The sequence below is a fragment of the Phoenix dactylifera genome, chromosome 17 (assembly GCF_051530095.1).
Source record: "Phoenix dactylifera cultivar Ajwa chromosome 17, Ajwa_hap1_PhDact_Kaust_v1.1, whole genome shotgun sequence".
In the NCBI taxonomy this organism is placed as follows: Eukaryota; Viridiplantae; Streptophyta; class Magnoliopsida; order Arecales; family Arecaceae; genus Phoenix; species Phoenix dactylifera.
This window is the reverse complement of record NC_143206.1, coordinates 10,129,618-10,232,903: the sequence shown is the minus strand read 5'-3', so window position 1 is coordinate 10,232,903 and position 103,286 is coordinate 10,129,618. Positions and strand designations below refer to the sequence as shown.

At 41.6% G+C, this 103,286-nt stretch overlaps 5 protein-coding genes across 9 annotated transcripts; 3 read left to right on the top strand and 2 right to left on the bottom strand.

The window, feature by feature from the left end:
- The first annotated feature begins 1,793 nt into the window (after window positions 1-1,793).
- Window positions 1,794-3,355, top strand: LOC103701656 (Phospholipase A2 family protein). Of its 2 annotated transcripts, none has more exons than XM_008783802.5 (3): window positions 1,794-1,934; window positions 2,130-2,756; window positions 2,922-3,355. In XM_008783802.5, the coding sequence occupies exons 2-3, from the start codon at window positions 2,144-2,146 to the stop codon at window positions 3,065-3,067; spliced, it is 759 nt and encodes a 252-aa protein (XP_008782024.1). In that variant the 5' UTR covers window positions 1,794-1,934; window positions 2,130-2,143; the 3' UTR covers window positions 3,068-3,355. The 2 variants fall into 2 exon arrangements, with proteins under 2 accessions (XP_008782024.1, XP_017696956.1); XM_017841467.5 differs by having other exon boundaries at window positions 2,107-2,756.
- A 6,263-nt stretch (window positions 3,356-9,618) lies between these two features.
- MGP4 (Nucleotide-diphospho-sugar transferase family protein) lies at window positions 9,619-18,728 on the top strand. The gene is made up of 4 exons (XM_008783803.6): window positions 9,619-10,298; window positions 10,522-10,683; window positions 10,902-11,117; window positions 18,211-18,728. Exons 1-4 carry the CDS (start codon window positions 9,801-9,803, stop codon window positions 18,418-18,420), a joined length of 1,086 nt encoding a protein of 361 aa, XP_008782025.2. The 5' UTR covers window positions 9,619-9,800; the 3' UTR covers window positions 18,421-18,728.
- Window positions 18,729-21,959: 3,231 nt separating this feature from the next.
- Window positions 21,960-71,098, bottom strand: LOC103701658 (rho GTPase-activating protein 7-like). Of its 4 annotated transcripts, none has more exons than XR_003384614.4 (22): window positions 70,387-71,098; window positions 66,364-66,400; window positions 63,976-64,052; window positions 62,777-62,847; window positions 62,598-62,676; window positions 62,321-62,465; window positions 62,116-62,235; window positions 60,030-60,107; window positions 59,779-59,834; window positions 59,613-59,682; window positions 58,948-59,035; window positions 54,502-54,742; window positions 51,332-51,553; window positions 46,928-47,257; window positions 46,451-46,500; window positions 43,581-43,641; window positions 43,417-43,500; window positions 42,001-42,114; window positions 41,740-41,909; window positions 39,385-39,454; window positions 22,516-22,706; window positions 21,960-22,433 (listed from the first exon to the last, which is right to left on the bottom strand). XR_003384614.4 is itself a non-coding variant. In XM_008783804.6 (22 exons), exons 1-22 carry the CDS (start codon window positions 70,447-70,449, stop codon window positions 22,245-22,247), a joined length of 2,595 nt encoding a protein of 864 aa, XP_008782026.2. In that variant the 5' UTR covers window positions 70,450-71,098; the 3' UTR covers window positions 21,960-22,244. The 4 variants fall into 4 exon arrangements, 2 of the variants coding, with proteins under 2 accessions (XP_008782026.2, XP_026658250.2); XM_008783804.6 differs by having other exon boundaries at window positions 22,516-22,695; XM_026802449.4 differs by having other exon boundaries at window positions 22,239-22,452; window positions 22,590-22,695.
- A 21,609-nt stretch (window positions 71,099-92,707) lies between these two features.
- Window positions 92,708-94,006, top strand: LOC103701659 (U-box domain-containing protein 16-like). Its single transcript, XM_008783808.6, has one exon. It carries the CDS (start codon window positions 92,756-92,758, stop codon window positions 93,743-93,745), a length of 990 nt encoding a protein of 329 aa, XP_008782030.2. The 5' UTR covers window positions 92,708-92,755; the 3' UTR covers window positions 93,746-94,006.
- A 6,353-nt stretch (window positions 94,007-100,359) lies between these two features.
- On the bottom strand, window positions 100,360-100,995 carry LOC149751037 (uncharacterized). The gene has a single exon (XM_089928042.1). The coding sequence runs from the start codon at window positions 100,993-100,995 to the stop codon at window positions 100,360-100,362; it is 636 nt and encodes a 211-aa protein (XP_089784168.1).
- Between the last annotated feature and the right edge of the window lie 2,291 nt (window positions 100,996-103,286).

Genomic DNA, 103,286 nt, shown 5'->3' with positions numbered 1-103,286 from the left:
CAAATGCTAATTATTGAAGGATAGAAGTATCAGATTTACTTAGGATTTGATTTCGTTTATGTATTTATAGCTTCTCTTTTCTAAACCTTGATAAGATTTTCTAGTACCAAAGCCAAAATATAAGTTAATTCTCTCTTATGTGTGTAAAAAATCATAAGTTGTTTCCCTCTCTTTTGTGCGCGCGCGCATGTGGCAAGAATGCTTTCGTATTCTAATGATACATGGCAAGTTTTTCTGTGTGTATTGCTGACCTAGTATATTTCTTTTTTAAAGAATTGGAAGGATGATTTCTCGCCTCTATCGTTGCACGAATTACCCCATCTCACACATTAGGAATTCTTCAACCATCCAACTATTCGCTGTAGATGCTTATTATTTTACCTTTCTTTATTAGCACAAGTTTCTGGCTTATAATAAGAATAGACAATAAAATAAGTACCTCAATTTGCTCCATCTCGGGTAATAGAGAGAAAAAAATAATAAATAAAAATATTATATATATATATATATATGATGTTTACGTTTACTATGCTTACATTCAATAGTTTATAAAATCTGTATTTATTCTAGTTAAATTAACAACATTAATAAAATCGTTTATCTTATATTAAAAATTAAAATTATTTTTGAATGAATAAGAGGATGCACATATTTTTTTATATTTTTGGATGGTTGTTATTCACTTAAGGATATTTAAGTTATTTTTGATTTTTTTTAATATTATATTTGGGCCTTATTTAAGATTTAACGGTTTGATTAATGTTTTATTAAATTATAGATTAAAATATTGGATGAAAAAAACTCAAAAGAATAAGTATAGATTTTTTAAACTGTTGGATGTAGGTATAATATATCTTTAAACTTAGAAGAATTTTTATAATTTACTTAACAAAAAAATCATCCTACTCCAACATATTTTCTTCTCACAACCCTAAGGGTCAGTGGAAGTGAGATGAATGAAGGTGGGGCAGCAGGGGAGATGAGGTTGGTAGGGTGAAAAGCATGGATTAGGCCTACAGTGGGACAAAATGATTTGCTTTGTTTTGTTAATTTCTCTTTGTTAGAAGAGATAAAGAATATTTAGATATTAATTTATTACAAAGTTGGATGACAGCTTCAAGATGCTAAAGGTTACCATGCTCTCACTATTATTTTTGATTATTATTATAGTTTAAATGAATGATATTATCTAAAAGTGTCCTCAGATTTTAGATTTAATATGATAATTACACAATCGGATATTATTTCTTATTTTACTAGAAACTAATGGCTAATATGAAAAAAAAAAAATTGCAATCGTTGTTTACTCAAGTCACTGTTGACTGGCTTTTTTTGAAAAAAAAAAACTGACTGAGCTAAATAAAAATTTATATTCCCAACTGTTATAGAAATTTAATTAAAATATTTATTCTATCAAATGCCTATTACAACCAAATGCTGTCAATGTTACGACGCTTTAAATTTTTCTCATTAACATATATTCTGACATATTAATCCCTCTTTCTGAATCAAACCCCAAACCAGAATTAATTTTCCTCTTTCTGAAATTTTTGCCGAAATCCAACGTAACCAGTCTCCTCTCTCCCAATAATTACTCATTCTTTGAAGAATATTCGCCGGACCGGATTTCGGACTCTTGTCATCACATTCTCGCCAAGAAATCCCGTCCTCTGAATTTAGATAACCACGGGCCCTCTCTCTCTCTCTCGCGCGCGCGCGCGCGTGTGGATGCGATTCCTTCGGTCTTTCCCACAGTATTTGACTCCCCTCGCAAACTTGAAATGCTAGAAGATCAAACCAAGTGTACGTTTCCTGCGGCTACAAAAGCTTTATTGTAATGGAGAGTCCTCTCCTGCTGCTTCTTGAGACTTCTTCCAACTCTTCTCCTTCCCAGCCATTTACACCTTGAACTCAGGCAGCAACGCTTAATCAAGGTAGCCACTCTTCCCATCTTTCCTCTCATTATTTTTTTTTTTTTTTTTACCCTCCTTTCATCAACAAAGAAACAGAAAAAGAAGAAGAAAAAAAGAAGTTTTCTTTTTCTAACTGGTGGAAACCAACACAAAATTTGATTCATAAAGGTGATCTTTTTGGTGGTGATGACAGAATTGCTTTATTTCTTTTCCCAGTTTGGAAGGGCTTGATGGGGGGAAAACCCTTGTGGATTCCTCCCGCATTGGATTTCTCCTTGTTGAATAAAATTAAAGTCTCTCCTCCTCTCAGGCTCCTCCCAAACACCTCCAACTTGGTCTCACAACCTGAACCCCAATCCAACCCCATCACACTCCCTCCACCGCCCCAACCATCCCACCCCAACAACCCTTTACCCGTTCTCATCACCTTCTTTGCCAAGTCCTTTCGATCCATCCTACAATCCCCGCCCGCCGCCCCGCCCCGCCGTCCGATTTCTCGATCGGAGGCCGGGTGCTTGGTGCCGCTCTTTCGGCCCTATGTTGCCAAGGAGCCATGGCACGGAGGTGTGAGGGCCTTCCTGTCGCAGTTATTCCCGCGTTATGGCCATTACTGTGGCCCGAATTGGTCGAGCGGGAAGGACCGAGGCTCGATGCTGTGGGATCGGCGGCCTATCGATTGGCTCGATTTCTGCTGCTACTGCCATGATATTGGCTATGACACGCATGACCAGGCTAAGCTCCTCAAGGCGGACCTCACGTTCCTCGAGTGCTTGGAGAAGCCACGGATGGCGACCAAGGGAGGAGCCCACGTCGCCCTTCTCTACAGAGCTATGTGTATTGCAGGTATGAATGCGATTCTGATTCCTTTTGGTGCTTTAGCTTTTGCTATGCAATTTTTTCTTTTTGGGTCGCCAAGTATGAACGTAATTTGCATCACCAACCATTTGGGGAATTTAACATTAGAAAACTAGCTTGATGACATTTTTTATCTATTATCAAAACTTGCAGGGTTAAGGTACGTGCTCATACCTTACAGGATGCAGCTGTTGAGATTAAAAGCTGGTCCATCATTCGTAGAGGTGGTTGGGAATTTGATGAGTAAAGCAACAATGCCAGGAAAGATTGCAACTGCAAACCATAAAGAGAGGTTGTGAATATGTCTAACGTAACTCCACCCAGGCTGGTCTGGCAAAGCACATCCTCTTACAATCTGTCAATTCAATGGGTTGGTGATAAGGAGCCCCACAGTTGCTTATGATCATGGGTATAGTTTCTTTCCAGATTGCACATATTGTTAATATTTTTGCCTCTCATGTTGTAGTTTAAAGAAAACTCAACTAGCTAATGGACAATACGAGTTATTCGACTCATATGTAAAGGTACATGGAGCTTGTTATGAACCCTTTGGTAGATTTCCATGAGATAACTTGATAATTCTAATATGGGCATCTTCTCCATTAAATGTCTTATGGTGTCATGAATCTGTTGATCCTCTTTTAGTTTTTATTGTTTTCCTTCAAGTCCACTCGATAAGTCTAATCTCGGCATTTTCTCCAATAAATGTCTTACATTGTCATGAATTTGTTGATCCTCTTTTAAATTTTATGAACTTTCTTTGAGTCCACCACATGGTCTGCCGTACTGATCGGTACGGGTCGGTACGGGCCGTCCGGTACCGGTACGATACAGCTATATTTTTCGGTTCCGATTATTAGCAACCCGTACCGGTCGGTACCGGCCCATACCGAACAGGTACCGGCCGTACCAATCCGGTACCAACCCGTACCGGCCCTACCGATCCGTACCGAACCGGTACCGGCCCATACCGACCGGCTCGTACCGACCTCAAATTTTTTTTGGCTTTTGGCCCGAACCAGCCGAACCGGTACAATACCGGTTTGGTTCGGTATGGTACCGGTACCGGCGCCCACCGGTACGTCGGTATGGTCGGTACGGCGGACCTTGGTCCACCATCTAGTAGAACTTTCAGAGAGATCCCAACTTTAAAAGAACTTGCATTAGACGCTTACCGTGTAGTAACCACCAAACAACATTTTTGTGCTTTGAACTAGTTAGCTTTGCTGTAGAACACCACCACTCCAAAAGCTTCTAAGTTGAATTTATGGAATAATCACAAGTTAGTTGAACCTCTCTTTCTTCGCTAAGCGAGACCAGCAAGGGGAATTTATCCAGCATCGAAAAAAACCTTATCTCACACTCTAAGTGTGCGTAACCGAATCTCCTTAGAATCTCCTTCATCACCACAACATTTCAAGTGGGAAAGGAGAGAACATCCTGCCATCTACCACCATATGATCAACTTGGGTAGGGTGGCCCATTTGTATTCATGCTGGACTTTAACACAAGAAGCTCCACCAGAAGCCCAAAATCCAGCCCAACATGCTGACCACAAGAGACTTTGTGACCAAGGTTTGGAAACTTGGTCTTAATTTCGGTTTCATTCCTCCAAATATGCATTTAAATGCATACTTAAAAAAAATAGAAAAACAACTTAAAAAGAAATTTTGCTCTAGTTTGAATCAAGGATCAAGGTAGTATGCATTATGACTACTGCCGACATTGAATCCACACCTAGCACCCACCCTAATCTAGCTCAAAATGCGTGATATCAGGTAGTATTGGCATGTATCTGTTGGTGCCAGGTCAATATTGAGCCTTCAGGTATCCAAACACCTCCCTTTTTCCTTTCCATTTCTTCATTCTTGATTCATGTGCCATACCCGTCCTCAGTTTAAATTCATACATGTTTAGTTTATCTACCATCCGTTTATTATGAGAGCTATAAGAAAGAGAATCATTTCATGGTGATTCTTGATCTATTTTTCTAGACCATCTTAAGCCTGAAGCATGCTTCTCCACTTCTCCTTGTTTTTTACCTTCTTAATGGATAACTTCTATTGTTAACCATATAGTAAAATATAAAAAGAAAATATGCCATCGACAAGACATCATTATCTTGAAGCTTGTCTTACATTTTGATGTTTCCATGATAGACTGCATAAGAAAGTCTATCCATGTTTGAGTATCTATAGATGGCAATATTATCATTTCTAAGCACAGATTCTATCCATGTTTGAGTATCAAGGTTTAAGGTATCAACAGTACTGGGCCATCCCTATAATATTGTACTATTCCACATAGAGAAATTAAGTGGGAAGAGTGCGAGGCACCAGTTCCTTCGTGAGCCAGAAAGTCCCACCCGTCCCACTTAAAACTGGTTGGGAGAGGCGAAAACCAAAGCTAGTTCGGCTGATACTAGGCGTGACCTGACTGAGTTGTTTCTCTCTGATAAAAGAGAAGAGAAGCAATAGTGTGGGAGGCACACTCTCTTTTCTCATAGGTTCTTCCACAGGGGTGTGCCTAAGCCTGAAATAGAGAGCAAGAGAGGAAGGGAGAAGAGAAAGGGAGGGGAAGGAGGAAGACTCAGCCTAGGTCAGGCTTTCCATCTTTGCGAATCCACCATAATGCCAAGACCTCTCACATCAAGTAAGGCTTCAATCCTTTTTTCCACCATTAATTTGGTCAAAAAAATGACAAATAAGGGCATCAAGATCCATTTTTAGAAAAAATGAAAAGAAAAAGTTAAAAAAATTACATCCTAGTATAGTATTGGGATGCCAAACCATCCTAGGAGCTAAGTTGGTAGGGATATGGTGGTAAGTGTCGGATTTAAACCCTTGGTCTTAATCATTTTCAAGATGTCAAAAATAAAGTTTGTGAGTGTGAATCACATTTTGTGATATTGTTAGTTATGAATCTTTAATAATATTGTTTCTTTTTTGCAATTAAGTGTGCATTCTTGAAGTCTTAAAAAGGAAATTTAGTAGGAGATACTTGGGATGTTGTTCACAATGTTAAGTGGACAGAAGCTTGTTCCAGTGTCAAGGTTTCCAAAACAATTGACAGAAATAATCTCAATACAATCAACATGGTGATCTCATGCTTATCATGTGTTCACATAAGTATGTGTAAATAATCAAATTTGTGTAGGTTACATTTGACATGAAGTTATTTAAAGTGTTGCTGATTTAATAATTTGAAATTTAATTATGTCATAAGATAGAATGTCCCAAGCTATTAAATAGCTTAAGAAACCCATAATATGAAGTGCCCAGTAGAATTAACTCTATTTTATTTTGATAGATGAGTCTAAAAATGGCCAATGGTGGTTATGTGTTTGAACTTCAGAGGGGATGCACAAAGTTCTTGTTGAGTGAGAGGTAATATTTAATAGACTTACGACCAGTTATTGGGCACTGAGTCTCAAAAAATTCCAATGCTTGTGAGTTAGACTGGTTAAAATGTCATTATGTTCCTTGTGTAAAAATAACTAGAGCATGAGCTACTAGATACAAGGGTTGCTTGATTGGAGACCTGGAGTTGCTAACATTAACATTTAATAATATAAATTGGTATATGAGTGTCAATGGCTGGTAGCTCTGGAGTTCATTATAGTTCATTCTATACTCAGTGGTGTGAATGCATATTAGATTTATGGTTCTTTATTTACTACTTGCTGGATACTTTGAAGTAATAGAGAACATTGCATGCATTTGTGGACATATTTCTCTTCTCCTTGACAAGCAGTATAGAAATTTGTATCTATGCAACCTTCATAGAGTTTTTATCAGCAAAAAGATATACACAGTCGATCCATTTGACACATATGGGTAGTTACATCATCCCCATGTTTAAAGGGAAACATTTAATGGGTTTCCTTCATGTTACCTTCACATCTGACACTATTCAAAATGATCTAGCGTAACAATTTGGTGATAGGTGCCATTTTCTGCATTTTAATATGCATGTGCATAAGCTGATGATGTATAACCAGTTGGACAAGCTGCCCCACAAGTATCTAGTACCTTGAATCAGTGCAAAAGGAGTAGAAGGATATCTTTATGCTTTTGTTTGCCATTATCTTCTAGCAGAATAATTTTCTATTCTTTGATAGTGCACATTCTCCCTTTTGAGGGGCTGGCAGCTATGGGTGTATTGCAAATTAATTTGTTTACTTGGATTTTTTTATTTATTTATGAGTTTTTATCTATTTGTTAGTAGAGGGTGAGTTTTAGCGGAAAGGTAAGGTTGCTCTATTATAAGCTGTTTGTCACAGGTTCGAAACATGAAAATAGTCTTTCCACATAGCGGTAAGGCTGGATACATCTGACCCTCCCTAGGCCCTGCAGTGGTGGGAGTCTCGTGTACCGAACCATCCTTTTTTTCCTATGTATCTGTTAGTAGACCCCTCAAAATACCGTATTATAATATAATGCAATTATAGGCATCTTATCTTCTAGTCAGGAATGGACTTTTATGTTAATCCCTAGTAATTATAAGCTTGTTGTGAAGCTGGTTGGCTGATACAGCCTTAAGTGCTTTCATTATTGTCTGGCCGACTCTTTTCTAATCTTGTCCAAGTTGATTGTTTTTATCCTTCTTATGAGCAATTATGGCGCATTTATTAAACACATGCTTATTTAAATTAAAGATTTGAGTATTTATTTCAAATAAGTTATCATGCACAATTGCTAAAGATTTTGGATATAGGAGAATTTAATGAAATTCTGAATTTTAAAAGATTCAAAATTCATTATCTATTAGTTTGGAAAAAGATGGTTATTGTGAGCAAAGGGTCATGGGTTGCCGGACCATTAAAGCTGAACATCTTTAAGGTTAAATTTTGCGTAGGTTAGAGAGAGAGATTAGGATCATTGTGTAGGGTTTCAGGAAGGAGTCCTAGTGATAACAGGCCTAAGATTAGGATGGGCGTACCATGACTGGGAGAAGGAATATTGTTTAAGTGGAAGTATTATGGGATTGAAAAGTTGAAATATTTCCATTTTTATGTTAGTTGGCATGAGGGGTTACTTGGCTTGAATATGTTACCTATCGAGGACATTTTTAATTTCTGCTTCACGGATACAGATTGTATTGGATGATAATTAAATCATTAATTAATTTGAGGATGTATCGCCTAATTTCTCAACATTATTGGTAAACTTTGGTATCGGAATGTTTTAAGACATTTAACAGAGATTCAGTGGTTGTTGCTGAGTTGCTATAATCAAATATGAGGACCTTTGGCACGCAAAGCATTCAAATTTCACCCGCTGGGATTTTTCTTTCCAAGTCCAATGCCAACATTAACAATATGTGCGAATCAAGATCCGCTGTACTGACGTGTCAATGGGCGCCGATATTGGTTCGGACCGATACCGAAACGGTACCATTGGTTTGGCTTGGTTCATGCATCCAAAAATTCAAAAAAAATTAAAACCGGTATGAGTTGGTATGGTTGGCCGGTACCGGTTCGATACCGGTTCGGTACAGGCCGGTTCAGTATTTCTTAGTATGAATAATACATGGAAGTATCTACAAGCGGTAAGAGCAAGTAATCAGTGGAAGGGATGGATTCTTTTTTTTTCCCCTCATTTTATGAAAAACCTTCAAATAACTATCCTAAAAAAAATCACAAATATGGTAATAATCCTTTAAGAGAAACACAAATCCTTTTTTTTTTAATGACTGCCTGATCTGGAAGCTTCTTTACTTCATCAAAATTCTTCCATTTGATCACTGATTCTCTCTTAATATTTGGCTGTTTGAAGAATTCGTCCATGGATAATATATCAGGGTATCCAAACAAGCCCTACAAGTGAAACTTCTAGCCTGTTAAAAACATCCCACTTAATAATAATAAAAAAAAAGAAAATGCTAAGGATCACCCATCAGATCACAGCTAAGTTCGTTGGTCCAATGTGGAAGTCATTGATTGATTGAGCGACATCAGGGCCCGACTAATTCCACCAGCCCCATGGCGTACCGCACTAATTCTGATTGCCACCCTAGCACGGTGAACTTAGTGGTGATCCGACGAGTGATCGATAGATGTGGAATTTCCACATCATATAACTCTAGAGAATAGCATGACTAGATCTCTAAAACTATAACTTGCCAAATAAACCCTAGATCTCTCACCAAGGGATGACATGGACGATGGCTCCTCATTTATAATTCCTTGAGCAGTAATTTGTAATGCCGACACAAGCCTGTTGCTTCGATACCAGAAGGAACACCGGAAACATACCAATAATAAGGAGAATCAAGTTGATTGTTGCAAGCATTGGTGGAGGAAGGCCGGAGCTGCGACATGTGTCGAGTGTAACTATGAAGCCAAGCTTATATATATATATGGTCAGAAAAGACCCAAAAGATCAACCTTGAGCCTATATCAGAGCAAAAAGGGTGGGACCTTGGATCAAGAATATAGGGATCTCAATTACACGCAATTGATCTATAAGAATTAGACACAAATGAGCTAAGAAGCAACCTTGTCAAGACATAAAACAATAAACCTACAAATTCAACTGAGATTCGACAAGCATATGGTCCATATGCTCGCCTATATTTAACTTGATGAAATTTGCAAAGTGAATCTTCTAATCAGTATTTCCGATACGATGAAGGAAAATTCTTCCAACCCATAGGCAGTGACAAAGTAATCCACAAGTAATAGTACCATACAATGATGAATCACTCTTCTAAAGTACTCATAGTAAATGAAAATTTCTAGTATAACCATCAGGAATGTTACTAATTTGACAAGCTGCATGTCTTATTAATATGTAGAAAGAAAGAATAATTTAAATCTTTAAAATATCAATTATTAAATATCTTCAATGATCTATTCTAAAAGGAGTAATGTTACTGGACTCTATTGGGCTGAGGATAGAAATGAAATTCCATTCCCGTCTCAAGAATCCATCCATCCCTACTAGCTTACTCTGATTGAAGGATAAGGAGGAGAAGGGCTTTCCGATCCCCTTCCAAAATCTCCACCAGATCTCGCTGCTCCGGCGCCCGATGATGGCTCTCCATCAGAGGCAGCAGCAGCAGAAGCTTCCCGCCGACGCCTACCCCCTCTCCCCCCGCGCTGCCTCCTATGGCTTCTTCCCCCAGCGAACCATGTCCCTCTTCGGCCGCACCGGCCTCCTCGCCCTCCTCGCCCTCCTCGTCCTCCTCGGCGTCTTCCTCCCCTGGACCGGCCCCATGGAAGGCCTCTTCTTCTCCTCCGCCAACCGAGAGCGGTCTCTATCGCGATGGAGGGACTACACTCTGGCCCAAGCTGCCGCCTTTGTGGCCAAGAACGGCACCGTCATCGTCTGCGCCGTGAGCCAGCCCTACCTCCCCTTCCTCAACAACTGGCTCATCGGCATTGCCCGGCAGAGGCATCAGGACAAGGTGCTTGTCATCGCCGAGGACTATGCCACCCTCTACAAGGTCAACCAGAAGTGGCCTGGCCATGCCGTTTTGATCCCACCCGCTCCTGATGCCCAGACCGCTCACAAGTTTGGTTCTCAGGTAATTGTTTCCCCTAGTTTTTTAAGCACATTGTCAGCTTCGTTCTTGAATTAGTTGTATATTGCGGTAGAAAAGAGACTAATTTGCATGTTTCTCGTAGATGTGGCGTCTTTGATTATGCTTGCTTGTAGCAAAATTGAATCTTTTTGAATTTGTGGTGGTTTTTTTGTTTGGTGGTTTGTGGATTTTAGGGCAGTTGGGCTGATTGGATCATGTATGACAGGGTTTCTTCAATTTTACGTCCCGCAGGCCTCGGCATCTGCTCCATTTACTGGAGCTGGGATATAGTGTGATGTACAATGACGTGGATATGGTTTGGTTGGCGGATCCATTTTTTTATCTCGAAGGGAACCATGATGTCTACTTCACGGATGACATGGCTGCTGTAAGTGTCATTTAGTAAAACCATCTTCTAATTCTAAAGAGATACAAGTGTGTCGAACATCAAGTGGAGGGAATAAAATTGTGCGCTTTCTCTGCTTTTGTTGATTTTAAAAAAGATGGAGTTTGCTTATTGTGTCATTTCTGTTCAGGCGGCAGTAGAAATTGCTTTTTCTCTTAACAAATTTATACTTTTCAGACTAATTGATTTGGAACGGACAGGTGAAACCTCTGAATCACCCTCATGATTTGCCACCTCCTGGGAAAAAGGGGCGAACATATATCTGCAGCTGCATGATTTTTCTTCGTCCTACAAAAGGAGCGAAGGAAGTGATGAAGAAGTGGATTGAGGAACTACAGGAGCAGCCATGGTCTAAGAAAAGGAAATCAAATGACCAACCTGCTTTCAACTGGGCTTTGAACAAAACTGCTGGCCAGGTGTGTTACCTCATGCAGTATTAAATGTTATGTTCCTTCCATGGTTTTGCAAACCTATTAACTATTAATATGCACATACACTTGGTAGTGCTCCTTCCATGGTCTTTTTTCACATAGCTACTACTAATATTTTGACAACATGTGATAAATTTAGTTAATTGCAAACATAAATGTTGCTTGATTAAACCTTAAGATTGTTCTTAAGATGGCATTCATGCTTTACATCCATTCTAGGTGATAATTTTGTGAAAAATTCAAAATAGTTTGTAAGAGTAGGAACTAGCTCTGCCATCTCCATGAAGCCATTTGAATTATGTTGTAAGTTTACTTCTTTATCCCTTTGTAAAGATTTTCAGCCTACGATTGTTAATTCTTGAAATGCTTTCAACAATAATTAGCTTGTTATCAATTATGACATTCTTAAACCCCCAAGTTTCTTGTTATCAATTATAATGTTTTCTTGTGGTTACTCCTACTTAATCAGAAACAATAGTGAAATTTTTGGTATACTTGTATGGATGAGTGTTCATTCTATGCATAGAGTTTTTCACCTCGCACATCAAGCTAACAAATCCATGTTCTCTTTTGAATCAACATGGAAGAAAATTGTTTTGATTGTTTTGAGTCCATCTTCTTGTTCATCCTCTGGAATTCAAGAAGATGCATCTAGACTTCTAGAAGATGCACCAGGTGCTGCCATAACATACTTAGAAGGCAGCACAGTGATGTGGTTTATTGTTGCGGGTTCTTTGAGAGCTGTGCACATGAGTGATGGTAAAATGATTCGGGAACATACTTGATGTTTGGAAAGTGACTTGGAATCCGTTCCACTTCGTGATCTTCCTTTGTGAGGTGAAAAAAGTGTTCTGAGCTGGCACCCTTAGCCTATGTATAGCACATGCCCCTTGGTGTTGCAATATGCATCGAGCTTACATTTGAACCTTGTAGGTACCTAACTACTTTTAAGGGGGTGGCATGCTATCTGTTATGGAAGCCAAACCCGATTACTGTAATACTTCTATCTCTTCGAGAGTTGGTATCCGCAATATCTATAGATCTAATTCAAGAAACATGGCAAATAGCGGAATCTCTTGAGCAACAGCAGAAAAACAACCTCCATTTGTGAAGCATGAGGGCTCATTGCCGAACTTTGGAAGGTTGTAAAGCTCGAGGAAGTCTAAGACAAGGTCCGCAATCTTGGTACCGGATGCAGTATCGGTACCTTATCGGTTTGGTACTGTATTGTATGCATCATATACCAAAATAGCTTTTTAACCATTTTTCTTAATTTTTATTTCGGTACGCTTCAGTACAGGTCGATACGCACCTCGGTATGCCTCAGTATGGAGCAGTATTAATTTAAAGTTGAGTTTCGTATCGGTTTTCTTCCGTACGGTATAGTACGTTCTGTACAGGGCAGTACAACAAAGCCTTGGTCTAAGATGCTTTAGCATAGTTTTAGTACGGGGCGGTACGGCAGACCTTGGTCTAAGATGCTTTAGAATAGTGATTTCTTCAGTAGTTGGCTTTCGGACAATGCTGAATTCTAGTGGAGGTTTTGCTTGAAAGAAAGAAATTTGATTCAGGAAAGTTGATAGAGCATGATGAAGAGAAGATGAAGCTCTTGACTTTGCTATCAAGAGTTCCGGTAGAAACCTTCCATTTGGTGAGGCATGCCGGTCTATAGAACTCTAGTGCATATTTATGGATTTTTTGGTGCTCTTGGTGGGTAAGAATGCTATCACTTATAGGATCACATCCTTCGAGGAATACTTGGAATGTATGGTTAACTTTTTTATCAGACTGGATCAATGAGGGGTCGTCCTGACCATGCTTTTGCTTTGGGACAGGTAGATAATCCCAAAAAGGTTACCATGCTTGATTTGGGTCAACTTCTTATTTTCAACCAAGGTTTTGCTAGTCGATGCCTCCATATGTACTTCCCAGTTAATTTGTGGGCCCTCGAGGAGTTGGCTCTAACTCTCTTTTATATTTGCATCTTGGTAGCTGGTGATGTAGATGAGTTGCCCCTGTTGTTAGAGTGGACTTGCTAATAGAATGATTAGCTCTTTATTATGCAATATTGGAGGAAGAACTCAAGGTGGAAAGTGAATGGTAGACATGGCTCCAACAGGTGCCTTTCCCCTGGCATAGGAAGTGTCATGAGCTTTTGATGGATTCATTTGCATGATGGAGTGGCTCTAGTAGGAACCTTTCTTTAGACATTAAAGATCTTGGGACTACTGATGAAGCAACCTTAACTTCAGCCAAACCCTTGGTGGAAGGTTTAGGGACGATGGAGCAAAAACTGGAGGCTTCATTTTCCTTGCTTTCTTCATTGCCTTTGTAGATGAGCCATAGGGTCCTCGGTGAACTGCATGGTCGTGATTCCATTCCCGTTGATGGTTATGGTTGGAGTAAGATATCCAAATAGTAGGAATGTATGACTCGAGACAATAGGGATAATCACCCGCACAATAAACCTTTGCCATTGAACTTGGTTATGCAAGCTTACGTGCAAAAAATCAATTATTAGTTTTCATAACTCAAGGAGGCTACTAAGGCTCTCAATCACAAAGATGAGAGGAGAAACATGTCCCATCAGGCATTCCAGAAATCTAAAGATAACAAATTTTAAGTCCTTTGAGAAGGATTCATTTTCGTTTTAATGTGGGTGGCCTATTTCTTGAGGCTTCTAATAAGACTCAAGTTTATTACATTCTCTGTATGAGAAAGACTGGCAATTAAGTGCTTGGATCCCCTTAATCCATCCTCAATTGGTGTTTGGTGTGTCCAAGTGTGTATAATTAAATAAGTAGATAATAAGTAAAAGAATATATATGCATTATAGGGATGCATATTGCTTTCAAGTATATGAAATATCATGTATACAAGATTAAAAAAAAGGCCTTGTTCTATCCCCTTGACCATCCAAAGGGTGCTGAAGGTTGCACTCAGATCAGTGAAATGAAGGATGCCATGGGAGAATTGCTAATTGATGCCTGAGGCTTGCTGTGGCCTGTTCCACCGTTGGATTATTATGGAACTTTAATCCCGAGAAATTTTCTGGATTATCCAGAACTTCCAGATGGATCGTTATAGTTTTGATGACTCCAATCAAATGACTGCTGCAGTGAAAGTGAACCCTTCAACTGTTGATGTGTCACATTGCAGTAATTGCTGGTCATGATTGACCGTTGGTTCGGTCTAAGATTTGGACCTCAAGAAGTTGAATTTAGTGCCCTTCACAGCTGCCAGATGGATCATTTATCAGAACAGCAATAAGGATTGTATGGATCATTTATTCTTTATGTGCAGACATGTTCAGAAATCTGGTTCACTGATCTGAGTTGCAGAAGTCACAGATTAGGATCTGCCATTGGATCTAGTTGATATTTGGAATAGAAGAATTTTGTCAGTTTCAAATGGATTTCTGATCAAATCACTGGAGAGGGTGCTAGAAGCATCTGACTCATCAGGTAACAGGAACTGCACCTGGATCTCAGATCTAATGATCTGAAACCCAAGGGCCGCTGCTTCAGATCTGCATTCAGATGTGAAACTTGAGTCCCAAAGAGCTACTTAAGCTGTCTTCCTTTCGGTTTTAGTAGCATGCTGACATGACTGGCGGATAGAAATTTATAGCTGCAGAAAGCAATGAGGCTTGAAGCATGGCTGTCTCACCAGTCAAGGTGATAACACGTGATAATGGGACAGCGCAGCAAAGATGAGGGCTCTGCATTTTTGAGATCTGATCAACATGATGCTACCAGGGGGTGTGATGGGATTGATGTTGATCAATTTGCATGGATGGGTGCATCAAAGATGATGATGCCAAGAAAGCTTTAGCATGGCACTGGTTAGTGACTCAGCATCGGTGGGTATAGCCATGGTTCGTTGACATGATAATCCTTGGACTTCACTATCATAGGACCTGGGTAAGATTGGTGGAGATGGTATGTAGAAACCAGGACATGCAGCAAGCTTTGGCACGACTTTGCATAGATTTCGTGGTTCAGCAATGAGGAACAGCCATGGTCCATTGGCATTGCTCGAAGTGAAAGCAAGAGTAGATGATTTCATTAGTTTGCATGAGAATACTGATGCATGGCAAACACGGCAAGAGGTGATGGCTATCCACAAGCATAGGATGGAATCGCACCGTGATTTCATGCAACAAAGGTGAGAGTACAGGAATATAGTTAAGGCGGTCCCTATCCTTCTCTTCATCACTTTAAATGGTAGTTTGCTGTTATATAGCCACTCAAACAGTGAACTCAGAAGGTGGACGTCCATGGAATGGGGGTGGAGATAAACGGTTAGCTTGGTAACCAAGCTCCGTCACAAACTTGTTTGCCTTCATATGCTTGATGCCCTTGCTTTGAATGCCTGAAGCCAGGATGGCTTTCTCCAAGAGCTCGACTTCCCCTGCTAGCTATCTTAACTGCCATGAATTCGAGGCAGTAGCAGTGCACTAAATCTGCTCAAGAGTCACACACTTGCTACCTCTATTCACCTGGGAAAAGCACCCCCCCCCCCCCCCCCCCCTCTCTTTACATTAAAGAAGATACGTTAGAGAAGAGTTTGATCATTATCTAGTATTCGAACTTAAATTCAAATTATGCTCGCCAGGTTGCATCATTTAGATTTCGTTTGATGGATAGGGATAAACCAGATTGTCTGATGGGAATGCATTTGAATACAAAGGATTGAAAAAATAAGGGTGGATTTATAGCGTCTCTGCCCTTCGGCCCCACCTTTGTGAACGACTTCACTTCCAGCTGAGTTCTAACAAAGAATTCAAAAGCATCACTGGCTGATGTTCGATGCTGAGATGGTACAGGAAATTGAATCCACAATCGTGAGGATCACCAACTTTTGGTCCCACAATGAAGGATGTTGATCAAAGCTGGTCTAAATTGCATTCCCAACATAAAGCTTCAATACCAGAGACATACAGAGTATCATGTCGCAAATTGTCATCAAACAATAAAATAATATATCACACTCCAAAATAATACAGTACATGTAAATTTTATAAATATTATATAATTTAACATTAAACTAGTGAAGCAGTTTGCCATGTATACTTCAAAATGATGTCTAATATATTTCGTTGGATTGATTATCCATCTTTATTGTTATATATTATACTTTAATAATTTTTTTTGATAAAACGGATAAATCATATTGCATCCAAGAAAGTCAGAAAAAAGAAGGTAACATTAGGAGTGGGGGGGGGGGGGGGAGTCTCATAGCTATCCTAGAGGATGCCACCAGAGTGTTGAGCTACATATGAGGCAATCCAGTCAGCTGCCCTGTTAGCCTTCCAATATACATGAGTAACTCGAAAGGTGACACAATCCCTCATCAGTCTGCAGATATCATGCAGCAGCAAATGCCTGTCTCCCACCCTAGACTGGCTCTGGATCCACCCGATAACATATTAGATATTTTCAATATTTTCTGTACAAACTGCTAAATGTGTAGCTTAAATGATTGAATTTGCAGAAAAAATTCATTTGGCCAGGTTGAAATCAAAATGTCAACTGGGTTATAAACCTTTCTTGCAAGATGCATCCAAAGAAAAAAAATCTATAGTTTCATATCTACTTGGTATGGAGGAATTTCGTGGTATGAATTTTAAGGGACATTAGTGACAACCAATAAATCTTCTGTTATGGAATTATACAAAGAATATTGATAAAAGAAAACTAAGAAAAGGGGGAGATGGGAATGCAAGAGTGCAGAAATGTTATCATGCACACGAGGAGGGGGGATGTGGTTCTCAATGATTTTCCTATTATTGTCAAAACCTGAAACTTTTAATGCTTGGACTATATATAATCCTTAGAGACCAAAACATTCCAAACCCGGCCAGTGACTATAGGACTTTCTCATTCAAACAATTACCTGATCAAGATGTAAAGTAATGCTAATTGAATTGGAATTCCAAGGGACCTCTTTCCATATTAGATAGCTTCCTAAGCAAGAAAGCAATTTGTAGAAACATTTCTTTGGCACTAGTATATTCTAAGTTCTAACACTTCCTAATCCATCCTCATGGTTTCTCAAAGTTGGAATTAAATATGCAGTCTTATCATTTGTTTGATCAAGGAAAATGTCTAAATCAAAGTTCGCCATCTCAGTACGAACCTAGTACCAATATCACATTGGTGTCGGTATGTCCGGTGCGGAAATCACTTCGACGTACCGAGACTTGGTATGCCCCCCATACCAAGGCCTAGTTCAGATCTGTACAATACGATATGCCCGATATGAGGCAGTATGCACCAGTATAGCAAACCATGGTTTGAACCAAGCTCTTGACGTGATATGATAACAATGTCGATGAACTGAAAAGCATTATAAAATAGTCCATTTTGACACCACTCAATTTAGTGGAAGATATCCTCTAAGACACTTAATTTTTGGCTTTTCAAATGTTGTAGGTCATGACAAATTGTGAATTTTAGCTTAAGTGGCCCATGAAATATGCTCTCTCTCTCTCTCTGTGTGCGCGCGCTGCCCCCTGCACGTATGTGTCCATGCATGCATGTGTGTGCGTCTATTTGCATCTGTTATGTGTAAGGCTTAGTTACCTGAAATGCAGGAAGATGTGTGGATATGGAGACCCAGGCTTCTTTAAAAAATTATGAATGAGGAAGTGCTTAGGGAGTCGATGCAGGGATGAGTTTCCAAATAGATCTCCAAGCAGGTGTTTTGTATGAGTAAAAAGTCCGGTACTCCTGTATGTGTTCCGAGAGAGATACCTTTTGACAAGTGACCACCTAGTTTGTTCTAGCAATTGGATTATGTAGGTACTCTCTTCTCTATAGCAGTCTCTTTTCCTGCCGATGCCTGAAATCAAACCCATAATGGTTAATATTCATCCATGTATTATTTTCTTTTGCTTCCATTTGCATTAAAGTTTATGTCAAGATGTCATGCACTTTCAAACTGTGCATGCTCCAAGTTTTCAACTTTTGTAGTCTGATCTGACCAAGAACTTCTAGGATTGCCTTTAATCTTTGTTCTTTTTGTGTTTCATTTGATGGATACTTAATGCTAATGGTGAAAAACTGAACTGCAGGTGGATCTTTATCTGCTGCCCCAGGCTGCATTTCCATCAGGAGGCTTGTATTTTAAAAATGACACATGGGTACAGGAAACAAAAGGCATGCATGTCATCATTCACAACAACTACATCACTGGCTTTGATAAGAAGATCAAACGGTTCCGTGATTATGGGCTCTGGTTGGTGGATGACCACAACCATGAATCACCACTTGGTAAAATATGACCAAGCAGTGAAGAACTTGCGGTTTTACAATGTGATGGCACGAAGCTGTGGCTATGTTTTCCTCGGCTTGTTAGGTAACAAGAGCTTACCTGCCGCATGACAGGCCACATTAACAAGCACGCAAATGAGATAAAATTGATCAAATTAAATTGTTTTGCTCTTCTTTTTCCGCGTAATTCTTGGGTATATTTTTCTTGTGCACTGCAGCACTTTAAGTCATTATATTAAGTGATCAGTTTTTTTGGGACTCATCAAACATATAAGAAATTATAGCAATATGAGCCTTTTCGTGGCATGTTACAACTTTAGTGTTCGATCTTGTTTTAGAACCTTTCGACTCCAATGGCACCTAGCCTCTGAATATTCCGTCTTATAGCTGGGACAAAACAGCGGGGTTTCTTTTTCCACATTTTATGTTCCTGTGCGTGTAGACGTTTGCCTGCAGGTGTTCGTGTGTGGGCTCATTCTCTATCTATTTCTCGCTCCGAACTTGGAGTAGCCTAGAAATTTTGAAGGCCTTTGGTTTGCCTTGTCCTCATCTCCCTTCTCTCCTGCTTTGCAACAGCCAGCCATGTAATGATCTAGGACTTGACAGGCTAGCTAATAGTTATTATCGGGATTTCGTGGCTGTGTCAGTACTCAGAGATCTAAGCATACGGTCATTATGGGACTAAACATGCCTGCACAGGTTGTTCATTCTCTTTTTGTTTAAACTCCAACATTAAATCAAATCAAATTATTAACACCATGATTACTCATGGGCAGCTCTAACGGGAAGCATGCTACAGAGTTTCATACTCTATACGGGCTCGAGAGCGAGTATGCTTTGATATTATTTATAATGACTCAAAATCTCACCTAAAAGAACAGCAAGAAATTATTATTTGAGTTCTTTGGTCTTGTGGTACCAAGATCTCTTCAATATATAGTTTATGTGGGATTAAGGCCCTGTTTGGAGGAGCTGTGGGCAGTAGAGCTGTCTGAAGTAGAGCTGTTATAAAAAGCTGTTTGCTGTTTGGTAACTACATTTGTAAAATGCTGTGGCACTTTAACATATGTTTGGTAAACAAACTGAGAAAATACTTTTGTATGACAAAATTACCATAAAATACATTGCATAGTATTATACAGAACATAATAAAACATAACATATATTAATACATAAATATACGATATAGTATAATATTATTATAATATAAAATAATATTATTATAATATAGCATAATAGTAATATAATTATTAGAGTAAATTAATTTTTGATCATATAACATAATAGTAAATTATTTAACATAACATATTAATATATTATGATATAATGTATAATATATTATATTTATAGTATAATACAATAATAAAGGTATAAAATATTATAATTATTAGTATAAATTAATTTTCCATAATATAACATAATATTAAATTATTTAAAATAACATATTAATGTATTATGATGTAATGTAATATAATATAATATTTATAGTATAATACAATAATAAATGTATAAAATATTATAATTATTAGTATAAATTAATTTCTCATAATATAACATAATATTAAAGTATTTAAAATAACATATTAATGTATTATGATATAACGCATTATGATATTATATTTATAGTATAATACAATAATAAAGGTATAAAATATTATAATTATTAGTATAAATTAATTTTTCATAATATAACATAATATTAAATTATTTAAAATAACATATTAATGTATTATGATGTAATGTAATATAATATAATATTTATAGCATAATACAATAATAAAGGGAGTCTGACGGGTAGGGTTCTTGGCTCCAACAGACTTTAGGTTTATAAAAGGACAAACTATGTAATTATTGTATTTTAATATGGGTATTTTTGTCAAAAATACAGCTTTTCGACAAAGCTGAAAACAGCATTTTCGGAAAGCTCCAAATTGGAGCTTCCCTCCAAAAAGCTGTTTTCAGCTTTCCGCAAAAGCTGAAACAGCTTTTCAGAAATTTTACCAAACACCATTTTTTATCTAAAAGTACTTTTAAAGGATCAGAAAGTGCTTTTTGACCCTCCAAAAGCTCTCCCAAATAGGGCCTAAATATATGCCAACATGAGTCTCACAAACCATATACCAACTAGCTTCTTTTACGTTTTGTACCCAGGACAGCCTGCTATCTTGACTTTTAAGACTATATTCTGATTAGTCCCAAATGTCATTAAGGAATCTTAAACTTTTCTTGTACTTAAATGGTGTCTAAGTTTGTTAGTCCCAAATTTCCCTTCTTCCCCCGTGCTATCTTGGTCATTTGTTAGTCAATAATAAGAAAGAGTTCATGACTTGTATGGAAGTAATCTTATCCAATCGTCTGCAAGATAAATAGACCACTTTATTTCGAAATAGCTATAAATGCATTTACAAAAACATAGAGAAACTTTTTTTACATTTACAAAAACAGCCATTGAAATTACGGACAACCAAACAGACCCCAAATATATTTCAATGCCAAGAGTAGAGCACATCATGCTGTATCATGGATTTTATTCTGGACACTTTTTCTCTCTCTCCGTGTCTGTTAACCGTGGCGACCTTTCATTTGCCGGCGAAAGGCAAGACCACCCCCGAGTTTCCTCAAGGTTAATTTTGATGGTTCAGTACTAGATAGTAGTACACGAGGCGGTGCAGGCTTCGTCATACGAGACCCTCACTCGAGGATAGTGGCAGCGGGCGGTTGCCGGCTCTTCGACATATCAGTGCCAGAGGCAGAGTTGCGAGCTGCCTGGGCCGGCCTTTGCCATGCGCGGCGGGTACTGCAAGCTAGCTCGATCATCTTGGAGGGCGACTCATCCACTGTCATTGGGTGGATTCGGCGTGAGAGCACTGGCCATCCTTTGATTCGGGATATTAGGATCATGGTGAGGGATGGTGTGGCCTTTAAGGCTAAGCATGTATTTAGGGAGGCCAACGGGACGGCTGACTAGATAGCTGCATATGCAGCACACCATTCGGGATACGCCCTGTGGGCAGGAGAGCGGAAGCTGCCATTGGCACTACGTGAGATTTTGTATTTTGATGTTCTTGGGTGTATTCGGACACGCGTTGTCCGAAAAACCCGTTTTAAGCGCACAAAAAAAAAAAAAAAAAAAAAAGAAGGCAAGACCACCGAGCTTATGCCTGAAAGAGGTAATTAGATGACAGTATCTTGATATTTCAGTCTTGTGCCCGCAACCCCCCACCCCTACACGAAAAAAAAAAAAAAGATATTTCAGTCTATATGAAGAGCTAAAGCCATTTCAGTTCGTAAAGACTTGGATTATATGGCACATGATAGGATGTATATACCATGGCATGATCCAACACCTGTTACCATAACTGACATCATACATTTAACCCAAGATTTCAAACACACTGAAATTTAAATTGTTGTTAATGTGTCCAATACACTGACTGAAACAAGAACAAAGAGGGGAAAGAGAAAGTCTCCTTCCTGAACATTTATTTTCTTCACATTTCGTTTTCTGCATCCAAAAGATATAGAGCCCTTCCCTGTAAACTACCTGTCATAGAGCAACTTTCTTGATAGCATTGTTATAAGGTACAGGAGTTTAAAATGAGCAATCCATGGACATTCTTGATAGAATACAGCTAATCCAATCACTCCAGTTTCCACAGAACAAATGACAGAAAGGGAAAAGTGAAATAGAGAGACAAAATTTACGTTGGTCTCTAGTCTTTACAGGGTAAAAGAACTTCACCAGAAGGTTCAACTCCTACACAGAGTCGAAACCAAATACTAGAACATATCAGATGACATAGACAAAGGATGTACAAGTGGTTATATGTCTCTCTCATCTTAGACTGTTCCATGGAGGGGAGGATTTGTATGCTAATCCATGCGAGGATACTCCATGGCTCAAATCAAGACCATGCAATTGTTCCATGAGTTGGGATCTCCGTTCTTTGAAGAAGTCAAGCCGGGTTGTCAGTTCCACCAATGTAGAAGATGCCACTGATGGTTGCCTTTGATATTCCATACCCTGCTGGAACAATCCTTGACTAACAATGATGCACATGGGAGTACAAAACTTGTCAATGTATTTGACAAATAGCTGCCCTTACCTCCGTTATTCTGGAAGTATCATTGGCAATAACAGCAATGGTTTCTGATGACATGCTTGTTGATGACTCCATACCTTTTGATTCGCTTGCAGTTGTCTCCAAAGAATGTCTCCAAGAAAGCTTGTCACAAGGTAGCACTTTCAGCTTAAAGTTCCTCCAATCTGTTCCAGACGTGCTTTCCTGTAATGAGGCTTGAGCATTAAGATTTGAGATGTCATTCATTTGCAGCAAACATATGCTGGCCTGTCAACAGGCTTTCACACCATCGCTACTTTGTCAACCAGCTTTAATCCCTCGTGACATAATTATCACATTTGAATTTTCTTGCTTCTTATATCAAACTATCATCATGGGATATAATGAGTACACATTTTCATAGTCACTCCTTGATAACATGTCGTAAGATTTAATAGACTAGCATTACTGTAAATTCTACAAATGAAGAACAAATTCAATCTGCCAGTAATTTCCCTCGGTAACTCTTTACATCATATAATTTTCAAGCAAATGAGAACTATGTACCAAAAAGAAATGAGAACGGCTTCATATTATAGTTTATGCTTGATGGGCTGTGTAGACCTATGCCACGTGTCTGCATAGACCACTCTAAATAATAGTGACATAAAATTGCCTAGCCCCACTTGTTTTTGTTTCTACTTGTAAAAGCTAAAAAATGATGATCTCATATTAGGTTCTTATCATACTTTCAATCTATTATCTAAGATAAAAAAGAATTAAAACATAAACAACAAAAAAAGGCCAATCTGATGTTTGATTGGACTTCTAAACAAATTGTATGCAGAATGAAGGCCATGTAACCCACAAACATGAAGAATCTTATCAAAAAACCTATGCAGATGGGGTCCCAATTGGTTTTCAAGGTTGTCTCAAAAAGTATGTTATTATTTAAATTGTTTTTAGGACAAGTTTGGTTAAACAACTTACGATATATCTTGTAAGTCACAAGTTTAGTTTAATGAGCTTTGGAGTTTATTTTAAATAAGTTTCTGAAGGAAAAAATGCAGGCAACATTAGTCCCCTATAACTGTTGGTCTGACAAGGTTTGATGTATAATTGTTGAATAAGGGCCTTAGGACACTAGATAGAAGACTCTACATAACAAAGTTAAAAATAAAAGGGGCTTGATAGTTTCAACCATTCAACAAATACTAATTATACAATTATTAACTAGATCAACATATTTTAGCATTTATTTCACTAACAATGTTTCAAAGTCAGGCAAAATTAATAAAGTAGATCTTAGTAATAATAAAATACTTCCAATCTGTATAGATTACAGATTGCCCATAGTAGTCTGTCCATTTATGCCATGCTTGCTCCAATCAACCCAATATTTAATCATAAATAGACCCAAGGCATTAGATCATCATCTCCAAATGCGCATGCACAATGTGCCGTGGAAAAATAAAAGGGTAACATATTGAACCATTTAGGATAAATCAGGGAGAAAACTAGGGTTCTCAAATCACAAAAATAACAACATAAATCAGAAAACAGCAGATGAAGAAGGAAAACAAAAGACTAGAAAGTTGGATTTAAGCAACTTGGCATCATGTAGTATAAAAAGGTCATTGAAATAAGAGAAGAGGGGGGGGGGGTGTGGAGAGAACAGAACTAAAAAAAGGACAAGAAAAGAGAGCATTAGCTGAGAGGTAAACATGGTTCTCTTTAATTCAGCTTTATAGGTTTATAGAGTGGAGTACACTAAACTGGTGAATGTGCATAGGTAGTCTCCGGAACCTATTCCGCCCTAATTAGTTAGACGTTGGACACCTATCTAAGAAAAACCAATAGAAAGTGATAGAAAAGCCACAAAAGCATTTTCAAATTGTAATAGGTTATCTGGACAAGAATGGAGAAAGCGAGGGCGATCCAAGAAAGTGACACCAATGGGTTAAACAAGTATATGCACATGGAGATGCCTACTCTGCCCGTGTAAATATTGTTAGATGTATGCCCTAGAAGCCAATCTGGTTGACACATTATTAATTCTAGGGGCATAATTTTGTACTTGACTATTTATTATTGAATAAATAAAAGGCATCTTTTCATTCATATTATTTATGTGTCTATGAATCGTCCAAGAAATTAATAAGATGACGATGCATATTCTCAAGAGTTGAGAATTTGAGCTATGTATCATTGGTGATTAATTTCTAAATGCTCCTGATCAATGCATCATCACGAGGACGGTGATCGATCCGATCAGTGCACAGATCACTTTCCTTCTGGATGGACGAGACTTGAGTCCACAGTGTAGGGACACTGAAGTGATAGTGCAGGTGCTTGTTGGAGAACAAGGGTATTGAGCGTGACTAAGACAAGAAGTCACTTGGATGTCTATCCACTCGTCAGTGACTTGCTTGATGTTGCAGTAGTGTGACTGGTCCTTTGACCTGCGGTGCTTCGGCTGCTCACAGTGAGGTTATTGTAGTTTGACTGCACACATACATGGTCTCTAGCCATATGGGTCCATGCAGTGTAGATTGGCTGCAGTAAGTTCACTGTAGGAGTAGGGTATGCACCTATAAGGAATCTATCGACATTGATAGATAAGGAGAGATCCTATGTGATTTATAAGACTGAGTTCGTAAGAACTCGGCCGGGGCAGTATGCACAGTGGAGAAAGAGTTTTCCACTCTCGAACTTAAGTCGAATAAATCTTGACATATAACAGACGATGGGGTTTGACGAGTTGTCCATGACCTCCGTCCTGTAGGGATCCACGATAGTAGGACTGTATCACACGATAACTGCACCTAGAGGTTCATTATTCTATTCTACTGGGTTGCCACTACATACTGCTAGGTGTCACTTGTGGATGTTGGGACTCACGGAAATTTACCTGATGATCGGTAAATCCTGACGAGTAGAACTGAAAGTGTTTCAGTCCACTGAAAGGTGTTTCAGTGATATTGAGATGGAGATCTCAATATGTCTCATTACCAGTTAGATTAGAACCTACGAGGTCACACACATTAGGGGTTCTGATTATTAGGATTGTCGAATTGTGATTTGGAATCACAATGTCAATGAGATTGATGTTTGAAATAACCCACTAAGAGTTAGTGAGTTAAATGGAAGAATTAAATAATTATAATTAGATTATAATTAAGTCTTTGATTTGCTGATTAATTGAGTCAAATTATGTTGGGTCTGACCCAAAGAAATTTGACTCAAATCCTAGTCAAAAGTTGGCTAGATTGAGTCCTTGAAAATCCTGCCAAATTCAGCCTTTTTCCTATTATTGGAGCCTCCCTCTTGATGCCTTATTTTGAGGGGTCAAAATAGGCAAGAGGGGGCAGCCAAGAGGACAAGGAGGGGCGTGGCCCCCTCTCCTTCTTTGCTGGGAGCCAACGCCTCTTGATTCTTTCCAAGAATCAAGGGGCCCGCCAATAAAGAAAGGCACCAGGAAACCTATTCGGAATAGGTTTCCTGGCGCATAGGGTTTTGAACCCTATAAAAAGGGAGCCCCACGCCCCAAGAAAAATCAGAGCTCTTCTCCTAGGCGTGGGGCAGCAAGGCCATGTTTTTGGGGATTTTTAAATCAGCAAAAAGAGAGAGAAAAGAATCAAAACAGTGAAGGGTTTTCTTCTTCCTTTTGAAGGCTGCACAAGGTGGGATCCTTGTGATTTCTTCTTCCTTCTTCTTCGACATCCAAGAGAGGCTTTTGCAAGGAGCTAGCACCCCGGTGAAGCCCCATCTCTGATCTTCAGCAACCTCGTGTGGATACTTGTAGAGGCCGGACATTTGTGCGGCTACAAGGAACCAAACCACGATCATCGGTTGCGGTGTTCTTCTACCCGCACAAAGGTGAAGATGAGATCTTCATTTGAACTTTTATATTTCTGATTTTCTAGTAGTTTAACAATTCATAATTAATTATTAGATTTTAGTTTAGTCCCCATCTTAATTCAAAAGGGTTCTGAATCGTTTTGATTCAGAAAAATTTTGAAATCTACCCGATCCTGTTCCGGCGTATGCGATGCACCGGGCCCGGCATGCGGATTCCGCCGCGAATGTTGCGCCGCTGTGGGGCAATCCAACAGTGGTATCAGAGCCATGGTTTTGGGGATCCAATTAAGATAATAGTTAATTAATTATGAATTAGTTCTGATTTTTTAATTATTATGCATGCTGAAAAATTCTGCGTGCTGAAATTTCGTGATGCTGAAAATTTTCAGCATGCTGATTTTGTTAGATCGATCATGCGATGTTAGTTTTAAAATTATGATATGATTATGATGTTTAAAATTAAGGTATTGCATGATCTGGATCTCAGATGGTTGCATAATAAAATTAAAATCAGATTAGATAAAATCATGCATGAGATGCATGTGGTGATGATCATAGGATTCAAACCCTTTTGGTATCGAATGTAATGACCTGCGATGTGATCTGTAATGTCATGTAATTTTTCAGATGCTTACATGCATCTTATTTAATGTTTTGAGAGGCCTGCGTGCCTCCTAAAAGGGAGATGTAATTTATTTTTATTTTTATTTTATATCTGGTTGTATTTCTGTGATGTGATGTACGTCAATGATCAAGTCGAAGATGATGCATGAGATGAGCAGGGGTCTAAGCGGTTGATGGCAATTGGATCAAGAGTTGGTCAAGGATCGAATCAAGAAGGCTTGGAACCAATTCAAGAGTTGAAGACCAGTTGATCAATTGACGTGCATGTGCTTGTAATACGACCTAACTAGAATCCATGATCATCACCTATTTAAAGTTTAGCTTTAATTATTGCTGCGATTATAACTGCCTGCAATGTGCCGTTTGCATGTGATGTGAATGTGAGTCGGGTAGATAGGTTTACATGTGATGTAGCAAACCCAATTGAGACCTAAATCAAAACCTCCTCAATCAAGTCGAGAGTGAACCGACATGAGCAAGTCATATTAGATTAATTGATCTAATTGGTGTCTAGGAAAGCATGAAAGGTGGTTACTTAATTAGGACCTTACTCTCTAAGTAAGGGGAGCCTCCCACCTGCTTACCTGGCCAATTGTTCGATTACCTCTTATGAAGAGCTCAAGTTGCAAACACTAAGACCTGATTAACCAATATTAAGTCAATAGGTCTTCCACTGTAGTAGAGCTGCTAAGGTCTTTCTGATGTTGATTTGTCTCGGCTGGACACAGTGGGCAAGTTGCATCGGGGGGCTGGACCTCTCTATAGACATGAGATGTTGTAGGGTAAAGATGGGGTTGGGCACCAATAACTGTTAGGTGAGGACCCAATGACGACTTTATTCCTACGGTTATACGGTGGGTCTGACTTAACTAAGAAATGGGACCAATAACTGTTAGGTGAGGTTTTCATGGCTTAGAGATCAAGTTACACTGCAACATGCTTGAGAAGCATTGTACAAGAGTTGTACATTCATCAATCTATGTGTCACCAATAACTGTTAGGTGAGGTGGCATGTAAATCGGTGGGACCGCAGTACCCACTAGAAACCCTAGTCGTGTGGGATTTCCGTTTCCCTACCAGGGGAGTGTGAGGGATTCGAGAAAATAGTGGGAGTTACATTTGTTCTAAAAAGACCTTAGAACAGATTAGGATCAAGTACAAAAGTCTAACTAGAATCTTTACTCTCTGCAGATATAATGTCAGCTTCAAACCCTTTGACCCGTATTCTTGAGACCAACCGACTGACCGGAACCAATTACAAGGACTGGCTAAGAAACCTCAAAATTGTTTTGGACTGTGAGAAAATAGGCTACATACTCGATTCTGATAGCCCCACACTACCAACACGTCCTACTGATGTTCAGCGTCAGATGCATCAAAAGTGGATGGATGATGACATTAGAGTTAAATGCTATATGATGGCATCCATGTCAAATGAACTCCAATGCCAGCATGAAAATATGAAGACTGCTAAGGACATACTGGCACACCTGCAAGAGTTGTATGGTGAGCAGAGTCGCACAGCTCGTTTTGAAGTGTCCAAGAGGCTCTTCAAGACAAAGATGCGTGAAGGGCAGTCTGTCCATGATCACGGTCTGACTATGATCAAGGACCTAGAGGAGCTTGAGAAGCTCGGAATGAACATGCACAAGGAATTACAAGTAGATTTGATCCTACAGTCACTTCCTGATTCATTTGGTCAGTTTATAGTAAACTACCACATGAATAAGATTGAATGCACTAAGACTAAACTAATTAACATGTTGGTAACTGCTGAGGGAGCCTTGAAAGGTTCAAGGGGCAATGTCCTTGCTGCTGAGTTGACTTCTGGTTCCAAGAGAAAGTCTACTTGGAAGAAAAAGAAGCCTGCTAAGAAGCAGAAGAAAGACAAGAAGCCAAAGAAGGAAGTTCAAAAGAAAAAGGCTAACGACAAAGAAAAATATTTCCACTGCAATGTCGACGGCCACTGGAAGAGAAACTGTCCTTCATACCTCGAGAGCCTGAAGAACAAGAAAGGTGACACACCTTCAGAAGGTATAGACTTGCTCATAATTGAAACTAATCTAACGGTTTCTTCTACTTCTAGTTGGGTTATAGATTCTGGTTCTAGTGCTCATCTATGTACTACCATGCAGGGTCTAAAGGAAAGTAGAAGGCTGGCGGAAGGTGCGGTAACCCTTCGGATTGGCAACGGAACAAAAGTTGCTGCTGTGGCTGTGGGCACCTACCATCTGCGACTACCGTCTGGTTTTAGTTTATTACTTAGAGACTGCTATTATGTACCTGCTGCTAGCAGAAATTTGATTTCTGTTTCATGTCTAGCACAGGAAGGTCATATTTTTACATTTGACAAAGACTGCTGTTCTATTTATTTAAGAAATAAAATAGTCGCACGTGGTTTTATGATTGACAGTCTCTATCATTTGCATATGGATGTATCTATAAATGTGTCTGAGCAAGAAGTGAGTGCCAAAGGATCCAAAAGATCCAGAGATGAGATAAACCAAAAATATTTGTGGCACCTCAGACTTGGCCATATTGGAGAGGATAGGATGAACAAAATGGATAAAGATGGGCTTCTCGGCTCATTGACTTCCGAGTCATATCCAGTTTGCGAGTCCTGTCTTCAAGAAAAAATGGCTAGATTGCCCTTTGTAGGACATGGGGAGAGGACCACTGAAATACTTACCCTAGTACATACAGATGTATGTGGCCCATTCGATGTGCTAGCCAGGGGACGTTATTCGTACTTCATTACCTTTACCGATGATTATTCACGGTATGGGTATGTGTATCTTATGAGACACAAGTCTGAATCTTTTGAAAAGTTCAAAGAGTTCAAGAATGAAGTAGAAAAACAAACTGGAAAACCTCTTAAGGCTCTTCGATCAGATCGAGGAGGAGAATACCTTAGTGGGGAATTCCGGGACTATCTCAAGAAAAACGGCATAGTCTCACAGTGGACACCTCCGGGTACACCTCAACTCAACGGGGTGTCAGAGAGGAGGAATCGGACCCTATTGGATATGGTCAGGTCCATGATGAGCTTCACTGATTTACCTATGTTTTTTTGGGGAGATGCCTTACTTACCGCAGTATATCTACTGAATAGAGTTCCCTCTAAATCCGTTCCTACCACACCGTATGAGATATGGCATGGTAAGAAACCAAGTCTTGGTCATCTCAAGATTTGGGGATGTCCGGCCCACGTCAAAAGACTACAGGCGGACAAGCTAGAGGCTAGGACCATAAGTGCTCGTTTTATAGGATATCCTAAAGAGTCATTAGGATACAATTTTTACGTCTCAGAGGATCACAATGTGATTATGAGCCGTCATGCCATCTTCTTGGAAAACCAGTTTATCCTTGATAGAGGCAGTGGGAGGAAAATTGAGCTTGAAGAGAAAGTCTCTGAAAAGCAACGAGTCATGAATCCTATTGAACCCATTCATACAGAGCCAGTACACGATGTCCCTCGACCACCTCGTAGATCTAGTAGGGTCTTCCATCCTCCCGATAGATACTTAGGTATACTAGAAGAGGATACCGAGGAAATGTTCCTAGTGGGAGATAGGGATCACATACAGGATCCCAAAACCTACAACGAGGCGATATCTGATGTCGATTCTGAGAAATGGTTGGAAGCTATGAAGTCAGAGTTAGACTCCATGCATTCCAACCAAGTCTGGACCTTAGTAGACCCACCAGAAGGTATTGTACCTATTGGATGCAAATGGATCTACAAAAGGAAGATAGGTTCGGATGGAGAGGTAGAGACCTATAAGGCAAGGCTTGTGGCGAAAGGGTATAGTCAGCGCGAAGGCATTGACTATCAGGAGACCTTTTCACCTGTAGCCATGCTAAAATCCATCCGAACATTGCTTGCCATTGCAGCATTTCATGATTATGAAATCTGGCAGATGGATGTGAAAACTGCTTTCCTGAATGGATATCTTGATGAAGATATCTATATGGAACAGCCTTTGGGTTTCACTTCCAGTGATAGAGATCACAAGGTCTGCAAGCTACAAAGGTCCATCTATGGACTAAAGCAAGCATCTCGGAGTTGGAACACTCGTTTCGATGACGCAATCAAAACGTTTGATTTCATCAAAAACGAAGAGGAACCGTGTGTTTACAAAAAGGTTAGTGGGAGTGCTGTCGTTTTTCTCGTACTGTACGTAGATGACATTCTCCTGATTGTGAATGATATTCCCATGCTAACCTCGGTCAAGGTCTGGTTGTCAAAAGAATTCTCAATGAAAGACCTTGGGGAAGCATCCTATATTTTGGGAATAAAGGTCTATAGAGATAGATCTAAAAGGATGCTTGGCCTTTCACAGAAGATGTACATAGAGGAGGTGCTGAAGAGGTTCAGCATGGAAAACTCCAAGAGGGGTCTCTTACCCCTTAGGCATGGAATTCATCTCTCCAAGAAGATGTGCCCCAACACATCTGAAGAGATTCAATGCATGAGCAAGATTCCCTATGCATCGGCAATAGGAAGCCTCATATATGCCATGCTATGTACACGACCTGATATAGCTCTTGCTGTGAGTGTCACAAGCAGATATCAGTCGAATCCAGGTGAAGAACACTGGACAGCTGTGAAGAATATTCTTAAGTACTTGAAAAGAACTAAAGATTTATTCTTGGTCTTTGGGAGAAGATCAGAGTTGAAGGTAGAAGGATGCACACATATTGATGATAAAAAGTCTACATCAGAATATGTGCAATGGTGGTTCAGTAAATTGGAAGAGTTCCAAACAACCGATCATTATAGATTCTACCTTAGAAGCTGAATGTTAAGCCGTATCTAAGGGTGCAGTGGAAACCTTCTGGTTAAAAGTTCATTGCAGAGTTAGGTGTAATGTCATTAGATGCCATAACACTCTACTGCGATAATAATGGCGCCATAGCTCTTGCTAAGGAACCAAGGTCTCATCAGAAGTCCAAGCACATAGAGCGGCGCTTCCATCTCATACGCGACTATGTTGAGAAGAAATATGTAGAGGTGCAGAGAGTAGACTCCGCGGATAACGTGGCAGACCCGTTCACTAAGCAGCTAAGTCAGCAAAAGACTGAAGCCCACCTTGAGAAGATGGGGCTTAGATATATGACTGATTGGCTTTAGTGCAAGTGGGAGATTGTTAGATGTATGCCCTAGAAGCCAATCTGGTTGACACATTATTAATTCTAGGGGCATAATTTTGTACTTGACTATTTATTATTGAATAAATAAAAGGCATCTTTTCATTCATATTATTTATGTGTCTATGAATCGTCCAAGAAATTAATAAGATGACGATGCATATTCTCAAGAGTTGAGAATTTGAGCTATGTATCATTGGTGATTAATTTCTAAATGCTCCTGATCAATGGATCATCACGAGGACGGTGATCGATCCGATCAGTGCACAGATCACTTTCCTTCTGGATGGACGACGAGACTTGAGTCCACAGTGTAGGGACACTGAAGTGATAGTGCAGGTGCTTGTTGGAGAACAAGGGTATTGAGCGTGACCAAGACAAGAAGTCACTTGGATGTCTATCCACTCGTCAGTGACTTGCTTGATGTTGCAGTAGTGTGACTGGTCCTTTGACCTGCGGTGCTTCGGCTACTCACAGTGAGGTTATTGTAGTTTGACTGCACACATACATGGTCTCTAGCCATATGGGTCCATGCAGTGTAGATTGGCTGCAGTAAGTTCACTGTAGGAGTAGGGTATGCACCTATAAGGAATCTATCGACCTTGATAGATAAGGAGAGATCCTATGTGATTTATAAGACTGAGTTCGTAAGACCTCGGCCGGGGCAGTATGCACAGTGGAGAAAGAGTTTTCCACTCTCGAACTTAAGTCGAATAAATCTTGACATATAACAGACGATGGGGTTTGACGAGTTGTCCATGACCTCCGTCCTGTAGGGATCCACGATAGTAGGACTGTATCACACGATAACTGCACCTAGAGGTTCATTATTCTATTCTACTGGGTTGCCACTACATACTGCTAGGTGTCACTTGTGGATGTTGGGACTCACGGGAATTTACCTGATGATCGGTAAATCCTGACGAGTAGAACTGAAAGTGTTTCAGTCCACTGAAAGGTGTTTCAGTGATATTGAGATGAAGATCTCAATATGTCTCATTATCAGTTAGATTAGAACCTACGAGGTCACACACATTAGGGGTTCTGATTATTAGGATTGTCGAATTGTGATTTGGAATCACAATGTCAATAAGATTGATGTTTGAAATAACCCACTAAGAGTTAGTGAGTTAAATGGAAGAATTAAATAATTATAATTAGATTATAATTAAGTCTTTGATTTGCTGATTAATTGAGTCAAATTATGTTGGGTCTGACCCAAAGAAATTTGACTCAAATCCTAGTCAAAAGTTGGCTAGATCGAGTCCTTGAAAATCCTGCCAAATTCAGCCTTTTTCCTATTATTGGAGCCTCCCTCTTGATGCCTTATTTTGAGGGGTCAAAATAGGCAAGAGGGGGCAGCCAAGAGGACAAGGAGGGGCGTGGCCCCCTCTCCTTCTTTGCTGGGAGCCAACGCCTCTTGATTCTTTCCAAGAATCAAGGGGCCCGCCAATAAAGAAAGGCACCAGGAAACCTATTAGGAATAGGTTTCCTGGCACATAGGGTTTTGAACCCTATAAAAAGGGAGCCCCACGCCCCAAGAAAAATCAGAGCTCTTCTCCCAGGCGTGGGGCAGCAAGGCCATGTTTTTGGGGATTTTTAAATCAGCAAAAAGAGAGAGAAAAGAATCAAAACAGTGAAGGGTTTTCTTCTTCCTTTTGAAGGCTGCACAAGGTGGGATCCTTGTGATTTCTTCTTCCTTCTTCTTCGACATCCAAGAGAGGCTTTTGCAAGGAGCTAGCACCCCGGTGAAGCCCCATCTCTGATCTTCAGCAACCTCGTGTGGATACTTGTAGAGGCCGGACGTTTGTGCGGCTACAAGGAACCAAACCACGATCATCGGTTGCGGTGTTCTTCTACCCGCACAAAGGTGAAGATGAGATCTTCATTTGAACTTTTATATTTCTGATTTTCTAGTAGTTTAACAATTCATAATTAATTATTAGATCTTAGTTTAGTCCCCATCTTAATTCAAAAGGGTTCTGAATCGTTTTGATTCAGAAAAATTTTGAAATCTACCCGATCCTGTTCCGGCGTATGCGATGCACCGGGCCCGGCATGCGGATTCCGCCGCGAACGTCGCGCCGCTGTGGGGCAATCCAACAAATATCATCTTGTTTGTGCAAAATATCCCAACTTGGTAAACAATTTAGCTCAACATTGTGGTTCTCACATCACACAAGCAGTATTCCGAAATCCTGCAGATCATCTCCATTAATACAAATACCCGTATTTTATGGATTCATGTGGACTTGGATTTCAAATATAGCTCAACAATTGGTCGTATCTCAAAAAGGGTAGTTTGATAAAAGTACTCCAAAGATTGAAATATGATATGGATATCATATATTTATAACAAATGTGATTGGAACTTGTTTCCTACAAGATCATCTCACACAAAATACTAATTATATTGTTGTTTATTAAAGATGACCAGAATATATATATATATATATATATATATATATATATATATATATATTATTACAACATAACAGTGCTACCAGTAAATGTTTAGAACGTGATAACAACACAAAATTTCTCTACATTGTAGAAGGTGAAAATGGATCAGATAATGCCTATCTATATCCATTCTCATATCCGAATCTATCAAAATATGGACACAAACTTTAGAATCCAACAAATGTTCATATTCCTACCTGGCAATAAAAGAAGTACTCCTGTGAATACACAACTATCCAATTGGTATCTCAATATGCAAATCAATCTTCAACCCTACTTAGGCCCTGTTTGGGGGAGCTTTTGGAGGGCCAAAAAGCACTTTTTGGCCTTCCAAAAGCACTTTTGGATGAAAAAGAGTGTTTGGTAAAAAATTTGGAAAGCTATTTTAGCTTTTCCAGAAAGCTAAAAATAACTTTTTGGGATAAGCTCCATTTTGGAGCTTTCCGAAAAAGCTGTTTTGAGCTTCGTTGGAAAGCTGTTGTTTTGACCAAAATACTCATAATAAAATATAACCATTACATACTTTGTCTCTTTATAAACCTAAAAATCTACTAGAGCCCTAACAAAGAACCCTAGCCGTGGATCAGACTCTCTTCTGTGCAAGAAAAGGTATTCTTGTTTCTTATTATTGTAGTATACTATAAGTATAATATTATGTTACATTATATCATAATACATTAATATGTTATGTTAAATAATTGAATATTATGTTATATTATGAAAATTAATGTATGCTAATAATTATAATATTTTGTACCTTTATTATTGTATTATACTATAAATATAATATTATATTACATTACATCATAATACATTGATATGTTATGTTAAATAATTTAATATTATATTAAATTATTATGCTATAGTATAAAATATTATATTACTATATTATAATAATATTATATTACATTACAGTAATATTATACTATATCATATATTTATGTATTAATATATGTTATATTTTATTATGCTCTGTTGTATAATACTATACAATGTCCTTTATGGTAATTTTGTTATACAAAAATACTTTCTCAGTTTGTTTACCAAACACATGTTAAAATGTGACAACACTTTAAAAATGTAGTTTCCAAACAGCAAACATCTTTTTATAAAAGATCTGCTTCAGAAAGTTCTACTTCCAACAGCTCTACTTCCAAAAGCTCTACTGCCAACAGCTCTCTAAACAGAGCCTTAGTCACATAGAGCTCTAATACACTCCATAGGAAATTAAGTGATAACATCAGCATGTTTTCAACATAATTTTCTTCCGTAGAGAAGCATTCTTGGTAAGGTCCGCCAAACCGATACCAGTCAGCGGCCGGTACGATTTGGTACTGTACCATGGCTGGTACGGGTAGGGCATGCCGGTTCCGTACCAGCACGCCCAAATTTTTTGTTTTTTAAAGTTTTTTTATGTTTCTATGGTTTCGGTTTAACCTAAATGATGCATCTTCTTGTTTTAAAATGATACAAATCATAAAATGATTAGTAAAATGTTGCATGCTACAAAAAAAATAATATAAAATATTCTCAAATCAAGTAGTGACGTAAAAATTATAAAATAATACAATCAATTATATACATTTATAGTACTACATACCAATATCTAAAATTGAGTCGAGTGGTGATGGCTCTCGTAAGTATCCAGATCATCAGCATTGTCGGAAGGGACATCAACCCACGCCTCTAACCACGCGGTGGCGTAGTCTTGTATGTTTATCCCATAAGAAACGCGCGCCGAATTATAAAAACTCGGATCTCTCGCTGAAGCTCTGATGCTGAGGTGTCCTCTGACTGATAATACGGCTATGGAAGGGCCCATCCGAATAAGCCGGCAGCAAAATCTGATCTGTGAGATGCTCCGGGCTGCATAGGATAGTAGCCACTACAAGATGCCAAAGACGCACCATATCTATATCCATATCCATATCCGTATGGATTATAAGCTGCTTGTGATTGCGGATAATAGGATCCAATATACGACTCAAAACCTGCTACGTGTATGGATCCTACTCCATGTACGAAATCATCTGCATCTGCATCGTATCCTCTTAAATCACCTCGAGCTCGTTTCCTATATGCAATTGTTTTCACACAGGCTCTACCAATTGTGCACCGTGGTCTCTATCCTATATAGCATGCATGAACAGACTCACCGATGAAACGAAGACCACCTTGCGGCTCTTTTTATTTATTTATATATTTTTAATAAATTTTAAATTTTAAATTATGTTTAAATATCATAAATTCAGAAAAATATGATTTCTACCTCAAAAATTACCTCTGAATTATGTATAATTTTTTATAATTTTTTGGTATTATTTATATATTTTTATTTTTTTGAATTTAAAAATAATATTTAAATAATAATATTTTAAAAAATTAATTTCAGCTCAGATCTATGTAAAACCCCTCAGATCTATGTAGAACCCAACAATGGATGCTACATATATTTTTCTACACCTTTAGGCATGCATCAAAGGCTACTTTTTCCAAATTTAGGCATAAGCCACTATGCGCATTATCGTATCGAAACTTGAATAAATGAACATTAATTTTGTATGGAGAGTAGGTTGCATGCCCCTAAATACGTTTCTGATTTTACAGTTTTTTTGTTTTTTTTATTTTTACTTTTTAGTCTGAAAATATATTTTTAATTTTTAAAAATTATATATAATCCGAAAATTAAAAATTTTTGTTATCGTGTAGATCATCCATAGATCTACAACATATAATAAAATCAGCCTAAATAAAAAATTTTGGCATGATCTTTTTTTATTTTGCAATATCGAGTTATTTTTTTAAGCCCAAAAAAATGAGGAAATGGGATAGGAGAGAAGAAGCACACCTTATTTAGACTTGGATCTTTCTTCTGAGCTACTAAATCAGTGAGTTTTTTGAGTGATTGGGGAGGAAAAGCAGCGGAAATCTCTCCATCGCTTTCATTTGCTGTTGGGAACTCGGGCCTTTCCAACTTCAATTTAATGCTTTAAAGCATCAGACAAGTGCACAGTGAGGGGTCCGATTCGAAACTAGGTTGATTCGGTACCAATCAGCCAGTTCAAACAAAGTTTGAACTGAACCGGCCAGTTTCAGCCATTTCCGGCCGGTTTTGGTCGATTCGGGACCGATTTCAGCCGATTCGGTACCGGTTCCAGCCAGTTCAGGGACGAAACCGAAAATAATACGCGAACCGACCCGGTTTTGCACTAGATCGGCTTGGCATTGCCGGAACCCTTTTAAAGGACACTGTGATTCTAAAATTTCACCCTTACATAGTCACCCTTTTAATTCAATACATGTAGCTTAGAAGAACTATTAGGATCCACTGAAGGAGTCTTCTAATTAAGTAGATGTAGTATTTCTCTGTTGTTTTTCATACAATCATTTGTTTCTTTTAGAAACATAATAAAAGAAGGCCTGGAAGCTTCTAGACATACTCTGGGTTAATAAAACACAAAGTGGAATACTATCCTATCGAGGAAATTTAGCTATCTAATTCATATCCATAGTGTTATTATCCAATTTGTATCAGTATCAGTTCAAAACATAGATTCAAATTTTAGCATCTCATTCTCATTCATGCCCATATTTGTTGTTCACCAAACCAAAATGGATATGGATATGGATATGCTAATACTTGATCAATATCTGATCCATTTTCAGCCTCCTACATTGATTATTAATTTATTACTATGAAGATATAACATACCATTTTGTAGAATCAAGCATGCATCCAAACAGCTTGTTATTGATCCATCCTTTCATGCTACCATGATATTTATTCAATTTTAATTTTTTTTCAATTTCTGTTATTTATTCAATTCTAATTTCCTTATCATTTTTAAGTATTTCAAACTTGTAAAATTTTTGCAGCAAAATTCATTTCGATAGTTTCAAAACCAACCTGCTTGGTCTGCTTGGTTCATTTCTATTACCAACTCACCTAAAGAAACCAAAACATTTATCGTTTATGCTCTCAAGTAGAGCTGATCAAAACCCGGGCCGGGCCGGGCTCGGGCCGGGCTCTACAGCAGAAATTAGGCCCGATGGCTATGCCCAAGCCCGGCCCAGCCCGACTGTCGGGCTTAAATTTTTGTCCAGGCCCGACTGTCGGGCTTAAATTTTTGTCCAGGCCCGACCCGACTTTATAAATCTGGTTCTAGGCCCGTCTAGCCCGGTCCGACCCGATAGGCCCGACCCGACAGGTCTGATTTTTTCTTTGTTTGGAATCTGGAAATGGGCCAGAATGGCCCGACCAAGCCCGGCCCGTTTTTTTGGTCGGGCCGCTTTTCTCCCAGGCCCGACCCATGGGCCTTTTTTTAATGCCCAAGCCCGAAAAATTTCGGGCCGGGCTGGGCGGGCCAGAAGGCCTGTGATCAGCTCTACTCTCAAGTCAACCTCTGACAACTATTTCAGCATTGCTTTATTACCTTTCACTTAATATAAAAAGTTAATGAATTTTTCGAGAGCCTTTAGTGACAATACACACCCCTTTAGCACAACTTTTCCTAGATACCACTAATTGTCATGTCACTTCCTAGGGCATCTTTAAGGAGTCAAATGCCTGAGAACTCCCGTCTCTAGAAACCGTGGCTTTTTCTTTTGTCCAAATTATTAGCATATAAATTTATAAAAATTAAAGGTGGAACTAAATTTTCCTTGCTTGAAAGGCTCAAAGATAATGCTTAAATTACAGAAAAAAAAATGAATTTTCTGGAGATGGGACAGTGTTATCACCAGAACCCAAAGAGGAATATCTTAAAAAATTAACTATATATAAAAGCATATGAGACAGGAATTGGTTAGACATACCTCACTTTTTTGTTTCCTCTCATGGTTGCAGAAAGCAAGGCTCGTATCAGAATCTTTCTGAATAATCTTCCTGCAGAATATTTAAAAACAAAAAGATTGTGGCAACAAGATCAGACCACAAAATTTCTCTATCAGATAAAGTAAATAACCAAGTACATTTAGGCAACCTGATTTGATCGATAAGTTAGTCTGCGCAACTCACAGAGATAAGCTCAGTTATCAACTAAAAGTTAAACCGAATGTAACAAAATTAAGTTCCTGATTATCATGCATGCCAAGAAAAAGGGTGTTCTAGAATTTAATGATATTGTAATGCCAAAAATATAGCATTCTTGACAAGTAACAATCATGTTCCCTACTTATTGGCAAGTCGTCTCCTTGTTTAAGATTTCCCACTATAAGAAACTTGTAGGGATGCAAATGGATCAGGTCAATACAGGTTGACCATTGGAATGGGCAGGGACTATTGTCATATGGTTAAAAACAGGTTGGATGGAAATATGTGAACACCTGTGCACCGACAGTTCTGGCTGTCAACTTTGATCAGGCCTTGATTTGGTTCATTAAATGCAGAAAATAAATCAGTATAAAGGAATGGTCCCTCATGAATAAGATTAAAATGAAAACTAATTTGGCACCAAAGCCCACTAAGGACTACACTAACTCACTAAGTGCAGCCAACAACAATTTGCCAAAATACAAGTTCTATCTTTATAGAAATTCAATCATTCAACCAAACACATCAACTTTAAGTCAGTTGTTTTAATTTTGGAAGTTTTAGCCTAGTTTGGCTTGAAAAATTGAAAGAAAAAACAAAAAATACCAACTAAAAATTAACAAAAGAACATAAAATACGGAGGTAAAAAGTTATCAATTCACTTGGTTCATACCCACATTAGACGTATTCTGACATTTTCAGACCCTACTGAACTCTGCAATCCTTGCAGTTCCTTGAACCCCTTTCATAATGATTTCATCAGGATATGAAGATATGAGATACTTCTAATGGCTATGTGCTGGTTTTGGCACCTCTTCCCAACCATTTGGTATCAATTTGGTGCTCCTGAGCATTCTTGACCTTTCTATTTGCTCTACCTGCATCTTTTGGCTTTTTTGGTGGTTTCTTCTTCTGAACTAGGTTTGCAAATTTAAGCCCATCAACCAAGTGTCTCTTTTTCTTTTGTTGACTAGATTAAAAAGGGTGCAACACGAGGAACCCACCCTAGTACTACTCTCGCCTGAGCACACTTAACCTAGTGCCCTTTTCAAATGTGGATATGGTCTATTTGCCACACAGACATTAGACATGCCTGATTTGGTTGTCTTGATAAGTCAGCACAGCAAAGGATATTTCTGGCATTGAACTTGATCAGATGAGCAGTTAAGATGTCAAGTTGGTTGCTCTTCCTATTTTAATTGCCAGTATTTCCAAATCATTTGCATATTCAAGACTCATTCATACCATAAATAAGTTATAATCACGAAGCCTAATGTAATGTTCAGAATCAGCCTTACAAACTGGTGCAAATTTATAATAGGCATTTAGATGTATAACATGGATGGTAGTTATGAAACAAATAACTGGAGATACAAGTAGAGAGGTGTAGTAAACTATATACAAAACTAAATCTATGTTCTGACCAAGAATTCAAGTGCCAAACATATGTCTGACAGGGTGCTGGAACTGTGCATGCATGGAAATTGACCCATGGCACCATATATCGGCTGTCAAAGTGGCATAGGTCAATCCTTGTTTCAGAAATTCACCGCACAGCTGGCCAGCACCCACATTTGAATCCTTGTTTCTAACAGTGCCATCTGACATTTCCCATATGATAAAAGTGCTGTCTGTTTATGATGCTCCTATCCATTCAGGAAAATATACAGCAGATAGATAACTTACATCTTTAACATAGGACATAAAAGAAATTTTCTACACTAACAAATTACTCGATATGCAAATATAAAAAGTTGAGAAGATTGATATGCCAACACTAACAATTTATTTGATAGATAAAACTGGTGTTTACATGCCTGAATGTGAGAAGCATGATAGATTCCTTGTGTATATTTAAAAAGAAAAAAAGAAAAAATGGCAACACCACCACCTAAGGTTCGCCGTCTCAATACCGAACTCCGTACCGGTGTCAGACTAGCACAGTATCGGTATGGTATGGTATAGAATTTTTTGGCATATCGAGTATTGGTACGCCACCCATACCGGATACCGGTATCAAATCGGTACAATAATTACATTCCGTACCGCTCGGTTTGGCCGATACGGCATACCTTGGTTTAGACTTTAGACAAATTAAAAACTCAAAAGCTGAAACTAAGAAGATCAAATTGTCTCACTGTTGTGCGAGATGGGTCGGAAGGTGCTGACAGTAATCACATGCACGAGAGAGAGATCCATAGTGATTTTGACGTTGTTGATTAAGTTGCAGATGGAGTTCTGCAACTTTCTGTTTTAACCTGGCAACGTCAGCCTCAGCAAGGGCAATCTCCTCAAGTTCTGCCCTTGTCTTCAGACAAAGTTAAAAAGGATAAGGTCATACTCGACAAAATCCATTACTTTATGCCGAGAATGATGAACAGGAAAAAGAATATGCAGACCTTAGAGTCCATGGCATGTGAGCTAGAAAACTGTCCAGAAGACATGTTCAAGCCAACCTCCAGAGCAGCTCTAAGGTCCCTCTCAGCTTGTAATTGCTCTTGTAGCCTTGAGACCTTAGAAAATAGTCAACAAAATGTTAATAACATAATTTCAAAAAAGACAAATAGTTGTGTGCGAAAAAAGTTCCCTTCAATAAATGCAAGCAACGACCAGAAATGAAAACATGTGATTGCATATCAGATATTTTGCATATACAACTTCTGCATTTGGTTATCCTCACCAAGTCATTCATGGTGGGGCTAACAATACAGGCAGGTCAGAGCACGAATTGGTCAGAGTAGAAAATGCTCAAACCCAAATGTATAGCCACATTTGGCCAGGTCAACAAAATACAAACCCATAGACAACATATCCAAGTCAACTTATTTAAAAATGAACTTAAGAAACTAAGAACTTTAATTAATATGTTTCTATAAACTAGCAGCTGTCTTAGAATTTATATCTACATCCAATTCAAGAAGTAGTACTGTCATAACAATGGATGTAAGGAGCATTTACAAAAGGTGGTCCCACAAGGAATGAAGATTAACTGACAGTATAGAGAAAAAGTTGAAGACTGACAACCACATAAAAGCATAAGATTTAAACAAAGTCCCAATAAAGATTGCAAACAAAGTGTTATTGTAATATAAGATGGTTTTAGATAAATATAAAGAAAACAAGTGTTATGCCATCCAATCTACAGCTGTCTAATGAGCAAGCCTTTGTGAGAAGCTTGTTTCCGGCCCTGAGTTCAGCTCATCTTCAGCTCACTCGACTAGGTTGGCTCGCTAGAGCTCGGCTCTATTTAGCCCAAAGTAGGAGTAGATAAATAATACTATTTTTGTTATTATTCATAAATTAAAATTTATTTTTATCTAACAATTCTTAAAATTTAATCCAATTTATACATAAAATAATGTATTTCAAATGTAATATTTAATATATAAAAGCTTTATGAGATGTCAACCTCTCCATGTTCTCTTAAACAAGCTGTTCATGAGCAAATTCAAGTTCCACTCAACATTACACGAGCTGGCAAGAGCTCGCCTCAATTACAAACTGAGCTGAGAATGAGCTAAGCCTGACTGGCTCACTCGGGTCTAGCATATTCACACCTCCCAAGCAGATAAGGAGCTTACAGATCAACCTAGCTGACATAAGTTTACAAAGGTTGAGTATTCGGCTATTCGCCATGTATGCAGAAAAAGAATTTTCAAATACTTTGTACAATCATATAAAAAGAAAATTTTTCTTACTCCATTCCTTAACCTTTTTGGAGATTAGTCTTGGAACTTTCTACTCCAACAACTTAAAGCAAGCAAACATATGAAACTTAATAAGCTTCACTGGAAGCATATAAGAAAATAACATACATCTTGCTCTAGAGCTAAGCGTCGTTCATGCAAAGCCTGTTTTCTCCTTTCCAGACTTGCCTGTAGAATGGCATTTCCTTTGGCCTGTGAAAGTATTTTCCACAGTCAGTAAGAGTTCGGCCACTCTTTATCCTGTCATGTCCCAAGAAAATTTCCTCTCATACCTCTTTTGCAATCCTAATCCGGAGGTCATTCTTTGTGATCTCAAGCCTTTGGATAGCAAGCCTGGCACAGGATATGTCACAAGTTTATCAAGAATATTCATGATGCAGAAACTGAAAGAAAATTTTCTTAGTTACCACTGTCTTCCAGCTAAAATGTTTGAGTCAAAATAAATAAGACAATGCTTCATAGGTACGGTTGCGCATGGACAGTTCGAGAACAGATGTACAATTTCGTCACAAAATTTCAAACCATGGAACATCTTTGACAGTAGCAATTTTTCATCAGCAGAACCCACAACATGGAATAATTGTTTGACTTGATATAACGATTCTCATAGAAATGTCAGATTGGTTACATATCAATGACCAAACTTCCAGGATATACAATGCATGAAAAAGAAATCCATCTTGGAAGAAAATTTATGCTTCAAAAAAAAGAAAAAGAAAAAGCAGAACTACCTTTCAATCTGTATTAGCAGTTTAGCACAGAAATGTGCATATAAATAAGATACATGAAGGAGTGCAAGTCCAGTAACTTCAAGATTACAAAACAAATAAGTTGTAATACATTGTACAATCCTAATTTAAAAGGATAAATAACATAATTTACAAGAACCAGAAAAGTCTCACAATGATAAAGTCTGCTGACGTTAAGCATTTAAAGATTTATTTATCTGAAGGCAAATTTTCCTTCTCCCAGAATCACCACAATCTCTATAAAAAAATTCTAGCTTAAAATATCTCCACTCTGTTTCTCAGTTCAAGGAAAACAGAACTCAACTTCCCTTTCCATAATCCTCAACCATGACACCTTCCCCTCTAACATGATACTGAAAACAAAGTGGAACAAAAAGTGTTGCTAGAGTGTGAACTGTTTGGTGCCAAAGTCAGAATCCGTAAATAAATTCACAAAGCAGAATTGTCAGAAATGTGGGACCAGTACTTTGACCGAGATATTGCAGCTGAGCTATCTAATCCAGCAAGGTTGACCAGTAATTAAATTATCGGTGCAGAGAACTTGGGAATAGCAAATAGGCTCCTCATTAATTTCTCAGAGTCAACTAGTTCCCATCTTTCTTTGTTACTTCAAATCAAGGCCGGAGGAACTGGTACTGGGCATCGTATCGGTTGTCCGGCAGGACGAGTCAATACGGGCCATGTCGGGCCTATACCGACAAAGTCAAATGTACCGTGGGAGTGAAGGAGAGAGAGAGAGAAGGGGGAGAGAGGGAGGGAGGCCAGTAGAGGGCCGGCGGAGGGCCAACGGAACCTGCGGCAGGCAAGGTCGTGGCTAGACCCGTGTTTCATTCAAAACAGGGGAACTGGCTACGGCCTCCGCCGGCTCTCTGCCAGCATCCGCCACCCTTCCCCCTCCCCCCCCCCCCCCCCCGCGCTCGCTCTCTCTTTCCTTCTCCTTCTCCGGTTCCAACAACGAGTCTCGTTTCCGTTGCTGGAACCGTACCGGTGAGCCACTAGTACGACTCGAAACGGCCGGAACCGCTCGATTCGGGACGGTTTCGCTAACGTTGCTTCAAATTATATCTTCTATAATTAGAAAAATACGAACCTGAAGATAAAGGTGATTTTGGATGTAGAATGTGTTCTGAAAAGTTGAATGCAGTCAGATATTAGACATATGACAATCTTGCAAATTTCCTGAAAAAAAACTATGTCAACCATAAAAAGGCATTTAAATACAGTCTATCTTGGAAAAATTTCCTAGTTAGATCCTTGTATATTAGTTAGATCATCGCCCAGCCACATGCCAAGGCTTATAACAATAAAGTTGAGTTTGTAGCAGTCTGGAATCTGGATTGTTCTGTACTAGTTCATCCTGACTAGCATGCACCAGCATGAGTTGATACAGATCAGCTTGGGTTGATATGCATAATACATGGGTAACTGCCCATATATCATGCTGATACCTTGCTGCCACCGTCCAGCACAACACAATATTTCAGCCATGACCAGTACAAGTACTGACAACTTTGCCCAAACAGAAGTTATTCAGACGAAACCAACCTGAACCAACCAGTCTGTTAGGTGACAAATCTTGACTAGTTTCTGATGGTCAGATCTAATAATGAATAGCTTCGGTGGAAATGGTTTTTCTGGGGAAAGGTTTGAATCATTTTTGTACCAAGAACTTTGCTGCTTTCATCTCTATCTTAATAGTTTAACAAATTCAAATTTGATTCGACTAATTTAGTCTAAAAGAACAAAAAGTTGGGTACCCTGGTGGTTCAGTTGTAGTTCAAATAACCCAAAATCTACAGCAGTTCATTCACAATTTCTTATTTATGAAGTGACTTAAAAGCGAATATCTTTCTTTTATTATTTTTTTCCAAAAGACTGAGTTTCTTTTGCACTCAGAAAGCTGTCAAGGGGAAATGAATGCATCTTCTATCGTTTCAAAAATTAAAAAAAAAAAAACTTCTCTCATTAAAGGAAATGGCTTCAGTTGCTCGACAAAAAATAATGCAAGCCTTTCACTGGGACAGCAGAGGTCAAAAGAATTTTAGCACATCTTAAAGAAAGACGAGCAACTAAGAAAACCTACTGAAAGTTCAGAAGAGAATATCAAGATAGTTCATTTAGTTCAGTTTTTTCTTTTTGCACCATTATCATTTTGCTGAGGATTTGATATTTACTTTCCCATTTTAGAAACCATCCATATCATTACCAGCCAAGGAAGAAGGGCGCGCACATACACACACACAAGAGAGAGAGAGAGAGCAACATATTATGATAGTACAGCCATGGGATCCAATAATGGCTACTTTTAGATTGCATTAGATACTTTTCGACTGCATTTGATATTGCTGAAGTTAAAAATCAAAAATACATGAGACAGGAACTAAACAACTTACTCTTCTTCTCCAGACGAATCAACTGACTCCACTGATTGATTCTTTCTGGCCTATAAAATTGATAGGCATGACATCAGGAATCTATTAGATAAATTTTATATTCAAAATATAGAGAGCATTTCTACAATAATTAGATTGGGAAAAATACTTTTAGCACAAAATATAAAAGAAAACTTCCTTAGCAATACACATATCAATGCTTATTGGGAAGAAGCATTTACGAAGAATTGAAATCTACAATATTCTACATAATCACAGGGGGAACCTAGGAGGCTAGGACAGTAATTCAAACTCTAGATTTAGACATATAACAGGCCCAAGATAAGAACCATCCAAAACAACAATTACAGGAAACGGAAAGACAATAAGATGAAAAACATTTCAAAACTCTTAAGGATTTGCTCCAGTGAGCTCCATATTTCAGAAACAACAGGATTTCACAGTCAAATAATTCAGAGTATCAGCAAAGTGACTCACATTATTGCGTCCCCAAAAATTAGTTCGCTTCATTTGTGTGTGTGATCCATTTGGTTTGCTTGGATGCCTCTCCAAACAATATTCAGCTACCTGACCTGGGAAAGACATTCCTGGATCAAAGGATGACAGGATCTCTCCCATTGATAGGGGACACTCGCGTGTAGGCAACACACTAGAGGTATCCTTCTCGGTCATTGAGTTATCAACAGTTTTATTTGCAGGATCATGCTCATGTAGTTCAGCTTGGGAACCTCTAGTTAACTCTATATTTGTGGCTGAATCTTGATTATCTTTAGGAGACTCAGCATCTGAGTCATCACCAGCAAAGACCTATTTTTCACACATCAAAAAAAGAGTTCAATTCAACAGAAAGGGGAGTAACTCTAGCAAACAAAGTTAAGTTGAGGCAAAATATCAAGACAAACACATAAAAAAATCAATACTGATGCATGTCATCCCAGAATAAAGCACACTCACTAGCTGGAAACAACATTTATATGTAATATCACAAACAAGCACTCCCAATTGTAGCACCAATTTATGTATGAGCCCTATAAACATGATGAACAATTTGCTAAAGAATGCAAGACTCAGGCAACCATTGGTCACAGTAAAAGACTTTATTGACGTTGAGTAAAGTCATCACAATAAGCTCTGCATTTTTTATACTATTATAAATGCTATATACAGTAAATGTTTGGTGCCCTGGAAACTACTAAATGGGATTCCCCACCTGCTCCAAATCTTACACCCATTTCCTCATTCCTCATGCTTCAACTACATGTTGAAATCTAGCACTATTTTGCAAAATCAACCCAAGCTCTGTAAGTAAATAACTTATTGCTTTTACACTTCTGAATACACAGTTATGCATTTCTTCAAAAGACAGCAAGCAAAATCCTATTATTCTTTAATATATGACATCACAAAGGCTTCCTAGGTGCTTCTGTAAGGCTTCCTAGGTGCTTCTGTATCTAAAAATTTTTAAGTCTTTTAATTGTTTGCACCCCCCACCAACTCTTCATTCAAGTAACTAATGATTAACCTAACCAGCAATACAGTTTGGTAGTACCCTGAAAAGGAAAACATTTTTTTTTATTTATTTTGTTGACATTTTACTATCAAAGAGAGCATACTTTGTAGTAAAATTGGCAAAATACAAAAGGGAAAAGGAAAAGACAAGTAAAAACTAGTTGAAGATCTGGGCATTTGTTACAATTTGACCCGAAATTGTTACCCCAAAAAAAAGTAATTAAGGGCTATATCTTGCTATGGTTGTCAAAAAAGAGATCATAACACCGGTATGACAATCAGAAGAAGACAAACTACATCCTTAAAGAGAATCTGATTGAACTTTTGTCCTGAAAACATGAAGAGGTGCATTAACCAGCTGAGGACCCAGGTACATAAAATTTAATGTTCGTTAAAAAAATAATGGTGCAAGTCATAGCCAAGGGACGCTTAAACTAACTTGTACAGTATAGCTGTGAGAACAGTATGAACTCTATTTATATAGAAAAATGGTGGATTGGTTATGCAAGTTCATAGTTAACAAGTCAAAAGATTTGTTTTGAGTCAATGATTTTTCACTAGATAAATAATTTCACAGAAGAATACATGAGTATCCTCAATGAGCATAAGCACGTATTGAGCATATATTTCTGCACTTAGTCGCCCTTATTTACTAGGGTTGCAAATGGGTCGAGTCGACCCGTGACCCGACCCGACCCGAATTTTGGGACCCGCAGGGCCGGGCCGGGTTCTAAATTTGGACCCGTTCTATTTTTCGGATCGGGTCGGGTCCACCCAATTTTGACCCCGACCTGACCCGACCCATTTTTTCTTGGGTCAGTTTTTTACTATTATATAGTGGAACTTTGAATATAAATATACATAGATCCGGACCCAACCCGGACTCGACCCAAATGACCCGTCGGGTCAAAATTTGTAGGCATGGACCCGACCCGACCCAATTTTCAACTGGGTCGGGTCTGGGTCCAAAATTAAGACCCAAACTAAAAACCGGGTCGGATCGAGGTCACTCAGGACCCGACCCGACCCATTTGCAGCCCTATTATTTACTAACTCAAATAGAAATTTGTTATCGATTTTGGAACATATATAAATTGGTCAGGACTTAGCATGGAAATGAAAGTCATGCACAATAGGATCATCAGTCATTAAAAATAAGAAGAAAAATGTGCCAATTACTTGAAAAAAATTTAGCCCAATAAATAAGCGATCTAGCTTGGAAAAGGTAGTTGGGTGCACTCTTTTAGGTCACCTGATTTAACACGACTTTTCAGATGTGGCCCAGTCAAGGTTTGCCGGACCGACTGTACCGGCGTACCGATGAGCACCAGCACCGGTACAGTTCCGGTTCGGTACCAACTTGGAACCGGTACCGAACCGGAGCCGCGCGCGCGGCCACGAGCACGCGGACTTAAAAAAAAACAAAAAAAAAATGCATCCACGCACGTCCGCGGACGCGTCAAATGCCACAGAGTGGTATTTAATACCCCCACGCAGGCTGGCAACCCGCATGGGCACGGTGCCCCGCGCGGGGAACCGCGCTCGGGCGCGATTCCCTGCTGGGGAACCGCGCGCGGGCGTGGTTCCTGCGCGGTGAATCGCGCGCGGGCGCTCGTCCGCGCGCGTTTTCCAAAAAAAAAGCAACCGCGTTTAATGCCCCCACGCGGGCTAGCAACCCGCGTGGGCACGGTGCCCTGCACGGGGAACCGCGCTCGGACATGATTCCTTGCTGGGGAATCGCACGCGGGCGCGATTCCTGCGCGGAGAAACGCGCACGGGCGCGCGTTCTCCGCTCGCGCGTCCGCGCGCATTTCCCAAAAAAAAATTTGCCGTGTCCGCACTGGGCTCCAGCCGCGTGGGCGCTCTTCCCAGCGCGCGGGGAAAGACCGGCTTGTACCGGTGCGAACCGGCCCAAGCACGGAACCAATCGATTCCGACCCAGTTTGGATCGAAACCATTTTTATATGCTGTACTGTACCGGTACCCGTCGGCACTGGTTCGGTACAGGCTGAACCGACCGGTTCCAGTCGGTTCAGCATACCTTGTGCCCAGTCATTTGGACAAATAAGTCATTTGCATGTCTTGATAACAATTCAGGAAATAGAAAAAGGAACAGCACAGAGAACTATGGGATTCTTCTACCCCAAGTTATGTAATCCAGAGAACCTAGATTTTGTTCCTCGACAGGTGTAGCAGAACTTAGCTAGCAGTTATAATGAGGTGCTATGGAATTTTCAGTCATATTTTAGAAGGAAGAACCCATTCATATAGTACCATCAGCCTGTACACTTGCAGAGGGCAAAGAGCAAAAAGCAAATTTCTTCTAGAAAATAATCAGCGCATGACCTATGACAATAATGAGGTGAATCATTATAATAGTAGAGTATCAATGAAGTACAGGACTCAAGCAAATCACTTTTATATTTAATCTAGAAAAATGTAAATAGGTACAGGTACAAATGGATTACCTCAATATTAGGGGATAACATATAATTTGAAAAAGTCAAAACCTTTCAGGCTAGAGGTGAACTCATAGGCATTTCACCTCTCTGGTTTATACATAATGTCCAAAACTTCATGTTTAATAATGGACTTAGATTACAGAGTTATGCTTGCCAAATATTTCAAAGTCACCTTATGTATTGTAAAGCTTTTATAAACATACAGCCTAAACTATGTAACATTGACACAATATTCAGAAACATATATGCACATTGCAAGCAATAGAAATATCATCATGCTCGAAAGATATCTGTTATTATAACCCATACAGGTCCCTTTCTCAAGGTTTGATGTTTAAAGAGGATTTCTCATGATTGCTGGGTGAAATGCAAATGAATTGATGGAATGCTGAGTTAATCCCACCACCATCAAAGATGCTAATAATGTTATCATCATCATCACCTACTTCTTCAGAAAGGATAGCCAGAGGGGGAGAGGGGGGATGGAGAGAGAGAGAGAGAGAGAGAGAGAGAGAGAGAGAGAGAGAGAGATTTAACTTAAACTATGAGCAATCATGATTAGACTAACCTTCATCATGACTAAGAAATATATCTTAAACAGAATTAAACCCATCAAAAAGCATTAAGAAAAGGGATAAACATACAAAACCGGACTTGTGGACCCTGGACACATTAAATAAATGCAAATACACCATGGAGATTGAGAACTGAAAAGTAACCACAAAAAGCAGCAGTTCACCCCCCACTACAATGCAGAAGATAAATAAACAGTAGCTTTAGATCTTCTCATATTCCCAACAGAAATATTAGAACATATTTTACAAAAGCATAAGCCTCCTTAAAAAATGAATGAATGTGGTAGGAAAAATCTCAATAAAGTGAAAAGCATTATCCCCCATGAAAAGCAAACCTTGCACTCATAAAGGTCGCTGCCACAATATCCACTGCTTTCACTCAGTTTTCCACTATGTACACGTTCAGGATCATCATCCACTTCTGGATCTACATCATTTTCTGCATCATGATATCCATTATCTTTCACCCCAGCATTTCCATCATCTGTTGATTCCTCACTGCCACTATCTTCAATTTGGGAATCATGAGACAGAGAGCATCTGTCTAAATTATCATCCTGCAAATCAAGGATAACCCAGATGATCATGAAAATATGAACAAGAAGCAAAAGGATTAGACACTTCATTCTGCAAAACAAAGATAACCCAGATGATCATGAAAATATGAACAAGAAACAAAGGAATAGACACAAGGCAAAAAATATCTACTGGAGTAAACATACGTTCAAGCGTATGAAGATGAAAAATAAACAGTTGCTAACTGCAAGCAATCATGACACTCAAAGGTTTGGGATAAGTCTTGTAAATAATAAAAATAATAAAGCAGGCAAACAAAAAAGCATTTACCCTTTTACTCTGGAGATCTTATTATACATTGGAGGTGAGGATAAAACGAAGAAAATATATAACTAGAGACTGACATTAATCAAAACTGCAATATAGAAAATATATAACTCCATTCTACCATTTTCATATTGCTCTCCCATTTCTAATATTGCAACTTGCCCCAAAAAAAAAAGCTTGGTAAGCCATTGTCATGAATATTACTTAGGCACTGCACAAGCTTAAAATCTTTCCTCGTCATGCTAAGGGCTGGAGTACCAGGTCTCACGCTCATTCTGGCAAAAAAAACCAGAAAGTAAACTATAGTGCTCACAGTATACACTCGTTGGTTGCTCACAAGCACAGAAAGATGTGCTAGTTGTTACAAGATATGCAGTTGAAAAAACAAAAAATAAAAGCACACTTTTTAAGTTCTAAACTAATTTGAAGCGTCTTTTAGACAAATACAAAGACATGTTTTGAACAAATAAGCATAAATTTGGAAAAATCGGTCGAAATCTAACAGCACAAATCATCCAAGATGTCTTTGCTGATTTTTTGTGCCAAGAAATAATATCATAGGAACAACCATCTCGTAACTGTAAAGGGCATTTAGGTAATGAAAAAAATACTAACTCCATGCATCTGGTGAAAAATGCATCATTCTTTTTCTGCCCCCAAATTTTCATAGTTTGGCTTATATCCAAGGCTAATTTAGTGATTATTAGGTAAAACCAAAAGGTAAAGAAAAAATGGGTTACTTTGATGTTTATTATGTTGTTATTGCATTTGATCTATAAATCAGTCTTTCAAATCCAAAAGAAACTGCGAAGAGTTTTGAGCCATCCTGTATAAACATGTGTATGTGGGACATGGGCAAATGCTGAGCTGCAATGATTTGCCTTCTATAGTGTGTCAAATATTAAGCACTGATTTTGGCTGAGACACAGCAATATATAGAGATAGATATGACAGAGGTATGCAGTCCAAGTTCATATGCATAACCCAACAGGATGTGATAGGAACCAGCATTTTAATGCATGATTTGCACTAATTCATGATTTTAGCATCCACTTCTTTAACTACTTTGATTGTTAGAAATCTCCTAATGAACGTTGTATGTACAAATTGCAATCCACTGACACTCACCAAATTAAAATCAATCACAATCAAGGTTTGTCATCTTGGTACCGAACCCCGTACCGGTACGATCCTATTACGGTGTCGGGACATAGTACAGGGTAGAACGGCGAAGCATACTGAGTGTTGGTACGATATAAGGCTCCATACTAGTTCGGTAGCAGTACCGTAGGTATGGTACCGATAGGTCCGACAAACTTTGATCATAATAACTGTGAGAGTTAAGTGCATAAACCACACTTGCCTTGAGCTAAGTCTCACAATGGCAGTCAGATTTTTTTCTCCAAGTGAAACAATATAACAGAAAGAAAATCAAGCAAACAAACTGATTTTTTTCTTTTTTAAAATTGAGCCTAAGCTACTTCTTCAGTTCCCCAACAAACGCACCTAGAATTAGTAACTTTTGACTCAATTATACCAAGGATTTTGATTACTATATCTGCATATTTGAAAATAAACCCTGATTTAAACTATTTTTTTCTAGCGAAACTCATTCATTAGTAGTGAACCACTAAATCTTACTCCAGTTCCACATTGATGCACTCCAAGATTATATGTTCAGACAAGCACCAAATATTCAATAATAATTCCATGCAATTAGTCTTCATGTTCCATATCATAGATCAAAATTGCAACACAACTTCTTTACAATTCCATTAGCATTTTCTTGCAAGCACAGATTTTACAAGAATGCATTTATGAGTACAGGATCTTGTTCTAAAACCTGGCATCTATAATATTCATGTGCTATTGCTTTTCATAAGTAGTGAGTTACCATGATCAAGGATGCCACAAAATGAATAAATTATAAAGAATATCACAAAATGAAAGGTTCGATATGATGATAATACACAAATACACAATGTGCATATAAGAACATACACACACATGACACACATAAGCATGATGGATGCACATGTATAAATATATGTTCGACCATACATGTAAATTGAAATTATGGAGACCCCGAAACTTGCTGCACAGATTTTCTCTAAAGGTCTGTTATGTCTTCTTTATACATCTTGGTCAAATTCCATAAACTATTTAGGTTTTGGTAATAAAAATACATAATCGAACATATCTTAAAATCAGTAATGAATATTTAATATAGTACAGGCGTTGACTGGACCATTTGCAAAACGCAATAGTTTGCTTCCACTTTATCGTTTTATTATGTGACAACTTGTACATTTTTCCCATTTTCCTTTTTCTAAAATTTTGTCATGTAGTAGTTTCGGTCCCACCCATAGGTCCAAATGCCGTAAACTCTGAATTTAATTTCTCGGCAGGGTTGGCAGATCATTAAGATGGTAAATTATACTGATTTAAAGTTATTTTCTTGGCAACTATTAGAGCCACAGCATAAACCCAAACAGACAATCTATGATGCTTTCTGAGAAATAACGTTTCAGCCCTTCAAATCACTGTCATAGTTCAACCGAAGGAAATCAACCAAGCCATTTGTCCTATCAATATTTAAAGTAACTTTGAACTCTCTACCATCCATAGAAAAAACTAATTTGTCAGTTGACAAGAATCTCACATCAAAAATATTCTCGTACACCTCTAAGAGAGTTGTGATGATGGCCTGAGCATTGTTAGCAGCATTTGCTGCAGCCAGAAGCTGAGCAGAACTGTCACCATTCATATCAAAGTCATCCATCTCACATTCACCAGCCAAAAGTGGGCGCAACAAAAGTGGTGCCATGCAAGCGGCAACAGCAGATGGAGTCATCCGGTTCTCAGCAGTATGAGAGGCAATTGTGTGCATCATTTTTAAAATCCTGGAACCCATATTCAAAAATTGGATATGAAACCATAATATATATAATGATGAGAGAACAATTCAACAAATGAAAGAAGGAAACTTAATTTAGGAAAATAAAAAAATAGATATATTTTATGTTTGGTTGAGAGTTGAGAGTGGAGACACCTCGCATGACTGAGGTTCCTATGTTTTGCATTCATAAATAATGGTACTCTCATCAGTCAGGCTTTGCATCAGCTATATGTGCTTCACACGTTATCAGGTTTGGAAAGCTAAACTAGTTAGTGGTTAGACCAGTTCACAAAGAGGGTAGTTCCTCTTAATGCTTCAAATAGTACTCGCAATCAAAGATGATTCAGGTACAGCAACTCTGATGGCTACACATATCACTTCTATGTTTACTAGTGGCCATTCATGTTGTCCATTGGGTAAAGGTAGCAAGTAATAAAATATAGGAGTACAATTAAAATCAAGAGGTCAGTCGCTTAAGAATTAAGATCATAATTTCAAGTTTGAAATCAATCACCATCACATATGATGATGGTGGTCCTTAAACCTGGGAGCACTATTGCTTACTAAGGTATTGAAATAACTTCTTTGAGGAAACAGGGTGCATTAATTGCATGTTATACGGATCTCACCAAGTGATCGTGATTAAGCCATCAGCAGGAATTAGCTAACAAGGGATCCACCCGTATATGAGTTCATTATGAGGATCAGTCATGATTGGACTGAAAATCATGGATCCATGTACTCTGTCATTATTTTCACATATTTTTGGAAACTAAACTATCATGATTACATATTATCCTTTTAAAAGGGTTTGACATAATCATTTCCAATCACAACCAAAACTCTTATGTTGCAAGTGCATGCTACCTACAGGTTGGATAATACAAGGTTATTAGTTTCTTAGAGGTATATGTAAGAATCAGGGGAAGAAAGGGATGGAAATGTAATATTCCAGTTTGCACAAGGGGCCTTTACAAGGCAATCAGCAACAGCCTTATCTCCATAGATATAGTTAATTGCATACTGACCTGGAAAGAAAAAAGGGTTTCAACTAGATAGTTACCCTTCTACACCCAAGGCTCCCACAACCTCACTTCTATAAATAGAACTACAGAGGTCCTGCTGTATTGCATCACCGGGCTCCTGGAATTTCTTAAGGAAGCCCCTAACAATGTCACTTAGACACCAGTGTCCAGCTCAAAGAATCTTTCTTAGATGCATCAGCAAACTGAGGAGGCACCAAACAGTTAGATACTAATCATGATGAAATTAAAAGTGGCCTGTTGTTCTTCAAAACTTGGTTCAGAATGGAGGTATTGAAAGAAATTTGGGAAATGACACAAAATCTTGTATCCCTTCAGTCAATCCCAGAGTTGGTTGAGGAATTATATTTTGATAAAAAAACTTTTGTTAAGACATTTAATATTAAATTTTAAGTTTTCTGGAGAATTTATAAAATAATATGATGTCTATCTTAACAGTGTCGTTTTTCATAATTCTTGACAGTTACAATTCTTTAAATGTAATTAAATACAACAAATATAAAATCAAATATCTCACAATTTGTATTTGTGAGAACTTAAAAAGCACATGTAAAGGTCATCAAAATTTATTAAAGTTATGCCCTTCTTATGTTACCCAGACACTATGGTTTACCCTAAAGTAAATGCAACCAACACTTCAAATGAGATTGGCACTTGAACCCATTCCTACACCCAACAATCTTACTCATGAACCAATCCCAAAGCACAAGTACAAATTGCACAAAATTATTTGATCATATGGTAATTCAAGTGTTTGATGTTTCGCATCTCATTTTTATGTGATTTCTGTTCAAAAATTTCAACGGCTTTTATATGAATCTTCTCAAGTCTTAGTTGTCATCCCAATAAAAGCAAATGTCTCAAGAATGTGCCTATTGCTATTTTGTAATCATTAGTTCATTACTTTTGTTTAGCTTGGATATGCTTTCAGTAATTTGTTACATTCTTGAATTGCCATATTTCTAGGCTTCCCTGGATTCTCTTTTTATTGATCAGGTGTCCTCATTCCTCAGTGGCGCCTATGGACTTGCAATAGGATACAAGTTTTCAAATTGTCCCAACTTTAACTGGTGATCAACCAGGGCATATACTAGAAAGTTGGCAAGCATTAACAAAATAAACTTATCTCCTTTGTGTTCCATATTATTCATATTTAAATCTTAAAAAAAGTTTCTTCATATCCTTACTTATTCCTAGTTTTGTATTTGTATTTCAAATGATACCAAGGAAAAAAAGGGTACTCACTGTATGAGTTGAATCACCTATTCAAGCAGAGAAGCAAAGGGTTTGAGGACGAATCTATTCATGTTTCATTAAATATATTCCCCTCATAATGTAGCATTAGAGTTACTTTAAGTAGACCAAGAAAGGAAAGATAACTTTATGGAGGAGCATACAGTGCCAATGAAAAGGACAAAGGAATCAAAATAAGTATTAGGGGATGCAGTTGCTAGAGAATACTCGCTCTAACTACCAAGTGCCAAGAAAATCAAAGATGATGCTATTTCATGAAGAAGGTATAGACAAGAAGAGAAAGCAAAAGGAATGAAGAAGGAAAGAAATTTGGATATTAGTCATCAATCAGCAGAGAGAAAATTGATTATTGCCACCCTCAATTAGCCATTGAAGTATGGCTTCTCAGTTTCTATGCACAAGTAGAATTAATCAATAGAGTTGACATGCAAGTAGCTAATTATTAAGACTTATTTGCGGATAAGATAGAAAAGAGGCATAAATGCAGAATTCCTTTGTTTACAAGCTACAAAAATGACATTTCTATATAAACCAACAAAAGGAAACTAAAAGTTGATATGGCATATAAAATCTATGTTACTTATATCTTAGTTGTCTTTCTCCATTGATGTAGTTCCATGCCAATATACAGCATGATAAGATGTGTTTGATTTGTAATGACCTTACAAATAAAATACCTAAGTCTTTGACCTGTATACTTCTCCTCTAGACTTCAACTTTGCACGCATTGATAAGCAGATATGATCGGTGACAGTCAATTACAAACTAATCACAAACTTGCCTTGGAAATTCTTCCCCCAAAGAAGCACAAGTATGATGTTGCATCCCATGTGTCATTTAGAATAAGTAGGAGGCTACAATGCAAACTACATTTGACTTCATAATGTGTCAAACATGTCCGTCAATCCTAGACACTATCCTTCTGGTTCCAATGTCTCTCCAGCCAGCTCTCTAATAAATACTTATCCTCCAACATTTAACAATCATGTCTAAGTGGTAAAAAAAATCTTCAAATTTAGATGTTCATAACTACATTTAGGGTTAGAGTTGGTTCGGGTCACGTCAGGCTTTCATGCATCCCAGACTTGGACTAGAAAAACTTTCGGGCTTCGCATCAGGACTAGGCTAAAAAAAAATTCCAGAGTTAGGGGTGAGTGAGGGATGGGAAGGCAAGGGTAGCATCTGTGTTGATTGCACAAACAGCAACGAAGCAGCAAGGGAGGGGAAGGAGGGAGAGGGGGCACAGGGCAGCATCGCCATCGGCTGCGCCAAGCTGCCATGGAAGCAACATAAGTAGAGGGAGGCAAGGGGAGGATGGGCACAGGAGGTCAGCAGCATGAGGGATGATGCTAGGTTAGGGTTAAGGTTTGAGGATAGGTAGAGGCTGATGTGAGCTAATGGTGAAAGGAATGGAGGAGAAGAGGGAGAAGAAGCAAGGAGGAATTTGGGGGGGAGGGGGGGTGTGGCGGCGGGGGAGGGAGAGAGGAGTGGAAGAAAGAGGTGGAGAGAAAATGGGAAGTGGTGGCATGAAGGTTAGGGTTGGGAGGCGGGGGGTGTGGGTTAGGGTTGTGGGCTAGGCCGGACCAGACACTAAAACCTGAACCATACCCTCACAGGCCATGGCTAATGCCCAACCCAAAGTTGGTCGGGCACAGGCCCTAGGCAGCCCAAGCCCATTTCCAACCCTAACTATATTTTGTATAGTTTATCCAAAAGCAATACCAAGAAAGCAATAAAAAAAAACGTAATGATTAAAAACTAACAGTTCAAATACAACCAGATTAAGACCAACATTTATTATCAAAAACAAATATAACTAATATAGCATGCTAGGTAGTCAATATAACTAGAGAACAGTTTTAAAAAATCAGTATATAACGACTAAAAAAACATCGAAACAAAAAGAAATAACCTCTGCAACAACCGCCGGTTTGGTTCTGGGAATGTCTCAGCAATTGCAGAACGCATAGCATTAATGCAAGCTTCCTTCCCTTCAAGTCCTTATCAAGCATAGCAAAGGTAGCAAATGATCAGTTCCAACTTCAAACCAGCCATAAAGGGCAGATAGGAAAATGCCTTTCTGCTGGACTAGTAGCCTGGCTTTCCAGCTTTTAGCTGAGAAATAGCTCTTTAGGAAACAGAATAATCCACATTTCTAAATACTTAATAGTACAACTACAAGCAGACAGTATATAAACGAAGAAGAAAGAAACAATAGTCAGGACAAAAAATAGCGGAAGGGCCTTGCAAGCAATCTCCATTCCTATCAGGAAAGAAATGTTCGGGATTTGTTTTCAAAAGTAGCAAACATGGTGCATTCATGATAGTGACAAGAGCAATAAATAACAGTTAGCTGCAGTATATGATAAGAATAAGCTGCTCCATGCTGAGAATCGAAGTCACAAAATATTAGTTCTTGATTTCTTCCCATTATCCACAAAAGTGGTGCTCAAAAATCAAAAAATCTGCTTGGTAAATGTATGAAGTTCAAAATATCTGCAGAATGTAGAGACAACTCATTCAAAAACTGGCAAACACGTACATTAAATTTATCCAAAAATATGCCAAGTTACTTACTATAGGCTTCCAGCAATGCAGTGCAACAGGATGCAGGAACCGGAGATGATGGTAGCTCCCGAAGAGCATGCTACAAGACAGTTTCTTAAAAGTCAATCTTTATACAGATAGTCATCTTAAACATATAATGTAATCAGGAAAAAGCCATTCATCAACATAAAGGTACCTTTACACAGTCACCAACAACATGGGCATCCTCATCTGCTGCAAATTCAGTCCTCCCTGATGAAAAATTAAAATAACAGTCAGATCTGAAATTAAAGCAAGTCAAGATGTTCGGACATCAGTTGTATTCATGCAAATGCACTGGGTAATAATTGTGGTTGAATGCCACAATAGTACTATTGATTGAGAACTGAAACCATATAAAATTTCAACAGACTATCATAAACTGGGAATTTAGAGGAATCATGTAACCTTGCTCATACTCTTGAACTCTTCGATCAACTTCTTCAACATCAGCTGACTGTCGCAAGATTCCTTCAACTTTTGTTCCTGTCAGAGATTATTCATTATGTGGATTAGTGTAGTTTTGATAGAATCCAAAATTGATCCAAAACATATGACTACAGGAGTACAGGTCTACTTCAGGATATAAGTGAGGGATGTAGTTGACTAGTGTAAACAGAATAGATATGTGACTTAAAAAAGTTGCAGGATTTGTAATACTCAACAATTTTTCTTACAATGAACAGAATCACTAGAAAGTAAATATATGAGGGGTATATGCAAAGTAGAAGCAGCATAAATACAAAGTACAATGCAATGTTAAGTGATCTCATAATTTTTTTTTTCTTACTTGATTTATCAGCGGAGTTCAAGTTAACGAGCTTTGGCTGAAATCTGCATAGTTGCAGATAGGTAGCCAGGTATACACAACAAGTACATCAGGAACTCCATCTCACATATTGCTTCATACCAAAGACCGCTAAACTATCCCAAACTGAGCAATTCGGGGCATACCAAACCAGACCAGTCAATTATCGGGATAGTTCTACCAGTCAATTCAGTCCAGAACCAAATCAGATTTTTTTATAAAAAACCTTCTCGAAATCCCAATCCTCTCCCTCTTTCCCTCTCTCTCGATTCTCCTCTCCCGATCTTCTTCTCCCCTCTCCCCTCTCTCTCAATGCTCCGCAATGATGATGACTCCGCGATGACGACACCGGCTAAGGTTAAGCTTCCATCATCGCTCCAACAAAGTATGCCTGCCCACCCCCCTTCCCTCCCACTCCTCCCTCTCCCCTCTCTCTCTCTCTCCCCCTCCCTTTGGTTCTAGTACATTTTGGCTCAGTACGGTGCGTACAGGTATCGTACTAAATTGGTCATTGGCTGGTATAACCTCCAGTACCAACTCAGTGAATCTTACTTCGTATAATGAAAACTCTAAATATCATGAAAATTGTCTGCAGTGCTGAGCTGGACAGAAAGTTAAAACATTGCCAAATGAAATTAAAAGAATTGAAAGGCATAAAGGAAGCTTGCTCAGTTTTCAGATATATGAAAAGACATTACTTCCATGCTTGTGCTTTGTGTTAACTAAAAATAACATTTTATTGCCTTGTTCTAGTTGTATTGTCCACGGTAAACGTCAAGTATTCAAGATTGTTTGACAAAATGAACATTTAACAAGCAAGACAGGAGGTTTTACCAAGACTTTCAGATCACAATTATAACCATAACTATCACGCCTTGTCCCAACTGTTTCTTTTGGATCCCCAAATTCAGACCAAGAAAATCTGATATACAAATAAACGAAAAATATACATGCATGTCTTAGGGGAGAATAATGATAACAAGGATATCAGCAGTGCTGCATATGGCCGTAACATGATTAATACACCCTAGAACTTCATTTAAATGGAGAAAGAACGAGCGCAATATCATCATCTAAATGATGCAATGGAAATATGATTAACTCTGAATGCAATTATTGCACCCCTTAAAGACAAAAAAGCCTTTTAGCTCTTGCTACTAGATGTGCATGATGCCAAGGGTGGTGTACTTGTCATTTCGGCTTACTCCAGATCAAGATTTACCAATACAAGTTTTGGTACCTATACTAGCACCCAAGTATAATGTACATATCTTCTAGTTCTCAGTATTGATACTCGATACGGGAGGCATACCAAGTATGTATGCTATTGGTACAAATCAATACACCTGGTATGGACCAGTATGGTCTCGTACTGCAAACTATGCTCCAAATATATTTACACAATTTCTGCACACATACCTCCTATGCTTCTTCATCTTTACCCATAGTTCTTGGAATCGAGTGAGTGCCATGGAGATCAGAAGCAGTCTACCAACTAACCAACCTTAAAGACTACCCTGACAAGCATATGGGAAAACTATGGACAGCATAGCAAGTACAATCATCAAGGATTTAGCATACGAGTATAGAAAATACTAGTTAATAATAGATATATGGTTCAGGGCATTCATCAGAAACACCAGATATGAGAGTATATACAAAATAGTGTAGGCATTAGGAACCTACCATGCTTCTCTAGAAAGCACAAAGCCTTTTCTAGGAAGGAAGATCCTCCATCAATGTCTTCCAGTGCAAGCAAAATTGGTCTACCAACAACCAATGACTTGATCGGGCACTTATCTCTCCCTATGTAACATACAGCACTCATAGTGAAAATTCACAATCAGGAAAAGGCACACTTATCATTAATTTATAGTTGAAAAGCACGAACAGTGTTGCACAGATCCTTCATATGTGTCAGCATTGTCTTTACGAAATATTCCATTGTCTCCCATCACAAGGACACCATTTGGAGCTTGTGATAGAGCATGTTCTAGTGCTGTTTTCCATTCAAATAAATCTTCTGATGTCTCTGCCTGATATCCACCCAAACAAGAAAATTTATAGCCCGAAAAATTACAAATTAATGATGCACGACAAACAAGTAGATCAATTGTTTTGTTACAACTGATCTAAAAGAGGATCTGGCAATAGAACAGATGAAGCACCTTAAGGGTGAATGCACGCCCATCACGTCCATCAGGAAACAAAACAGTCAGCAACTTTTTATCTTCCCTAACCACCACACTGCAAATAAGAGTTGAACAAGCATTTTCCAATGTAGTATTAATGCTAATATCATAAATGGAAGCAAAACAGTTTTCAAATAATACAGAAAAACATGTACCTCCCAGAATTGTTTAGGTCAATACCCCCTAAAGTAAGATTCACTTCACCACCTCTCTGTGGTAGTGCACTCTGCAATTTAACCAAATATCCCTTGTGACTTCTCCCATGCCCGTTCAAATTGAGAGAATGAAGTTTTGAAGACATGGTTAAAAAACATGAAATTATCAAAGATTGGGCAAACCATAAAATGGACAAATAAAATGAAATACAGAATAGGAAATTACTATTTGCTGTGGTAAATGGCCCCAAGTGTTCTCTCAGAGGATTCAGAATAAACAATGTCCACTAGATTGCTAGAAAATATATTAATTTATCCAGCATATTTGGTACTGAATTTGGTTTCACAGCTACAACCAGATGAGAAAGGAGAGAGACCGAAAGCAAGTTCACAAATAGAAATATGAAATAATACCATAGTTTTAGGAATTAAATAGTAATAAAAGACAAATTTGTAACATGGCACCAACAAAACAACATTTACACCAAAATTTGGCTTTCTTGTTTGTACTTAATTTATGTTAAGAAGCATTTTAAGTTATATTAATCTAGGCATGTGGAGTAATCTGAATATCAGTTTCAGGGTCGTACTCAACTGATATGTTGCAAATTTCTTCATAGCCTCTTCCAACATCTACCAAATCGAAGAAAGAAGACAAGATCTACAACTAATAAAAGGGGAAGGCCAGTGCCACCTCAACTCTGGCATCCAACTTTGAAAATCCGTGTTAAGTATGTACTGGTGACTCGGGCAAGTACCAAGCAATCAGTGAATTGTTTGACTCGTCCAATAATGGAAAAAAACATTCATTTTACCGTTTTTGTTTCATCAATGTTTAGTGAAGAGATGTTGATCCTTATATTTTTAGGAAGCTCAGTCCTATAAGATTTCATACTAGTAAAAGACCACCTCTGGGCAATGCATATGGTAACATTGGTCAACCCTCAACAATTAGCAATTCAAGATGCTAACATATATTCATCGCATATTAACATCATCACTTCACTTTTTCCACATTACATCTTCTAGACCATGAGCAATACTCATTATTGTTTGGACTAATTGAGAATGATTACTTTAGAGAGGATCATAATTTAACTATCAATAATTACTTTGAAAGCCATAATCAAGTTACTTGTATTATAGTAGTCCAATCAAATTGTTCCATAAAGATAAAATACTAGTAATACAATACTGACAGGATCATTTTTAAAGAAAACCAGAGACGTGCGCGTGAGAATGAACCAACGCTTCTTCCATGATTTCCAACCAATTCCTGCAATGTAGCGACATAAGCATTAATATCACAATCATACAAATAAAGCAAAAGGGAGGATGGAAAATAGAGAATAAGTAATCAACACTATCAAAATATGCCAAGTACTGACTGATAACAACAGGAAAGCAACTTCAATGGGAGCCAGAGGAGAAGCTTTTTGGGTGCATAAGAAAGAAAGCATCCAGGCAAATTTTAAGAGAAAAAAGAGAGCAACTACAAAATGTTAGTATGGGTCGATATTAAGTTCTATAAAGTAATAGAAATTCCATATTTCATTGTTGTATGCATATCTTTTCAAGAGAATTTTTCAGTTGTGGTCCTATAAAAATATAAGTGGATGCCCAAGATAACAAATACAAATTATTAAGATAAAATAATGTCACTCTTAATTTAGTATCACAGGAGTCAAAGTTTAAATGGACAATGCCAATAGTTTTACCATTCAAGGATGGTCTGTCTATTTTAATGCTCAAAACCTATATTAATGCTCATGTGCAAAGCATTCAAGGGCAACCTAGGAATTTCAACAACATTGACTAAAACATAATGCAAGTGTTCTTCAAAGTAGTGGGTGTAGTTGCACCATCTAATCTAGCCTAAAGTGCTGGCACCCAGCCTTTGAAGATGGATATTAGTGCGACACTTAGACATGGCTCCTTAAGGAGAAATTCTTAGATACTAAATGGATCGGATGCTTAGATACACATGCATTGTGACACACGAACCCAAGTCCAAGTAACATCACTAGGGGGTTCTGCAGAATATTCCCTTTCTTAGCACTCCAAAAATCTTCAGTTAACGTAATTTGTACTTTATATGGAAGTCTGCAGTAGAGCTGATCAAAATCCGGGCCGGGTCGGGCTCAGGCCGGGCTCTACAGCAGAAATTAGGCCCGATGGCTATGCCCAGGCCCGGCCCGGCCCGACTGTCGGGCTTAATTTTTTGTCCAAGCCCGACCCGACTTTATAAATATGGTTCTAGGCCCGTCTAGCCCGGCCCGATCCGATAGGCCCGACCCGACAGGCCCGATTTTTTCTTTGTTTGGAATCTGAAAATGAGCCAGAATGGCCCAACCAGGCCCGGCCTGATTTTTTTGGTCGGGCCGCTTTTCTTGCCTAGGCCCGACCCATGGGCCTTTTTTTAATGCCCAAGCCCGAAAAATTTCGGGCCGAGCTGGGTGGGCCAGAAGGCCCGTGATCAGCTCTAGTTTGCAGTATGTTCCTTTATACTTGATCAAGCAGCTATGTAAAACTGACATGAGTATAGGCACTTGTATTAGCTGATTTAAGCACTTCAACACAACCAAAATTTGTTGCCAGATGCAAATTAAGTGGCCTCTAGATCTTTTTCTGCAAGTATTTTCAAAGAGTGAGGTCCTCTCGAGATAATAATCCAGTGGAAAGAAACTTATAAGATGGACAGTTTGTGGGGATGCCTACATCATGTCTTCCTTCAGAGGCCAGTTTCAAAATTATTGATCCTTTGAAGCACTATTTCAAGCATTGCCTACATGTCATGTCTTATCTTATCAAAAAGAGCATGGCATATTTCATCTCCTCTCAATATTTTAAAAAAAAAAAAAATCCAAAAAAGAGGAGTCCCATCTTCTACTTGAGTTAGATATTTATTTCAAATATTTCTGAAAGGGGCATTTTTAGGTTCTGTATTGCACTATTTTCTCCTATTTCGCATCCTAAGCATTTCAAAAGACATTTTTGCTTTTTTTTTATATTTTCCTGTACAGGCTAAATTTAAACCAATATGATTGTAAAGCGTAGATTATGCTCATAAATTTTTAGAACATCAAATGACGGTTGAATCGGAAGTCTATAATTGTATTGTAATAGCCCCTGAGGAGCCTTGAGGAGAGATTTCTATCTCCATGTCCGAACTTGGGAAGAGATTGTTTTTCCTTGAAACAAACACTGAAGCATCTTCCTCAATAATTATATCTTGCAGTATCTACCAAGCTTTAGCATTATAACTTGTGATGCAAGCACACACTCTCAAAGAATCTCAGACATTCAAAAAGGGGAAAAAAAGTTTATACTCACTCCTATCTTTCTAGATATTCTTTAGTTGCAACAGTATGTCTTATTTTCAGGGTATACAACACAGACGGATGATTTTGTAGCTTATATTGATGGCAATGTATTAAATCAAAACAGCACAAATATGCAAGCATATGCAGGTACACATCCATGTACCTCTAAAAATAAATCATGAATAAAAAGGACTATCAAATATGAATTTAAAAGTTGGGAGGAACTCATGTAAGAATGTTGAAAAAATGGGGGGGAAATCTAACCTTTGGATGATATGAAGAGTGGTCCACTCTTAAACACCTGTGAAGGAAGTTGGAAGTTAGATAAACAATACATATACATTTTGGTAAGTAACTTTTTAAGAAAAGGTGGGGGGACCATTAAAACACACCATATTTAGCTTATTCAAGAAAACGACCTTACTTTCATGACTATACTTAAGTTTGCATTTAACAAACCCTAAAAAAGTTCCAACAGTTCCTACAGTATCTTGCCAGGTACATAATTATGTGCCACATATGTGCCTAGTATGCTTGGATAACTAGCAAGGATCTGCTGATGCACAAAATAATTGCACAATCAGCATGGAATGCAACACAATTAACATTACACATGCCAGTTAGACAAGGTTGCAGTAGAGAATCAGATGTCAACAACAAGAAATCGATGGTGCACAAGGCAATAGTTAAAAGAGGCAATTATTATGCACTAGGCACACCGTGCACATCTCTTTATGGACAATATAGTTCAGTAGAAACCAGGATCTTCTCTTTTTTTTCGAGAAGGCGAAGTGAAGCATTTTGAGTTTTTGACAATTGAAAAATCAATTTATACTAGTCCGACTAGTGACAGATGAGTATGTGGGGATTGGAGAGTAGGGATGAAATTGGATTGGATACTAGTATATCCATATCCATATTTGTCATGTTTGACGAACACATACGAATACTGATGTTGTCATGTTTGACGAACACATATGAATATTGATCTACAAGTCATACATAGTATTCACCATTTTGTCATCCATTACCCGGTGCATAATTATATTTCAGCTGCACTTAGTCTTGCTTACATTGAGATATAAAATAAAGTAAAATACGTGCATCAGTAACAATAACAAAACAAGTTATGAGTTGTTGTAAATCACCTTTTCCTCTATTTACACCTAATACCATGGCCTCCAATTCCACAAACACATTGCTGAAGAAAGTGCCCCCCTCGAAAAAAAACAAAGAGAGAAAAAGCTCATTGATGAACATAGCACACTTTTTCAACTCCTCTATATGCTCCATGCTCTTTTTCACTTTGCATTCTCTTCACTTTTAAGTTTGTCATCTTACTTTCAATCTTCTTCTAAATTTGTAATTTTCAATTTTTTTGTCAATTTTTAGTTGGTCTCTTCTTTCTTTTTCCTTTTCTTTAAAACTTTGCATTCTCTTCACTTTTAGTTTTGTCATATGCGTTCCAATTTTCTTCTAGACTTGAGCATCTTTTAGGTCAGGGCAGGTTTGTGCCAAGCGGCCCAAGCCTAATCTTAATATCAACAGCCTTGAAGCTAGCCCAAGCCTAGCCTGGTTGGGTAACAGGTCGAGCTTTCTCAACTCGAACTCAACCTAACTCTTTATGTGTCAAGCATGGGACCAACCCAATCGATCGTAGGGCATGAGTTGGTTTCCTTACAGATGAGGGGTGGAGAAGCTTTGGAAGAGCAATGGCAGTAGACCATGGAGAGGGAGAGAGTTAGAGAGGGAAAGGAGGGGAAGAGGAGGGTTTTCGCTGCAAAGGTGAAAGAGACGAGGAAGAGAGCGAAGGAGGATTGGGGGATCTCGGGCATCAGTGATGAGAAATAGAAGGAGGAGGGGCTAAACAGGGAGGTGGAGCGCAAGAAGGAGGAGAGAAGGAATAGGGGAGGAACGGGTGAGGGATTTCAAACAATGGCAATGAAAGAGTGAAGGAAGGTGTTAATAGGGAGGCGGGTGGTGGTGAGGTGGGAGGAGAGGAGGAATAGAGGAAGAGGAGTGGGTGTGTCTTTCGAGCAACGACAGCAAGAGAGGGAAGGAGAGGGTCAACGGGGAGGGGAGCAACAATGAGGAAGGGAGAAGAGAAGGAATAGAGGAGCAATGGGTGGGGGGTTCTCGAGCAACAATGATAAGAGAGAGAAGGAGGGAGTCAACAAGGAGATGGGGTGGCGAACAAGAGAAAGGTGAGAAGAAATAGTATCAATGAGGAACAAATTAAGATATATTAATATATTATATTTTTTTTACCATTAATCAAAAGTCGAGTTGGGACGAGTCGGGCTACGCCTATTTAAAATTTACTAGGCTTGTGCCTAGCCCAAACTTCCTCAGGCCTCCAATCTTCAGCCCGGCCCAACTCAACGGGCCTAAAACTTGTGACCAGGCCAGCTCAAAATCAAGTCAAGTCGGGTGGGCCAGATTAATATTACTCAGTCTATCTTCTTCTAGTCGTATAATTATATTTCTACTTTGATCCATCTGGTATCCTTTCTCCTAAAGTTCACATCTATGAAGTCATATAATACTATGATTTTTATTTAGTTTAATTTTATTTTAGAATGTCATGGGATCCTCACAGTTGATAAACATATGTACTATTACGAGACTTTATGTGATTTGGCTGGGCATCAAAAAGAAGGATAGTAAACGAAAAATTTGCAAGTGCAAGGCTGCCTCATATTGCTTCTAAGTTCTAACAATGACCCCTTCTTTCAATTGGACCTCAACACCAAATTCAGGAGTCAGCAATAGCATCACCTGCAATTTAGTGGGTGTGGAGTTGCATCACTTCTTATATGAGGCTGTGCCTTGATGAAGGCATTCTTTCAAATGCCTAGTGATCATGAAATCAGATATCAACTGATAAGTGCTATGGGATAACCTTTGCATGTGTGCACAAGCCCTAACAGGATTAAGTATAGCACGTAAACCAAAATGGTACCAATTCATGATTTTGACAAGTTCATGATGGATCAAAAACACCCTTGAACTCTACTGCATCTTACTAGTATAATGCATGATACCAAAATACACCCTTATCAACTCTTTATGCCATAGTTAGCAGTTTCTAACCCACTGCTCTCATTGTAGTCAAAATAACATCACCATGGATTCCTATTTCCTCCATTACTTCTTCTTAATTAGTTATTCAATTGCCTCAATCTTTTTAATTTTCTAATTATCTATTAAAGATACGAGTTATTTAAACATATAATCTAGTCATGGTCTAAAAAGCACCACAAATGTCTTACATTTTCCTGTCATTATTTTTGCTGTAGCTACTAGAACCTCGACTTAGGATGCTGCATCCGCTTCAAAATCTTTGTGGAATCTCTTTTTTACACCACCTCCTGAGCACTTATTTGTTTTCAACACTTCTTAGAGCTCTGCCTCCCCACTTTGTCACCCAAATCCAATCCCACACCCACTTCTTTAGGTTTTAAATTTCAAAAATTATGATAATTTTCAAAACCTTAATCTAATTCGTACTTTTTTTAAATCTTCTCCAGCTGGTATATTCAAAACACAAAATAGTACCAAATCTACCACCTAGGACAATTGCATTACCTGTACTGGCCAATACTGGCAGAGCACAATAGAAGTGTTTGGCCCTTTGTGTTGATCCTCTTGCTGAGGAAGTGGATCAACCTGCCTATTTTCTTCTTTCAAATAAAGTGTATATCTAATTGATCCTTAAGTTGGTTCTGATGACTCTGAAGTGGAGAAGGCAAGACATTAAGCTTGGATGCATAAAGGTTTCATTGTTTCGACTAAGCAAGATGATTAAGTGGAGTCCTTACTTCACAATACATCGCAATTGCACAGCTACAGACCGCACAGCATTGGTCCATCTGCAGCTTTGCAATTACACCTTATTCCAGCATATCAAGAAGCACCAGACATCATGCGACAATAATCTATAGAGAGGCAGGGAACTTGAAAACCACATCACCAAACTCCACACTCTTCCAAATTACAAACAAGCAATAGAAGTTCCTCTCTTTTTTTTGGGTTGGAAAAGCAAGAAAATTCTATCAAAAGTTTTAATGTCCCACAAAACCAAAACATGATTAACTGAATAGCAGAATGCATGAAGCGCAGCAGCAATATCTTCTTCCTAAATTAGTAATCATTAACCAAAAATCACAAATACCGCATTTTTAAAATCATTCACCACAAAAACAAATAAAATAGGATCGCATTTTAAAATCATTCGCCAGGAAAAGTTAAACATAGTAAGAGCATAAATGGTGCAAACCACCATACCATGTTCGACGCTACCGCTCGATTGCGCTCGAACGGCGGCACCGCGGCCGTAGCAGACGTCATCTCGCCCCAATCCCAGCAAATAGCACTGGAAGCATCAGTCAGAACCACTACCACCCCGATCTCCACCAAATCGTCAGATTCTGCCAAGAAATTAAACTAAAAACCAGAACAAGGCAATCTGGAAACCGCCACCAACGTCAACACCAGAACTCATCTGCGGAACCGCGACGGATCGGGCCACAGTACGGGGATATGGAGTGCGATTCGGGAGACGCAATGCCGACGACTCGGGGATCTCGGCGCTTCCCAAGAGAAGTACGTTAGGGTTTCCGTCCCCCGGCTTGGGGGAAAGGAAAGCAAAGGACCGGATTGAGACCGGATAACGACGAGGGAAAGAGACGCCTCCCTCCCTCTCTCTCTCTCTCTCTCTCTCTCTCTCTCTCTCTGCCTGTCGCTGTAAATAGTAACGGACACCACAGAACTACGGAATCTCGAGTCTTATTCGCGGAACTCTTGGAATGCTCGTGCTTTTTTCCCTTGCTCACAAGGAGACAGAAGAAGAGAGTTTCGGGGGGAAGATTAGGTAGGTGGTGAAATGGTAAAAGGATGAATTAGAGAGGACAGGCATTGAATTTGGGAGGTGGGTTAGGGGGCGTGGGTGACAGCGGTGGAGAAGGGAGTAGGAGACACCGACCACTCCCTCCATGACACTACCTTCTTTTTGGCTCTTTGTTTATGGCTTTCAAAATTAAAATATTCTTCTACACAGGGTGGCACTCGTTTTTTAAACTCAAAGCTGACGTGCCACCTCAGAACGAGACCCCTGTAGGAACACCCATGCATGCTGTAATAGCTATACCACAAGTATTTCCATGCTTGTATGACTATATTTTTTCTCAAAAAAAACTTTATAATATTTTTTTTGTAAACAATAAAAAAATAAATTATAAATTTTTATATTTTTATTTATTATAATTATTTTTAATAATTTGTAAAAACTGCACGTATATCAAATTGAATCGATGGTCCATTAATCTTAAGTGAAAGGTCGAAATTGCCCCAAGATAAGAAGGGGGATATATTTTTTTTTGTCTCTCTAGGTGATTGTTATATCACTGGAAGTTATTTTGATCATTTTTTAAAATTTTTCTGTGTAGTATTTGGATCCCACTTAAGGTTAACAATTTGACTAATATTCTGCTAAGTTGTGGGTTAAAATATTGGATAAAAATAAATCTCAAGATAATAAGTATAGATATTTTAAATAATTGAGAGCAAGTATAATTTAATTCTAATCTCAGAAAAAAATTTTGTAATATACTCAAAGTTAAAAAAGTGGATATCTACTTCTATTTATACATAACAATAAAATTTTGATGCTAGCTTCATCTTGCAACTTCAAAACTTCTAAAACATATTAAATATCCACACATTTCTTTATTTTTTGTTTTCAAAGTGCTCCACTCACTCATAAAATGAGAATAAAAAGAATCGAGTATGCTCTCGCCTTAGTGACGTAAGAAAGAGAAATCACCTAGTATATGAATTGCAAATGCAAAATTTTAGTAAATAATCATTTATATCATTATAATTTATATCATTAACAAATGACAAATTTTTGTTGATCATAAAAAATAGAGTCAACAGAAAAATAAAAAAAATATTTCTATATTTAGTTAATTTTTTTAAAAAAATAAAAAATAGTTTTTATGAAAATAAGATTTTTATATTTTATAAAAAATATATGGGATATAAAAAATTAATTTTTATCGGCTGAAAATTGAAAAAAAAATTCAAAAATATTCTTAAACTTTTAGATAGAATATTGTGAGATTTTTTTATACATTAAAAACATAACATGTATTTTATTCAACTTTATCAGAAAATTAAATGCTCAACCAAATATAATCACTCTAAAATATGATACTTTTTTATAATTAATTAAATATTAAAAAATTTCTTTTCCAACCATCAAATATCAGCATCAGCTTTATATATATATATATATATATATGTATGTATGTATGTATGTATGTATGTATGTATGTATTAGTAAAAAAAATTCCACGAACCAAACTAATCCTATATTTTTTTTTTGATGAAAAAATAGGAGGGGAGGGGGAGAGGCAGAACCCCACCTGTATAGCAGCCCCTACTAAGCCCCCCTTCTACTAGGGAATGTTCAATGCAGGTTGCAAGTTTCCGTGTGTCCTCTCCAAACAATGGGAAACAATACTGTGTCATCCACGTGTGAGTACGTCACTCCAGCACCACCTCAATACTGATAGAAGGAAAGTATATCTATACAGAACCATCCGGATATAAGGCATGCAGTTTCTAAATTTAATCGACGCCTGTGTATTTCAAATTTAGATAATTCGTATGGGGTCCAAGCTTTCTTACTATCGAGCTACCATCTTGATGGCAATCCAATCCTGTATTTAATTAGGAGGCGCGCCCGAGCTCACCGCTATTACACCCGAGAAGAATGATAAGACCAAAAAGTCCCAAAAGTCCAAGTAATTATTTAAATTGTGGACTTTCATGCATCTAGGATTTGACATGGAGTTGAATCACCCCGGGACCAATTCAACGTAGGCCCACCATTCTTTAAATGTCTGAAAAGGAATATGATTAATGCGCCCAACAACATCACGGTTCAAATAGTTATTATATATGAGTCCTTGTTTTTATCGGGTTCAAGTTTCAGTAAATAAAGGGTGAGTAAGATTGTTGCATGTAAGTTTCAACAAGGCAAGAAATAAAAAAATCAATCAGTTCCTTTCTCTTTTTTGATAAGTCAAAAGTTAAGTAGATCGATCGTATTGTAACAATAGCTAAAAATTAATGTTACAAAAACAATAATAACTAATCCTGCCTAATTTGCCTTTTGTCTCCTTTTCCACATTAGCTTATTTCCCCAAACTCTAACTCGGCACCTCCACACACCAAACATGAACATTTAGTGCAGCTTTGGTGAGAGAAGCTCCTCTTAAAGCCTTTAATATTTATTGTTTTATACCATAATAGTTCAGAAATACCTTATTCTTTGGGTAACATTAAGTACCTTATAAGACATGTATTTCTTTTTTCTTTGAAAAAAGAGGTCCTCAAACTTTCAGGGCAATAGCCCTCCCAGTTCTATGTTTTTTTAAAAAAAAAAATCTTACTTTTATCATTTTATACTTCATTTGGTTTTCTCCAACTATCATTTATAATAAATCTGTCATTTGTTGTTTTTTCTTTTTTTGCAATAATGATTCTCAACACTTTTACTTTGCTGTATTTTGCATAATTTTATTGTGTTAAGCTGTTTCAATAAGCATGTCTTATAGTTTATAAATATGGATTGATTTTCTAAATCATTTTTAGAAGTCAAATTACATAATTTATTGAAAACTTTCTAAACTTTTTAGTTCTGGACTTGAAAATGATACTATTAAGATCCATATAAGTAGCATGATAACTTTAATTTTTCACAATGGCTCATGCCTACCTGCCCATATGTGCATATACTGTAGAGGTGGCGATGGATTGAGTTGTATTGGGTTTGGGTCGAGTCTAGTTAAAACAACAATTTATAGAACCTTGATCCATATTCGATCTGACCCGAGATCAGATTAAGTTCCTTACCAACCCATGTGGTCCACCCTTGTGGTCCTATTTGATCCATTTTAAATCAAAGTCAAAAATTTGTCGCATGCCTAACTAAATGGAAAAATTCTTCACCCATACTTTACCTAAATGGGATGGGGACATGAGAAAGTTCTGCAATCCTAATTCCGTGGATGTTGATATTTCGAGGAAAGTTCTTAGATTTTATTTTATTTTTATCATGCATTCTTGGTTTCAAACATGAGTATGTCAGCATAGAACTTAAATTTTCTTACGAATGAATATGATTTTGATTTAAAAGGTAGGAGAGGAGAAGGGTTAAATTAAAATACCTAATCTTGTATATTCAACATGTATTGGCATCTAAAATTATAAATCTCTAAATAAAGAAGGAAGGGAAGTAGAAAAAATAGATTTATTAATAAAAGAAATAACCAATAACTCTAATTTCTAATTCTCTTTACATATTGGCCAAAGGCAATCCAACTAATGGAAGATGAGATTTTTTTAAGAAGACGAGATTTTTTTTTAATAACCATGCATCCCTCATAGTCCAACCGATCAATTTATATAGCACAATAGTTGTCCGCCTATATTTTTATATGCCACTAGCAATTCTCCATCCATGCCTAGACGGCTTGTGTCATTCAAGTATTAAACACATCCTTCTACCAACAAAAAATTTTTACGATATGAAATAAGTATTAACATATGTGCTTCGGATTGATTAATAATGCAAGTTAAATACCATCTTGCTTGGATAGTATCTCCCTTTGCCACTTAGGCAAGGGAGTGGGGGTTCGATCTTAATTAGACTTATCCTTCAAGGATATATTGAGTGTAGGATAGAAAAGATGGAAATTAGTCTCTTACAATCTCCGAAAAAGATACGAGTCATCAACAATATGTTAGGAAGTAGGTTTATGGTTGTGTCCATATGTCAAAACTTTAGTGGATCGATGTATGCTAAACTTGACCTAATCTAAAGGGTATTAATTGTTAAGTTTTGACAACTATAAGTTGCATAGAACATGTCCAAACTTGATTATTTTTTTTTAAGGAGGAAGGAAAAAAAAAGTCAGCAACATCAAGTACCAAATCAGAAACATCTGGGCTTGACCTTGGCGAGCCTTCACATCACAAAGCCTAGGAAAATTGTGCCTAATTTATATAGAAATTGTTACGGGGGAACTAAGCCGCCATGCCCCACGTGACCGGCACGCGCGCCCAGGAAGACTACGGCTGCCCTTTGATCCAGCGCTCCGACCCCGAGTCGGACGTCCTCGGCTCCGCAGCCCGACCCCGAGTCGGCTGCCCTTTGATCCAGCAATCCGACCCCGAGTCGGATATCCTCGGCTCCGCAGCCCGACCCCGAGTCGGCTGCCCTTTGATCCAGCAATCCGACCCCGAGTCGGATATCCTCGGCTCCGCAGCTCGACCCCGAGTCGGCTGCCCTTTGATCCAGCAATCCGACCCCGAGTCGGATATCCTCGGCTCCGCAGCCCGACCCCGAGTCGGCTGCCCTTTGATCCAGCAATCCGACCCCGAGTCGGATATCCTCGGCTCCGCAGCCCGACCCCGAGTCGGCTGCCCCTTGATCCAGCGCTCCGACCCCGAGTCGGAGATCTCTTGATAACGACAGGCTATTCCCCAAAGGCACGCCGCGGCCTCCTGCTCCGCTACTCCCTGCAACGGCTGTATCCGCTGCTGCTCCACGATCTCCTGCATCAGCCGTACAAAGCGGAGTCCCACTATGCCCTGACGTGGCCGTACCCGGTGCTGCTCCACGACGCCCTGTAACGGCCATGTCAGTGGCCACACCATCGTGCCCCACGATAACGAACCCCCCTGAGAGACCCCCCAGCCAGGTATATATGCGGCTGGGGGGAGAAAGGGGGGAGGTGAGCAATATCTCCCAGAGCACTCTCTTACTTGCGATTATCACCTTTCCTCCTCCTCCAATCTCCTCTGACTTGACCGTCGGAGCGCCATCACCACCCTGGTGGTGGTGCAAGGCTTGTTTGCAGGTTTCTTGGCGGAAGGTGGAGCGCAACCAACACCAACCAAGACAACTCAGACGGAACCCCGTTCACACCGCAGTGCCAATCGTTCACGGTTTGGACCACCAGCAACAGTTGGCGCTAGAAGGAGGGCCCGAATCTTAGAACGATCGTAATGGCACGGCGAGGTGGTCGTGGAGCTTCCAATGCTTCCGGTCGCGGAGCCTCTCGCGCCTCCGGCCGAGAGGCTGCTGCGTCCCCAACGCACTCTCAGCAGCACTCCACCGCCCCTTCTCCCATTCAGACGGTCGAAGCTGCTCAGTTCGACCAGCTAGCCCAGCAGGTTCGCACCCTCGCGGAGGCAGTGCAGAATCTGCAGGGTGTGATCTCTCGGGTGCCGCAACGGGCTCAGGAGCCGCTGCCCCCCGAGCACTCGCCTCTTCCTCACAACCCGCGCTCCTTCCTCTCCCATGGAGAGGAGCGCCGGCGCGAGGAGGATTCTCGAGTGCGGTCCATTCTGCCAGGACCTTCTCATCGGAGCTGTGCGGGGTACGAGAGGCGGACCCGGGCGCGTTCTCAGACACCCCAGTCCTCGAGGGGCCCGCACTCCAGTCGGTCCCCCTCGCGCCGCTCCTTGTCCCCCACCCACCGGTCGCGCTCCCTGGACCGGCGGGTGGACGATCTCCACAGACAACTCCAGGTCCTGAAGGGCCACTCCAAAGATCCCTTCGCTGACTTGGAGATCTCCTCCCAGCCGGCGCTTGCCTCGAGGATCCTGCGGACCCCGAACCCGCCGGGGTTCAAAATGCCGGCGATCGAACCCTACGACGGGGCGGCGGACCCGCGGGACCACATGGAGAGTTTCAGGACTCTTATGCTCCTCCATGGAGCATCGGATCCGCTCCTCTGCAAGGCCTTCCCGGCGACCCTCCATGGCCCGGCAAGGGCATGGTTCGCCGGCCTGGAGGCTAACTCCATCCAGTCCTTCGACCAGTTCACCCGCTTCTTCATCAGCCATTTCGCCGTCAGTAGCAGGCGGCGACTGGTCTCCGACTCCCTCTTTGATGTCCGGCAAAACGAGGGAGAAAGCCTGCGGGATTATCTCACCCGCTTCAACAAGGCTACACTGGAGGTCCGGAACCTGAGCCAGGAAGTGGCTCTCTCAGCCCTGAAGCGTGGCTTCCGGAAGGGCAGACTCACCTTCTCCCTGGACAAACGCCTGCCGCGGAGCTTCCCGGAGCTGTTATCTCGGGCAAACCAGTATGCAGACGCCGAGGAGGCAGCCTCCCACCGGAACAAGGAGGCCGCCGAGGCCCCTCTAAAGCCCGGAAAGAAAAGGCGAAAAGAGGCACCCCAGAGGAGGAGCCCGACGCCTCAACGCCGGCGCAGAAGCCCGTCACCAGCAAGGAACCACGGCGCCACACGCCCTCGTTCCCCGCACCGACGCTTCAACCGGTACACCCCACTCCTGGCCCCCCGGGCCCAGATCCTCATGGAGGTCAAGGGGCGGGAGGACCTCCCGGTCCCGAGGCAGATGAAGAAGATCCCTGGGAGGAGGCCTTCTCGGGCGTACTGTGAGTACCACCGAGACCACGGCCACGATACCGAAGACTGCTTCCAGCTTCGGGACGAGATCGAGGCTCTCATTCGCCGAGGGCGTCTCGGTCGATATGTAAACGACCGACGTCCCCCGGCAGACCCGCGTCCGGCCGGCCCGGCCCCTCAGGAGCCTCGGGAACAGAATCGACCCGTTGCGAGAGTGATCCACACCATCACTGGGGGCTGCTCTCGGCCCGTGAGGAACGCAGGGGGCTCGGCGGGAGCATCAGGAGTGGCCGTCGCGAAGAGGCAGCGGGTCGGAAATGTAATCACTTTTTGTGATGAAGATGTAAAGGGGGTTCAGACTCCCCACGATGACGCCATGGTGATCTCTCTCACTATGGCGAACTATGATGTAAGGCGTGTTCTTGTGGATAGTGGAAGCTCAGCTGATATTTTGTATTACGAGGCCTTCCAAAAGATGAGTTTGTCCCGACAATTGTTGCACAAAACATCCACCCCCCTCATAGGATTCACTGGAGACGCTATCTCGGCCGAAGGTGTCATTGAGCTGCCTGTGACTGCGGGCGTTGCACCCGCAGAAGCCACGGTGCGACTCGGGTTCTTGGTCGTCCGTGTCCCCTCGGCCTACAACGCTATCCTCGGACGACCCGGACTGAACGCCCTTCGCGCGGTGGTTTCTACCTACCATTTGCTCATGCGGTTCCCCACGGCGGCCGGGATTGGAGAGGTCCGAGGTGACCAACCAACCGCACGGCAGTGTTTCCTAGCAACTCTCAAAGGGAAGAAGCCCATGGAGGCCCTAAGCGTCGAGTCCCTTGACGCCAGAGACGAAGTGGCCTTGCGGCACGGGGAGCCTGCCGAGGGCGTAATCGAAGTTCCCCTCGAAGAAGGCCGCCCGGACCGCACGGTCCGGGTCGGTGCCAACCTCGACTTGGAAGCTCGGCTCCGGTTAGTGGAATTCCTCCGAGCCAATGCTGATGTGTTTGCCTGGTCGGCGGCCGATGTACCTGGGATCGACCCGGAGGTCATTTCTCACGCCCTCAACGTCGACCCGACCCACCGACCAGTAAAGCAAAAGAAGAGACACTGTGCCCCGGATCGGATCCGGGTGGTCGACCAGGAGGTAGACAAACTCTTGGAGGCAGGTTTCATAAGGGAAGTGAGCTACCCCGAGTGGCTGGCAAACGTCGTACTTGTCCGGAAGGCGAGCGGAAAGTGGAGGATGTGCGTCGACTACACCGACCTGAACAAGGCGTGCCCCAAGGATAGCTTTCCGCTTCCGCGAATAGACCAACTGGTCGACGCGACTTCCGGATATCAGCTGCTGTCTTTCATGGACGCCTTCTCCGGCTACAACCAAATAATGATGGCTCCACAGGACGAGGAGAAAACGGCCTTCATAACAGACAGGGGGCTGTACTGTTACAAGGTAATGCCTTTCGGTCTGAAGAACGCTGGCGCTACTTATCAGCGCCTCGTCAATAAAATCTTCAAGGAGCAGATCGGCCGGAACATGGAGGTGTACGTGGACGATATGCTGGTAAAGAGCCGCCATGCGGATCAGCACATTGCGGATCTGGAGGAGACCTTCGCCACCTTGCGGAAGTTTCGTATGAAGCTAAACCCAGCGAAGTGCGCCTTTGGTGCTTCGGCCGGGAGGTTCCTCGGCTTCATTGTCAACCAGCGGGGGATCGAGGCCAACCCGGACAAAATCAAGGCCATCCAAGATATGTCCCCTCCGACCAAAGTGAAGGAGGTTCAGGAGCTCGCTGGGAGGGTCGCCGCGCTCGGACGATTTGTGGCAAAATCGGCCGAACGCTGCCAACCGTTCTTCAAGGTGTTGAAGCGCCCGAAAGACTTCCTCTGGACGGCTGAATGTCAAGTGGCGTTCGACCAGCTCAAGGAGTACATGGCGTCTCCTCCCCTGCTGTCCAAGCCGCAAGAGGGGGAGATGCTCTACCTTTACCTGGCGGTCTCCCCAACCGCAGTCAGCGCAGTACTGGTTCGGGAAGAGGCAAAACTTCAGAAGCCCGTGTACTACACCAGCCGAGTCCTCCGGGATGCCGAGACGCGGTACACGAAGGCTGAAAAGATCGCCTTCGCGCTGCTGACTGCGACCAGGAGGCTTCGCCCCTATTTCCAGGCTCATTCTGTCATCCTTTTGACCGATCAACCACTGCGGCAGATCCTCAGCAATCCTGAGAATGCGGGACGGCTGGTGAAGTGGGCAGTAGAACTTGGTGAGTTCGACATCCGCTACCAGCCCCGGCCCGCCATCAAGGCCCAAGTGCTCGCGGACTTTCTCGCTGAGTGCACTGTGCAGGAGGCGGAACCTAGGCCGCCGGAAACACCCAGCCTCGATCTCCCGATCTGGACGCTCCACATTGACGGGTCGTCGAACCCTGAAGGTGGAGGGGCTGGGCTGGTCCTTACCAATCCCGATGGAGTGATAGCCGAGTATGCCTTGAGGTTCGGATTTCCAGTGACCAACAATGAGGCGGAGTACGAGGCCCTAGTCACGGGACTCAAACTCGCCAAGGAGCTCGGCATCCGGCGTCTGAAGGTCTTCACCGACTCCCAGCTGGTGGTCGGGCAGGTTCGAGGAGAGTTCGAGGCACGGAGCCCGACCATGCAGAGCTACGTCCGGAAGGTGCAAGCACTCATTCCCGACCTCGGCAGTATTGACATTCAGCAGGTCCCAAGGAGCGAAAATGCTAGGGCCGACAGGTTGTCCCGCTTGGTGGGCGCTGAGGCACACAACTTGTCAAGGGCGATATACCTGGAGACCCTAGATGCCCCGAGCATCGGCGAGGCTGAAGCGGTAATGGCAATTGATCCGGAACCATCTTGGATGGACCCGCTTGTAGCTTACCTCACCGAAGGGATCCTCTCCGAAGATGAAGATCAAGCTCGGCGACTTGTTATGAAGTCCGCCCACTACGTACTCTACGAAGGGAGGCTGTATCGGACCTCGTTCACCGCCCCCCTCTTAAGGTGCCTCCGCCCTTCGGAAGCGGCTTACGCCCTCAGCGAAGTCCACGAAGGCATCTGCGGATCGCACCTGGGGGCTAGGTCCCTGGCACATAAGATCATGAGGCAAGGCTACTATTGGCCGACCTTATTGGAAGACTCAAAGGATCACGTACGGAAATGCGACGCCTGCCAGCGCCACGCCAACATCCAGAGAGTCCCCTCTGTTCCCTTGGCGCCAATCACCGCCCCCTGGCCCTTTGCACAGTGGGGAATGGATATCCTCGGACCATTCCCCATCGCTTCGGCCCAGCGGAAATTTTTGATTGTCGCCATCGACTACTTCACCAAGTGGGTGGAGGCAGAGCCACTGGCCACCATCACGGAGGCGCAAGTCCGGAAGTTCGTAAAGAAGAACATCATTGTCCGATTTGGGGTACCTCGGGTCCTCATCTCGGATAACGGTCGACAGTTTGATAACAAGCATTTCCGAGACTTCTGCGAGGAGTTCGGGATCGAACATCGGTTCACGTCCGTGTCGCATCCCCAAACCAACGGCGAGGCCGAGGTCACAAATCGGACAATCCTCCAAGGTATCAAAGCGCGGATCGGACGGACGGGGCAAGCTTGGGTCGAGGAACTCGAGAATGTCCTTTGGGCGTATCGGACCACGCATCGGACTCCTACCGGGGAGACGCCTTTCAGCCTAACCTATGGCACGGAAGCCGTTGTCCCCGTAGAGCTCGGACTTCCCTCACCTCGGGTAGCCGCACACCGACCCGAGGCCAACTCGGAGCAACTCCGAGGGAACCTGGATCTCTTGGAAGAAGCAAGGAAAATGGCGCAGGTTCGGATGGCAATGTATCAGCGGAGGGTGGCCCGATATTACAACTCCAAAGTCCGACCGAAGCTTTTCAGAATTGGAGATCTGGTGCTGAGGCGAGCTAAGGCATCTCAACCTACGGAAGGTGGGAAGCTAGCGCCGAATTGGGAAGGCCCGTATAAAGTTCGTTGGGTAAACCGACCTGGCTCCTACCAGTTGGAAGCCCTAGATGGCCGAGAAATTCCAAGGGGCTGGAATTCCGCTAACCTGCGGATGTATTACCAGTAGAACAATAAGGCCAGAAAGACAATTTGAAAAGGTGCAACACTTTTCATTTCAATAATTTCTGGTTACAATGGCGTGCTCGTGTGATTACAAGGAATTCCCAGAGGGGAATTAGGGAGTAAAGAAAGCAAAGAAGAGGTGGAGAATCCGTGGAGCTGAGGACCGAGGATCCCAAACCCTCAACCCAAAGCAGCTGCAATCCCACCGGAAGTGGGTGCTTCTAACCGGAGGCGCCATCCAGCACCTCACCAAAAAGACGAGGAGCCGCCGCAGAGGAAGCTCCCGCTGCCCCCAGGGGAACGCCGCCTCCAAAGGATATTCCCATCCTCCCCAGTGGTAGGAAAGAGAAGGAATTCGAGGGGGAAGAGCATACGGAGGCGCGGTCCCGGACTGAGCGTCTGGTGCAGAGCTCGATCGGGAGGCTGAACTTCAAGGAGGGGAGATGTGATCCCGGATGAAACGCCTAGAGCGGAGCTCCGCCGGGAAGACCCTCCTTGTTGATCCCAGATGAAACGGCTAGTTGGCTGAAGTCGCAAGGGGAGCGTCTCCCCTTTCCTTCAACAGGAGTCTCTCAGTCATATGCCAAGAAGGAGGTCCGCGATCCATGGCAACCTGAACAGCTCCGGCTTGGCAAACTCCATCGTACCTGCACCTGTATTTATAGCCAAACTGCGGCCCCCTGGTCGTTCCGATGCGGGTGGCTCCAATAAATGCAGGCGCATTGAAACCGGAGCCGTTCCGGCTCCCGAGGCGTATCTCCCCGCGATTTCCTAAGCGTCATTCTCCTTAAACCGCATTCTTTGTGCAGGACAATCCGGGTGTCATGTACCCCTAGGTCCACATATCTCCGCTCGCGCCCAGGCCGTATCCTCCTCGAAGAACCCGCGTATCGCGGCCGCTCAACTAACACTCCTCGCAAGCAGCAGCTGGCGATCCGATTTCCCAGGTAACGCATTAATTAGCGTTTAATGCCCTTCTCGTGTTCCCCCAGGCAACGCTTAGAGAAAAGGAGAAACATGATCGCGGCTGGCCACGGAGAAACCCCGTCGGGCAGCGAGCGACAAGCGCACGACCAGCGAGCGGAATTTCCCGAGGCTCGGCCCTCGGATGCCTGGCTAGCCCGATGATCATCCCGGGAGCAGACTAGCCGGAAGCCCCGACCGGTCGCCTCGGCTTGCGCCAGCCTTGGCCGACCAACGAGTGGAATGTCCCGAGGCTCGGCCCTCGGATGCCAGGCTAACCCGATGATCATCCCGGAAGCAGACTAGCCTGAAGCCCCGACCGGTCGCCTCGGCTTGCGCCAGCCTTGGCCGACCAACGAGTGGAATGTCCCGAGGCTTGGCCCTCGGATGCCAGGCTAACCCGATGATCATCCTGGGAGCAGACTAGCCTGAAGCCCCGACCGGTCGCCTCGGCTTGCGCCAGCCTTGGCCGACCAACGAGCGGAATTTCCTGAGGCTTGACAACCCTCGGATGCCAGGCTAACCCGACGATCATCCCGGGAGCAGACTAGCCTGAAGCCCCGACCGGTCGCCTCGGTTTGCGCCAGCCTTGGCCGACCAACGAGGGGAATTTCCTGAGGCTTGACGGCCCTCGGATGCCTGGCTAGCCCGATGATCATCCCGGGAGCAGACTAGCCGGAAGCCCCGACCGGTCGCCTCGGCTTGCGCCAGCCTTGGCCGACCAACGAGTGGAAGGTCCCGAGGCTCGGCCCTCGGATGCCAGGCTAACCCGATGACCATCCCGGGAGCAGACTAGCCTGAAGCCCCGACCAGTTGCCTCGGCATGCGCCAGCCTTGGTCGACCAACGAGTGGAATTTCCTGAGGCCTAACCCTCGGATGCCTGGCTTGGTGCCGGAAGAATTTCCTGAGGCCTAACCCTCGGATGCCTGGCTTAGCGCCGGAAGAATTTCCCGAGGCCTAACCCTCGGATGCCTAGCTTAGCGCCGGAAGAATTTTCTGAGGCCCAACCCTCGGATGCCTGGCTTAGCGCCGGAAGAATTTCCTGAGGCCTAACCCTCGGATGCCTGGCTTGGTGCCGGAAGAATTTCCTGAGGCCTAACCCTCGGATGCCTGGCTTAGCGCCGGAAGAATTTCCCGAGGCCTAACCCTCGGATGCCTGGCTTAGCGCCGGAAGAATTTCCTGAGGCCCAACCCTCGGATGCCTGGCTTAGCGCCGGAAGAGTTTCCTGAGGCCTAACCCTCGGATGCCTGGCTTAGCGCCGGAAGAATTTCCTGAGGCCTAACCCTCGGATGCCTGGCTTAGCGCCGGAAGAGTTTCCTGAGGCCTAACCCTCGGATGCCTGGCTTAGCGCCGGAAGAATTTCCCGAGGCCTAACCCTCGGATGCCTGGCTTAGCGCCGGAAGAATTTCCCGAGGCCCAACCCTCGGATGCCTGGCTTAGCGCCGGAAGAGTTTCCTGAGGCCTAACCCTCGGATGCCTGGCCTAGCGCCGGAAGAATTTCGGGAGCCAGGAGTCAGCAAGACGCTACCGAGAGTTAAAAGAAAAAGAAGGACGAAGGCGAGATGAAGAAACATTCAACTTGCATTAATTTTCATTGTTTCAGGGCCGAGGCCCATACAATTTGGCAAAACCCCGGTATACAAAAAAAAAAAGAGAAGACAACGAAAGGTACAAGAGGTCAGCTTGGAGGAACTCCCGGGTCGGGAACGTCGGGCTCGTCCGCAGGAGGTAGGGAAGCAGCAGGAGAACCAGCAGGCAATGGCGCCGGAGAGGAGTCGAGAAGGGAAATCTCGCTCAGGTCAACTTCGGGGTACTTAGCCGACACCCTTGCCAGGCCCTCCTCGAAGCCTAAGATAAAGGCTTCGGCCCCCGCGTCCGACGCGTCACGGACAAACTCGTCGGACTGACGATAGGTCTGTACTGCCTCCGACATATCATGAGCGAACTCGGCGGACTGGCGATAAGCCTCTACCGCCTGACGCCCGATTTCCGCACTCCTCTCGGCCAGCGCCGCCTCTGCCCGCTCCATAATCTGGGCTTTCGCCTCCAAGACCTTCGCCACAATCCGGCCTTCCGCCTCGGTGGAGACCCTCAGCAGCTCAGCCCGAGCCTCCTTGTGCTTCGCTTCGGCAGCAATGCGAGCAGCCTCAGCCTCCGTCAGGCGCGAATGAAGCTCCTGATCGCTCGCACGGGACTTCTCCAAGGCCGACTCCAATTCGCCCAGCTTAGCTTCAAGAGACCGGATTCGGTTGCGGGCGTTGTCGGCTGACCGCTGGGCCTTCTCCCACCTCTCCCGGTAGTCGGCAGCCTTCCGGGACTGCTTCTCGGCCCGCTCATCCGCCTTCTTGACCTCGCCCTCGAGACCCGAGGCAACCTTGAGCTGCTCCTGAGCCTCCAACAGTTGCTTCTCGAGGGCAGCAAAGCCGAGTGCCCGCTCTTCGGCCTCCCGGAGCCTCGCCTCGAAGTCCCCGGTCGTCCTGCCTGCCACAGCCTGGCCTCCCTTTTCCACTGCTTTCAGCCGGTCCTCGGCCTTCGCCAGAAGCCCCGCCTGTTCCTTGTAGCACTCCTCCAGACGGATCATGTACTGGGCGAGCTAAGAAATAGGAAAAATAAGGGAGTCAGGCGGAGAACAACAGAGCCAATAAATGGTGAAAAGCGGCCAGAAGAACACTCACCGACATGAGACAAACACAGCTGGCAGCCCCAACGTCAGAGACCTCCAACTCCCGGACCCGCCGACGGTCCTTCTCTAGCAGCACTGTTTCGATGAGATTTCGGGCGCCATCGGTAGTAAAGGCAGACCCCGATTTCTCCCCAGAGCCGGACGGTGGTTCTGCAGCCTTACCCCTATCCATCGCCTGGGGAAGAGTCCGGCCGATCGCGCTCGGGGCGGGGGTCACCCCAGGAATTGATAGGGTCCCGCTCGGTCGGGGCCTCGGCGCGTCCCTCCTCGAGTCATCAGGAGACGACCGAGTCGAAGGCCGGGTCGGGGACCGATCACGTCCGACCCGTCCGTCTCGGGCAGGCTCGGATGATACCTCCGGAGTAGCGGCAATCTTACCACCGGAGGGCTGATACAGCGTCAGCTGCCGGTCCGTGCCCACGACGTCTCCCTGATCGGTGGGCCCGGACTCGTCGGTCGGCGTCGGAGGCACCTCCTTACGGGACTTCTTCGCCGGTGGGGCCCCGCTCGGAAGAGCTCGTTTCCTCCTCTGGGCTGCTTCCAGCAGGGACGCCCTACCAACAGCCTTTGTCTTCACCGACCGCATGACGTCGTCGATCTCTGCAAAAAGGACGGGATAGTCGGAGACGGAGAAACCAAAGGAAAGAACGGGACGAAAGAAGGAAAAAAGTCAAGAAAGAATCGGTGGCGGACTCACGGTCGGTGGGGACCGAGCTCAGACCGACATTCACCAAAGTATCCTCGGAAATAAGGCGGGCCACCGGGGGGAGCTGGCCCTCGGCAACCAACCCCTTCAAGGCGGCCAAGCCATCGGACTCCTCCCTTGACAGTCTCGATAGGCCGATCGGAGACTTCATCGGGGTCTCCCAGGTCGCCCTGATTTCCCAAGAGGGATCTGCATCAACAAAAAAGAAGCGCTCCTTCCATTTGTGAATGGAGGTAGGAGCCTCCTTGACAAGGCCGCATCCTCGCCGCGCTGCGAAGCACCACCACCCTTTGTCCTGGGGGTGGCCGCTCAGGCTGTAGAACTCCCAAAAAACATTCAGGGTGGCGGGGATCTCGTGCATACGGCAGAGAACCTGGAAGACCGTCAGGGCCCGCCACGAGTTCGGCACCAGTTGCGTCGGTGCCACTCTTAAACCCCGTAGCACCTGCATGACCAAGTCCGAAGGGGGAAAGCGGAACCCGGCCTGGAGAATGCCCTCATTGATGGCGATCTTCCCTGGAGGAGGATGGGACATCCTCTCCTCAGGCCCCGGGAGCGTGGCGTTGCAGGCCTCGGGAAGGTGGTACCGAGCCACGAGTCTGTCTAAGTCTGTGGCGACCAGCTCCGACTTAATTTGGTCTGCTCTCACTTCGCCCATTCCTAATGGCCAATAAACCTACGGTCAGGACGGGGACAGGAAGGGGGGAAAGACCGGAGCGACTGGAGTACACTAGTATAAGAGGGGAAAGTATGGAGAGCCCTAAGTAGAAGAATGGGGAGAACTCACCGGAAAAGAGGTAAGAACGGCTCCGAGAGCGCCAAAGGAGAAACAAGTGAACAGTCCGACGGCAGCAACAGCAGCGCAAAGGGGAAACTTGAAAATATCTGTAAAAAAGAAGACGGACGGGGAAAGGCCCCCGATTAAATAGGCGGAAAGGCAAGTGACGCCTCGATGACGCCAGAGGACGCCTGGCTGCCGAAGGGTCGCTCGCGCCCCAAAGGCGAATCGACACCATTAGGGAAGGATGTCCGCCGAAATCCTCAGACTGCCAGGTCAGCAATAACCGCCATACGCCATAAAAAGGGCGGGGAGCTCGAAGCGCGCGCGCCTCTCCGAGGAACGGCGGCAATCCCGAAACATCACTCCCTTCACCTGTTCCCCTTCTGGTTCCAGGCTCGGAAGTGGGGGGCTACTGTTACGGGGGAACTAAGCCGCCATGCCCCACGTGACCGGCACGCGCGCCCAGGAAGACTACGGCTGCCCTTTGATCCAGCGCTCCGACCCCGAGTCGGACGTCCTCGGCTCCGCAGCCCGACCCCGAGTCGGCTGCCCTTTGATCCAGCAATCCGACCCCGAGTCGGATATCCTCGGCTCCGCAGCCCGACCCCGAGTCGGCTGCCCTTTGATCCAGCAATCCGACCCCGAGTCGGATATCCTCGGCTCCGCAGCCCGACCCCGAGTCGGCTGCCCTTTGATCCAGCAATCCGACCCCGAGTCGGATATCCTCGGCTCCGCAGCCCGACCCCGAGTCGGCTGCCCCTTGATCCAGCGCTCCGACCCCGAGTCGGAGATCTCTTGATAACGACAGGCTATTCCCCAAAGGCACGCCGCGGCCTCCTGCTCCGCTACTCCCTGCAACGGCTGTATCCGCTGCTGCTCCACGATCTCCTGCATCAGCCGTACAAAGCGGAGCCCCACTATGCCCTGACGTGGCCGTACCCGGTGCTGCTCCACGACGCCCTGTAACGGCCATGTCAGTGGCCACACCATCGTGCCCCACGATAACGAACCCCCCTGAGAGACCCCCCAGCCAGGTATATATGCGGCTGGGGGGAGAAAGGGGGGAGGTGAGCAATATCTCCCAGAGCACTCTCTTACTTGCGATTATCACCTCTCCTCCTCCTCCAATCTCCTCTGACTTGACCGTCGGAGGGCCATCACCACCCTGGTGGTGGTGCAAGGCTTGTTTGCAGGTTTCTTGGCGGAAGGTGGAGCGCAACCAACACCAACCAAGACAACTCAGACGGAACCCCGTTCACACCGCAGTGCCAATCGTTCACGGTTTGGACCACCAGCAACAGAAATCAATCTAGTATTTAGAAACAAAATTGTACCCAAGTGGCCTTGTATTTCTTAATATATTACATGATTCAAAACATTGTGCCGAGGTGGTAGCATCTTCAAATGCCATCTCTAATCATCTAGAATGCTCATTCAAAAACCTATTGGCCCTGCCTAATCAACAATTAGTGAGAGAGTTCATAGAATGGAACGAATAAGAAGATCATATGAACCTTAATGTTATTATTTGTTAAACCTAATAGCACAAGTCACCCTAATTTTTCTAAATTCTAAAATAAATATATACATACTTTAATATTCAACTCCCATCTAGGTGTTCCACTAATATGAACAAAAAATTAGAGAGACAGAAAGTAAAAACTTGGATTTGTCAATGCCAGGATAAAATAAACTTTAGCTACTAATCTTGTGTACTCATTGGCCAAAGTCTATTATCTGATGTCATATCGCTGGAAGGCAAGTAGCAAAATTTGTACTTATACATCACTTTATGACCACTAATATGAACAAAAAATTAGAGAGACAGAAAGTAAAAACTTGGATTTGTCAATACCAGGATAAAATAAACTTTAGCTACTAATCTTGTGTACTCATTGGCCAAAGTCTTAATCTGATGTCATATCGCTGGAAGGCGAGTAGCAAAATTTGTACTTATACATCACTTAATGATGTTTGTTATCTATACTATTTTTTAAAAAAAGATGATAGTTTTGAAATTTGAAAATATTCTTTTTCACTTTCTATTCTAATATTACTTTCTCACTTTTCTTAAATATTATATTGGTTGTCCATATAAGCTTTCTTTATATATATATATCTCAAATTGATATGCCGCCCAACTGCCCCCCTACCCTCCCACCTCTACAAACTATATGCATATGTTTTTTAATTTTAATACTTTAAATATATTATTTATTTATTTATTTATTAGATTTATATATTTGAATGTTATATCATATTTTATGTTCACGTTTTTTTTTGATTGTTTTGTGTATTTTTAAATTGATCAAATTTCATTCTTATGCTAAGTACACCATTGCTTTATTTTATTTTTCCATAATATTTTCTTTTTAATTTATTTTATTTCTCATATTTTATGTTTTATTTTTATTTATTATTTATTATTTACTATATAAATATATTAGTTAGTGTTTATGCTGCATTTTAGCTAATGATGGTGTTCGAAGGACAAGTGTGGGATAATGATGAAACGTCTCGAGCCAAGCACCCTAAATTATGGTGTCTAACTTGAAAGCTAAAGTCTTACCACCATATAAAAAAAATGAGTTGAGCAACTTGGAGATGGCTCAACATGAGATTTGTCATTTCATAAGTTGAGTGAAGAGTGTGTGAGCTTGGAAAAGTTTAAATATTAAGGATAGGCCAATTGAAGACCAACTTTGGCAAGTTTGAAGTCGATCAAGTATGATAATATATGCAAACCCCATCAATTTGGCGGATGGTATGATATCTTGCAATTACTAGAGCATGAATACTGGAGGGAACAGTTATCAAAACTATTAGAAGAGTAGAGGTTAGACCAATCCTCTGTCATATTAAGTATAAATAAAAAGATATAAGTTGAGAAAGGAGGATATGCCGCAAATGAAATAGCTTATTGTTATTTTTATCATTATCTTTAATTTGTCCTTGCATTATCTTTAATTTTCTTTCTTTAGTTACCTAGTTCCACTCTAGTTTATTTTGAGCTGTAGCATAAAATCATCGCTTTGGTTACATCCTACTTACTCCTCTTTCAGATAGACAGCGTTACCATAATAAAAGTTTTTGAAGTCAAGACACTATAACCCATGCCACCAGTCTTTTACTTTATCTTTTTCCGGCTATTCAACATTGATGGTACATTTGTGCGCTTGCACAAGCCTACCAGAAAAATGCTCGTGCCAGAGAGTTTCTCGGTCGACAGTTAGTAACCTTATATTTTTAAAAATATTATATTATTTTTTATTCTATTTGCATTTATATCATATCATATTTTTATTAAATTATTTGTATATAATTTATATTATTTTTATTTTAATCAATTTTAATATCTTTTTTTACTTATTTATTTCAATTTTATAAATGATCTTATTTTACATTGCCATGGAGTTTCTTTTTTTTCATTTCATTTCTAATTGCATATTATAAATTTTATTTTTTTTATTTAATCACATTTTTATACTTATTATTTACACTTTTCACTATTTATATATATTTAAAACATTGTAACTATATTATTATAATTATTTTGTTTCAGTCATTATTATATTTGCTAAAGGTGCATTGCACCTGGTTAAATACTTATAATTATAACAGTGATCGTTAACAACCACCACCACCGGGTCAATAGCAAGTAATCATCTTCCGTTTCGAAAATTAAAAGCCTACATTTAATGACTCGTACAGAAGTAGATTTACAATTGCGTGAGGGTGTCCGTCTAATTTGACCTAATCTAAAGATAAATATATTCTTGATGACCGCCCAATCTAACTTGAACCAAAGATGAGTAATTTTTCGAAGACAGCATCCGCACAACAAGTTCAAACTCGAGAGCAATTCCACCTAGGCTTGCACCACATGGTGAACCTAAAGGCTAAAGATCATCGAGCATAAAAAAGACAACAATAATAATATCCTATCGAGCAGCCGGTTTCCGCAATAGGGAGCAGAGCAGGTAGATCTTCGAAACACCATTTTTTTTTTTGCTTAATAAATTATCTCATTTTGAAGCATAGAAATATAATTAAGTGGAGCCCAGAAGGCATTCAAAATGTTGAACTTTGACTAAATTCTAATCTAAATTATAAAATGTTCCTTCCATTAATCAATAGGCGTGTCACGAGATGCTTCTTTTTCGTCTACAGTTATAATTCGTGGAAAGTGTAACAAGGAAGATTAGAACGAAGTAACCAGGTATTGCCGGTTGAGCTGATCTGTCAAAAAGTGCCGACGTTGGCGACCGAAATTTTTTTCAAAGGCGATGCTCGTGCCGGTCACCAAGTCAAACCTACGTACAAGGGCGTGTTCCCATCAGAGCTCTGACATTCTCGCAAAAATTACTATCGTACATATCACCAAACCCACCTTCCTCTTCTGCCCTATATCGACTCATCACCCTACTCATTGACCATAAATGTGTGTATATATTAATATTTATATTGCAAATTGAATTATGGATAATTTTTCTCTGCATCTGTTGCATTTTTGATGGTGAGATAATTTTCTTAATTAATATCATAAATTAACAAATATTCGTTAATATTTTTTAATATTATATCTTATAAAAATTTATAGCATCACATATAACGGCCACATTTCATAAAAAGAGTAATTCTAATATCTTATTACATTTCCTTTCCATTTTATACAAGAACTTGGAGTGTGTAATCAAATACATGCACCTATCATCTTCTTGCATCAACGAGCGCATGCCATTATATATATATATATATATATATATATATATATATATATATATATATATATATATATACATATATATATATACATATATACATATATATATATATATATATACATATATATATATATATATATATATATATATATATATATACATATATTGTTGTGGTTCAAACTTGGCCCCAGGGTGACGATGCCGGTGAAGCCGAAGGAGCCGCCGATGCTTGAAAAGGGAAGTGGATCTGCATAAAGCCTCACCAGTGTTTCCGGTGAGGACCCTCCGACGATCAAGTTAGAGTGGGATCAAGTTGGTCCAGCCAAAGTCCCTTAGAAATTACCTGACCGAGCTATTTATAGCCTTGGTGGAGTTGCCCAGGTGGCGGAGGTACTGTCGACCCTCATCATGAGGGGGCGTAGCTCTGAGCCGGATAGCGCGCAGCTCAGGCTGGCTGGTGATGTGCGGTACAGCCTATTCTTGAGAACGGTAAAGTGTTGACAGTCACAGCAGGGTATAGCCGAAGTAGTTAAGGTGCCGTCTGACTGCTGTTGGCCGGTTATAGAGATATGATACGGTAGTGTGGTGAAGTACGACCACGTAGGGGGGCGTAGGCCCGCACATGGGTGTGGTCGTTAGCGAGGCCGAGCTCGTTAAGTAGTCGCGACATGCGTTTGACGAAGTCGGTTTGGCAGGTGCTGGGAGTAGCTCAACTTCTCGAATTCCGAGATGTACTCGGTGGAGCGCCCTGAGCTCGAGGATCGAAGCGTATCGCTGGAGTCGGCGCCCTAAGCTTGTCGGGGTGGATCGACGATTATCTGGAAGTACCCGGGTTTGGTCAGGGGAGTCAGCGAATGTCTAGAGTTGGTGGAGCTTTCGGCGAAGTTCCGAGGACGAGCTGACCTTAGGCTGAAGCGAAGATTTAGCTAACTGTCATTGGCGTTTACTGGGCGGCCTTTTAGTTGTGGGCTGGACGATCCTTTTTTTTCCTCTATCATATATAATTTATATTTTTTGTCAAGTAAATTTGGCAAGCTTATAGTGGTAAAAACGTCCACTAAATTAAATGGGATTCTTTTCCCACTGGTATTTTCTTCCGAACATCAAGGCACCGCGGGCCCCACATGCAATCATACACACGTGCCAAGTTGTCGTCCTGTCTAGTCCCAAAAGACCGGTCCTCCTCCCCGGTTGGATTAATACGCCCGGCCTTCGTCCTTTGTCCGTATAGCCTTCGTTTCCAAAGGGAGCGATGGAGGTCAAGCTCCGCACGGCCAGATCGCTGGTGAAGCGGCTGAATTCGGCGCCGGACGGCGACTCGGCAGCCGAGGCCATCGCCGAGATCCGCCTCATCACAAAGCACGACCCGGAGATCCGCTTCCCCCTTTCTGACTCCGGCGCCGTCCCCCTCCTCGCCGCCTATCTCCTCCCCGGCGGCTACTCCGCGGTCTCCCAGGAGAACGCCGCGGCGGCGCTTCTTAACATCTCCATCTCCGCCCGCGAGGCCCTCATGTCCACCCCGGGCCTCCTCGACGCCCTCGCCGCCGCCCTGAGCCTCCCCTCCAGCTCCGCCGCCGCCGCCCAGCACGCCGCCGCCACCGTCTACAGCCTCCTCTCCGTCGACGCCTACCGCCCCATCATCGGATCCAAGCGCCCCCTCGTCGCCTCCCTCATCGCCCTCCTCCGTTCCCCCAACCCCCCCACGCGCACCATCAAGGACGCGCTGAAAGCCCTCTTCGGTATCGCCCTCTACCCTCTCAACCGCCCGGCGATGGTCGATCTCGGCGCCGTCCCGGCGCTCTTCTCCCTTGTCGTCAAGGACGGCCGGACCGGCGTCGTCGAGGACACCACGGCGGTTATAGCCCAGGTGGCGGGGTGCTACGAGAGCGTCGACGCCTTCCGGAAGGTGGCCGGGGTTAGGGTTCTGGTGGATCTGGTGGACGTCGGCACGGGAGCGAGCGTGCGGGCGAGGGAGAACGCGGCGGCGGCGCTGCTGAACCTGGTGATGAGCGGCGGAGAGAAGGCGGAGGCGGACGTGTGGGAGATCGAGACGGCGGAGGCCGCCATCCGGGAGCTTGCCGGCGGCGACGCCAGCGCCAGGGCGAAGAGCAAGGCCGAGTCGCTGCTTAGGGTTTTGGAGAGCAGTCGAAGGGGACAACTCCAACGATTGGCCGATTTCGACACCAATTCTTCGCCGTCGCCCCTTTCTTCTTCCTCCGCCACTACCACGGTTAATAATTAGATCAGTTTTTTTTTTTTTAGAGATTTAGACTCTGGTGATTAATTAATTTCCATTCTTTTGGGGGTCTAATTACTTGTTTATAAAATGTGGCAATGGGCTTGTACTAGTTTTAATTTAAGGTTTTATAGGACTTGCTAATCTTCCATCCGATGGAGAAAATCTGTAAATAGATACATTGAGACGATATGTAGGTTAGAAGCAATTCATGTAATTTTTGCTTTTATTTCTTTGATTAGATAAGTTGCGAATAGTTTATCACTTTATGCGTGTCCCGTTTGCATTCATAGCTAATCTTAGTTACATGATGATCTCAGTCAACATCGAAAGGTGGAAAAATTTTAAAAATTAGAGATGATATTTTATAAAGGTTATATTAAAATCTCTTCAAATATAATAATTCTGATATTAGCAATTATAACTGATATCAATTTTAGAACTTATCAATGAAAAATTTATTTAAATTTATGGGCTGATGGTTTGGAATTTATTGCATTTGTTTGATCGAGATGAAAACTTTGATTCTGGTAAGTGTAGTGGCTTGGCTTTTTCTCTATCTTGTGGGGGGAACTACTTGGATCCTTCCGATCTTTCTTAAGCTTGTATTACAACTGGTTTCTTGTGCTTGTCTTTGTACCTTGTCTAGGGAATTAATTGTATTATAAAGAGGCACGTGAGAGGACCTTTTTCAATTTGATACTAATCAAGAAAACGAAAATTAATGGTGGATGATATCATTCACCGGCCAGGCCATGGATCTGCCTTGGCCTAGGATTGGATGCCTCTGTTTCTTTGACATCCTTGTCCTATGAGAGGAGGACTGACCGGGGCTAACAAGCTTATATCGTTTTTTTTTTTGTTTTTGCTATAACAGATGACTCGTACAATTTTAGTACATCTAAAAGAGTCAAAATGAGGCTAACAAGTTCATATCGCATTATTTTTGCTACAACAAATGACTTATACAATTTTAATATGAATACATCTAAAATAAATTAAAATATAACAAGTTATGGTACGCTCTATGCAGTTTTCTCTCACCAGTCTTCCGAAATGATTAGCCACATAAGAAGGACTCTAGTTCACGGCTCCTTTAGCTTCCCTATATATGTCATCCTTTAATTTGTCGATGTTTGACTATGATACAATGCATGAACTATGGAGTTCAAGGTTGTTTAGAGAGAGAGAGAGAGAGAGAGAGAGAGAGAGAGAGAGAGAGAGAGAGAGAGAGAGAGAGAGAGGAAACTCCTACCATCTATGATATCTCTGCCATTCCTTCTAATGCTTTTCTAAATTGAATAAAGAATAGGAATAATATGAAGATGTTCAATATAGCTTATCATTGTATTATCTCTTGACAAAAGCAGTAGTGGAGGAAAGAGCCAGAGGTTATGTAGAGTAGAAAATTTAGGGATCATGGATTCCTAGTCCCAAGTTATGGGGCAGAAAAGCAATTCAAATTGATAATTTGTAAATGTAAGATCGAGTGACCGCTGCTTCTTTGATAAGGTAGTGATTTGATGTGATGAACTCATGGAAGGTTGAGGTGGCAATTCATGGTAGTAGGCTAAGATTCTTTCCTTCTTTCTTTTCTTCTTTCTTAAGCAAATGGAGTGGGGAAGTAGTGACGATCCTTGGCACTCTAATTTTCATATATCATTTGTACTAGCCTTATGAAAAAGTCAAGATGATCCTGTCAGAACTTTTCCTGTTCGACTTCTTTTGTAATTTATATAAATTAGTGGGGCCAAAAATGCTTGAATCCACCAAGAATTCCGAAAGTAATTGTGATATGAATACATATTTTATGCAATTGGACTTTTAATGCTATGACTGCTATATCAATGTGCAAGCATCTTTACATATGATCTAGTCTAGTTGATGTCGACCTATTTAGGGTTATTTCAATAATTAGTCAAGTTGCATTAGGGTCAAATAGTTTTTTTGTGATCTAAACTTATACGGAAATCAAATCTAAAATTTAGACCTAGTTAATCCAACGGGTCAAGTGAATAGGATCACTGGTGTTTTTAATTGTTGGTAAGACATTGGAGTGATCCATCTCATTTCTTACCTTATTAAAAGAGAATATAAGTTGTTAGGAGGACTCGCCCAGGCTAATAAACCCTCATGCCACCTTTTTAATTAGTTAATGTGGGATTATGACAATCGCTTTCATCCAATCTTGTGACACCCTTGTCATGGTTAGCTTCTACTCGAGAGAAGAGGGGTTACTTATGGCCCGAGTCCTACTCAACTCTACTGGATCCTTCTCAATTCCGATATCTCTTAATGAGTAGCCCATATGACTAATAATGGTGGTGAATCATATTGGACCTGGCTCTGATACGACTTGTCATGGACTTACAACTCAAAAGCTTAAATTTCATTCGAAAAAGCTTTTAGAAAGTCAGAAAGTACTTTTTGATCTTCCAAAAATACTTTTAGATGGTATAATGGTAAAAAATCTAGAAGCTATTTTGGCTTTCTAGAAAGCTAAAATGCTCTATTTGAAACTCCATTTTGGAGCTTGTTCCTAAAATTAGTGAAATTTTCATGGTAACCAAAATGCCGATGAACAGGTACCATAAAACTATTATGCTATATAATAATATATTCATATGTAACAATAATAATTATAATGGATATTAGTTATATCATATTATTATATTATATTGTATTATAATTTATCATATTATATTATATTATATTATATTATATTATATTTCAATAATATATTATATTATTTACACCATAATATAATATTATGCTATTTAATACTATTTTAATATGTAATAATATATTATTATATTATAATGTATCACATCTTATCATATTATATTTTTATACTATACTATATAATATAATATAATATAATATTGTCTTATATTATAATATTATATTATATTATGTTACATTATGATAATATAATACTATGGAACAATATATTACTACACTATATTATATTATATTATAGCACATCATATTATGTTATATTATTATGCTATAGTATATAATATTATATTATGCTATATTATATCATATTATATTATATTTTAATAATATTATAATATATAATAATATTTTAATATGTAATAATATGTAATATTATGTTGTATTATACTTTACTATATAATACTATTCTTTATTATTATTTGATCATACCAAAAGTACTTTTTCACTTTGGTCACCAAACGTATGTTAAAATTCTAAAGTATTTTAGAAATATAGTTACTAAACAACAAACAACTTTTAATTACTTCCCAAAATCTATACTTCCAAAAGCTTCAAAAACTCTACTATTGACAACAATTCCAAATAGAGCCTAAAAGTTGTTGAGAGGAGGATCGCTCTAGGCTCATAAATCCATATGGCACCTCTTTTATTAGTAATTCAAGAATACTATTGTACAAGAATCCTGCACTTTTTCAAGAAAACTTTCCTCCAACCCCTTTCAATTCTCGAGGAAGATTCCACACTGTCATCACTCCCAATCAGGAGGTTTGCAATCTGCAATTGAGTATCGGCAATGATTTTGATACAGTTTACATGAGTAATAAGCCAACTATTTTACATGAGTATAGGAAACTATCCTGAGGACAGCAAAAGGTGGCAGGAATTGACATGAGTAATAAGCCAACTCTTTGGACCGAAAGTTTTCACGATGAGTTGGAGGATTTGGCTAGATTAGGCATCAGGGTTCCACATCTAAAATAGGCATGCAGGAGTCCAAGGTGGTCAAAAAGAAGAGGGGTAATTTAGCCAGGAATTTCTTTTGCATCTTGAGATTCCTTCATGATCCTATGTAACCTAACTTGCACAAAGAATGAGAAGAATATGGAGCGCCTTTTTGGATGTTTGATAGCTTATGCTTGTGATATCTCCTTCTTTTTTTTTTTTTTTTTGCTTAAAACGGGTTCTTCAGACAATGCGTGTCCGAATACACCCAAGAACATCAAAATATAAAATCTCACGTAGTGCCAATGACAGCTCTCACTCTCCTGCCCACAGGGCGTATCCCGAGTGGTGTGCTGCATATGCAGCTATCCAGTCAGCCGCCCCGTTGGCCTCCCTAAATACATGCTTAGCCTCAAAGGCCGCACCATCCCTCACCATCATCCTAATATCCCGAATCAAAGGATGGCCAGTGCTCTCACGCCGAATCCACCCAATGACAGTGGATGAGTCGCCCTCCAAGATGATCGAGCTAGCCCGCAGTACCTGCCGCGCATGGCGAAGGCCGGCCCAGGCAGCTCGCAACTCCGCCTCTGGAACTGATATGTCGAAGAGCCGGCAACCGCCCGCTGCCACTACCCTAGAGTGGGGGTCTCGTATGACGAAGCCTGCGCCGCCTCGTGTACCACTATCTAGTACTGAACCATCAAAGTTAACCTTGAGGAAACTCGGGGGTGGGGGCTCCCAGGTGAAGAACACCATCCGAAGAGCTGCCTGAGCAGAGAAAGAACCCCAGGTGTCTCGAGCTATCAAGGCCGTATCTGAAAGGCTGGTAGGTCTGGAATCCATCGCCAGTACTCGAGCAGACTCCGCAACAAACCTCGGCGACATCCTACGCTCACCGAAGGTGCGAGCGTTCCTTGCCAGCCAGATCTGATGGGCAGTGCAAGTTGCTCGGATGGCCTCCTGACATGTCCGGGGACTGGCCAGCCACTGTCGTATCATCTGTAGGAAAAGTCTCCTCTCCCGCCACACCTCCTCTGGGATACCCGTCCACTGCCATGTCAACCTCGCCCAAGTACATCCAAATAGTACATGGTCCACTGACTCGTCTGCACCGCAAGCCCCACACTCCGCAGGAATCCCCAAACCACGTCGGCTCAGCACTGCTCTCGTCGGGAGACGGTCCCACATCACCTTCCATAAAAAGAGTGCTGCTCTCGGATGGAGCCTGGACCTCCAAATCCAGGCACAGTCCCATCCACTCTCATGCTCTCGCTGAATCACCCGGGCCAGGTCACCCAGCCTAACACTGGCCCTGCATGAAGTGCTCCAAACCCTGACATCTGGGCCCTCGCATCCTGGTACTGGAAGAGAAAGGATCCTCTCGGCTAGATGTGCCCCGAACAACTGATGTAGTCTGTCCTCGTCCCACTCTGCCCTCCCTGGTGCTAGGAGGTCGCACACCCGGAGCCCCACTGCTGTCTCAAAATCCACCGTCGTCGGCCAATATCTCAAAGGAATGGTATCCACCCACGGATCATCAGTCACAACAATGGTCTGGCCATCGCCCATCAGCCACCTGGTATTAGCTAACACGGTCGGCAGGTACCTCCCAATCTCGCGCCACATGAAAGAGATACGGCGACCACACCGTGCCACCTCAGGGCTCCCTCGGCCATATCTAGCTGCTATCACCCGGCTCCAAAGCCCCTGTGGCTCCAACAAAAAGCGAGCTGCGTGCCGTGCAATGAGAGCCTCACGCCGCTCCAGGAGGGACTGTACTCCCAAACCACCCTCACTGGTGGGCCGGCAGACCCGCTCCCAGGCCACCAGATGTACCCCACGACCCCCACCATGGGACCCCCAAAGGAAGCTCCGAAGAAGACGTTCAATCTTCAACAGAGTCGTCTTTGGGACCACAGTGTTGGCCATGAGATATACCGGCATGGATCCAAGTACCGATCTGACAAGTGTCAGCCTCCCCATCATGGATAGAGATGATGCCCTCCATCCCTCCAGCCTGCTCTCGACCCGCTGCACCAACCCTAAGCACTCCGCCACCCGTAGCCTCCGGCCTGAGATAGGGACTCCCAGGTAAACCAGAGTCCCCTCCTGCTCGGGCATCTGCAAAATACTCCTGATCTCCTGTCTGACTCTGTTCTCCGTGCTAGGGCTGAACTGGATGGCTGACTTCATGAAGTTTATTCTCTGTCCGGATGCCGCACAGTAACCTGCCAGCACTCTGCGAAGTACTCGTGCATCAGAAACCCGCGCCCTGGACAAGAGAAGACAATCATCAGCAAAAAGTAGGTGAGAGACAGGTCCCGCCCCCGGTGCTGGAACATAGGACTCCAGCTCCCGGCTAGCACACGCCCTCTGCAGGGCACGGGACAATATATCAGAACAAATGATAAATAAGTAAGGGGATAAGGGACATCCCTGCCGTAGCCCCATAGTAGACTCAAAAAAAACCGACGGTGTGCCGTTGACCAAGATAGAGAACTTTGGCCCCTGGACACACCCTAGGACCCATCCAACCCATCGCCTGTGGAAGTCGTAGGCCTCCAGTGCCCTCCGGAGAAAGCTCCACCTGATCCTGTCATAAGCCCTCTCCATATCCAGCTTGACTGCCATCAAGCTGCCCCGCTTCGATGCTCGCTGGAGATCCCACATCATCTCCTGAGCCAACATAACGTTGTGGGAAATGTTCCTCCCCGCAACGAAAGCCCCCTGCTCTTGGCTAATGATGCCAGGCAGTAGGGGCTTTATCCTGCCCACCATAATTCTCGCCACAACCTTATACAAGGTTGTGCACAAACTGATGGGCCTAAAGTGACCCGGCTCTACCGCCTCTTGGCGCTTCGGAATGAGCGTAATGAAAGTGGCCTTCCAATCCTCAGGCATGGCTGCCTGAGTGAAGAAACACTGAATAGCCTCAATCACAGCTCCCCGAATGATACCCCAATATCTACGAAAGAAGATGGGGGGAACCCATCTGGTCCTGGAGCTTTGTCCGCTGCCAGAACCCAGACTGCCTCCTGCACCTCCTCCGCCGACACCGGCCGAACCAGGGTTGTATTCTCGTCATCTGCAATACCTACATCAACCCTCGGAAAGTGGTCATCATCACCAGGGCCTCCATCCTCAGTCCATCTGGCGCGGAAAAAGTCAAGTAGGACCTGTCCAACGGCAGGCTCACCCTCCACTCGGTGGCCGGACCCGTCACGCAGTGAGTGGATCATACTCCGCTGTCGCCAAATAACCGTCGTCCGATGAAAGAACCTAGTGTTACGATCACCCTCGTTTACCCACTGGATCCGAGATTTCTGTCGCCAGAAAATCTCATGCTGCCGTAGCAGTGAGTGGTGAGTCGCTAGAAGCCCCCGAAGATCGGTCATGTCATTCTCCGGAAGTTCACCTCGTAGGTCTTCTCTCCTCTGTAGTTCAGTAATCGCATTCTCAACCCCCTCCAATCTCTGGAAAATATCGCCCACTACCTCGCGGTTCCAACGGCGAAGCCGCTGTTTGGTCAACTCGAGTTTGCGTGAGACCCGTCGCATCGCATCCCCCCGCATCGGAACACGCCACGCATCGCGAACAATGTCCCAAGACTGAGGGTACGATAGCCAAACCTTCTCGAAGCGAAAAGGGCTATGATGACCCGGTTCCGATGAGGTCTGTTGACCCCCTAATGGATTTTGATGAATACAAAACACTAGAGTAAAATTCCATTATATCTTAACAATTCGATTGAGGAATTCATGTGTTTTACTTAGAAAATTGTTAAGAAATGTCTAGGCAAGTTCCCACAATTTTTATGAATTTATTGAAGAATATTTTGAGCTAAAGAAAAAGTTCAGGGACAGCCGAGACGTCTCCTGATAGTTTCAGAGACGTCTCTGGCACAAACAGGAAGAACTGGCACACTTGGAGTCGTCCCCGGCACCTGCCGAGTCGTCCCCGCGTTAGCGGAGTCGACTCTCTCAGAAGCGGAGTCGACTCTCTCAGTGGCGGCAGAAAGACGTTTCTCAAGGGATATGCGCGAGACGTCCCCGCTGTACGCGGAGTCGTCCCCGCAAGCAAAAAGGAGACTCCCCGAGACGTCCCCAAGATGGCGGAGACGGCTCTCTCAGGGTTTTCCAGAGAATGGTTTTTGCGGTGATAAGGAAGCGGAGTCGACTCTGAGATAGCGGAGTCGTCCCCACGCATAAAGTGGACACAAGCGGAGACGTCCCCTGAAAGAGCGGAGACGACTCTCTCAGGGAATTCCAGAGGGCAAGTTTTTCGGAGACAAAGAAGCGGAGTCGTCCCCAAAGAAGCGGAGTCGTCCCCACTCAAAAAGCACAGACAAGGCGAGACGTCCCCGTAAAGTGCCGAGTCGACCCCAGATAAAGTAAAAAGTAAAATCCTGTAGGTGAGACGTCTCTCGCTGTAGCGGAGACGTCCCCGGAGCGCCTGGGACGCGACTGACAGCTTTTCAGGTTTGATTTTGAATTTCAAATCCTTCTCTTTTTGTCTCTAACGGCTATATTTGCTTTTTGGGCTATAAAAGGGACCTCTTAAGTGGTTCTCAACAACTCTTCACCAACCCAAAGCAAAATCATTCAAGAGAGAAGTTTGAAAGAAAAGCTCAAGGGAGTGAGTGCATCCAAGGAAGAAAATCAAGTACTTTCAAGTCTCCCAAGTGATTTCAAGCTCAACCACTCTCGCGCGCTCGGGAATCAAAGCTCACACTCAACCCTACGCGGTCTACCTTGGAAGAATCAACATCTCCCACGCTTCCAACGGCAAAAAGATTCTTTCGGGTTTCATTGTTCATAAGTGCTATATTTGCTTTCTAGAGCTTTTATATTCTTTTGTACACTCTTTTATCGTGGTGCTTGTTCAAGTCAAGGGACTTGGAACAAGGGAAAGGCGTCCCAAGCCTAAGAGAAATTGGGGGTTTAGGGTTTGTTGTGAGCCCGGTGTAAAACAACGAGTTGGGTAGTGAACTCGCAAAACTACCGTACTGTAATCTTGGATTATAGTGGAAATACCCAAAGGCGCTTTGGGGAGTGGATGTAGGAGCAGTGAAGGCTCCGAACCACTATAAAACCGTGTGCTTGTGGTTGTCTTCTCTTATCCCTTTATCCTTGCTTTAGTTTATATATTTGTGTGTTTTAATCTTAAATTAGTCAAAAAGTTTTTTAAAACACCCAATTCACCCCCCTCTTGGGTGACCATCTTTGGGCAACAAGTGGTATCAGAGCAGGTGCTCTTATATTTCTTGAAAGACCTAACCGTCTTAGCCAAAGATCTAGATGGGAACACCCTTTAACAATGTTCCTGCCGAGGGGCAAGCAACCAATAGACCTCCACTCTTCAATGGGACAAATTATACCTATTGGAAGACTAGAATGAAAATCTTCATTCAAGCACAAGACTATGCCTTGTGGAGGGTTATAGTCAAGGGACCACAAGAACCATCACACATAGTTAATGGCATTCGAGTTCCCAAACCTGAAGAGGATTGGGATGAGAATGATGATAGGATGGCTCAACTCAATTCTAGAGCCATGAACTCATTATTTTGTTCTTTAGATGCAAATGAGTTTAATAGAGTCTCCACATGTAGTTTCGCTAAGGAAATATGGAATAAGCTTGAAGTTACCCACGAGGGTACAAATCAAGTTAAGGAGTCCAAAGTGAACATTCTAGTTCACAAATATGAGTTGTTTAAGATGGAACCCAATGAAACCATCACATGCATGTTTACACGCTTTACGGATATAATTAATGGTTTAAAAAGCTTGGGTAAATCCTACACTAACCCGGAACTTGTGAGTAAAATTCTCAGGTCTTTGCCAAAAGCATGGGAAGCAAAGGT

Bases quoted from the DNA above. Each gene is read 5' to 3' on its own strand.
- LOC103701656 (XM_008783802.5), top strand. From the start codon at position 2,144: ATGGGGGGAAAACCCTTGTGGATTCCTCCCGCATTGGATTTCTCCTTG. The intron at 2,757-2,921 runs GTATGAATGCGA...CAAAACTTGCAG, and splicing joins CAGAGCTATGTGTATTGCAG to GGTTAAGGTACGTGCTCATA.
- MGP4 (XM_008783803.6), top strand. From the start codon at position 9,801: ATGATGGCTCTCCATCAGAGGCAGCAGCAGCAGAAGCTTCCCGCCGAC. The intron at 10,684-10,901 runs GTAAGTGTCATT...TGGAACGGACAG, and splicing joins TCACGGATGACATGGCTGCT to GTGAAACCTCTGAATCACCC. The intron at 11,118-18,210 runs GTGTGTTACCTC...ACTGAACTGCAG, and splicing joins TGAACAAAACTGCTGGCCAG to GTGGATCTTTATCTGCTGCC.
- LOC103701658 (XM_008783804.6), bottom strand. From the start codon at position 70,449: ATGACGTCTGCTACGGCCGCGGTGCCGCCGTTCGAGCGCAATCGAGCG. The intron at 64,053-66,363 runs GTTAGATTTCCC...GCTACATTGCAG, and splicing joins ACTCTTCATATCATCCAAAG to GAATTGGTTGGAAATCATGG. The intron at 60,108-62,115 runs GTAGGTTCCTAA...AATCTCTGACAG, and splicing joins GTGCTTTCTAGAGAAGCATG to GAACAAAAGTTGAAGGAATC.
- LOC103701659 (XM_008783808.6), top strand. From the start codon at position 92,756: ATGGAGGTCAAGCTCCGCACGGCCAGATCGCTGGTGAAGCGGCTGAAT.
- LOC149751037 (XM_089928042.1), bottom strand. From the start codon at position 100,995: ATGCGGGGGGATGCGATGCGACGGGTCTCACGCAAACTCGAGTTGACC.